Source organism: Dermacentor silvarum, chromosome 3 (assembly GCF_013339745.2).
Source record: "Dermacentor silvarum isolate Dsil-2018 chromosome 3, BIME_Dsil_1.4, whole genome shotgun sequence".
Classification (NCBI taxonomy): Eukaryota; Metazoa; Arthropoda; class Arachnida; order Ixodida; family Ixodidae; genus Dermacentor; species Dermacentor silvarum.
Window position 1 is genome coordinate 8,277,006 of NC_051156.1, and position 132,613 is coordinate 8,409,618.

General features: G+C 45.4%; 3 protein-coding genes across 4 annotated transcripts; 1 reads left to right on the forward strand and 2 right to left on the reverse strand.

Moving 5' to 3' along the window:
• Nucleotides 1-2,423: 2,423 nt before the first annotated feature.
• On the reverse strand, nt 2,424-4,463 carry LOC119445302 (xaa-Pro dipeptidase). Its single transcript, XM_037709613.2, has one exon. The coding sequence runs from the start codon at nt 4,284-4,286 to the stop codon at nt 2,829-2,831; it is 1,458 nt and encodes a 485-aa protein (XP_037565541.1). The 5' UTR covers nt 4,287-4,463; the 3' UTR covers nt 2,424-2,828.
• Nucleotides 4,464-15,328: 10,865 nt separating this feature from the next.
• LOC119445303 (RNA polymerase II subunit A C-terminal domain phosphatase SSU72-like) lies at nt 15,329-36,101 on the reverse strand. Its single transcript, XM_037709614.2, has 5 exons — nt 35,718-36,101; nt 28,881-29,024; nt 26,001-26,140; nt 22,967-23,085; nt 15,329-16,332 (listed from the first exon to the last, which is right to left on the reverse strand). The coding sequence occupies exons 1-5, from the start codon at nt 35,792-35,794 to the stop codon at nt 16,231-16,233; spliced, it is 582 nt and encodes a 193-aa protein (XP_037565542.1). The 5' UTR covers nt 35,795-36,101; the 3' UTR covers nt 15,329-16,230.
• A 372-nt stretch (nt 36,102-36,473) lies between these two features.
• On the forward strand, nt 36,474-111,341 carry LOC119445304 (pre-mRNA 3' end processing protein WDR33). Of its 2 annotated transcripts, none has more exons than XM_049663198.1 (17): nt 36,474-36,790; nt 41,035-41,299; nt 44,103-44,171; nt 51,846-51,950; nt 54,517-54,612; nt 58,465-58,616; nt 73,553-73,650; nt 84,044-84,170; nt 84,798-84,952; nt 85,751-85,829; nt 87,604-87,714; nt 88,282-88,376; nt 90,530-90,622; nt 93,952-94,263; nt 96,563-96,817; nt 102,387-102,523; nt 108,926-111,341. In XM_049663198.1, exons 2-17 carry the CDS (start codon nt 41,063-41,065, stop codon nt 109,328-109,330), a joined length of 2,526 nt encoding a protein of 841 aa, XP_049519155.1. In that variant the 5' UTR covers nt 36,474-36,790; nt 41,035-41,062; the 3' UTR covers nt 109,331-111,341. The 2 variants fall into 2 exon arrangements, with proteins under 2 accessions (XP_049519155.1, XP_049519156.1); XM_049663199.1 differs by having other exon boundaries at nt 96,569-96,817.
• Nucleotides 111,342-132,613: the final 21,272 nt, after the last annotated feature.

A 132,613-nucleotide genomic window follows, 5' to 3' on the forward strand; every position in this document is an offset into this window, starting at 1 on the left:
CGTTCGCTCAAAATGCGTGCGGCGTTGGTGACTGTTGCCGGAGCCTCTGATATAAATAGGCACTGCGTGCCGCAGCTAAACGTCGCCTCCCTTCCCTCCCCCTCCCCCACGGCCTCTCGCTCGTCGGAAGAAGGCGCGTTTGCTCTACATACATGGTGATTGTGAAGGAGAACAGAGACGCCTACTTCTGCAGCATTTAAGCGAGCACGGCGCAGAACGCGCGTTTGTTCTCCGCCGTGCGTTCGCTCCCCGTGAAAGACGCGCCCCTCGCGCCCTTTCACTCGCACATACAGCGTTCGGCGCGCGGCGACTGATTTCTTCTCCAAATGACGTCATAAGGAACCTCACGGCGACGGCGACGCCGACGGCAGAAATCTGCTTTTGAGTGTCCATATAATTGCTATCGCAATAAAAAATCGAAGAACCCGTAACCGCTGTCGTAACACGCGACCGCGCAGCCTGTAAAGATGGCGGCAGCTGCCATGCCGAGATAATGACGCGAGCGGAGAAGCCGGAGGGCAGTACGCGTGCGTAATGGTGACTAGACGACCGGGCATGGTCCTTGCCTGGGCTACGCAAATAAAGTGACTGCTGATTTCCAAGTATTGTAAGTTTTATTGAAATCAAGAGTAACAACGGCACCATCAACAGCAGAAACCTTTTTAGCTATGCTAACGAATATTTCATACTGCCGCGTTAAGTTGGTGTTGTCAAGCACAAATCTCATGACAACACTTCACCCATCAAGATGTCAATGCCCTAAAAATGTTCAAAATGTCTCCCTTCCACAGCAACGCAAAGCATAAACCGCTCTCGCGTTGACTCGATTATTCTGCGCAGTACGACAATTGAAATTTGGAGTCGGATATCTCGGAGCACGGACACGCTAGAATAATTCTTCCGACTGATACTGTGTAGAAACACGACTGTCTCTAAGTTTTCAATACAAACATACCCACTTACTGCAGTCAACAAAAATAGTTGTTCAATTTTAGTTAATTGGGCTGCTCACAGCGATAATTATCTCACTTTGTGCCCCCCTAGCCACATAACTTATTTGCACATGTGGTCTTCGCGTGTGCCTAATTTTAAGAAAAACCATAAAGCTTAGTTTTGAACACCCTGTATTATCAGGCACAGCCGCCAAGCACATGGCTGTATTGGGTAACGTCCTTTTCCTATAAGCTCGGAGAAACCGATACCTGGCTTCGCTACATGTCTTCTTCCTCTTTCGGGGGGTTTACGTGCCAAAACGAGTTCTGATTATGGGGCAGTGGCGCACCGACGGGGGGGGGGGGGGGGGGGGATTCGGGGGTTGTAACCCCCCCCCCCCCCTGAGGCCGAGTTAACCCCCCTTTTGTTTAACCCTTTTTCTTTCCTTGCGCCTTTGAGCACGGCAACTTAGATGTAAGAGGCGCAATCGTTTGCACACTAGCAAACTTGCGCAAAAAGCGTATTTTGTGACAATTTCCCGTGAAAAAACTCAAATTAGGGCTCTTTAGATGGTATTGGCAAACTAAGGCAAACTGTCAACCCCCCCGCCCCTGGCAGAGATCCTGGGTGCGCTACTGCTACGGGGCACGCCGTAGTGGAAGGCTCCGGATTAATTTTGACCACCTGGGGCTCTTTAACCTGCACTACAACGCAAGGACACGGGCGTTTTTGCATTTCGCCTCTATCGAAATGCAGCCGCCGCGGCCGGGCTTCGATCCCGCGATCTCGTGCTCAACGCCTGAGCTGACTGAGCCACCACGGCGGGCATCAGGTGTTGCTCTAGCCGTATAACACGCGGGTTTATCGTGAGCAAAAACGGTAAATTTCGGTAAATAAGAAAGGCTACTATCATCATCATCATCATCATTGACAGAAGCTGACCCCCCCCCCCCCCCCCCTCAGAAAAAACCTGGATCCGCCCCTGCCTGCACCGTTATGAGCACCCAGTCGAACACGGAATGTTGCTTTCTTGTCCGACAGCTGCTAATCACTTCAAGCAATCCGCCTTTGAAGTTCTCTCCTATAGATTTCCTGCACACAGCCATTATAGAGCCATATATTCAGAGTGGCCTGAGGGTCGGCCCGTCGCTTAGAGTTTGTGCATTGGATTCTGGCGCCTAAGGTGGAAGTCGCATACATGTTAGTCTACGTGAAATGTTTCGAAACATTTCTCCCCGTGGCAAAATCTGTCGCCATGCCCTGCTGCATGACTGCTATGAGGGTACTGTTGTCATCGCTCTCTGGTGTTTTAGAGCGAAGATAGCTTACCAGGCATCCTGTAAAGGTACGGTCGTGCGCCACTCAGGACCCAGTGGAGGGGGCCTAGATGCACAGCGACATTGAACCCTATGCGTAACCCAACCCATGAATGTACAGAACATTGTAGAGTGCCTTTGTCAGGGAATATAACGCAATCATACACCAGCAGCAATATTTAAAAATATATTTATTAAGTAATACCTAATCCATAAGAAATATGCAGGACAGAGGCTGATAAAAATTTTCTTTTAGCAATTTCTAAACGAGAATTTAGACAAAGCTGCACATTACGACGGAACTTAAAACATCCAAAGTCCTTAAGAAAACATGAAAGTGAGCAGACTTTGCTTTATAGTAATCTCAGTACAAACGACGTATTTTGTTTGTCCAACAAAGTACAAAAGCTGCAGGCCTGGCCATTTTCACCGACTATGAACAGTACAGTTCGGTCAACCAACGCACAAGTAAAAATAGAGAAAGCTGCATTTATACAATATTGCAAGCTACCGACAGGCGTTCGCATGCAGCTCCACAGTGCTTGGCCACATAAGCTCCGCATGAGCCACACAGTACAGTCAGCGACGGCCTTCGGCCATGAGCGCCTCGATCTCTTCGACGGTGCGAGGCACCTGCGTGAGCATCTCGTGGCCGTCGGCCGTGATGAGTACGTCGTCCTCGATGCGAACGCCGCCAAAGTTGCGGAATCGCTGCAGCACGTCCGGCACCAGGAACGCGGACAGCTTAGGCGACCTCAGGGCTTCGTCCAGAAGCGTGTCGATGAAGTAGCACCCGGGCTCGACGGTGAGCACCATGCCCTCCTGCAGCGTGCGCGCCGTCCGCAGGGAGCGCAGTCCGGGCTCCGCGAGCCGCGGAGGGTCGGCGCTCAAGTAACCTCCCACGTCGTGGACGTCCAGTCCCATGAAGTGGCCGAGGCCGTGCGGCATGAAGGTGGCGCCTAGTCGGGCCTCCATCATGGCGTCCACGTCGCCTCTGAGTACGCCCATGGCGCGCAGCGCTTCCAGCATGCGCCGCTCGGCGAGCCGGTGCATGTCGGGCCACGAAACACCTGGCCGGATCGCGTCCAGAACGGCCCGGCTGGCCGCCAGCACGGCGTCGTACACACCTCGCTGGTCGGCCGTGAACCGGCCGTTGGCCGGGAACGAGCAGGTGATGTCCGACGTGTAGCAGTAGTACTCGCAGCCCATATCGAAGAGGCACATGTCGCCGTCCGCGATGGGCGAATCGTTGGGTGCGCCTGCGTGGCCATAGTGTAGAACGGCGCCGTTGGAACCACTGCAGCAGATGCAGGTGTACGACACATGCCTCGCGCCGCCGTCACCGTAGCACTTCTGCATGAACAGAGCCTCGAGCTGGTACTCGTACATGCCTGGTCGGATGCGGCGCATCACCTCCTTGTGCGCCTCGCTGCTCACGCGGTTGGCGTACCGCAGGACCTCCATCTCGAGGGGAGTCTTGAATACGCGCAGCTCGGCCATCGCTTCGAAGAGCGGCCCGGCGTCTACCTTGAAGCCCTCCATGCCGGGAAACTTGGCCTCGGCGGACATCTTACCGCTGTCGCTGTTGCGTCCACGCAGCGTAAGCAGCGTGCGGGCCCCTTTCGTCCGCAGGTTGTCGCCCACCGTGTCGTTGTAGAATACCTCGTCGACGCCGTAGCGCGCACGCACGTCCTCGAGAGTCGGCAGGCGGCCCATCCAGACTGCGTAGCTGGCCGGTAGCCGCGGCATAAACAAGTAGGACAGACCTTGAGCCACGTCCACGGCGCCCAAGTAATCTGGCTCCTCGACGCCGAACGCCCAGTGGAAATAGGACTCCTGACGAAACACGGGCTCCCGGTCAGAACAGTACTGGGTCGTCGACTCGCCGCCTTGCAGGACCACGAAGGAGCCATCCGTGTTGCCGAGGGTATTTCGCAGCTTCTCGCACAGTCTTCGACGGTTCAACGCGTGTAACTCGCGCGGAATGCCGAGCGTGTGCGCTCCGCGAGTGAAGCTCACTCCGCTGCTCGACGGCATTGTTGAAGAGAGTGGGATAGCGTTATGGCCCAACGCAAACCGCGCCAAAACCCTGCGGGCGACGCACGACGCGATACGGCAAACAGCAGGAGCAATTTTGGGGGCGGTTGCTGTATGACACCCGTAAAATAACGCAACGGGAGCAGCAGCACACGGCACCACAGTCAGCTGACAGAGAAGACAAACATTCCATGCGATGTTTCAGTACTGTAGCGCGCGCCATCTGTACAAGAACGATAAAACTTTAATCATGGCGCGATGCTTAAATGTTCTTCCTGTCGAAATTTGTTTGATTGCATTCCTCCCGACATCTGCGTACTGCAAAACTTATTGAAAAAACATTTTGACATGACATAGACTTGTGCTTCCAGCATTACCGTATCGTTTTGCACAGAGGTGACACGGACGCAACACAGAAGCGACCCACAGAGGCGAGCGTCACGCTTCGCACAGCGCGACACCGTACGCAGCTCCGAATGCCCTCGCGATGCTGCTGTACAGTGAAGCCGATGCAGTTTTCGTACAATATCTTTCTGAAATGTCTTTTTTTTTTTTTTAGCTAAGGAATGCTGAGTTAACCAGTGTAAACCAAGAAGTGTTCGTTAAAAAAAATATAGCGCAAGACTCTGCAACTTTCACGCTCACTTCACATAAGTGAAAACTTGGGAGGTCGTTTTAACGGCTATAGCATTCAAAGATCCCTGACTACTTCGCACACTTCCCGGCAACTGCAGCTTATGTAACTGTAATGTTTACAGGGAAAAAAGGCGAGCTTTCTGGTATATAAAGGCGGCCTCTTGCGTGGGCCGCTCTTCTTGTTTCGCACTTTTAATATTTCAGTCTGAGAAGATTTAACATAAAAGGCATCCGCTGTTGGTGATTTGTTTCATGACATTTGTTTGTGAGCTGTCATTTTCAAAATTCAGAGGAATACCTTAGTAAAGAATGTAAGACAAGGTATGAGCAATTTTAGTGATAGAAGAACTTTAGTGCCGTACAGAATATATAGGGCACTTTTCGCTCACGGGACGCCAACGCCGGCTATGGCGCCAGCATCGGATTTTCTGCGACACGTACGGGGCCCGGGCCTTAAAGGGGCCCTGAACCACTTTTTATCGAAGTGGAGAAAGATATTTGAAGTGAAAATACGCTATTTCAGAATCACTATACCACAAAAAGTACTTCAATGCGTTCAGCAGCAATCAAACACGGCCTCCATTGTGCTCCCCTTCCTCCTCCAAAGCCTTGCACTGCGAAGGCTACGGCGGAGACGTCACCATGGCGCGCAGTTCAAATTTCAGATTTGGTCTAAGCCAAACGCGGCTGTACTCAGAAAGCCGTAGTGCGCTTAAGCCACAGGACTCGTGGCGGCACCTCGCGGCGGCCGCGGTGTAGCCGACCGGAGCAACCAATAGCAGCCGCGTATTGGAGTGCGCTTTATGACGAAATAAAGCGCACAGAAAAGAGCGAGGATCATGGTGTTTTTGAAACGAAAGCGTTTGAGAAAAGTGACTTCGCGCTCCGCTTGCGAGGTCCACGGACCGCGTACGACAGCAGAACTTGGCTGAGATATTCACAACAGCGTATGCTACCCGCGGACTATGTTAATTTATTTCACCAAGCCCGAGGGGTGGTTCAAGGCCCCTTTAACACTTTAACAGCATAAAAGGTTCCCGATCGCGCGCGCGCGCGCGTGTATTTGTACGAATGCGTACGACACCTGCTGGGGCGTCACACATGGTGCAATTGTATATGTCTCCTTGTGGTTTCTTGCGCTAAAACTCGCCTTCACATGAACCAAAAACAAGCCCACATCGCAACCTTGTGCGAAGAGCAGGGATGTATAACCGGAAGACAGACATGCGTTTGCTACCCCGTGCTGAGGAAGGAAAGACAAAGTGGCAATTCCGTACGATTCTGGGTAGCGCAGTGGGTAATTGCACGATCAGGATAGTAAACAATCTGAGAAACGACATTCAAGCATTGTGTTTTTATTGAAGGGCTGGCTATCTAACTTCATAGCTGCATGAAGTGTGTTTAGTCAAGGCAAGCTCCAAAACACGCACTAGCAAATATTGGGGGAGGGAGGGGCTTATCTTCTGCCCCCTCCCCGTCTTCCTCATCACCCTCCTGACAGAGCCGCTTCTGGAATGATGAAAGGGAAGGCGTGCACATGCCCAGGGCGTGCGCCGGATCGCGATTCAAAAACTCTTGCGCCTTGGTTTATGCCATTACATCATCACCAATAGCCAACATGTGCACAGGACGTGTGCCAGATCGTGTTTGAACTATATCAACACTGTTGCGGTCGGCTGACGTGCCCATCAGGTTTGCCATGGATTGCGGGATGGCATATGACGACAGACACAGCAGGGCTCAGACAACCTGATCGACTCGACAGCGTTCACAAGAACTCGTGCCTCCCGGGTCGAGATTATTGAGATAAGGCAATGTGTCCAGTTAATTGCAGTAGGCTCCAAACTACCGACCCTACCCGTCCGCGTTTACATGTGCGCAATTCCAATGAGTCGGTCTGCGTCAACTTATCCCGTGCAGTCAACACTCGGTAAGCCCGACCGGCAGCATTTACACGAGTGCGACAGGCACATCTCAGTCCGACAAGCGGACTTGAGCTGTTTTTATCGGGTTCATGTAAACAGCCCTATTGTCACATTCTGCCCCACTGTAAAATTCTGTAATTATGGCATTTTAGCCTATCAGAGATGCCTGAGCATCCCTCTGAGCTGATAAGAAAGATACATTTATTATAAAAGCTGAGAGGTGGGCCTGAATCAAAGCTCTCCCCTGCTACTGAGCACTTGGGGAAGGGGAATGGGAGCTGGAATAGACACAAGTGTTGAGTTTGCAGGCGAAAATGAGGGTGAGTGAACTTGAACAACTGAAACTCTTCGAAGTGTGAAATCCCGACTGCTTTCATCCAAGAATTTGATGAGTGCCTTTAGAACATCATGCAGATGACAAGTGTCCGGACCAAGGTCCCAACCTTTTCAGACATAGGTTGATTGGTGAACTTAAGACAACTGCGCCAGCCTATTCTGCCTTTGCATAGCTTATCGCGAGTAAACACACAAGACATGTTCTGTACTCTCAAGGTATATCGCACTCCTCGCAGTCCGGACTGTCTGTACGGCCAATAACATGTAAGTAGCGCCGAGTAAATGCCATACCTAGTCGCAACCTGTGCAGCAAGCTTGCATTACCGCTTTTGATTGTGAACGGTAACTTCACTTATATGTCCAGGTCGAATCCATGAAGGTGGCAATGAATGCGACTTGGCAACGGCCAGTATGTTTCAGTGTTTTTGTACAATAAAGAGTTGTGTCTGGCCGAGAAAATGGGATGGACACTTGCGTGACATTACTGTAGGCCATCCTTGCCTCTTCGTTGGCAAGCTCATTCCCATATAAGCCACCAGTGCCCTAGAATCTATTGAAACGTTACACAATGGCTAGTTCTCAGGGCAAAATCATGCAATTCTAACACATCTTGAGCAAGAAGACAGTCAGGTCCTCGTTTAAGGGCAGAGTCAACCCTTATTGTAGCGCTGGTTTTGCATCACTGTGCTGTGCAGTTGAAGTAGTTGGAGACACTGACCTGTCCATAATATATATATATATATATATATATATGCATAGAAGCGGCACATTCTGCAAGAATGTGTGTCAGGGAAAATTGCCTAAGGCCATATGAGGTATAGCAAATTTGATAATATGGGTGAATTTGACAATATCCACGGTCACACAAGAAAGCTATCGCCGACTTTGACAACATCTGCAATAGCTCTTGCCACAATTTTTAATGCACTCTAAATGAGTAATGAAGCATATTATTGACGTAAAGTAAACTAAACAGAACTCAAAGGGACAGAAAAATGTGTTTCGTCTGTGTGAAGTTTCATTTAAGTGAAGACGCAATCATTTGTGTCTTCGAAAATAACTTTATTGAGAAAGTGTTCGAATGTTTTCATATTAGTGTAGTGAAAAAAAGAGACCTTGGACATGGTTTGTTTATGTGCAAAAAAATTTCCCAATATCTCTGTGCAGTCCTCACATTCAAAATAGCTGTGCGGACTTTCAACTGCATTTCTTGCCATCAGGTCCAAAACAGTAATGTGCGCTGGAACAGTTTTTCTTATGCCTTCGTCAATAGAATCAGCCTGCACCACACATTTCACCAATTATACTTTCATCTGTCTCTTCAAACCAGGTAACGAGGGCATCATCTGATGTCTCTTATTCCTAGCAGTGTGAACAAAGCAGTAGTGGCAGCCTGACTGCATGATCCTACCAACTCCGTAGCACTTTCTTCCTGCTCAGCGATCATTAGAGTGAAGCCCTCATGATGGAAACACCACTACAACTTCGATATCTATAATTTGCATAAACTTTCGCGCAACTGCCTGATGGATCGCATTTTCTTATTTATAGCATCAATGTTAGAGATGTTTCCATCAACGTTAGAGATGCAGACTTCCCCTGTTCCATACGCCGATGCTGTGTAGGTGATGGTTCTGGTTCTTTTAACAGGAGCTTACAAAAAGATGGGTTCTGTTTAACTGAAGTTTGCCAACACTGAGGGTGGCTAACCAAAGTTCATGCTATTGTTCCATTTAGCTGGCATTTCCATTTAGCTGGCATTTCCATTTAAGCAAACTTCGTTTATCCAGAGTCCACTTTATAAACTTTACTATGTGCTCCTTGCACGTGTGACTATGGCAGTTACCAAATATGACGATTGTCTCAAATGCTGGACCTGGCATCGCTGACACAGACGCGATGTCATGACGCATACTAAAACAATGTCATTGGCTTGGCGAAATGTACGTACCAAGTATCTCACTTTCAACCAGAATGCAGGAGAAAGATGCCTTGCATGTCCGTGCATGTTGACACTAAATCAGGCAAGAAAGGACGAACTATGAAACGCAAAACTGAAGGACAAACTCCCTTTCAACTTCTCTTGAACCTAAATGGCAGTACTGACGACGTCAGTGGAGAAACATTTTGCGGTTTTCTGTGGCCACAGATAGGGCAAACTTACCTGCTAGTTCATAACGTCACCACTGTTTCACAACATGTCGGGGAATGAGAAAGCCACTTCTTGTCGCCCAAATAAGGTCAAGGTGCAGACAAAAGGTGTTGCTCAGCAACGTACTATAAGGATTCTCTCCACCTCCACTCAATCAATCGCAAGTGCCACAGTTTACAATAAGTGACTTACCCGAGAGATGACTCCATGCACAAAATGATCACCACTGCTCTGGCTCAAGCTAAAGTGAAATACTAATTCAGTTAAACTGGTTAGATTGCTATTTTTTTAATGCTTTCAATTAGACGAATGTCACAATTATTGACAGGAGCAACGTTGTCAGTGTACATGTGATTTTGCAGATTGACACCCATTTAAAGTGTGTTACAGTTCATGGGAAGATTGGTGGGGTGGATAACTCCGGGAGCCTCCAGAAGCTGTTCAGCGAGGGAAGCAAGTGCTTGTTAGCCAGTATTTTCATGTGCAATTTGGTCAGCATGCCAGTGCATGGTTTCAAAAGTACTGTGTTTTGCATGTATAAATGCAAGGTAAAAATATAACAATGAAAAAACACTCTAGCATACACAGCGCTGTGCTTAAGCTAGCCATTGCGTCTGCAGTCGTTAACAAAGCACAAGCCACTCAAAATGAGCCAGAGCTTGCGAGAGCGTGAACGGCAGATGGCGCAGAGCAATGATAACAATCAAAAGCTAAAGAACAGAAACAAAGCAATCACTAAGGTGAAGAGCATGCCAAGTTCGTTTATACAGGTCTAAACAACACTGTTACGTTATTTTCATGCCAACATGTGATAGAGTCCACTCGGTTTCTCGTATATGTAAAAGTACACGGTCACTGCACAATGTGACTGGTGTAGAGTGAATAGTTATAGATTTAGCAAGAAAGGTGATCAGCTATCAGCACACCATCGTAATGCCACCCATCTGTAACTTTTTCATCATGTACTGCATCTTCATTCTCTGCGAGACCAAACTGATCTTTCGTCCCCATTATGTGTCATCTCGGCTGGACCATCGTCACAAATTGGAACTCCCATCATGCAAAACTAACACTTTCTTTGAGCCATTCCTACCATGAACATCCGAAGAGTGGAATCACCTTTGGGCACACATTGCCATCATAGTTGACAAAGAACACTTCAAGAATTGCTTAGCTAACACTGTATAGCAAAGCAATTTTACTGCATACTACTATTTTTTTACTGCTTTTTTGTATTTGCGTTCCTTTTTATACTAACTGTATTCACTCCCCTCTCTAATACCGTTTCGCCCTGTGGATATAATAAATAGAACAAAATCACGGAACTTCAGTGGCATGGCCACACTTTGCACAATAGTGTGGAATCAAAAAAACTTTCCTTCAGCCGAATAATTGTACACAGGTGGTTAGGCTAAATAAATTTTTGAATGAAGCATTTTCTTAACAATCACTGATTAAAGGGAAACTAAATAGGAACGTTCAAATGAATAGGTAAATCACACTTCAAAATACCAGAAACGTCAGTTTTCCACGAGCCGACCAGTGAATCATAAGAGAGATAAAATCGAAGCACTGACTTGAGGTTCCCACACGAGATCCTCATAACACGAGGTCTGGACAGAATTTGGTCAGGACTAGTTAATAGATTATCAATATACAAGGATCACATTTAATTCTAAAGAAATGAAAGACTTAGCCTAGCAAGTATGAGAAGTTTCTCTGAACTAGCATCCTACAGAGCATTCAGAGCCAAGCCCTTCGCACATGTTCGCAGCTACCTCCATGTGCTTCATCATCATCATCATCATCATCAGCCTATATTTATGTCCACTGCAGGACGAAGGCCTCTCCCTGCGATCTCCAATTACCCCTGTCTTGCGCTAGCGTATTCCAACTTGCGCCTGCGAATTTCCTAACTTCATCATCCCACCTGGTTTTCTGCCGTCCTCGACTGCGCTTCCCTTCTCTCGGTATCCATTCTGTAACCCTAATGGTCCACCAGTTATCCATCCTACGCATTACATGGCCTGCCCAGCTCCATTTCTTCCGCTTAATGTCAACTAGAATATCGACTATCCCCGTTGGTTCTCTGATCCACACCACTCTGTTCCTGTCTCTTAACGTTACTCCTAAGATTTTTCGTTCCATCGCTCTTTGTGTGGTCCTTAACTTGTTCTCGAGCTTCTTTGTTAACCTCCAAGTTTCTGCCCCATATGTTAGCACTGGTAGAATGCAATGATTGTACACTTTTCTTTTCAACGACAGTGGTAAGCTCCCAGTCAGCATTTGGCAATGCCTGCCGTATGCACTCCAACCAAATTTATTATTCTGTAAATTTCTTTCTCATGATCAGGGTCCCCTGTGAGTAATTGACCTAGATAGACGTACTCCTTTACAGAATCTAGAGGCTGACAGGCGATCCTGAATTCTTGTTCCCTTGCCAGGCTATTGAACATTATCTTTGTCTTCTGCATATTCATCTTCAACCCAATTCTTACACTTTGTTGATTAAGGTCCTCAATCATTTGTTGTAATTCGTCTCCATTGTTGCTGAATAGGACAATGTCATCTGCAAACCGAAGGTTGCCGAGTTATTCGCCGTTAATCCTAACTCCTAAGCCTTCCCAGTTGAAGAGCTTGAATACTTCTTCGAAGCATGCAGTGAATAGCATTGGAGAGATTGTGTCTCCTTGCCTGACCCCTTTCTTGATAGGTAACTTTCTACTTTTCTTGTGGAGAACCAAGGTAGCTGTGGAATCCTTGTAGATATTTGCTAAGATATTCACGTATGCCTCCTGTACTCCTTGATTACGCAATGCCTTTATGACTGCTGGTATCTCTACTGAATCGAATGCTTTTTCATAATCTATGAAAGCCATATAGAGAGGTTGATTGTACTCTACAGATTTCTCGATTACCCGATTGATGACATGGATATGATCCATCGTAGAATATCCCTTCCTGAAGTCAGCCTGTTCTCTTGGTTGGCTGAAGTCAAGTGTTGCCCTGATTCTATTGGAAATTATCTTGGTGAATATTTTATATAATACTGAAAGCAAGCTAATGGGTCTGTAATTCTTCAATTCTTTAATGTCTCCCTTCTTATGGATAAGTATAATGTTGGCGTTCTTCCAGCTCTCTGGTACACTTGAAGTTGCGAGGCATTGCGTATAAAGGGCCGCAAGCTTTTCAAGCATGATATCTCCTCCATCTTTGATTAAATCTACTGTTATTCCATTTTCTCCAGCCGCTTTTCCCCTGGTCATGTCTTTCAAGGCCCCTCTAACTTCATCACTAGTTATAGAAGGAGCCTCTGTATCTTTTTCATCCCTACTTAGAATGAAAATAGCTTGGCTGTTTTGGGCACTGTACAGTTCAGTATAGAATTCTTCCGCTGCTTTTACTATGTCATCGAAATTGCTGATATTACCATGCTTATCTTTCAATGCATACATCTTGCCTTGTCCTATGCCAAGCTTTCTTCGTAGTGATTTAATGCTGCGTCCATATTTTATGGCTTTCTCAATCTTTCCCACGTTATAATTTCGAATATCCCTTACTTTCTTCTTGTTGATCAGTTTTGACAGTTCAGCGAATTCTATCTGTTCTCTTGAGTTGGACACTTTCATGTTTTATCGTTTCTTTATTAGGTCCTTTGTTTCTTGGGTGAGCTTCCCTACTGGTTGCCTTGGTGCCTTACCTCCCACTTCAATTGCTGCTAGTGAGATCAGCCCAGTTACGGTTTCATTCATTACCTCTATGTTCATCTTCCTGTTCTAAAGCTGCATATTTGTTTGCGAGCACCAGCCTGAATTGGTCTGCTTTCACCCTTACTGCGTCTAGGTTGGCCTGCTTCCTCTTGACTAATTTCACTCTTTCTCTCTTCAAATTGAGAGAAATCCTAGACCTCACTAACCTATGGTCACTGCACTTTACCTTACCTAACACTTCTACATCCTGCACTATGCTTGGATCGGCAGAGAGTATGAAATCTATTTCATTCCTGGTTTCTCCATTAGGGCTTTTCCAGGTCCACTTCCTGCTGCTGCTGCTTCCTGAAGAATGTATTCATTATTCGGAGCCTATTCCTTTCCACGAATTCTACCAACATCTCTCCTCTTGCATTCCTAGAATCGATGCCGTAGTTGCCAATTGCTTGCTCACCAACCTGCTTTTTGCCCACTTTTTCATTGAAGTCACTCATGACTACAGTATACTGAGTTTGCACCTTTCTCATTGCTAATTCGACATCTTCATAAAACTGTTCTATTTCTTGTGCTTAAACCGCAGCAAAAATTGCCACCGCTAGAGATCACCCACTAACAGTGTATATATCTGTTGGTGCACTATGGGTATATATTCGCCCTATATACGGCGTCAACATTTCCAATTTTCGAGAATTTTTTAAACATTGCCTGTGGCAGATAGCATCATCCTTGTCTTTGAGCTAGATTATTCAAAGAGGCAGATATTACTAGCATGACAAATCGACACATAATTAACAATTCACTCAATAACTTTTAAATTAAATTATGGCATATAATGCAATTAACGAATTGTGGTCAGTGAAATTGCAAGACATATCCACTTGAAATGAATCTCCAGGATGACACCAGTTTTTAAATATTTCCTGAAGTTCGAGATGAAATACATAGGCGTTCCAGTTACCTTTGTGCTTCAGTGCATAAAAGAGCGTTTTGTTAAAAAGTAAGTGGAACAACAGCGCGTTCTTACGAGGAGTTTGACAGCACATATCTCTAAACTGGTGTAATTCTGGAAATTCATTCCAAATGAATATGACTCGCAAACTGACCGGCTACAATTTGTAAATTGCAGTATGTGCCGTAAAGTAATTAAGAAGTTAATTGATTAATCTTTTGTTGAATATGTGTTTCGATTTCTCGGGCAAATAATGAATAATCACTGAATAATCCACTCACTGAATAATCCAGCTCAAGCACTAGAACTATGTTAACGGCAATAGGTGATTTTTGAAAATTGAAGAAAACTTGAAATGATCACTCTGTCTATCCCAGGTTCCTGACCACCATGTCGCTCACTTGCCAGAGGAGAGGCCCAAGGCAGCACTTTCAAGAGTAGTTGCAGCTAACCAGCATCCCAAGTCATCGATATACTCGCCCTCCACAATGCCATCTTTGTGGTACCTCAAAAAAGCCTCCAGTGCACCTTGGATGAAGGCTAGCCTGTCCTCGGCAACGCGCAAGCAGATCACATTGGACTTTTTACGTATTTCATACTCTAATTGAAACCATGTTTACACCGCTGGTCTGGTTTCAAGAAATTCAACAGATGCCTTTGTTATCCCATCTCAAGGGGTCATCATCAAGTTCAAGACTTCATACGTCATGACATCTATGGGTTCTTCACTCTCTGCTGTGGAATATATTGAAAAAGAACCACCTTGCATATTGGCAAAATTCTGTGAGTCTAGGGCAGCCATTCAAAAGCATTCAAAGTTTAGGATGTGGAAATTGCAACCAATTGCCGTCCCAAAACAATGAAATTTATTATTGCGTTGCTGATAGTGGACATAATAAAATCTTTCGGTGGCTGCTGCGCCATTTTTGCAACATTGGTAGCCACCGCGCTGCTGATGCTGCCCAACGGCTCCACACAGGAGTGGTGATGCTTCACATAGTTATAACATGTATGCTGCAAGAGAACGTTGCCATCTCTCTTGCAACATCACGTTGAGTCATAGCAAAATCCCGCAGAACAGCAACTGTCGCCGATATAGCCTTGATCTGTGATTACAACTGCAGTTACCACCAAATCTTTCACTACATGACGCAACACTGCTGTGTCAGCTGTGGGTCAGAGTAGCCTACACTAACTTGCACAGCAATTCGCTTGGAATGGCTGACTCACCCGTGTGCAGTGCACAAAATGGAGATGCGAAGAGACCATCGATTATCTTCCTGTGCCACTGTTCCTGCTTCAGTGTCAAACACCAGATAGAATCACAGGGCACCTTATCATAGAGTAGGTGTCTCAGGCACCCAATGTAGCCGGCGACCTTTTATTAACAGGTTTCATTACAGTTGAGAATTACAAACATATGTCGCTGTGACTTATCGGGCTCTTTGCTTCACATGCTAAATGTCAACCGAAGGGAATTGGAATACGACCAACATGTCTAGACACCTAGTTTCCTGGAAGTGGGAAAGAAAGCAAAGGGCAGAAAAAACACATCAACCAACTTTGACCCGCATGACTTTGTTCACTCCGAAAAAGCACAAGTTCTTGGAATCCAGCTGTGGGTACTCTAGTGCAAGCAACACAGATCTGCTTTCCTGATGGGCGACACCTTGTATCTCCTAACCTTTCTTCAAGTACTAACACACATGTTCCCTACATATCTTCAGATGAGATGTAGTGCTCCGTTTCTGCATCAGTGAAATGCCCTGCTGTCATGACTAACCCTGCTGACCAAGAGCTCTGCAAGAACTCGGGATTACTGTATGCAGCAGCACGCAACAGGATTTAGGTTTCAACAGGATTTGCTGTAGCCCAGCATTAAAAAAAAAAAATCGACCAGAAAGGGCAAATTATTTTTTCTTTAAACCAGATTAGACAGTGTGTATCTGGATCCACTGCACACAAATATAGATGATAAGGTTTCCAATAACATAACAAAGTTCGAGCAGTCAGTTGTGGGTTGCTTTAAAGTGCGTGTGATGCGCACTCCTCCTCGGACACACTCATCACAGGATGACACAACACGCTACCAGTTGAACTGTACAGTCTAAGCCGCTTTGTTCCTTTCACTGACACCTCCTGCTTTTGCAGTCCACAACCCTTGCTGCAAGCTGGCCCACCAGGCAGCATGCAATGTCAGGATCGTTGTTGAGAGCGAGTCTTGTGCAGGGCTGGCTCAGTAGAACTGGACAGTGTGCAGGATGGGTCTCTGCGCCTTGGCCTCAAACTCCTGGATCAGCTCGTCAATGTCATTGTCCAGGTCCTCCGAATCGCTCATCTGCAACATGAAAGAATCAGGGACACCGACAGGCATTTAGTATAACTGGGTGAATATTTGAAAGTTTCTAACAAATTTAACAGTCATACTTCAATATAATGAACGCAAATATGTAACAAATTATTAGAGGTGGGCGAATATCAACCATTTCAAATTCAAATCAAATAATCCAATGCAGATGCATATGTTTACAGCAGGAATATTTATTTTCGTATGAGTACGTACCACAATTGTACTGACTAGTGAAAAAATACAGCTAACTATCAGAGACAAATTAGGATCAATTTTAAACACAGGACCACTAATTGTCATCGACAGGGGTGGGACTGTCCAAAGTCATTTTGGAGCAATTTTTGGAGCAAGTAAAATTGCATTTTGAAGCAGTTTGGAGCAGACAAAATTGCATTTTGGAGCAGCTTGGAGCAGGCCAATCTGAATTTTGGTGGAATAATGGAATATGGCAGCACACTTCAAAATCACTATGAAACAAAGAATAAACCCACACAAAGCGTGTAGTAGAAGCACGCTTTGTAGTTATAGTGCACTTGAATATGGAAGAGTGGGTCGAGTGGCGGCACGGCAAATCATCATCCTCCTCCTCCTATATTTTATGTCCAGTGCAGGACGAAGGCCTCTCCCTGTGATCTCCAATTACTCCTGTCTTGCGCTAGCTGATTCCAACTTGCTATTGCAAATTTCCTAACTTCTTCACCCACCTAATTTTCTGCCATCCACGACTGCGCTTCTCTTCACTTGGTATCCATTCTGTAAGATTAATGGTCCACCGGTTATCCATTTTTTTCTCTTAACGTCAATTAGAATATCGGCTATCCCCGTTTGCTCTCTGATCCACACCGCCCTCTTCCTGTCTCTTAATGTTAGGCCTAACGTTTTTTGTTCCATCGCTCTTTGTGCGGTCCTTAACTTGTTCTCGAGCTTCTTTGTTAACCTCCAAGTTTTTGCCCCATATGTTAGCACCGGTAGAATGCAATGATTGCACACCATTCTTTTCAACGACAGTGGTAAGCTCCCAGTCAGGATTTGGCAATGCCTGTCATATGCACTCCAACCCAATTTCATTCTTCTGTAAATTTCCTTCTCATGATCGGGGTTCCCTGTGAGTAATTGACCTAGATTAACGTACTCCTTTGCAGACTCTAGAGGCTGACTGGCGATCCTGAATTCTTAAGGCTCATTCACACCGGCGACTGACAGTGGTCGCGCGACCAAGTTGGTCATAAAGCGACCAGTCGCAAATGGTCGCAAAATGGTCGCTTTTCGCTCACTGCTCGATTTTTCAGTTGCGCGACCGTGGTCGCAAAGCTGCTTAACCAATTAGCACTGCACCGAAAGTGATGTGTGTCGTCGTCCACGCCAAATGCAATGTCCGTGTCACGATATGCAGGCTACAGGCCGGTAATTGGTGTCTTGTCTTGTGATTCTGGGACGCAGCAGTTGCAGCAACGTGTCGAATGTACGCGGTCGCATTCGCTGAAAGCTAAACAGCAGGAAAAGAAAGCACAACACAAACCCTTTTTCCAGCTGCCGTTCGTTGGATGAGCACACCACCCAAAGGTGAACAGCGGGTGAACAGCTTTGCTTTAATATTATGCACCGAATAACACGCAATGCGAACTAGAAATTACAACTTGCTCTCGATAATACTCGTTGTCATGCGCACAAAGTTCGGGCAGGAGGCGGCTTGCGTGGCCGGTCACTTCACGCGAGCGGAGGCACGGGTGCACCCACGAGCGTCACGTTTTCTTCGGAGGCTTCCTTCCGCGCTGCCACAGCTGACACCCCGGCGGAGCACATCAGCACAGGGACGACGTCTTCCTGTTCGCTCGAATCAAAATCCAGCCATTGCTCGAATCAAAATCCATGGCTGTTGCCGGAACGCGAAACCAATTTACACAGTGCCAGCGAAGTGCGCACTCACTGCATAGATCCCTAGAATTCTTGCTGAAGAACAAGAATGTCCGGGATTGCGACTTGCAGGTCGCGCTCAGCCGGGCTTGCCGGTGTGAACATCAGTCGCCTTCGGTCGCTTTTTGTTCGCGAGTCGCAAATGGTCGCGCGACCTCCTCAAGTCGCCGGTGTGAATGAGCCTTTATTTTCTTGCCAGACTGTTGTAGATTATCTTTGTCTTCGGCATATTAATCTTCAACCCCACTCTTACACTTTCTCGGTTAAGGTCCTCAATCATTTGTTGCAATTCATCCCCATTGTTGCTGAATAGGACAATGTCATCTGCAAATCGAAGGTTAATGAGATACCGTATTTACACGATTGTAGGTCGACCCATTTTTTCAAATTTGGCAATCCAATGTTGGGGGGTCGACTTAGAATCGAAACCAAACCGTGTACCGCTAGTAACGGCAAGAGAAACGAGAAATCAGAGGTGCTACGGCGTGGTTACAACTTTGCACCTACGTTTTTATGGTTACGGTAGAAGCGTAGCGTAATAATTTACTGTATTGCATACATTTTGATTGCGCGCACCACGAGCGCACGGCTCTTGTGGGAGCATCGATCATGGAAGAGCCGCCGTTTAGGGGGTATTGGTAGATGGCGGAAAGAGCCGCCGTTTGGGGGGTATTGGTAGCTGGCGGAAGAGCCGCCGTTAGGGGGGTATTGGTAGTTGGCGGAAGAGCTGTCATTTGGGGGGTATTAGTAGTTGGCGGAAGAGCTTTTCGTTGTATGACGATTGTTTTCGACGGCCGCTCGCATCTGTCACTTCTGCTGTTGTGCTGAATCGTCGCGCCTGTCATGAGTGCCAAGAACTTTCGGCGCTCGTTCTCAGCAGCGTTCAAACGGGCTGCTATCCTCCATGTTGAGGAAACTAACAACTGCGCAGCGGGACGCAAGTCTGGCTACTGTGTGCGGGTGGGTCCTCTCTGCGTGGGGGGCTGTACCGCGCGATGTCGTGGTGCGGTCGTTCGCGAAGTGTGGACTTTTGATGACGACGTGCTGTGGGACCGCAGCAGCTATGACGGCAGCAGTACCAGTGAGGTCAACTCTAGTGATGATGAGTAGTCTTATACCCGTGTCACACGGACGTTTGGAAGGCCTTCCAACCGATAGTCAATTGACTCAAAGGTCAAGTTGGAGCTGCTACACGGGCGGTTTCGAAGGCCGCCGAGTCAATAGTCTATCGAGTCAACGGAGCACCCTACAACTCTATCGAAATCTCGATGGCCTTTGAGCAACGGAAGCGGAAACAGCGCGAACATGCCCTCTCGTTCACAGTGTGCTCGTACTCACGGTTAGAAAGAACAAATCAAACCAAAAAGCTCTAAAAATACTATATATGCGTGTTATTAATTATTCAGTAAAGTATTTTGGCCACTTGATATGTGCGAACTGCACATACTCTCGACAACAGCAACGTGCTTGTGTTCGTACACTCTCCCTCTACTCCATGTGCCGCCGGCTGCCGTCATATCGCCGCCATTTCGCCGTATAAACAAAAATAAAAGAAATTGTAGTGCTTTTAAGTGGTTTTAATGTTGTTTAACTTTTGGCGACATGAAAACGAAAATAAATATCCACAGCGCCATACAATTTTGCGAGAAACGCCTGAACCACCCAACGGCCTTTCAAAAGTGCCGTGTAGCAGCGCGACAACTCCTTTGAGTCGATAGAGTTGTGGCATTTCGAAGGCCGTCGACTGGAAGGCCTTCCAAATGTGCCCGTGTGACATAGGTATTAGCAACCCCATCAATAAATATCCCTTGTGTGAAATGCACTCACGTGGTTCCCCCCCCCCCCCCCCCCATATTTTTTTTGAGACATGCAATTTTGGGGGGGTCGACCTACATTCGAGTCGACTTACAATCGTGTAAATACGGTACTCGCCGTTGATCCTCACTCCTAAGCCTTCCCAGTCTAAGAGCTTGAATACTTCTTCTAAGCATGCAGTGAATAGCATTGGAGAGAATGTGTCTTCTTGCCTGACCCCTTTCTTGATAGGTAACTTTCTACTTTTCTTGTGGAGAACCAAGGTAGCTATGGCATCTTTGTAGATATTTGCCGAGACATTCACTGTATGCCTTCGGTACTCCTTGATTCCGCAATGCCTCTACGTCTTCTAGTATCTCTACTAAATCCAATGCCTTTTCATAATCTATGAAAGCCATATAGAGAGGTTGATTGTACTCTACAGATTTCTCTATTACCTGATTGATGACATAGATATGATCCATCGTAGAATATCGCTTCCTGAAGCCAGCCTGTTCTCTTGGTTGACTGAAGTCAAGTGTTGCCCTGATTCTATTGAAAATTATCTTGGTGAATATTTTATACAATACTGAATGCAAGCTAATGGGTCTATAATTCTTCGATTCTTTAACGTCTCCCTTCTTATGGATTAGTATAATGTTAGCGTTCTTCTCTCTCTCTGCATATAAAGGGCCGCAAGCTTTTCAACCATATCACCTTCATCTTTGATTAAATCGACTGTTATTCCATCTTCTCCAGGAGCTTTTCACCTGGTCATGTCTTTCAAGGCCCTTCTAACTTCACCGCTAGCTTTAGAAGGAGCCTCTGTACCATAGCACGGCGTACGCCTTCTTGTAAAGCCAATAACATCGGTGGTACTACAATCGAACTACAGTGCAGTCCACTTATAACGATACCACATATAACGATACATTGATTATAACAATGAGTCGACCTAAGAGTATCAACTTATGCATTAGGGCTATGAGAAAAAAAAAAAAACATGTATAATGCTATATTATTCACTGCATATCGGATGTAACAATCGAAATTCTGCTTCTGGGCAGCGTTTTGCGTGCAGAATAATCGTGAAATTTGCGTTCCTAAGTTGCCCTTAATTGAGACGGGGCGAAAGTTTGCCTACGAGAGTTCGTATTTGCCGCCATTTCCGCGCAGCACATCACTCCCGCGCGCCGATTGCGAACAAAAGCCATGGAGAGCCACGGCCAGTCTGGACGCGTGCACTCCCTCGCGCGTCCAGACTGGCCGTGGGAGAGCATCGCAAGTTGGCGCAGCGTGCACAATATGGCGCCAGCTGCTTCACGTCCGCGTCGCCGGCGGTCGTGCGAGCATCCAGAGAAGAGGAGGGGGGAAAGAAAACGATAAGCGAGCGGCGCCTGCGTGGCCTACGCTATCTTTACATCTCCCTCACAGTGAGCGCTGAGCACAGAAATTCGCCACGGAAGGAGCGGGAGATGACAAACGCAAAGTCGAGACGAAGCTGCAAGTTTTGCAAGGCTCAAACAAGTACGAGCTTGGGCAGTCGATATCAACGATTATGAAAACCCGGAGCGCTACAATCATGAAGGCTAAAAGCAGTAGTCATGCCAATCAACCGAAAAAGCGGGCTTTGTGCGCCAGGACGAAAGCCTCATGGGTGAAACTAACACGGTGGAAGCCACTGAGATTACCAAACTCTGAGAGCACGTCGCTACTGACGATGAAATAGGTGGTGCTTCGATGGAGGAGTTTCTAAGTGCAGGCAGTGCTGCTACGTTCTGCGGAGAGATCTCTGCCGGGGTAAAGTGAGCTAGAATGGGTAGTGGTCTTTAGCCGGGACGATCATTGTCCCGACAGATGGTGGCGTTGTGCGACAGAGGCGACGACGAGATTGACAATGGCCCTGTCATTGACACCGACTCCGATGTTCAACCAAAGTGCAATGTCGTCGATCGAGTCGCTCATTGATTTCATGCATGCTAAATTATAGCTGCCAGTATTCGTGCAGGAGCTGGACCCGATGCACACGGCGGTTGTGAATCCGAAACTTCTGCAAAAGCAAGCGCAGATGTTTGCGTTGAACAGCCTACGTTTGCTTTGTCTTTGACCCAGCAGCTCGTGCATGGATGCAAGCTTACTGTACACACCAGCTAGAAAACAGTCAAGCAAGCAAGTCAAAGAAGGTGGCAGTCTCCAAAGTAAGAAGACGCTGCTGTCACACTGAATGAGCTCCGAGCCAAAGGAATCGCTGAAGTCTTCTTTCCTTTGTAATATACCCTCTCATGAGGGCCTTCAGGTGTAGCGAGAAAAAAATAGGAATACAGGAAATGCGTGCAACACTGCTTGCACGAAAAACTTACAGAATCTTTTTTTTTTTTTAATTCCGAAATATACTGTAGAATGAAATAAAGGTCAAAGGTCCATGCTGCAAACACATAGGCTGTATGAGAGAAACATGTTGTCATGTCCAGAATGAGAGATAAAGCCAACATTTGCAGAAGCTAACACATTCAAACACCATTTTTCGTTTGCCTCCCGCAAATGCTTCTAACAGAAATTCAATATCCAAGCACATATTTGAGGCTTCCAGAACTTTTTGAAGTTGCTGAAATGGGCCCCCTTACAATTATTCTTTCATGACATAATAGGTTGATCTCCTGACCTTCAGAGCAGACAAACCTCCAAGGCCTCCTCTTACATGTCTCAAAGGGAGTACACAGCTTGCAAGCATGACTGCATGTTCAAAGTCCACAAACTCTAAGCTGCATCATGGGACACCTCGGTGTGGTGCAGTGGCAAGTTCTGTCGTTAATGTTTGTCGCTACTGCCTAGCCTCCCAACACACTGCCCGCCAGAGTGACAGCAGTGCTTCCCCAGTGTGTGTTGCACCCCCCAGTTAATCCTTATATCTTACCGTCTGAGCCATCTCACAGATGAGGAATGCACCGATGGTGGCTTCCTCGTGGTTATCCTGGATGTCGAGGTTGATAATGTGCACTGGAGAGTTGTCACAAGGTAGCCGGTTGGACAGCTCTGCATTTCATGCAACAGGGCAAGAAATCATTGTGAGTTTTATCACACCTGATGAGTGCAAAAGGAATAAGAACACACTCATACTGCTTCAACACAAATTGACATGGAAGAAGACAATCAACCACACTGAGGGAGGGAGCAATCAGCGCACATACTCTGCGCAGACTATGCACAATGCGCAAATCTTGCTTCTCTCTCCAACTTAACACATTTCTTGACATCTCACAACAGCTCAAACTAAACCTGTGAGCCCCTCCTATGGATAAAGAAAAGATAATTTTTCTTAGTGTGCAAATCCCATTTAGCAGTGTCTAATGAACAAATGCTTGAGTTACTGGAAAAGTTAGTCATGAACTGTCATGAACATGTGTGTCAGTATGTTCTGCTGTTATATGTGCAGCTGATGCGCTATTTCGAACTGAATGAAAGTCACCTTCCTTGGCTATTTGTCCTCATACTCCTGTATTCATTTTTTATGTTGTTCTATGTGTATAAAAAATAAAGTGTTTTTGTTTGATTGATTGATTGTATCTTTCTAAAGTGCTTGAAAATAAAGAGTTTTTAGTTGATTGACTGCTTGATTATTAAACGAACTGAAAAAAACATAGTTTTTTCAGTATAGTTTTTTCAGTTCGTTTAATAATCTCTAAGCTCTAATAATCTCTAAGCTCTGACGGCAACAGAAGTTTTTTGCAACACTGGAAAACTGCAACTAGCTCATAAGTACGAAAAAAAAAAAAAATTGGCGACACATCCATCCTTTAGAGATGATTGGCGACATTAATGCTATAAGCAATCTATCTTAGGCTGGTGGGCAATTGTTGATGATATGTAATGATTATTATGAAAGTGGCATATAACCAGTGCCCCAAGTTGGCATCAAAGAGGTTTTCTGAAGTGCGGCACGTACACAGAGTTACCTACCCAGAGAGTCAGAGACCAGAGTTGGTTAGATGGTTGGTTCTGAACCAAGTTCTCTCAGTACAGCAGCATGATCTACCCATTTGACCATGGACTACATGGTGACCCAAGTTGGAGGGAAAGAGGTTAGGTGTGGACATACATACCAAAAACTGGGTAAAGTTCCCAAAGAATGTTAACAGCATTAAATACTAAATCTGACTCGAATCTCCACCAAGTGCAGATTCGAGATGCATCATCAGGAGCACGGCCAAAAAAGAATTCCAGGAAGCTAAAGGCACGCATGTTCCCAGGGAAGTCTCAACTGTGGGTCATCTGCACCTAGTTTTCGTTGATGAATTTGTGCAGAAGAAATTCTTATCTTATCTGCTGTCAGGGCCAGGTGGCTCCTGACACCGACAGGGTTGGTTGTCGCCAGCCACCCCCCCTCTTCTTCCCCCTCTCGACTTCGTCCACTGGAGAGTTGGGAAGCCTAGCGTGCGTGCTGACTGGTCAAGTGCGAATTATCCAGGAAAGGCCAATTTTAGGAGCGAAACAAAAGTTTGAATCTATCGAAATGCATGGGTGCCGGCTGAGACCTTCGGTCAGGATCAAATTAACTAAAAAATATAATTATCTGGAGTCAATTTAACAGATGTTCACTGAATAACTGTTTTCTTTTGTGTGTAGTTCTTGCTGTTCCGCAAATGTAGGCAAGCATCCACCATATATCATTCCAATACGCAATCTGCAATGGCTGGCCTTGGTGGCTTGGAGTGCCAAGCATGCACACAAGTAAATTTTGTTTTGCCTCCTTTTTTTCTGTGGGCAGAGCAGATGCCCCCCAGTGGTATCCTAGAAACAAACTGCCCATATTGGTGAAGAATGCACAAAGAGGAAGCTTGCCTGTAAGTTTTGCAGGTCGTGTGCGCCCCAGGCATGTTCTTCGCATATCGTTCTGGCTACTAGGCACACCACTAACTCTACACTTCTGCAGTGGCCTACGAAATGTATTTCCAGAGCAAGCCAAGCTTCTGTACTTTTGCTTCTGCCTTGGATTCATCTCTTACCATGGGAAAAGCAAAAATACAACATCTCGGCTCATTCTGTAAGTGTTCTTAATATCAAACCGTGGCAATACCCACATCAGCAACTAGTCCGGAACTCTCTACACTGGTGAGGAGACTTTCCTCAAGGCCGCGAGTGCTTTTCTTTCGTCTACCCTCTAACCTCCCTGCTTTTTTGATGAATAAATAGTAAGAGCTTATGCTTGTGCTCTATTTTGCACAATTATTATCCTCCCAGAAAATGTTGTGGGCAATTAGCCAAGCAAACAAGCGATTCTATAGGACGTGATGTCAGCTCGAGCCCAAGTTCAGGATAACTCCACGTCATGTGCAAGCCGGGGCAGCACTCTGCACACACACTTCAGCTGCACTGTCTGCCAAGGGGAACCACCCTAACCATCCAGCATGATGAGACTTCGACGGAAAGAAACACAATCATCATTACCTCAAGTGACCCTAGATTGTAGACAGTATAAATTGAAGTGAACATTCACTTGTTAACTAAACATGCATGGTGTCATGCCCCTAAGTACACGCATGAACATACACGCATGAACAGAGTTCGCTGAATGACTAAGCTCTCACGATCACAATGCTGCGGTGATGAGGAGAGCTGGCAGCAGGGAGCACTCATGCTTGTCCCAAACAAACATTCCGCGCTGCCGCTCTCTTTGCTATTTCACTGTGCCTCCAATTCAGCAGATCCCGTGACGTCCAACACTAGTCACATAAGACTGTGCACATCGAGGCACTAGCTTTCTCGGCCAGCCTTTGCACCCGTGGCAGATCCCGCGACCTCCAACATCTGGCATGCAAGCGCACCTAGGGAGTCCTAATAACTGCTATCACAGTAAAACTATCTTCACCACGACCTGTCTGCCTGGATTTCAGTTGAACTGCGCAACAGCAGGAAGACATCTAGAGAGCCCAACAGAGCGTGTCACTCACCCTCGACAACCTGGTCGTAGACACGCTCCTCGACGGTGAAGATGACATCAAACTTGTCGTAGCAGCTCTGAAAGCGTTCCGGGGTGGGCTTGATCCGCCGGTTCCGATCCAGCATGTGCAAGATGCCATTCTGCGTGTACCTGCAGTCGCACACTGTCAAGGAAGCTACACAGCAGCAGGTGGCTATTAGAAAAGCGAGACCATATCCAGTCGCATACTTTCTCGGCTGAAGTTCAACTGAGGTGAGGTCTTTGAAGTTTAACATGATGGGTCTATTCATACAGGCAGAGAGAAATACCTTCTGGGACACCCAGCAAATTTGTTAAAGGGTGCAAATTTCTCATTCTGGGAAAATAAATTTGCGGCAGGAAACGCATGTTACCGCATCATGAAATAAAAGCAGCAAAAAACTGAAAAAATGTGTACAGTAGCAATTAAAAAATTGTACGAACAGATAATGGAAATGGCCAAACTATTCTGCACTTACAGCATGACAGTATTTGTAGTATTGCATAAAACTGAAAAGTGATCACTTTAATGTTGCAACAATGTATCCAAAGTTGTTTCAATTGTTTAGCTATTGTTAAGTCTGTTCCAGACGTTTATGATTTATGATTAGGCATTTATGATTTCTAATGTGCACTACCCATAAACAACAAGAAAGCAATTTATTGTGCTTCAGTATTGAGTGAAATGAAACACTTTCAACCCCTGGCACATTTACATGACTCTGATAGGCAATGTAATTGCCAAGTGCATCAGAGCAGAGGTGGTACTTTGCAACGATATTGACAAGTGTACTTGTTTTATCTTTCTCCGGTGACTGCTTTTCCCCGGCTAACAAATGTTAAACGAAATCGATAGGTGCAGGACATGCCTACATGTATCGGAAGTTTCTTGAATGGTATTGTGATATGTGAAGTGCGCGAGTGCCGTGATCGTAGTGGGTAAGTGCGAGAAGTGAGCAACAAGGCAAGCAGGCGAGAGCCATCGTGGCAGACGTGGAAGAAGAAGGGGAGTAAGATGACCAGGGTGCAGGAGTAGCGGCCAGTCAAGTTGCTGTCCCAAGGCCGCTCCAGGCTCCCACCTGGGATCGTCACCACATCCAACTTCTTCCTGCAACTTGCGGTTGGCGAACGCTGGAAGGGCGTCCGACCCAGGTGGCCCAGCGTCTACAGCGCCGTGCCTGACCTCCCGCTGGCGAAGGCAGCAAGGGCGTCTAGCCGTTACCCGTCTCCACTATGCCTGTCTTCACAGCAGCGTCGACCATGGCTGCCTGATGATAAGGTGCCGACCGACATGGAAGAAATGAAGCCCTTGTACCGGTAGCAGAGGTGAAACCCTTGGACTTGGTGTCCGGTGACCAGACCTCTACCGTACTAAGGCGACCTATCCATGTTCCCAACATCACAGTGGAACTTGCGGAACTTCCTCCTGCATTATTGGATCCCTGGTGTTCGTCTGGGGGCGACCAGGATTTTCATCGACGGCTTCTAGTTTCGCCACCGCTACTCCACTTTGTGCTCCACCTCTGTCACTGCTTCTAGTTCATCTCACAGCTCCAGTGCGAACCATGAAACTGAAGGCCCCTTCTGACTTTTTATGACTTCTTTCTAGACTGAATCCTCTTTTGTTTTTTGCGATTAGTTTTCTGAGTTTCGTTTTCTCTTTTCGCAGTATTTTCTTTAATGAATGGCTTGTTGTGGTAACGAACGACTTCGTCATTTTCATGCGCTGAGCCTGTGCCTCAGTAGCGAATAATTTATTGAAAGAACCTCATCACAGTTATGAATACTTCTATCTGTTGTTAGTGAACCGTGTAATCTGATTGTATGTGTGACACGAATTGTGTCGTACTTTCTGGAAGGCACGCGGGCACCAGCGATTACGCTGGAACCTTCGATCACTCATGTATTAAAGCCAATGCTCTTGGCCCACTGATCAGATTTTCGCTGATCGCTGACTGTGCTCGCTGCTATCCTTGTGCTTGACTGTTGCTGTTGTTTTTTCTGGGCACAGGTCCACCCAATAAAGAGTTACTTTCGTGATTCACAGTTTTCGCTACTGTGTGTTCCACTGTCACTACAACGTGACAATATGCTTCATTTTCTATTCTCATTCGTTGCACCAAGTGGCCGAGCCTGATGATAATGGTGAGCCAGTGATGAAGGGTGGAAATAATGGAGTATAACCGTGGTTAGACTAAGGGCAGGATGTAGAAACTTCTACGTATCGCAAGGCACGTGCTTCTCCGTTCATGTTTAGCACTATTAGCCCAGAATAAAATATGCAATAGCACATGACCTTTGACCAGGGAACAGCGTATTGTGTGCACAGAAAGCAGGAGATTTGGGAGAGTATGGTAGCAAGGTGACAGCAATAAAGTACAGGCATGGCCACTGACTACGCCGATTTGACAGCTCAAGAGAGTTTTAAATGACTGTGTCAGACAGGTTCAGACTGTGGCTGTGTCAGACTGTCTGGTGGCAGCACTGTGTGCCACCAGATTTCGGCCTAATTGGCCTGAATTATCACTCAACTTTAATTAATACGAAACATTGTTATATTGTCACGTAGAATGAATGACAACATTCGCGTAAGTTCCAAATCATGCAGGCACGTCTTGCGCTTAGCGATAACGTTTAACATTTGTTCGCTGGTGAACAGTGGTCACTGGACAAAGATAAACAACCACACGTGTCAATATCAATTTGTACAAAAATTTCGCTTTGTAAAGATTAGATTTTAAATGTGTACCTTTCTATGAGAACTTCAAGAACTACGATTACTGAATTATATCCATTACTTTGTTACAACACACTTTGTTATATTGAGGTTTGACTGTATGTAAATGCTTGCGGCTGCAGTGAAAAAGGATACAGGGCCTTGTCCTTTTCCATTAGGTCCTGGTACATCTGTTCGTAGGTGACGCCAAAGTCGTACACATTGGGCTTGTCCGGTGCCGAACCAGGCAGCTTTACTTGGGCACCAGACCCAAACGATCGCACTTTGAAGCCCTTCTTGCTGCAGAGAGAACAGAAGAAACCCAGGTTAATAGCCGACAGAAGCTGTGTGTAGCCATCATCCTCGAACTTGAGTCTACTATTAACAAGCGATTTCCCTTATGAAGTGCAGAGGCCTGGCCTAGCTGCCCTCTTGTCTTGGAAGATGACAGCAAGAATACACAACACCTACCACCAGCTGTTGTGTATTCTTGCTGCCAATGACGCAGCAGTCCAGCCTGCCCAGCTTGGGCTTTCGCGGAGGGCCACGTACAGATTATTGTCTCTCTACTACGGAGCTTCATTTTTGTGAAGGACATGTCTCTATGCTATGTGAAGCACTTAGATGCTTTAGACAAAAATGTCAGCATGCTTTGCATAAAGCAAGCAAAGTTGGCAGATTATGGCTTCTCTCTCAAACAGTGATGATGATGTATGGGGTTTTATGGCGCAAGGGCCGATGATGGCCAAAGAGCGCCAGCTCTGAAACAGTGAAAGTGACAAGCTTTCCTTTTGATTAAAATGTTTAAACCTTTTTCTTGCTTTTTCCTTCCTGTAACCCACTTATAAGCCTTATTGATTATAAGAATACATCATTCGTGGCAATAGAATATTCTATAAGTGGATTGGACCGTAATAAATAAGTGAGAAAAATTAAACGTCAAGACAAACCAGCATGAAAAACGTGTGAAACCCTCAATGGCACTCACACAGCCCGTGCCTTTCTAGTGTAATAAAATTTCACCAGTTTCTTATGTGAGTGATTACTGAAGTGCTTTTGTACTGACACTCTACCAGACAAAGGGTGCTACCTCTATGTACCACAAAAAATATTTAGCAAGTGCTACTGGTTTTCATCCATCTGTCTCTTGTGAGACCTGTTACTTTTTATGTAGGAAATATTTCCCCAATTTCAAAAATGGAAAAAATTTTCAATTAGCCCCATGCATTGTCTCTCCTTGCTATCCCGTTTTGATGCTGTTCCTTAGCTCATATAATAAAATACATAAAATATGTAGGTCATATATAAAAAATTTCACCAACATTTTTGTTAGGTCCATTAAGTTCCGAGTAGCACAAATACCGCTATCAGTCTCATTACCCTTCTCCTCTCCCAACAGCAACCACCACATCTTTGTCAATTTCTCATAACTTAACATGGAAGCCCTCGCATGCCATGTGCGCTTCTCTTGCCACTAACTACAGGGACATCGCAACTCTGACAATGACAATTACTTAACGGCTTGAACTATCCAGGCACTAAATTGTGTTCCTACCTACTAGGTTTATTTTATTGAATGACTGACAGACTTATGCCATGAAATTACAGAATGAGTCATACTGTGAGGGACACTGTAATCCTGTACTGCTTACACTGGCAACATTTATTTAGCTAATTCTCCCTAAACCCCTAAAGGGGGAGAGGAATAAGCGGGTGCTTATAATAGGATGAACTCAGATGTTTAAAAGTGGGGAGTCTTCTAGTTGTGGAAGTGAGGAAACAGACACAGTAGGGGGGGTGTTGCTTTTATCAACTTTATGTACCCGTTGATTCTCTTCTTCTTTCGAGGAAGGGGGAGAGTGAGCTATTTCATCATCACCATAAGCCTATATATGTCCACTTCAGGGCAATAGCCTCTCCCAGCAATTTCCAATTATCCCCGTCCAGCACCAGCCAATTCCATCTTAGGCCTGCAAATTTCCTTATTTCATCACACCCCTAGTTCTCTGCAGTCCTCAACTGCACTACCCTTCCCTTGGCAACCATTTTACAGCTCTATGATGTGCACACTGCAACAGCAGACAAAGGAAGGAAAGACATAACTCTAATCGACTATCGGTTATCTGCTCTATGCAATACATGGCCTGCCCAGCTCCATTTTTTTTCTCTTAATGCCAACTTGAATGTCGGCTACCCCCGTTTGCTCTCTGATCCACATTGCTGTCTTCCTGTTTCTCAAAGTTACGCCTAACATTTCTTGCTCCATTCCTCGTTGCACGGTCCTTAACTTCTTCTCAAGCTTATTTGTTCATCTCTGAATAACTGCCCCATATGTCAGTACTGGTAGAATGCTACAATTTCTGTACACTTTTCTTTTCAAGGATAGTGGTAAGCTGCCGGTCATGACCTGGTAATGCCTGCAATATGTGCGCCAACCCATTTTATCTTTCTGTAAATTTCCTTCTCATGACCAGGATCTCCTGTTATCTAGACCAGTGATATATATAAATGTTGCCAAAAAAAAAAAAAAGACGTTTTTCACTGATGAATCCCCTTGTTGAAAAGTTGGCTCCAGCAATGTCCCTCATTCGATCACTGTTCATTATTAGTTCAAGCCTCCACATTCTTGTGACCTACCATCTTGTTTGGCTCACATCTATGAGAAGCTCAAAAAAAAAAGAGAAGGTGAGAGCTTCAATTACGCTTGGCTGCTTCAACTTCTCGGAACAATAACTCCATGGAAACAAGAAGGAACTTGACCACCCAGGCAGCAGCCCTGCCACGTTGAACTGACAGAGCACCATTTAGTGTAACTAAAATGTAGCACAGATTCACTACCCTCTCTGCCTCAATAACTAGAGCAACAAAAAATTTGTGCACAGGTACTGCCAACAACACACATCCACCGATGGACCAACCCGAGCTTTTGGGACTATGGTATGCTGCTTCTACAGCAAAGCAAAGCTGTTGAGCAACACAAAAAATGGCAGTACGAATTAAGAGAAAAAAGACAAGTAGCTGATATTACAGCTGAGATTAAAAGAAAGAAGTGCAATGCATAGAGCAGATAAGTGGTCGTCTGCTTGCACAACACAATGCAGATGGCAGAGGACGGGGTAGTGCGACGAGTACGAAATTTGCACATATGTCGGACAAGGTCATTAACTTGGCGAGTTGCTGATTCATCATCCAAGAAAAAACGTAAACAGACAGATAGACATGGCTCTGACTTGCAAGTGAAAATTTTAATTGTGCCTAGTGGTATGCTTAAAGCAAGATTGTTGCTTGCATTTGGTGACAGCATGTTGTCCTGATGCTGTGACGTGTGTGTAGATAGGTGAAATGTTTGTACTATTGGTAGGTTATGCATGGCACTACTGTCTTGCATTGCCTTTGTGTTTTCTACGTGCGCATTTTCTCAACAGAAGTTACAGCTGCAAGTAAGGACTATGTTTTTTGCCTTTCTGTAACGTGGTGCTGTCTGCTGGCGCCGTTTTTGGAAACAGCCGACACGAGACATGGGTAACTGGAGATCACTGGGAGATGCCTTCATGCTGCAGTCGACACGAATAGCCTGATGATAATAGCTGTTGCAAGGTCTGTGACTGCAGCGTCTGGTGCATGCCTTTTCATGTCAAGGTGAACTGTTAGTTAATTGGGGTTTAGTGGTGCAAAAGCGACTAAGGCTATGCTGCAGCAAACACAAGGTGTTATGAATAAAAATTTAAAAACAGCAAAGGCTGTGTTGGTCCCTATAGCCTGTTTAAATAGCCGGTATCTTCTAAAAATTTCAAAAGGTCTGGTAATGGCACTAGTGCATCATCTCCTAAAACTAAGGCAGGGTGCAACGGTATGTGTAACTTGTATAAGTTCTGCAAAAGGTTTCATCTCTGTGTTTCGGTATGTTCACATGTCAGTAAAATGTGCATCACTGTGAGCAGTTCTTGGCAATTCTCGCATATTGGTGGGTCTTCTTTTGTGAGTAAAAAATTGTGTGTGAGGTGTGTGTGCCCAATCCGTAGTTGACATACGACTACTTCAATGAACCGTTCCTGATGACTACATGACTTCCATTTGCCAAGTACGGGTTTAGCGAGATGTAACTTGTTGTTTGTACAATGGTCCCATTCGTGTTGCCATTTTGACCTCAAGGCCTTCCGAATCGTGCGGATGCTATCTTTATATGGCAGTGTTGTGCTTGTTATGTCTTTGTATGCTGCCATTGACGCGCATCTGTCAGCTGCTTCATTGCCTGGTATTCCAACATGGCTTGGTACCCAGCAAAACCTGATTGATCTGCCGTATTTGTTTGATGTTACCAGGTTTAAAATATCCCCTAACAGGGGTTCACATTCGGATTACACGTGTAGAGCTTTCAGTGTGCTTCAAGGTGAACTGTGTAGAAGCCCCATAGAGTTCCCACTAAATAAGATTGGCTAACCAGTAAGAGCACAGAGTTTTACACGGCAGCATGTTGTAACAATTCACTAGCGCCTGCAGGATTGACAAATGTACAAACTAAGAGTTGGCACCAGAAGAACTGTTTTTTGAGTTCTAGCTGGTGTCGAGGTTTGCTACACATTATCCTGCTTGGCGCAATGTTACGAACATGAAAGCAGAGATAGAGTACATTGGGTACAGAACTCTTGTCTACAGGAGACAAAGGAAAAAAAGACACATAACTCTAATAGACCATCGGTTATCTCCCCTACGCATTACATTACAGAGATAGACAAGTTGTTTGCACTTTTTCTGTTCACTTCCTTTCATCCACCTCAACTGCTCATATTTCTGAGAACGAGCAGCAACTTGGTGCTGCAGCAATAGTGTCCAGCGATAATAATATTAGTCTTTGTTCATTAATCATAGAAAGCCTCGGATGAAATACTCCCCAGTATTCCCCAGAGGCAGACCTGGAGCACATCACACCTCGTACAACCAAAATGCCTAGGAAGCAGCAAGTCATGACCCCAGTCACGGTGTGCAAGTTTCAGCTGTGGGTCACAATGTATCTTGTGGTTTTGAATAGAGAGAGGATTTGTGTGTCATTTATAAAAACAAAGCACAGATTGCAGCTGTACACCAGGCTAGACGTGGTAGTTTCAGGATAGAAACTGCTTTGCAAAGCAGATTCCCCATTAGTCAGTAATATTACTAGTCATTCTGGTCAGTATTCTTTCATTCTAATTGTGGTGTAAATTTTTTACTACTGAGCACTAAAATTCAAAACCTCACAACATCGGAAAAGACCTGAGCAACTGGAGCGGTATCAGAAGGAGTCATATTGGGGCATCTTAAGATATTCTGTAAGCTAGGGGGCATACAATTTTTTTTTTTTTAGTACTGGGCTTGGTCGCATATGAAACAGGTCCTACAGGTGCACAATATTTATACATATGTGCTATTTGCACATGATTTCCACATACTACATTGCGATCGAGACTGCGCTAGTGCTTCATATGCCAAATGGCACCTATTGCGGCTCGTATTGTGGGGGTTCTTGAGAACCATTCTACAGACACTACATTGATGAACATTACCAGCCAAAAAAAGATGACTGGCAAGACATATGTGGAGGCCCACCAGTGTGAAGTCATGTCCTCTACACAGATTAACGTCAAACTGAAAACAAGGAACAAAGGGCGCGATCTTGTTCGCATTCCAAAATGGAACGGAGGTGGTCCGTTCCATTGAGCCGCACACGATTGGTCAATTTGATCGTCACGGTTTCATGAGATACAGTTGACGTTCCAAGATACAAGATACAGTTGATGTTCAACAACTGTATGTAATACAAACTGGCACTACCACCATTGCTTCTAGCATGCTCAGACTCTATTTACGTTCTTTTCACACTGGCCATAGACTTCTAGTGGAATATAAAGCACCAAACATGTTACCGTTATAGATTAACACAATATAGGCTTAAAATAAAATTGAGTGTGTGACGGAATCCTATCGAATCAGGATGGAGCTTGGTGAAATGGAACGAGACAACGACCACGAAAGATTTAGTAAGGTTAATGTTTCGGCTCCCACGTGGGAGCCGAAACATTAACCTTACTAAATCTTACGTGATTGGTGTCTCGTTTTATTTCACCAACATACGTTTAGTAATGGCCACAAAATAGAGTCAGGTTCTTAAACAATTATATCTTCCTGCAGCAGTGCATCTACAATTGTATGCACCAAGATACCACATCATCACAAGCACTAGCAAGAATAGCAAAATACAGACACCTAGGTGCTTGTTGTCAGTGTCACGTTCTGCTATTTTTAAGCGTAACGATTTACATCCAGTGAGCTTCTGAAACGAATGGATGTTTCTAAGTAGAACACATATGAAATTGTTTTTCTTCCTGCAGTAAAGCTTTCAGAGCTCAACCATGGAGTCCACCCCACTTATGTAAAAAGTAAAACTCCTATAAAAATTCTGTATTCTAGGTCTGTTCTTAATTATGCCCCCTTTAGCATGCAATAAATCCGGCAAACTTAATTTTCAGAATGTGTCGGTGTCTCGCCGCCATTATCAGTTCTCCTAACAGCTTTATCCGCCTGCCCCGTTTGTAGACTGAACTTATATTTTAATCCTACACGCATACTTATTGGGGCGTTTCGTTCCCTTAGGAAACCCCTAATCGAAATATCGACTACTCCGAAGCACATGACCACGCCCGATGGTGAATGGGTCAGGCTGCGCGGATAAGCCACTGTTTAGCCATGACTACGAAGTCGGTAGTGAATAAACCTCTTCTGTCATACGTATACGTACGCGACCAACACGACCCGGATGTCATTCATTCACACATTGCATGTTCTAGATTTCCTTTCCCTACGCCAGCGTTCTACGTTGTTCCCTTCCCCTCAGCCACGACCGGCTCAGTTTAAGGGAAGTTCCGTCATGCGGCTCGACGTATACTGAAAAAACACGAACCGATGACCAGCCAGAAAGCCGCGACACGGCGAAGCGATTCGGCAGCGCCAACTACACACCTCAAGAATGCGTGAGCTTCCATGCTTCGGTTTTGGTTGCTGGAGCACACAACGGCCAACCGAAGTGATCCGGGCATGTTCGCGGTTGTGACCGACTGTCCCGATTCTCAATCGACCACGACGACAGAGACGAACGGCTTTCGTTCTACGAGAGACTGGCAGCGATAAGCAGCAATGACCATGCCCGCTCTGCAGCGAGGCGCAATCACACGACGTTAAGAAAATGAACGGTCAGTGAAGACTAGAAAGGTTCCCGACTAGAATTACTGTCATCTGGTCCAAGTGGCTACAAGGAAAAGGTGCGCACACATGACAGCCCAACAAGGCACACAGCGACCGACCGGTTATGAGTATGAAAGAAAACGCAACACCATGCAGCCAGTGTCTCTGACTGGCAAAGAATGGCTAGATTTGTTAGAACCACAGATAAAGCATAAAATAAGTGGTGTCCAAGACCCAGCGTCTATGACGTGTTTCCGGCTCCCAAAATTGTGTCCGGCGCGTTCAATCAGCAAAAGCATAGCCTTTAAGATCTGCATTTAAACTGAAAGGGCGGACGTATAATGGGACGTACATTTGAGCACCACCTAAACCAACATGTTTTTTCATAATTCTTATTACAATTTTAGTAGAACAAAAATTATATGCGTAAAAAATTATTTTTAGAGCAATATACAGCAAGCTTTTCGCCTTTTCAAAACAAAATGACAAAACAAAACAAAAGCCCGCGTAGCGGCGCAGGCGCAGGAGAAAATACAAAATGGCCGCTGTGTGTGTTGTTGGTGTCTTGGTGCGTGCGTTGCAGTCGTAGTGTGGCGAATTCTCTTTCCTGGTGAACGTAAAGTGAACATATTTTTGAACACCTTAGGTCTCCGAACTCTTACAGACGTACATTGCAGCAAGTTGGTGTGTTAAGCACACTTAAGCACCACGCCATGAGCGTGAGGACTTGAATCTGTGAAATTCGTTGAATCGTGTGAAGCCGGTCTCACGGACGTCAAGGCGAAGAGTATGCATTGGTCAGCTTTGCCAGAGTCCTGCTAGCCGCACCGAAACATCATTTTCAGTTTAACGTGAGTATGACGCGCAGGCTCGGTGGTGTGCGCCTTTTGCAACCTGGCGGCCATGCTTTCCGCGTGGCATCGTGCCTTGGAGCAGGCTTGCTTCTCTGGTCGGTTTCCTTGCAAGATGTTTGCCATTCCATCCCTTCCTCTAGCGCTGCCAACGTCTCTAGAGGTGGCGCTAGCTCAGGGTTGATGAATTCTAGTCGTGCGACTGCGTTGCGCTGACGAAGTTGTTCAATGTTCAGGTTGTGCATCCTTCCTAACGCGGATTACGTACTACAGGGGCTAGATGTGAAGTTCTCAGGCATACGGAATATGTAAAAAAATGCGCATAAGGTTACGCTGTCGCGAGAGTCAAGTTCAAGCGTTTCATCAGGACGTGTTACCGCGCTCGGCCGTTACGAAACAATATGCTTATGCAATGGCTTTGCTAAACTTGGCAGTCTGGGGAGAACATAGCAGCAGAGCTTCTTCGAACGCGTGCGACGCACCGTGGTACCGCTCCGTTTGGGCTCCCACGAGGGGTTTTCTAACAGGTAGTAATAGTTATCAACTACAGAACAGTCTGAATTACAATCATTCCAAAGTGCCATGTTCCTCAATCTGTTAGTGTCATTTGCACCATATTAGCCACAACTCTCACCTATGTACTTAGTGGCAGCCCTTCATAGTATTCATCGCCAGATTGTGTGTTTTGAGATTCCAAATTAACACGTTCACTGCAAATTGGGTCGCAGCAGTTATTCCCACTGTGCAGGGCTTTCCTGAAGTGCGCAGCAACATGTTTGCTGAAAAGCAGTGCAAAATAAAAATTGTTGTTTTTCTGGCCCAACACGTTGTGGCACCATATTTATGCACCTTGATGAAGTTTCAAAGGAGCAGAACTCCCGGGTGACTCATCAGTGGGTGACAAATCATAGCAATATGACAAGTGACCAGTGGGTCATCCCACACAGGAATCGAGACTTCAAAAAGTGCTGCTGCAGTGAACATCTTAAAAAGCCACTTTGTGTATCAAAATACTTTATTACAACTGTTTGGGGTTTTGGGTCGCCAAGAAATGCTCAATTTGTGCACGCAAAAGGCCACAACACCGTTGAAAATGTGAAAACAGACATGGCAGGTAGCACTTCAACAAAACTGCGATCACTTCAAGCTCTATGAGAGTATGCCTATTTGATTTTTGGAGCTCTGGCAGTCCACCGGCAGCCAAATGGCAACGAGCTAGTTCCAGTTCTGATGGGAAGTCACGTGGGCTGGAATCTCAAGGCAACCCGAAGCTGCGCAAAAGTTGCTAATGCCATAACAGCTGGCCGCTGGATAAACAAAAACACACTACTGGCATGACAGTAGCCTTTGCTGTGTTGCCCACTTTAAAATATATAATTACGTTTGCCGAAGAGCTGAAGCAGTATTTTCAAGCAATCGCATTTGGCTGTACAATCTCTTTTGCAAGGTTCTGCGCGACTCGGCACAGGACGTGCATTGGGCCAACCTCGCTGCACAAGGCAACAAACATCCGACACGTCCAATGCCAGCACAAGAAATCGTGCAAAAGTGATCATATCCCTTAAATTGATCGCTAGAGGATACCTGCTTGCACTGGTCACAGTGCCCACTGGCATTGATGAGTTAGCGTTCTCTCATCATTCGACAAGACATGGAATAAAAGCAGGATGTCGGTTGCATATTATACATATATAATTTTTTTGCCGACCTGCTTGGGCTTCAATTTCGTTAAGTTCTTTTGCTGATGGTGCCTCTCTTCCGGCCCCTGTGCTGAATTGGAGCTGGGGGTGCAGGGGGCGCACGGAAATGCACGTGGTCTGTGAATAGCGAAAAGCTTCACAAAAAAAAAAAAAACGCTGTCGGTCAGGAGAGCAATAATTGAATCAATCAGCACATTCTGTCCACATCGGTGGCCTAGCTGGAACGCATCACAGTGTTGACGGCGTATGCGCACCCAAACATCTGACGTAGCGAAGGTTAGCTAGATGCCACCATCTTCACTAACTGCAGAAAAATGAGGTACCACCGCATAAACACAAAAAGGGATACCGTCAGAGATAAATTCAAAAGGCACCGTAATGTGTAGGAATGAGCGTCTACAGCCTGTGAAACACAATGCAGGTGCTATGCATAGGTGTACCACACGTTGTTCAATGGGACGCAAAAAAGATCTCGCAGCAATTAAGTGCTAACAGCTTCAAATATTTTCTGGCTCTTGTATTGCACCATCTTGTAAGGCAGAACAGGCTTTAGACGATAATGCCAAAGCTAATGTAAACCGAAGGTGGTCGTCGCCAATCGCTGAGCAAGGTAAAAGTCCTCAAGCGCCAACTTTGCAATCTCAGGTATCCACAAAAATGGCAGCGAGCACTCATCGCCTCTTTTTGTTGTCTGCTAGCCAAAAAACTTTCGAGGGCTGCCAGGCCAAGATGTCATGGCGAGTTCTGGCAGCCTGCGGGTAGCCAGAGCTGCCCAGCTGAAGAAAAAAGGAACGCATGGCAGAAGTGTACTGCACGAGGAGGGGGGGAGCAGACATTAGCAGCAATCCCATAGGCTTATGCATGTGGCATTCAACACCGGAACCCGCGAGGGAAGTGAGAACTTGTGCAAGTACTAAGTGTAAACAAAGGTGTCTGTTAGGTATACATTGGTGGCACCTTCAGGACACCGAAGGGTCAACGAGGACACCAAAGCAGGAATGCAGACAGGGTTTGGGCTTGCTGAGCCTCTGCATGCCGGGGCTCTATAAGACTGGCTGTCCACTATCACGGACAGCTGATCTTGCATGCAAACAACGTTCCGGCCTTTGCAGTCGAACCCACACGCAGCATTGGCGGCCTGGTTCCAGCTTTTATCCCCTTGGGTGCTTGTGCTGCCCACTTTATTATAATCTCAGGTACTCTTCTGAGACCTCTGCTTTCCGATATTTTTATTCTCGCATGCTAAATGACCTCATAGGACGAAATCACACTAGGAACAAAAATGGTCGGTTCTACCTTGTGGAATTAGGGACAATTTGGGCAGTATCTGCCCACTCGTGCCCAACTGCCGGCAGAATAGCCAGAATGGCCGCTGTGAGAATAGACACTGCTTTTGAATGTATGCCTTCTGGATAAAGAGGGCAGTAACTGAAAGCTAAGACATTTTGCTATTTCATGCTTTATTCATGCCTTCAAGTTCTGGGCAGAGAATTGTAATGACTTCAGGATTAGCGACACTATTTCAGACAAGATTAGATATACTTTGTTCAAATTTTTTTTTACCAGTGTTTTTGGCGGCTGTTCAATAGAATCTTCAGCGTCAGTAATTGATTGAATTCAATTTTGAATATGGCTGTATGCCATTTGCAATTGAAAACAGCTGTAGGCTTGGGATCAGGCGGTGCTCGTTGATGTTGGCCACTGCTACTGCAGTAGCGGCTCTTGCTGAGCTTCTGGCATTGTGTGGCTGTTTATTTTCGCCCTGAGTAAAGACAAAGGGCCCCGACAGATGGGTAATGCCTATGGCAGTCCTAACTCTGTGTTCTCAGATCCGTCACGTCGAACTCCATGCGATTGTACACAACAAAATAATGCCTGCAAGTCGGAAACACCAATGAAACTTCTTGCATGCAGTGGCACTGAAGCCTCTTTTTTGTGAGTTCACATAAATGGGTGAAACTTTATGGTAAGTTTTCACTAAGTTCCGTTCATGTTGCAGCTGCATTTACGACGGTTCCCTCAGAGTAACGTAAATTAATTGAATGTAGCATTTAAGAAAGGAGGTTATAAACATAGAAATGCCTCTGGGTTGGCACAGTAATAAAACAGCTTAAAATAATAAAACAGGCGAGGAAGATATGTGGAAGTACCATATATTTGTTAGCGGCTGTCCATCTTCCTAACACTGCAACAAAACTCTGCAGGTGCATTAGGTTTTGCATGGCCTCTGAGATTGCAGATTTTCTCTGTTGCAACAGCATATGATGCCATTGTTTTGGAGGCTGTGCTTTGGCATGCTGGAATATTCCTACTGGTCCTCGGACGAGCAGAAAATGCTACACCCAAGTTTAAATGCAAAAACAACAACAAAAAAACCTTGAAAAGCTCAGTTTGCTCAACTGAATTGATTTAGAGCACCGAATATGTGGAGTGTCAAGAGGCAGCTCCAAAACAGCTGTTGGCACCAGCTTGCCTGGGTGTTGAAACGAGGGCAATGAAATGTCTTGTGTGTTTTGGAACGCCGCCTATTGCTCTCTCTTGCAGGTGACAGTAGCCTAGTCGAGGGGTGACCATGCAGGTAATCCAGACGCAGCCAATGACTCCTGGTGGCCGCTTCCAGTATGGAGGTGGCCCCAAATTTGGGGGCTACGGAGGAGGACGCGGCCAGGGAGGAGCACCCTATGGGCCCGTTGGGGGCAGACCAGGCATGTCGTCCATGCAGAGCATCGAGTTTGACGGCAAACGGCTACGCAAGGCCGTTGCCCGCAAGACTGTCGACTACAACACAGCTGTGGTTGAGTACCTCGAGGTGCGTGTCCTGGGCAGACATTTCTTTGGCAACTATCTGTGATTCTTTGTGCCTAACCGTTTTCGTGGGCCGATCCTGAAGGTAGACAATGAGGTTGAAGTCTGACACAGCGGTTAAAGCTGCACGGTGGTAAGGGGAGCACCATTCATAACACATAGTGTGAAATAGTGCCATAAAGGCCCAACCGCATGCACGCGATATTCAAGCGACAGCGACAAGCGACGCGACAGGCACACCCTGTCGCGCTGTCGTGTCGCGGAGTGGAGCAACCACATGAACGCAACATCGCGAAAAAGAGTAGCGACGGATTTACATTGTTGTGCGAATAAATGTTATCTTGCGCGCGTAAAGAAATCTCAATTTTATCAAAAGGTCAATGTTTTATCTAGACCTAGCTAAAATATGCTATCATCCCCAGAGAAAATCTGTCCCATGCATCCCCAGTGGAACTCTGTCCCATGCCGCCAGCGTAAGGTGCCGTGGCGCCATCTGTTGAGTAAAACTTAAAACACTTTCTCGGCTCTCGGTGGCGTCTCAGGCCTAACAGCGTCAAAACAAAACAACCGATCTCAATAATAACGACAAGAGAGCGCCGATACTTAGTCTTCAGCTAGCGATGAGGTGAAGCGATGACTGATTGTACTATTTATTTTTCGCTGTCACAGCAGAGAGCAAGTTGCAAGAGCGAATTCAGATCGAAGCGGGCAGACTGATTGCTGCCATGTTGTTGTGCAATCGCTGTCCCCAGCGGATGTCGTCGCGCTGACTTCCGGGCGACAAGCGATATTTTCTGGCTGGCCAGAAACCGGCGACACGACCAGCGACAGCGACGGATAGCCCTCCGCGACGGCAAAACCTGTCGCTCGTCGCCGTCGCTTGTCGCTGTCGCTCGAAAATCGCGTGCATGCGGTTGGGCCTTAAATAAGCACCTCCCAGAGCATGCTCAAGGCATTCTTTAATGGCAACCAGAGTTGGTTCTTCATAATTTTAATTGTGTGTCTCGTATATGTGAGGCTATGCTCGAAAGAAAAAAGAATTAATGCCAACTTGGTATGGATTGATAAAGGGCTGTGGCAGAAGATTACTGATGCACCCTAGAGGGACAGTAAAGAGAACCAAGAACATCAAAGGATGACTTTTAGCACGTTTGAAGGGTGGGAAACGTTTATAAGGTATTATAGTTTAGGTCTCAAAATGTGACTACTGGCACCATCGACATTATCGTGGTGTCATGCCGGAGAGCAAAATTACCACAGGCCACGTACAGGTGTGGTACATCTGCGCCGATTGCACCAAAATGCTACATTTACAACTTGCTCCAACAAGCCGCGCCAAACTCGTAAAGATGCCTTGAGTTATGCTAGAGCTGCTCCGAAACACTGAGCACAAGCACAAAGTGTTGATGCTCAGTCTAGTTTAGAAAGGAATAGCAGCCAGTTCAATAGCAAGGGTTTTGTTCATCTTCAGAATATCAGGAGTTGCCCCAGTTAAGTGTTGCGAAATTCCAGCCTGCATTTCGAAGCATTCATGTGTGATAATGCGCGTCTGTATGGTGTGTATTTACGTGATGTCACGTATGCCATTTTGTTGTCCTATTCACAGCTTTTTGCCATGATAGCTGCACAACAATAAGGTGGTTTCTATGACGTCAATGCATACACGCTATTAGCATCCTTGCGCACCGATGTTCGTTTTGGTGGGTAATGATGAGACATGTCTTCACACTACTTAATCCCGAGAAAAGCTAATGCACATTCATACCTGCCAGCAGGGCCAGTAAACGAAATACTCTTTGCTGGCTCGGTCACTCGACGTCAAGAGACGTCTTGGTTCTTTTAAACGCCTTTTCACCTAGCAACTGTTAAAGGGTCCCTGAAACACGTTTGTTTTTCAACGGAGTAAGAAAACGTTGCCGATCTGTAGAGGAGGCTCTTGTGAACATGCAGGAGGGAATTTACATTCTCGTGTGAAAATCGTTTGCTCTCGCCTTCGCGATGTCGTTATCGCAATCAGCGAAGCCCACCTACAGCTATTGACTGATTTCGTGATCACAAAACATTCCCAATAATACCGTTATTTCTAATTTTAGGTAAATGATTAATATATATATATATATATATATATATATATATATATATATATCTGCGATTTGAATAAGATAGAAAAAGCATTCAATCTTTGCACTGCCGGTCTACACACAACACTTGCGTGTAGCTACATAGCCTCCGAGATAGCGACGTGCTGCATGAATAATGTGTGTACAAAACCAGCCAAAACAAGGTGTACAAAGTGTTCAAACACGCAAAGTCAGTGGTGTATAAATTGCATTATTACATGTGACATGGAAAAAAAAAAGGAAGAAAAACCTCTCCCGCTGATCTTTCATGTCATGCTTTCAAGAAGCTAAGCATACTGCGGTATCTTGGTATTTATCACTATGAGCACTTGCCGGTTTTGAGCAGCCTATATATAAATTGCATTTGATTGGTCTGTGGTAAGAAAAAATCAAACAATTTTACATAGTTTTTGTTAACAGACTATTGTGATATTTTGGGGCAGTCCACTTGTTACAAATGCTCAGACATAGCGGATCATTATGATGAAGTTCATTGCAAGTTGGCTTGAATGTACTCTGGCCTGTGTTGAATTGACTACCTGGTGATAAGACCATTAGTGTGAATACAGCGGATACTCGATTGCACCAGCCACTGAACAAGTATTTGTGGCATGCAATCTTGTGCTTGTCTAGAGTGGTGGTTGTGTCATGTTGACTTGCAACATTGGAGCTTGTTTGTGTGTGCAGAATCGCGTCTGGCAGAGGGACTATCGTGATGCAAGAGCCCTGCAGCCGGATTCGGGCTACTATACCAGGGTGAGTAATGTTTTCTTAGATTCACCGGGAAAGTTTTCAGAGTAGCACAGCGTTCCGCTCCCTGTGCCGCTGAGTTGGCTAGCACTGGTCACCTAGGCCCTGCCTCTGTCATAAGCCGCTGATTTGGAAGCTTGATACAGTGGCACCTTGTTTGCACTATGCACAGTGCAGGAAAGTGGTATAACTACTGGATGATTATTGAGCATCTGTACAACAAGTGGATCAACGGTGGGCAATAGAATTGACTCGATGGAAGCTTGCACTAGTTGGTTTGATATGAGCACTGGTAAGTAGCGTAAGAGACAAGGACAAAAAGAAAGCATAAGACACAAGTGCTGCATGCGTCTTGCATTCTCCTTTCGTCCGTGTGCATTATGCTGCTTTCCCATTCCTAAAGGGCAGCAGAAATCTCCCTATGGTGCAATTTTTGTGGCCTTTCTAACTCCGCTGGCTTGTTCTGCACTTCTATTCCTCACTGGTCGAGCACCTGCCAAGGTATTTTCCTGCAGTAAAAAATTCATTTCATCTCAGATTCTGCAACATTGTTCATAGGAGCCTTTGTTGGAATAGTGGCCCATCTATTCAAGACACTTTTGCTGTGCAAAGTGCTTTCCCACATGTTTTATTTAGCAACCATTTTTTATGAAGTTATAACTGTGGCCCAGTACATCATCATGCAGGTTCGAATAGCGAACTCGTTTGTACAGTCGAGTCCCACTACAACGAAATTCATGGGACACGCGAAAAATTTCGGTGTGGCGGAACTTCGTTGATGCGAAGTTGGTATGTATATACGTACGCCAAACGGCAAAGCCGCGAGGGAAACCGAAATCATCGTCCGGGAAATCTTCGCGATGGTGAGGGGCATAGGTTGAGACGTACCGAAGGCGGTCAATAAAGTGTCAACTTGACAAGAGAATTCATTTTGCGCCATTGTTACAGAATTTTTTGTACATTGCGGCCGATGCCTAACCCAACACGTGTGCCCAGCCAATTGCAAAGCACTCATTTTGCGGCACATGCACCATCGCATTGAAGCGGTTTGAATTATCACAATTTCACTGCATATTTGGACAAAGTCGGAAAGCTTGGCAAGCTTTCCGTAAGTTTTATTTGGAGAAGTCAGTCAGCCTGGATTTCTTATGCTTCACGGCAAGCAAAGGCGTTATGCAAATCTTACAGTCCGGCAAAAGAGCCATTGTAATGTCATTGTCGTGGGTTCTGACTTTTCTGATGAGGTGAATAGGATCCATTACTTTAAAAGCAGTCGCCGGAGTCAGTGTGTCTAGCAGATTGTCATTTTCCCCAGACGACGAGACGTTAGCATCTTGTTGACAACAGCGGCTGCTTGGGCGCTATCTTGAAAGCAATCTGCGACGTGCACAAACTGAGCGCCCGCGAGGGCCTCATCTTGAAAGCGATCTGCGATGTGGGCAAAGTGCAACTAGTGCTGGTAGATTCGTGTGCACAGTAGCACGCAAAACTCATCGCTGTGCGAACCACGGGTCTGTCCTAAACGCGTTTCATTCCTACTCTCTGTACTGCTTTGCCCTAAAGCATGCTTGAGACATGCCTTGAAAGTACAGTTACCCTAGCATGGCTTAAAAGTGAATGACCTTCGCGGCTTCTAAAGTTCGTGCATGGGTGCTCACTCATCTCGGCTGTCGAATCTTCGTCGCGGTCGGACTGGAGTGGGGGGGTGAGCTGCCGTGCGCCTAGTTTGGTCGGGCTTCCATGCTTCGGAACTTCCTTTTATTGACCCTTTTCGCAGCACTCCCGTGGGCGCTGCCATGTTTGATCACGTGGTGACGCGTCCATTGTTTGCCTCAGCTGCCTCCGCATTTACAATGCAAGCACGTGACGCCTGTGCGGCGCAGTAAACCTCCGTTTCGACGAATATCGTAGACGGTGGCTTTGTGTACGACATGAAGCTTTGACCACAGCTTTAGAGAACATGTAAGTGCTTTCAGAGCTGATTATGCCTTTTCCAAACGGCAAGAGCAGCGTATACGGTGCTTGCGCTAAAAGCGGGCCTTGAAATGTATTTTGTAAACCCCATAATTTAATTAATGTAATTTTATAACGAAGTTGAAGGGGAAGCCGAAATTACTTCGTTATATCCATTACTTTGTTATACTGACTTATAGCCCTTTACTGCAGTATATGCCCAGTGGTGTGCCCAACTTTCAAAATGCAAAGAAGACTATGGCTCCACCGCCTGCCGAACTGCTATGCGGTCATGTGTGCAATGAAAATTTAATGAAGCAATAGCAAAAGGCTTCTGCGTTTGCCACATGCAACTTTTTAGCACCTGACGCGACAGCCGTTGCAATAACGCCCTTACGATGTAATGTTTTGGTCTTTCGCTTCCGCTTTTTACTTGGTTTGCTCATGTTGTCACGAAACTGGCGGAACAGTGACGCAGTCGAAGGGAGCATCTAGCACGTGGCACACACAATGGTGTGCCAACTACGCAGCTGGGGCAGTGTTCTCGGGCAACCTCCGTGACTTTCGGAGATGGTTTCACTTTCGTGAGATTTCACGAACCTGTCAATGTATACATCCAACAGAGCTTGGCGCTGTGGCAGAAACGTGGACGTATGCGCAGGCGCGTTTGGCTCGTGGAAGCGAAACTATCTGGTCCGCCACTCTCTCTCGTGTGGCCCCGCGGCTAAGCTGTGTGAGCGGAGCCGTGGCGGCTCGCAAGACTACACGTGTAATAGGACTAGACATAAATATAACAGACAAGACATAAATTTTATTGTCTTGTCAAATAGCGTCAACAAACATATGTTAACTGGACAGGTCACGAATATGTGATGTGATTGCAAAATAATATTCAGTTCTTGCAATCAAAATAATATCCAAAAGAGGTCAATTTGTGGTGACAGCCTGAATTGTGGTCCCCTCTTCAGAAGCCCTTCCCTTCTTACATAGAAAAACGTGAAGAGACAGAGCAAAGGCTCACTCTCCATGCTCCTTAAAAACCATAATTTCAAAAGTTATTCATTACAAGCCTTTCCATATGAAATTACTCCTAGTCGTGTTTACAGTTTTTCAATTTAGGATTAAGCCAAACATCACACTATTTCCTGACATCACGGTGCATCGATTTCTCATGTATTTACTATAGTCTACAACTGCCAACTTGTGACCGCTGAAGTTAGCTTCACTTCAGCTCCACACGTGTTGGACGGTTCACGACCTCATGGCGTGCTGTGACACAAGCAAGGCTTGCATTCTAAATAAGGTTCACCATTTCCAAAAAGCTGTGATTCATTCGAAACTCATTCGCCTAAGGCAAAGTAGAAAATAATCTGACGCTGTTGTGTATGCCATGCATCCGGCTAGATTATTCTGTCACTTTGAAGACTAACATAAATGCAAAATGCATTGATATGTTCGGTAGGGCAGTGTACAACAGTTTGCGATGTCATTTTAGCCTCCATCTTTGTGTCGGAGGTCAAGTGTGCTGTTGCTAAACCAAATCAGTTTTCTTGACAACTAAAAGTAGTCTTTAAGTGCACTTCCTTTTTGTAACGCAGAATGGTATATCCCTGTCTACAGGAGTGTTGAGTGTGCAAAATGCAGTGCTTATAATTTCCGCAGCAGAGGTAGTTACCTATAGGTAGATAATGAAAGTGCTGATGGGAGAAATACAATATATTGGCCAAGTCCAGTTTAGTCCAAATGGCAAGTTTACAGGTTTGATTGTCTCGCTCAAAATCAACATTTAGCTTTCCAGGACTAGGTGCCCATATCATTACAACTCCATTCCAGAATCTCGAGCTCCCATTTCATTCTTATTCCATCTATTCGACTGGTGCCATCATTCCATTCCCATTCAATTCTGGGTGTCTAAAAATGTGGAATGATTCTGGAATGAATACAACTCCCAAGTTGGGGCCACTTCGCTACTCTGGTTTTGGCACCCTTGGAATGACACATGATAAAAGTGAAAAATGAAAGGGAAAACTTCAAAATGCAGGCCCTAGTTGTGTAAAATGTATTCAAAATATCTAAAGCTAAGTTCTGTGAATGTCATTATACTTCTAAAAAAAAAAGAAGATTATGCTAGTTTTTTTCATGCATTCAACAATAAACTATGTATACAACTGCACACATTAAAATAATTTCTGTTGCTTTATTGTCACCTAAAAAATTATTTCCTTTTTTTTTACTCAAATAAAATCACTCTGAACAATTTAATTCTACAATAAAAAAATTTAACCCTGGGGGAGCACCTTAAAAAAAATATGTTACCCACGAATGGTTAAAAAGCTACCTTATCTCATTTATGGGTATTAACAGTTGATACAGTACTTCATGTTAGGTTCTGCTTAGTGCTATGTGGCAAAATGTATTGTAATTGGCATAAGAGCATTGTAGGGGACTTGCATAATGCCAACAACCCTGTGCTGTGGGCAATGCTGGTTTTTGGCTGCTGTTGTGTGGGATAGACATGGGCAGTCTATAGACATTTTTTTTTTTTTTTTTCATGGCTGCTGCCATATTGCAAAGGCAGTGGCGGCGCCGTCTATGGGCAGTCTGCATGTTGGCTTGGGCGAGCGCTCTGTGCTGCATGCCAGCTATACTCTTGGCGGCAGCTCCTGGTGGTTGTTTTCATGCTTGCGGCAGTCTATTTAGTAAGACGTGGCATCTTTTATGTGGGAAATGGGTCTGTGAGATATGCATAGTTGATTTAAGTTGGCATGGCCAGAGTTTCTGCTGGCGTCGAAGCAGACGGAGCACCGAGCGTGACGTTGCGCTATACGTTGCACTATACTGTATGCAGCTGCATCTGCGGCATAGGGTAGATACTGCGGCCGCCGCGATGAGACTGCTTGCTGCAGGTAATTGCGTGCTCCGAGCTGTCTCTGTGGGTGACGTGGCTTCAGCCGCGTGGCGAGCCAGTCCGAGTGGCAACATCAGACTAGAAAAGGTTGTTTGCTTCCCGAGTTGCACACCTTCGAGGTGTTATGTTAGGAATCCTTTCAACAGAAGCTCTTTGTTAGGAATTTTTTCAACGTGAGCCTGCAGTTCAGCCTTCATTGCTGTACCCGATATGCTCACATGAGCGAATATAAAGCGACGTTTCGTTCGATCCTTGGAAATTGTGTGATTACTGTAGAGATAAGAGCGAATGGAAATGTACATGCGACTTGCCACTCTGTGCAAGAAAACAGTCGCGCGTAGGTATCTCGTACACGCATACATGGGGGGGTTTGGAGAGCTCAGCAGGCATGGCAACGTGATGAAAGCGCCCGCTGGTCTCGGCTGACTCCATGCGCATCTTTCCTTGTAATCTTTTATGGCACACGAGACATTAGAGTAGCTAGCCACGCATAGAACCTTTGCCTTTATTTATATATTTATTTATTTATTTATTTCACATAATTTCAAGGCGCGTAGACGCTACAGAAAGGAGTGGTACATACACAGAAAATGAATACAGAACAATGAATAAAATATTTGTTAGATGGCATGGAAAATATTAGTCGTGAACCTCGATGCGTCTGTAATAATGGCGACCAATGCAGGAAGGTGGTTCCAGTCATTGCATGTGCGAGGTAAAAATGAGTAATACAGTTACACCTGGATATAACGAAATTGACAAATTCCCGAAAAACTTCGTTATGAAGCGGATTTCGTTATATGCAGGTTCGGCACAAAAATTCGAAAAAGAAACGCTTACCGTATTTACTCGATTCTAATGCGCCGTCAATTGTAACGCACACCCGTTTTCCGTTTTCGTCGAACCACTCATCCTTGGAATGTCACACCAGGTACCGGTTGCGTGGACGCGTGTCGTTTCGCACAAGCGTGAGGCATCGGAAACGAAGAGCGAGCGCCACGATGGCGTCGTATAGTGTTACAGTAGAACCCCGCTGTTACGTTCCCTAGTGCTGCGTTTTCCCGGCTGTTCGTTTTCGGCCGGTCCCAGCGCAGCTCCTATAGAACCCAATGCATTGGTAACCCCGCTGTTGCGTCGCAACTGTGGGACCGTTCCCGCACCATACGTTGCGAACTGCCACCTCACGCCGGCCCGAGCGGCCATTTTGACTTTTCATGTCGCTTGGCTTGACGATGGCATTGGCCGCCCAAAGTGCCGGGGGCAACAACTATGACGTATTTTCGGTTTCCGCCAAAAAAAGTATGACCCTTGAGATCCGTATATGCTACATAAAGATGGTGTCTATGACGCGTTGTGGCCCTAAAATTGCGGCCCTAAATGCAGTCGCCGTATGCTGTATGTGCGAGTGAAAACGTGCGAGGGGAGCCGACGACCGCGTCTAATCTCGCGCGCGCTAGAAAAGCAGGGAGGAAGCGTGTCTTCTAAGACGCACCCCCCTCAAAACAGCAGTTTTTCCGGAGGAAAAAAAAACATATTTAAGTCGCACTGGTATACAAGATGCACCTGTTCTTTCGGTAAGTGATTTTTAAAAAGTTACAGTGACGTTTCGCTGCGTGAACGCGTGTCACGCGCAAGCATATGGGTGCCATATATTTCCACTCTAGGTGCATTTCTGCCGTTGTGGTTGCCACGATGTTCCGTGTAAAGTCCAATGGCGATAACATCGTCCCCGCGCACAAGGCAGGAAAGCAGGAAGGCTGCCCGGGAGGGAGGAGGGGCCGCCTGTACTCGTAGCAACTGCGTAGTTTGCGCAGCGGCGCACGCCGTATCTTGACAGCGATCTGTAGATGCGACGACTTCGGGGTCGATCGACTTGCAGTCGGCCTGCCGCCGCGTGCGTTGCTGCTCCAACCTTCTCACACCGCGACAAGGATGGAGCAGCTGTTGAGCAGCTGTTGTGAGTGTTTGTTGTGTTAACTTTTGATATTGCCGACTTGAGGAATGATCAAGACAAGGCATGTTTTACAAATTGCAATATACATCTATTTGTTATAATTTAATGGATGTGTAGCAAGACTACACCGAATGGTTTGGAAATGTTCGGTAAACTTTCCCAGTTAATACTGGAGAAGTCAGAGTAGCTGTTGGAAGCATTCATTGGGTTTTGCGAACTATTTTTTTTTTTTGGTAGTGTTGTGAACTTGCAAAGTGATCAAGGCTAGACATTATTAACATCATTGGGATATGCATTTTTTTCTTTTTATTTTAGTGCAATAACCCTATGCTGAATGTTATAAATATTTTTGGTGATTTCTCCAGCCTATACTGGAGAAATCTCAGCCGCTGTTGTAAGCGTTCATTTTGTGTTAACTTACCAATGCTACACACTTTTATTATAATTGTGATATACATTTATTTATTCTAAGTGCATTAAAACTAGTCATTTTTGGGAATGCTAGAGTAAAGAAATCCTACTTTGGATGCTGCTTTGAGTCCTTGAAAAACCTGTGACAGGTCCTGGAAAGTCCTGGAATATCCTTGAAATTTTGCCTTGGAAACCTGTACGAACCCTGGGTATCAAAGGCCTTAGCATAGTCCAAGAAAATACAGTAACTCGGGTTTGTCCGAAAAACGGTGCATAAGAGTGAGAGATCTTGTTTGAAGTAACTGTTGTGTGGGTTTTGGAGTTCGAATTAGTGGGAGTTTTTCTATATTCCAATGCATAGGACTTTTCCAGGACCACCAGAGCAATTCAAATTATCCGTCTGTTTAAATTAAGATTCTAAATTGACATTTCACTGTATTATTGTTCTGTGCAGCTGATGCCCCCCCTGGCCATGCTGTCCAACCCCATCAATGCTGTGACCACGAAATTTGTGCGCACCTCCACCAACAAGATGCGTTGTCCCATCTTTTGCGTAGTGGTGAGTAGAATTGGCTCTTGATGCACACACTGGGGCTGTGTGAGAAGGCCGTGCTGGAAGCTTAACGTGCTTAGATATTGTCACGTAGTAGTGACGCTGAAGTAAACAGTCGTGAAACTGTGTATGACGAAACTTATTCTTTATTGGGCGAACCTGTGCCCACAAAAGCAAGCTAAGCTCGAAGCACAACGAAAGCGGCGAACACAGTCGGCGATCGTCGAAATCTGCTCAGCGACGAAATGCGTCGGCTTTTATACATGAGTCATCGAATGTTCCAGATTATTCCCTGGTGCCCGCATGTCTTCCAGAAAGTTCTAGACAATTCGCGTCGGTCATACAATCAGATAACATAAGCGTCGGTGAAAACAGGCAACGGAAAGAAGCATCGATCACGGTCTAGAAGCTTCCAATACAGGCGCGTCCTGCGCCGAGCGATAACGTTTAACATTTGTTAGCCGATGAAAAGCGGCCACCGGTGAAAGATAAACATGTATACCTGTCAATATAAAGAACACGGATGTAACAAATGATCAATTATAATGAAGTTAAAAAATTAATTAAATTATGGGGTTTTACGTGCCAAAATCCCGATCTGATTATGAGTCATGCCGTAGTGGGGGACTCCGGAAATTTGGACCACCTGGGGTTCTTTAACGTGCACCTAAATAAGTACACGGGTGTTTTCGCATTTCGCCCCCATCGAAATGCGGCCACCGTGGCCGGGATTCGATCCAGCGACCTCGCTCTCAGCAGCCCAACACCACAGCCACTGAGCTACCACGGTGGGTAATTATAATGAAGTAAACCTAACACTTTTTAAACCAAACCAAACACTCCTGTGGCCTGGACCACCATGAAATTTCAAGTAGTCTAAACCATACACTGAGCAAAAGACTGAATACTGCTGACGTTGTAAAGAAGTGCACTTGCCTTTTTTCATAACAGCACTTTTAATGTAAACTCTTTTATGAGATGAATCTTTCCATCCTTGCAATTAAAGGACCCCCTCTGCTTTCTTAAATTAAGCAACTGCTGGCCGCTTAGTCGAAAGCTTTGTGCAATTTCACTGTTCTTTAAACTATTCAGTGTGAAATTATTTCACGCTATTACTGTTCTATTCAAGTTATCTTCGAACCAAAAAATTGAAATTTGCATCAGCCCAACGTTATGCCTGTAGGTTCAGTGTGACTCCTGCAAGGCTGCCTCAGTAATCGAGCATATCCGCATTGTCGGTAGGCGACTGTGAACGTTTAATAAACCACGGAATACATTTGCAAGGCTTTTTAATGTATACTTGCTGCAACCTCTGTGTCATTGCCCGCTATTTAAAGGAAAGTTCGATATAGTACAGAAAATTGTGGTTAGGTAAATACTATGTTATAGGTGTGCTGGGTCAGCATGTTGCCAAGAGACTCATTTGCCTACAGTAATCCTCACTTTGCAGAATTTGTCTGCTCTTGACAGGGCCTGCTTATGTGTGGTGTGAAAGCACCATAAAATCTAAGTTGTTGCACTCCAAAATTACGTGAATAAATTGAAAAAAAGATAAACGTATATGGGTAAATTTGTCCCTCGTTATTTTGGAAGATGAGGTAATTCGGATTCATCCTCTGGTCCCGGCCAGCATAGGCATTATTTAATGGCTTCACACACTCGTTAGTTAGGATGTAGTTGGTGGCACACGGCTTAATTCGGATGACCCTCGGAGCGTGCCAAGTGCGACGTGCCGCAAATGTGTGACGCAAAAGAGAAAAAGCAGCGCTAGCGTGCAACTGAAACGAAACAGCGGAGTTGGAATTCCCGTAGTCATCAGTGGGAACCGTGCGGTTACGCTTCGTGGTTCTCTGTGCCTTTATAGCCTTTATCGTTGCGTTTAATGCTGCGTATGACACCGTGTTGGCTGCATGCCTTCAGGACTGCGTGGTCACCATCCATGATCGCATCGATAGTCACCACGGTTTCGTCCGCAGTGGTCGCAGCGAGCTGTACTTTCATTTTCATTTTGACTCGGTGCACAATTTCACAAACACGGTGGAAGCTGTCGAGCATAAATACTACTGCAGCCTGCATCCAACCCGTCGGCTACATTGCAATGAATGGATAATCCTACCAGCTCATAGGTGATCGGGATGTGTGTGTGGTAGTGAAAAGTGATTGGGTCTTACACTGCTTGAAGAGGAGGTTGCAAGGCCCTCATCACCTTGAGCACTAATCGGTCACTATATGTCTAGAATGGCAGCTTCTGCACTGCTTTTGTACAAAATAGAAGCAGAATTCTTTCAGTAAAAAAGAATGTGTTGACGTAGTAAGCATTTGTTTACTCTTCTCTTGATACCTTCGATAATTCGCCAATTGATTAATTTGGACATTTTTTGTGGGCCCGTGAAATACAAATTAACAAGGTTTTACTATATGTGCACAGTCCCCTTTGGAATCGAGTTAGAAAAGTTAAAAGTATTTGGTGTATTGAGAATTCTGTTGTATCAAGTTGTAGGGTGTTGATGGCGTGGGCAACACTTGCACAGCTTATGAGAAGTGCTCATGCCCTCACACTTGCCCCTCTCAGTGGACTCCCGAGGGTCGGCGGCTCATCACGGGGGCATCAAGTGGGGAGTTCACCCTCTGGAATGGACTCACGTTCAACTTTGAGACCATTCTGCAGGTGAGCTCAACTGCCTCTGTCATCGGGAGTCACGCACAGAACTTGGTTTGTCTGTGTTTGCAGTGATCATAGAACAAGTTGTGAGACATAGAACATCCTTTTTTTGGAACATCCTTTTTTGAGGGAGTGATCCAGCCGGGAATAACAACAAACAAGTCTATATATTTATGGCGAATCTGCCTTTCTTCACCTTCTTGCACATTCTTGCAGTTCTTTTCTTTTGTGTTCATCAGTCATGTTCATTTATGCGTAGAATTCACAGCGGTCTTGCAACATGTTCTTGAGATAAATCTGGCAATACCGTCTATGGAGAACGTGCAGCACCTATAAGGGGCGCAGCAACGCAGCGCCTCAGTGCCACTAACAGGTCGTCTGGCGTTGGGTTGTGTGCTGCTGCGGCCATATATTCGCTGCCTTTGCAAGCCATTCATTTGCCCGTGTGTGCTCTCGTCTATTGCGTTGACAATTGACGGGTCACCACAGTAATAAGAATCAATGTACTGTACTTATTAGGATGCAGCAGTGGTAATTGTTTGCATATTTTGCACAAGAGTTCGCAAAAAAGAGCTGTTTTACAGCACGTGCGGTGCTTTTGCTTGCCGCCATCTGCTAGAGATAGCATGCAAGTCACCTCCACAAAACGCCACCAGCGTCGCACCGCTGACTTGTTGCAGGCTCTCTATATGAGGTTTTTGTATAGTACTGTGGCACCACTGGAATGCGGGGATGTGGCAGTTTTGGCTTGTCTTTAACTTGGCTTAGCTTGAAGCTCAGTCGTGGGTACGCGAATAAAGCTTTATCTAATGCATCTTGCATTACTTTTTCTCCCTTAGAATATGGCAAGTACGTAATCGAAGGAAATTGAAGCATACAATTGGAATCAAGGCACAATGAGCGCAGGCCTACTCGTCTTTTCCCCAGCATTAAGGACCTGGCACCCACCTAAGGGGGGACGGGTCGCGGGGATCAGATAGCGAAAATTGCAAGAAAAAAATCTATTTTTGGAAACGACGCTTTTTGGTATCTGCAACGCCTAATTTATGCTGTATCAAAATGGTTTGGTTGAAAATGCACTAAAAGTGCCCGAAAAAAATTAATATGTCAGTGCGCAGGGCGACAAAACAGCTTTAAATTGTGCAAAATCACGTCTTTCCCACCACCGAGCGCCGCCATTTTGGTATCGTTCGCAAGCTCAAAGTTTTGCCGTTCCGCTTCTCAATTCTTCTGTCATCGCCATCTTGTAACAAATGCACAAGCACAAAAGAAGCACGAGTCTGCTGAAGGTGGTCACACGGGCCTCCAATTGGCTGCAGTGCTGAAAGGCGTCTCCCGATTGGTTGCTGCTGTGGCAGCCGCCAAGATGGCAACCGCAGTTATCTGCTTCGCAAACCATGCCGGCGTCTTCACTTGACGCTCAGAGAGCTCCCATTTCTAAGAGCTCCCAGGTTAGTGATAGATAGTCGCTCGTTTGAGAAGAAATTTTGGACGAAACATGCCTTTGGAATACGGAAGCGATGATTAGCGATGATTACCTACGATGATTAGCTGGAGAAGTGGAGGAGCACCCGACTGAACATGTGGATTACGTGCCGCGCCATCTTTCACCGTGTGACTCCAGCAGCGAAGTCCGACAATCGCCCTGTGCCATCAGCACTGATAACACAGTCGACGGAAGACGCGCCAACGGAGGCTCCCGCATCTCTGGGTACGGCCGTGCGAATCAGTAGCCGAGATATCGCATCATTGAAGGCGACACAGGTCGAAGGTAACCATCGCCGACAAAGATGGGTGTACTCGGTTTCTGATGCATCGTGCGATACGGACACACAGCCTGCGAGTGAGCCCCAACCGTCGACGAGCTACACTGTGATAACCAAAGATTCACCAGACGATTCGTCTTGAGCCGCGTTTCATGTCAGCAGTGACGGCAGAAGCGCAAGCATGCAGTGTTCGCGACTCCCTTTGCGCAGTGTCCGCAACTGAACGGAAGTTCCATTTGAAGGACCAGCCAGGCTCTGAACAAATTATCAAAGCCCACTAAACGAAGAGGCAAAGGTGCAATAAGATGCCTGACAGCAATAATGCCAAATATTACAGCCTTGATGCAAATAAATCTGCACAGCTTGCAAAACTTTGCTGCCCGTTTTCTCAATTGCATTTTTTTTTCTAATTTTTTTTTTCGGTCACCTCGCTCGTGAAAAGCATAGGACAACAATGTTTGGACCGATTTTGATCCAGCTTGTTTTTTACTGTGATCGATAAACTGTGGTGTACTTCAAGACAGTCTTGAAATGTTTCTTTATCTTTCCATTATTTTATTATTTCACAATAACTACATGGCTCTATGCAGTGAAGCACAGTCACATGCATGTCATGTTGAGCAAAAGATTATGAGGGCACTAAAAAAAAAATATGTAACACTGTCTTGATGTAGATTAGACATTTGGGCAAACATACAAAGTATTCCCAGTTCCCTACTGTGTTTCGTTACTGTGCCAGGCTTTCCTCAAGCAAGGAACATGTAAATTCTTATAAATTCTTATAAAACAAAAACTAATGAAGATAATAAATTTTAGGTCTGTCTCTTTATTGCAATGTGCAGTGTATGTTGCAAATTCCAGCCCTTTCTGCCAAGAAACAAAAAGTTATTTCTCGTTCCCTGCTCCCCCCTTAAACCCAGGTGTGAGCACTTTTTACAAAGACAGTTCTTCATGTTGGCGAAATCAATTGTGATAAAATCTGCCAGACGGCGGTAGCTTCACGAGAGGCAGGCTAGGTGACTATTTGCCACCGTCCTGTTTCATGGGGGATGCCAATAAATTATCACCAGCAGCAGGGCTCCCCTCAGAAATTTTTGAGAAGTGGACATATTGCAGCCAGAAGTCTGCTGTCTAGTGATTGTGTGACAAGAGATTACTTGGGCGTAAGCCACACACAAGCTGCACCGTGGTGGACCACAAGAAGGATTCTGTTTGTCATGTATCATCCTGAACACCTGGCCATGTATTGGCATGCCATATGCTGCCTTGCCCACCAGTAGGCATGACTGAGTGGCGGGCACCTGATGGTAGAGGTGCCCGCCACTCAGTAGAGCATCTCCTGCCCACCCAAGAGAGAATAACTGCTAGGCTATTTGGTCTTGTGTAACTGCTCAGGGGAATCGGCACTATAGAAAAAAGCACACAAAGTATAAAGAAAAGGAGAAAAGTGTACTATCATTGCGTTCTACTGGTACTAATGTATAGGGGCAAGAACTTGAAGGTTAACAAAGAAGCTTGAGAAGAAGTTAAGAACCACACAACGAGCGATGGAAGGAAAAATGTTAGGCATGACGTTATGAGACAGGAAAAGAGCAGTGTGGATTAGAGAGTAAATGGGGGTAGCTGATATTCTGGTTGACATTTAGAGAAAATAATGGTGCTGGGGCAGGCCATGTAATTCGTAGGGTAGATGACCGGTGGACCGTTACAGAATGGGTGCCAAGGGAAGGGAAGTGCAGTTGAAGACGGCAGAGAATTAGGTGGTGCAATGAAAAGAAAATAAATCTGCAGGCACAACTTTAAATCAGCTAGGGCATGACAGGGGTAATTGGAGATTGCTGGGAGAGGCCTTCGTCCTGCAGTGGACCTAAAAAATAGGCTCATGATGATAATGAGTGGTAAAACAAAAAGATGAACAGAGGGGGTAAGGACGCACTTGCGTTCCTTTCCCCTTCCTGTGCGTACGTCTTTAGTGCTAACGCCTCTCAACAACCTGAGGGAGGGCGGCCTTGGAAGTTGTTGGCTGCGGATTGGGGTGAAAGATGGGCCTCACTCCGGGTGGTGAACAGCCTCGTCGTCCCTTTGGTTTCAGGCACACGACTCGTCGGTGCGCTGCATGGTGTGGAGCCACAACGACACGTGGATGGTGACGGGGGACCATTCGGGCTACGTCAAGTACTGGCAGTCCAACATGAACAACGTCAAGATGTTCCAGGGCCACAAGGAGGCCATTCGAGGCATCAGGTGGGCACCCGGCAGGGACACTGCACACACTGCACAGGCATTGGGCAGAGAGATAGGGCACTTTCTGCTGCCTTAATTTAGTTAGTTCTACTAGTAACACTATTGCGCTGTAGGTGGCGCATTAACACTCTGTTTCTTCAAGTCTTTTCTCGTCTATTATCTTTTATTGCGCTCAAGTTTGTTTCACCCTTTGACACTGCCATCTGTGTTTTGCTGCAGTACAGTTGTCTTCGTACTGTACCGTATTTGCTCGAATGTAACACAACTGCAATTGCAACATGAGGGTCGACTTTATGGTCACACGAAATAGAAAAAATAAAACCGGGAACGTAATGTGAGATGAACGGGGGGGAAAAATGGTATCTTTATTCAAGGAATCACAATTTGGAAACGAGTTATTATCACTCATCGTCGTCTAAAGACAAGGCAGGGCTTTGGCGGTATTCTTATGTGATCACTTTCGGAGATTGTTTCACTTTCCCGAAATTCGTGTGACTCGGCATCGAACACATCCCCGACAAGTGTTTCTGGCGCTGTGTTAAGCTTGTTATCTTCACACAGTGCCAAGAGTGTTGTTGGCCGTATACTTCAAGGAGTTCAATTACAGTGGCTAGAATAGGGAAGTGTGCCGAAGGCCCCGCCGCTTTTGTGAGCATTTCAGATGCAGCCAGCAAGGCGGCGCTCGCGTTGCATTCAAGAATGGAAACGAAAAGGACAATGGAGATTTACAAGAATGAGAAGAAAGAAATTAGAAGGGAAAATTTGTACGATAACACAAAGGGCAGTGCCTTGCTATTTGAGGCTCGAGCCGGTTGCCTAAGGACAAAAACATAACGGAACAAATATTCGGAACTAGATGAGACATGTGTATGCTGCAGTAAAGATCCAGAGACCACTCAGCACATCCTAATGGAATGCGACGGGATCCAGCCAGCGAGAACCGTAGGTGACATGCAACTCCCAGAAGCGCTTGGGTTTAAAGTGGAAGGAAACATAAACAGATCAGCCGTAGAGATCAGCAAGAGACGATTAGAGTACTGGTGGAAAAAAAGCAGGGAAAAGATGGATACAACCTGATCTCTTAAAATCATAGGCAGCGGTACAAGGTAAATTTTTGAAAAAGAAAAATAATGAGAGGTATACAAAAATGCTAGATAAAGAACATGTATAGTATACCTGATTAAATCAAGCAGGCTAGGTGACTATTTGTCGCCGCCCCGTTTCAAAGGGGATGCCAATAAGTCATCATCATCATGTCACCCGACCAAGCTCGACGATTGACTGGCCGGATAAGCGCCCCGATTCGCGATGCAAATTTCCTTTTCTTTACCTCGAATGGTACATCTTACTCAGCCGCTCGTGTTTGCGAAGATCGCAGCAACATTATAGCAACATGTGCGCGCTATAAATTCGCATATAACACGTCATTTGCTTGCGAGATCTAGGCCGTCTTGGCATGTTTACTTCGGAGGCCACACAGACACGCCTCGAGTTTTGCTTCACTGCTGTCTTATTTTACACGCAAATTACTGTCCATAAACGCACGCTTGAACGAAAACAACTGTTCTTGCTTGCAAAGATGAATTTAGTCCCCGAGTTGTCCATTAAAGAAAGATGCAATTGGATTTCACTTAAATATATGTAACTGCCCTCAATTGGCATGCACCGATGATTATGTTACATAGAAAATTGCCTTGGCTCGCTCAATATTTTCACGTTTGCGCAATTTCTTGGAAACTGGGATGTTATAAGCGAAGTACGGTGCAATTATTGATAATTTTTATCAATCACTGTGTTGCCGTGTACTGTAAAGTGTCGCTTCAATAAATGTTATGAGGAAACATAATTAGTTTTGAGCTAGTCGCTCATAACAAACTTTTAATTTCAATTCGTTTCGAACAAACAGAACACCATATACTTGACAAGAATAAAAAAACAGGTTCGTTTGAAGGAACATAAACAAACAGAACACATTTGACGAGAACACCGAAAAAGGCTGACGGTGCATTTAAAATAATAATGAGAACATTAGAATTCTTATTTCCTTTGCTTGCCCAGTTTCAATTGGGATAACAAAGGGACAAAAATTAAGCGCTCATGTTGATAGGTTCTCGCCCCTTACATTGCAAAGCCGCAGTATGGGGCATGAACAATACAGACAAAATTACAGCAGCCCTAATGTAATGGTAATACGCATGAAGCAAAGGCAGAAATACTGATTTCAATGCAGCGCATACACAAAAGAGAAACAATAACTGTGCACAACTGAGAAAAAACATGAGTGAAGAACCAATAATAAAATATTTTAAGCAACATTCTTGTAAAGCAAGGAAAGCATACACACCAAGTCGATTAGACACTTAAATCTACTAGTATAGCCACTGTACTTAATATTTAACGCGAAGAGGTGTAACTGAACACACTGCACATTCGCTTTTATGGTTCTCATGTCATCCTGCGAAGTTTCAAGTGCTTTTTTTTTCTCTCTTGTGGATGCTCACTCTTTGTTTAGGGACTTTATGTAGAAATGAAGGCGAGTCATGATGAAGAACTTCACAATGCTGCTAGTCAGTGTATCTTTGTGAGCAGTGCAGCCGACAAGCGGTATACTTTGCAAGCAATGCGCGACTTCAGCTATGCTGTCTCTGTGAAGCTTATTCCAGCTAAACCAAAGGGTGAAGGAATCCTCAAGAGCTTCTACGAAGGAAAATAGCTCTTGCGATGGGCACAGCAGCCCGCCTTTGTTACAAAACGCAGTGAAAGACAAAATGTCCTTGTCCGCATCTTCTGCTGACATGAGAAGACGCTCAAAACAGTCACGTCATTTTGTTGTCATGATCTTTTGCCGGACAACATAGCCAGCCAAATAATAGTCAAGTCTTGCGTCACTGGTCTGTTCAGGATACACGTGATCAGGGACTAACGAAGAGGCCTGGAGAGTGTTCGATGCTTCATCCAGCTTCCCAGAGTCAAGAGTATCTACATGGCTAGTCAGCTTGTTTGTTCCAACTAACAACATGAGCATTCCACCTGCGCAATTTCCAGTGTCTCGAGCTTTAACCAAATTGTAAAAGCTGAGGCAGTTTACTGCTGTCAGAAACTGTGCAGAAGTCGGGTGGTCATTGCAGCCACAAAATTGGCGAATTATGCCAAACAGCTTTTCAATTGCATCTTGGCTTAGTCTTGACGTTAGGAGGTACTTGTAACCAGCCTTCTCTGACAGATAGGTTAGCAGATCCAGTGTAGCTTTCAAAGTCACTCTAAGCCCCTCTGCCGTGCCAGGCGACAGGAAACCTCTTTTTGAGGGTCCAGTGGCTGCTTCCCATTTGTTAATGTAATCAAGAGCGCCTTCCAATAGCTCCTCTTCTTTGGAAAAAGGTTTGAGTGCACCTGACGGCACTCTTGACGTCATCACTATGATAAGCTTCTGCATAATCACAGGATTTTGCAATTTGCTCTTTGTAAAAAAATAGGCCGCGCAAAACATCTAGACTAAATAGATGAAAGGCCAAGTTCACTTTCATTTTCTCAAAGTTGTTAGGACTAATATGAACCGTGGTTATCTTGGGCATTACTTTGAGTGTAATCGCACATTTGTCGTGCTCGTGAGCTACAGTTAAACCTGGATATAACGAAATTAACAAATTCCCGAAAAACTTCGTTATAAAGAGGATTTCGTTATATGCAGGTTCGGCATGAAAATTCGAAAAAGAAACGCTTACCGTATTTACTCGATTCTAACGCGTCCTCAATTGTAACGCGCACCCGTTTTTCGTTTTCGTCGAAGCACTCATCCTTGGAATCTCACACCAGGTACCGGATGCGTGGACGCGCGTCGTTTCGCACCAGCGCGAGGCATTGGAAACGAAGAGCGAGCGTCACGATGGCGTCGTAGCGTCGTATAGTGTTGCAGTAGAACCTCGCTGTTACGTTCCCGGGGGCTGAGTTTTCCCGGCTGTTACGTCGTTTTCGACCGGTCCTGGCACAGCTCCCATAGAACCCAATGCATTGGTAACCCCACTGTTGCGTCGCAACTGTGGGACCGTTCCCGCATCATACGTTGCGAACTGCTACCCCGCGCTGGCCCGAGCGGCCATTTTTACTTTTCATGTCGCTTGACTTGGTGGCTTGACGATGGCATTGGCCGCCCAAAGTGCCGGGGCGACAACTATGACGTATTTTCGGTTTCCGCCAGCAAAAGTATGGCCCTTGAGATCCGTATTTGCTATATAAAGATGGTGTCTATGACGCGTAATGGCCCAAAAATTGGTTTTGGCTCATAGATATCCCGTACAATTAGGGTACGGCCACATTAGCGGCAAAAAACGCGCGCGTCATGCCGTGAGCGGCAAGTTGCCGCGCGGCAGCGCGATAAGATCTCCCGCGCTCTCCGAACACGCGAGCAACACCGCGAGCGCTCGTTTCATGCGAGAGACGACGATCGTCGATTGAAAACCCGGCGTGGACTGGCGGCGGTCCGGTTGTGATGGCTCCGTGACGTCACCCTCGTCGCTCTTGATTGGTTCTTCATCTCGCGGCACGCGGCATTTGCCGCAGAAATGGGTCTCGAACCCATTTCGCGCGGCACGCCGCAAGACCCCCGATTCCTGCGGCTTTTGCCGCTAGCGTGGCCATAAGTCCAAGGGCGATAACGCAGTCGCCGCGCGCCGTATACTGTATGTGCGAGTGAAAACGTGCGAGGGGAGCCGACGACCGCATCTAAATCTCGCGCGCGCAAGAAAAGCAGGGAGGAAGCGCGCCTTGTTCCGTTGCGCTCGAGGCACCGGCGAGGGAGCGAGGGGGGAGGGATAGCGGGGCGGCGTTGTGCTGTACTCTGGCATCAACTGCATACTTCGCGGCGGCGCGCGGTCGCGCAGGCCGTATCACAGAACACCCATACATGGTCGTATCTTGAAAGCGATCGGCGGTTCGTAGCTTTGTGCGTGCTGTGTGTTCTCGGCGCTCAGTTTGCGTTGAAGCGATAGACAACCGCACGAAGGTCACTTCGCTCGCTTCTCCAGCGGCGCTTCCACACGCTGCCAGCGTTTGACAGTGCGCGTCCGCGCTCGTCGAGTCTGATGTGCCACAGCGTGTACCAGCGCATCGGCAACATCAGCTGGAAAAGGAGAGAGTGCCGGCTTGGCGGGCTAGGCGAGCTGCAGCAAGCGGCAGGATCAGATTTGAATGAAGGGAGGCGGAAAGGTCACGCCCGCGGCGGCAAGATCTCCGGGTCGAGGGATGCAGGGCTGCCTCGCACACCCACGCACGCACACGTGCGCTCGCTTCGCATTCGGTTGTGGCGGAGAAGGTGCTTCCAGTTGCTGCTCGCGCAAAAATGACAAAATTTGGGGCGAAATCTCAAGGTGGTCGGAGGGGGAAATTCGTTATATCGAGGGGGTCTCCCGCTGACACTTCGTTACGTAGAGGTCTCAAATACATGTGCTTCTATGGAGTAACGGCGGGGAATAGAAAAACTTCGGTATATCCAGGAATTCTTTATATGGAGGTTCGTTATAAGCAGGTTTAACTGTATTTTGATGGGTTTGACATTCACATGCCCCTCTGGTGTCTTGTACCCTCCACCAATGACACCGTTACAAACACACTTCATCAAGTGTGGAAAGTCTGATATAAAAAAAAGACGCCTGTCATCTCCACATGATGGCCTAATAACTTTTGCTGTTGCCGAAATGCCGAACTTCCGCCACAATGCACGATTCCAGGTGGCCCCATCACAGGTAATGTAATCGAGCCTTAGTTCAGCATTCTCTGCTAGCAGCACAGCTTCCAAGACCATCTTTGAAAGCAAGGGTGCTTTAACATTGCCTCTCGAGGCAAATACACCAAGAATTTGGGGCCATGGTCACAGGTAACAGACTTGTCAGCCTCAGTTGTGATCGGTCCAAGATCAACGAAGCCGTCAGTTTTACCTGTGCCACCTACGACAGCAAAGTTTTCAGCCAACCTCATCTCATCTATTATTATGCCACCATGACGTTCGAGCTCAGACATGTTCTGGGTCTTTTTTGCTATGCCAGAGAGGACAGCAGCATTAAATCCAAACGTGCTTTCGTACTGCCTCGTGTACTTTCTGAGACAAGTGCGGCTAGGAAGCACAAGTATCTTTTCCCTCTGCACGTGCTCATAAAGGCAAGTGCGGAGGGCAGACATACACAGAATACAAACAGCGATTCCATTTCTTCATGTGCATAATAATGCACTCTAAGAGCCACTCATGGTTGTACCGCATCCCTTTCGGTGACTTGCAGCTTGCAGCTTCAAAGCACTGCATGATTGCTACCTTCTGTTTGGGTGGGAGCTTGTCGATCTTCTTCTTAAGTGCACTTTCTTCAATCGCGTGATTTGCCTGTTTTTGCTGCGTGAGAGCCTCGTCCAAGTTTTTCACTTTGGCTCTTAGGCGACGCACCGTTGCTTGGGTCCTTGCCTTTAGCTTCCTGGCGTAATTTTCCTTACGCTTTAGCTGCCTAGCTCGACACCTCTGGTTGGGCAGTAGCCTTCCGAGGTACTTGCAGGCAATGCAGCACTTCTCAGGGCTGCTTACAACCCCCTTGCACTTTGTGTGGTAGAGGCTTTCATTCCACCTTGTCATGTTGGAGCTGCACGCAAGAGGGAACTTCACCGACCGCTCTGCACCAGAACAGAGCTGCATGCTGTCAACAGCCTGTAGGAGGCATGCAGGATCGCAGTGCTCATCAAGTGAGAGCTCAACACCACGTACAAACACTTGGTGTTCGATCATGCTGTCCCCGCCACGAAACAGCACAAGCTTTAAGGCATGAAGCAAGCTCATGTTTGGCCCCGATAGGCAGACGCTATATGCAACGAAAAGGGGACTTTCAGAAAAAACATGCTTACCCCACTGATTGGACGGCACGATCACATTTTGGTAATCCACAGAGTTGGCGGCAAGCATGGGTGCTTCATCCGACGTGTTGGGTGAGGCCACGTCGATTCGCAATTTTTTCTGTGGAGGTGCAAACTGTGGATCCAACCTTTCTTTCGGATTCATTTTCTTGGGCACTGGCTTGGAGAGGTACTTGGGAACGTTCGGAAAGATCGTCGGTATCGCATCTGGCTGTAAAATGGCCTGCTCCTTTCCAGGTGCACAAGCTCACCATTGATGTGTTCAAAGTGACGCGACACAAACTGCGGATTGAAATGCAGTTCGCACACAGCGGCATTTCGTTCGAGTGGCTTGTCAGCTCGAGGTATGTTGCGCTGCCACTTCCGGTACGTCTCCTCATCTTTCGGTACCTCGAAGAGTGACAACTTCTTTGTGCACGATTTGTAACCAGTCGTGCAGTTTCGTGCGGTGCTGAGCACTTGTCAGCACCGCACGAAACATAACTTCACACGAGAATTTCCAACAAAAAGCGGGAGAAACTCGCAGACCTACCGTATTTATTCGAATCTAGGCCGATAGTTTTTTTTCAAATAATCACATACGAAACTCTAGGGTCGGCTTAGATTCGAGGATTTAAAAAAACGCGCCAGTTTTTAACTGAAACTGATAAATATGGTGCATAGTTAGCGCCATCTAGAAAAGTCAGTACCGCAGCCGCTACTAGCCGCGCCAGTAGCCAGCTGAAGTACACGAGCGACGTCGCCATTTTGACCTGCGTCGTATCGGTAGTATCGGTATGGTGCAGCATCGGCGCGCGGTGTGGCGTTATCGTAATGGCACCAAATGGGCGATGCCACTATAGTGCTGCTTTCTAAACGAATACTGTATTTACTCGAATCTAACGCGCACTTTCAACCCGACCCTAATTCTGCGTCGGCATTTCAAAATGGCCGCCTCGCACGCGCGTCGTGCCTAGCTACCGTAGCATGCGGAAGCTTCCTCCGTGTGCTGCAGTACACGTGCTTAGGCAATAGTCTACCGTCTGTCTTCACGTTCTCAGCGTCTGCTCTATCTATCAGCATGAAGTACCGAGTTCATCATGATGCCGCATTTAAAAGGAAAGTGATCATCTGTGCGGAGACGGACGGAAATCGGGCCGCATCACGGGCGTTCGGAGAATCCGAAACTTGCGAGCGGGACGCGCAAACAGAAGGAGAGGATTTTCGCCAGCAAAGCAATGCGGAACGGTTTCAGTGGACCGAAACAGGATGTAATCTGCGACGATCCACTCCGGCGATACGATCAGGCTTGGCCCTATCTTGAAAGCAATCTGCGACTGGTAAAGTCCGCCACGCGCCGTGTTTTCGCCGCGTTGAAGTGAGAGGCATGCTAGCACGAAGGCGCGCTTCGTCTCCAGCGTTTTGACAGTTCGTTTCCGCAGTCAACGAGCGAGGTGTGTTCATGTTTGCTTGAGCGCGCGTGACACCGTGCTTGTTAATAGCGGTCTACTAATTTGCTACCGCATTCGATGCATCGCCTTTCGGGCGAAACTGCGACTTTTTTTATTCATCACAACATCAGTGCATCGGGAGGAAATCTATTTTTCCAAATTTTTCCTCACGGAAAACAGGTGCGCGTTACAATCGAGGAAGCATGAGAATCGAGTAAATACGGTAGTTGAGCTAGCCGTAGAGGCATCGTCAAACGTTCAAACCGGGCGGAACTTCGGCATCGGTCTTTCGTTGGAGGGATGGTTTTTGCGTGCGCCGCAACGTGCGCTCCTTCCAAAAATGCAGCATCTCTAATGCGCTGGATGGTACTGAATATAGCGCACTGTTTGAAGATGTCAGCAGTAAAGAAGATAGCGACGAGGCTAGCAGCGATGGTGACATAGAATGAGCTCGGCATGTTCAAATTTAATAAATGCTGTTTCATTTTGCGAATGCTGTCCTTGCTTTTTCGTTCGGCCTACATTCGAGGTAAGTTTTTTTTTTTTTTTTCGGACTTCGAACTTTTGGGGGGTCGGCTTAGAATCGGAGTCGGCCTAGATTCGAGTAAATACAGTATTCGTATCGGGCGCTCAGTTTCACATATAAAAGAGTGCGAACGGCCCCGGCGGATGCATCACAAGGCTGGCGGCGGCGGTTGCCATAGGAGCAGCCGGGCGGTAATCACACTTTCCCTATTCTAGCCACTGTAGTTCGGTGCTGGGACGAGCCGAGTTTCGGGAAAGTTAAACTATCTCTGAAAGTGATCGCCCGAAAATGAAGTAATCTTCCATTCCCTGAAGCTCGTTTGAGATTAAGCACTTCTTAAAAGCCGTACAATCATTACATTTCGTGGTAAGGGGCAGTACCACACCCTACAAGGTCCACAGATAGTCTTTTCAACCAACCTAGAAATTGGAATGCTTCTGTTGGTCATCTGCGAATCGTGGACTTGTTGATGTTGAGTGGGAAAGTCGCGGTGGAGTTTGCCAGGTTCTTGGCCATCAAAATTTCTTGACTCGGGCGTCGTTCTGAATGCGCTGTGATGCCATAACATCGTGAATGAACCGAGTCGAAGCGTGAAAGTCCATAGGGTTCTGCAGCACCGTAACCGAAACACCAGTCATAAGCACAGCGAAAATGTCATCGATGGCAACAAAAAACAAGTTTGGCTTCGGTCGACTTGTCTATAGATTGGAACGAGACATAAAAGGTACACATTGCTAAAACATAATGCTAAAAACCGTGGGATTTAAAATTATTCTTTTAAAATGGTCAGTTTTGCCGTTAGTCGAATGTAACGCTGGGGTCAAGTTCAAGAAATGAAAATCACGAAAAAAACTCGTGTTACAATTGAGTAAATATACTTTTTACAGGCCGCAGAGTTTTCTGCTCTTCTAAAATGGTGTGTGCAAACAAGGTCATAGGCAAGGGACAGACAGGACAGGCTCCTTTATAAAAAAACAGTGGCGTCGCAACATTCCATGTAGAATTTCTCTTGACAAGTTCATCCCTTCGGTCGGATCTTTTATCTAAATTGTGCTTTTGTCACTTAAGGGACGACGACACTTTGCAGACAATTTTTATTTTAGGGAATAAAACTAAGAAGACCAGTTGAATCCTATTGATGCGTTTAGAGTGTTGAAAAATATTTTGTAATCTTTTAATTAAGTTTTTTCTTTGAAAAGTATGAAATTTCCCTCTCATGCAAGCATTCATATGTTTAAAACGATTCCTTTATCCCATAATGGTTTGGAGTTTATGTAGGACCTCCTATGAGCTGTGCAATGAACTAGAGTGGAAAAGTATGTGATGCGTGGTTAGGGAATTATCCATCAAAGACTAAAGACACGCAGGAAAACTATGTTTTTGCAAGCTTATTTCTGAGAAAACTGGCCATATTGTAAAATATGAGTGGAATTCAATAATCCTAGTTCATTGCATGGCTTTGGTATGTAACAAAACAGCCTGCAATGTTTCAAGGAGAAAATCTTGATCGTGTAAAAGTTCATCAATGATGGCGTAGCACAAAAATGAAGAAATTTGCATTTCAAGAAACACAAGAATAAAGATTATATGTTCTAATATACACGAAAGCAGTGCCAGAGGACTAATGGGCTCCATATTTGTCGCAAGGCTGTCTTCAAGTATAGTACTATACTCATGTTTTCCCATTTGATCAGCTCCCCCCCTTTTTTTTTTCTGATTTGCTGTGCTCTATGAGATACAAGGTGCCTTTTTGAGAAGTGGGGGTCCATCACATGGCATACTTTAAATGGGGCAGGTTCAATTTTAATTTGCAGCAAGACATCTAAAGTTGCATGCTTTCCGCTGTTAATGTTGCAGACGGCATAAGAGAGGCCAAACTTAAGGATGGGCAGGCTCACATACACATTTTTTGCAACCGTTTGCCAATGATGACGAGTCTGATTCTGATTGGCGTTCCCTTGATACAGGCTGGCGACAAATAGTAACCTAGCCTGCTTGATCTAATCGGGTTTTACTACATCTATCACAATCTAGCATTTTGCCTTTCTTTCTTGAACTTTTCTTTCATCTTCTATCTGTATATTGCAGTTACCTTTTCCTGTAACAGCTCCAGTATGTCAACCTCTTCATTTTTTCCCCACCGATACCCTTGGTCATCTTGACTGCTGACCAGTAAATGCTTCTACCCACTGTGAAACCCAGCACTTCTGGAACATGGATGTTTCCTACGGCTATTGCCACATCAGGCCTTTGTAAAGCATTCCCTTATGTGAGCTTTCAGCAAAGTATTAGCAAAGTATTGGAATATATTACGTTTTTCTCAACGTATAATTGATGTGAGCAACAAATAATACTTAGCTTCCATATAAATATTCTAAAAAATAAAGGAATTAAGAAATTTAGGACCCATTCTACTATGTGAAGGTGGATAACCAGCAAAGCTGTAGCACATCACAGAGGGTTAGGTAAGGGTACACATATTTAATTTCATCATTTGGTAATGGTAGTGACGATAGCTTAGTGATTACTGTGATACACATGAATTGGTTCGGTTACAACCTTAGACAGAATCTTGGCAAAAGTTAAATCTATACACGACTGTTGTTGAGTGACTTGGGGTGCGATCTTGTACGCGTTCCAAAATAGAACGGGGGCGGTCCGTTCCATCGAGCCACACACGATTGGTCAATTTGATCGTCGCGGTTCAAATTGACCAATCGTGTGCGGCTCGATGGAACGGACCGCCTCCGTTCCATTTCGGAACGCGTACAAGATCGCGCCCTTGTATTGGTGGGGCACTTCAGACCAAACTCTTCTAGCACAAACTGAGTGAACCATTTCTTGTCTAGTTTTGAAATGTCCACGCTGAAGTCCCCAACGATCGCAGGGGTAGTGTCATCACGGCTAACCCATGCAAAGCGTGGGGTCACGAACTTCTTGATATCACACTTGGGTGTGTCTGGAGATAGATACATAGTGGATATCACAATGTCGTCTTTCATTTGTATGGCATAGACAACCCCAAGGTCGGTGTCATTGTCCTCTTGCAAGTCAAGGGTGTATGGTAGTATGTACATATATTTTGTCATTTGCGTATATGGCATCGCCACCTGCTCGTGAGTCCATGTGCTGTTCACAAACGATTCCATTATACCCATTGACGTGAAACTATGCATCTTGATTTATCTATTTTAGTTATTTTATTATTATTATTATTATTATTATTATTATTATTATTATTATTATTATTAGGGGCAGAGTGCTTAAAACCTGCTTTACCTCCACTGCTGATTGGCCCAGTATTGCACTACCTCCGGGATTGGCCCACATTTTTGCCCAAGTACACAACAAATGCATTGGGAGGTAGATGCTGTAACAGTGACACTGAAGTCCTTCAGTTTCTGTTTCACCAAGCACAGTGTATGCTACAAATTAACCTGTAACTTCCTGTAACCTGTAACTAGCCGCAAAAGTTCACAGCCACGCTAGTTCTGGCAGCAAATAAAAGCCGCGTTGGCATCCTGCAATTTTGCCATCATCTTCATTCGTGTGTCAGATGTTGCCAATCCATTCTAATCGCCGAGACGCAAGAAGGTGCGGGCTGGCTTAGAGCAGCCCACTCTCGAAGCAGAAAAGCCCACTTGCGAACCTATGTCATTTTCTATTGTTTTCTAGCACGCGATCATGCTTTATAATCCGCTTGTGTCTGCCTCAGTGTTCGTGTAGCACTGACTTATACCGCTATTCAGGTGTTCTCGTGCACAGTGCGCAAAATCGTGCACTACACGAAACGAGATGTACGCAACAACTCGCATACTGATACGGTTAGCCAAAGTGCGCTCCGCAGCAAAAAAAGCGAGAAAAAAAAAGGCGGGGCCTGTGACGTATGCGTTACACTATCCTCCAGCTCTGGTATGGGAGAACGCAGGGAAGGAATTTCACTTACAGAGGGGCGAGTGGAGAGAGAGTGTGTATGTTGGCGGTGATGCTCGCTTCCTGAAATCATGGGTTTGCGGCACTGAAATGTTTCTATCTCAGCTATTAATGATCCAATTTGAAAAATTATTGTGATAGAGCGGAGCTAGAGGGCACATAACAATTTCCAGCGTATGACCAAAATTTGCTATGTGGCCTGGTGAGGGGCCCTTTAAATATAGTTGTTACATTGAGGTTTAACTTTAGTAGTCTGAAAGCTCATGAAAGCCAGATGAACGAGTGATGTGTGTCGCCGTTTTGTCTGCCTCTCGTTTAATTCGACCCGCCAGACAATTCTATCAATTTCATTGGTCTCCTAGGTCGAATTAACGGAAGTCCACTGTACGTTATGTTTCTAGGGCCCAAAGATAGTGCCGTGAAGCTGAATTATTGTTTGGCAACTTATGTAGGCAGACCTATTAAAGCATTACTAGAATGCCTGTGCACTGAGGTTTCCATGCAAGATAAAAATGTTGATGCAGTCAAAAATACTCTGGGCGTGTCACCTGTGGAGCCTGACGGGGTTTCTTATGTAGGTCTTGAACTGCAAATAAGTCATATCTAAGCCTATCGGCAACAATTGTTTCCTGTGTAAGCCGGTGCCTATAAACGTGACCGTATTTCTGTAGTACTAACGCATTCCGATGAGCTTATCATGATTGCTGATCTGCCCAATGCCTTGCAGTGGTTTGTGTCCATCCCTGCTTGTTTTTTTCTTGAGTGAATAAAGTTTCTTTCAATAAAGAAAAACATGATCAGCGCATCGACATGCAGCACACCGGTTCTCATGTACATGAGCTTCTCAATAAAATTCACGCTCGCGCTTCTTCGGTATCTCAATAAAGGCTTATAACTTTTCAGTCTTGCAAAAAATAAAGGCACAAAGCCACGCATCATTTGCAAGTGCGCATTGATGAAGTGCAATAAAGTTACCTCTGCCACTAGTTTGCAAATAAAGTGAATAAAGATTCGAAAAAGATGGCAAATAAAAGTGGTTAAAACACTTGCAAACGATCGTGCCATGTCTTAATGCAACTTCACACTGAACGCAAGCACACTGTTGTTTGGACGAGTTGTTGGTGCCAGGATGTGGTTGCCCCACCTGGGAAGGACTGGCTCGGGACGTTCGACGTGGCTGTGGATAGCGGAGATGCTCCACAATTGGCGCAGCGGAGTTTAGTTATTTTGTTTACCCTAAGGGGCTGACAGGCGTAGTGGTAGCTACTATTCCTTTTACACATAACTAGAATGTTCCATTGCTGTTCTTGCATGTTCTGCAAGAAGGGATTGACTAGCTAATCTATATACCGTGGCTCGCATGCAACTGCATTGTGGAAATGGGAGTGCGAGAGTTGTCATCTTCAGCAGTGAAATTTTTCATTTATTTTGTCTTAGCCCTTGAAGCTCTTCTGCTTTCATCATCATCTGGCCTTGGCTTGGATGCCTTCGGCCTGTTAGAGAGGCACAAGCAGTTTCCCAGATTAAAGCAAGGCTGTGACAGGTTGCTGGAAATTTTCATTCTTGGAAAGGAATTTTGAGGAAGTAGCTCAGCGCCTTGTTCTTCAGTGCAACTCACTTATGTTTTTTGAGTGTTATTTTTCGCACTTTGCCCATTCAGCCCTAGGCTTGCAGTAGTGTCCCAAGTATTTCTCCAGGATGTCAGCAGGGCCTCCACTTTCTGGTGCTATGGCTGTCTACTGCAGCAGCCAGCTACAGTGGTGGTTTTCTGAGAAATATCAGCTCATTCCCAACTTCACTTTCATTTGGTGGGCTCTGTACGGTTGCAACATTGAAGTTGCCATGTACCTGTTCTTCATGCTGGCCTGCAGAAAACCTGAGCAAGCCACAGGAACGTAGCTGTGCCCAAGTCCGTTGTGCACATGCACCGCTGTGTATGGGTTGGGAGGGGGGCATTGCCCTGTAGTCGGCGTTTGACTGCCTGTGCCCAACAGTCGGCAATCATTGCCTTTTAAATTCTGAACAACACTAGTGGGCTGTCGCCACTGTTCTCCCTGTGGTGGCGTATGTTTATTGCAAGGTGGTGGGTGACAAGTGCAGGGGGTGTGGGTGGAATAGAAAGTCGAACAAGATGTTGTTTCCCCTCTCCCCCGCGCCTGCAGCTTCTGCCCGACGGACACAAAATTCACCACTTGTTCCGATGACGGAACGGTGCGCGTCTGGGACTTCCTGCGCTGCTTTGAGGAGAAGATCCTCCGAGGTGAGCAGAGGCCTTTCCTCCTTTCATTCCCCTGGGACATGGTGTAACCATGGCCAATGTCCAAATTAGGTGCGAAAATTTGTCGTGCTCAAAACTGCCATTTTCCATCGGCACTGCTTTAAAACAAAATTTTGGCCTGTTGTGGGTTCATCCGGTTGTGTAATTTAATGCTTTGGGGCTGTTGGCCACATGCAAAAGCTACATGGGAAACCTTGGCGATTGGTCTGAAGGTGGCCAGTGCCAACAAGTGAAGTTGCTACGGTTTCATTCACTGTGCCAGTTACTTTCGGCAAGACTGTTCGGGATCGTGGAATGTGAATTCACTAAAATGATCCTTGAAGTGGCTAATTGGGACTTGTATAGTGCAATGGAAGCAGTAGTAGCTTTATTTGCTGTGGTTGGGTTACCTGCAAGCAAGCCTCCTACAGTAAGGATCAGCTCTATTATATGGAGTTCATGAAGTCTAGTTGTATTTAAGTGGTGGAGATATGCTTGTTTAATAGTGATTTGATTGCTTCAGTGTGATTACCAGAGTTCCCAGAAAAATTTTGCATAGGGTACTGCACCTATTAAAGAAGCATGATGCTGCATGTGTTCAGAGACACGTGTTTGAGCAACTATGAAACAAGACCAAGATCAAGTGAGTATTTTCCAGTATTTAGAGCTGCATGGTCGTAATTTTCATTGTGCCCGCGTTGCAGCCTGACCTATTCAAGGAGTTTAATTATAATTTGCAAAAGTACCCTACAGACAATACAGAAGCTATGGGTACATATGCAATGAATGTGGCTCTTGTGCCTTTTGCTTCTGTCCTGTCTATAGTGCATATCCACAAATTTAAATGTAAATTACGGACTCTCCAAATCCTCACCCTGGAATTTAAAAGGGTCTGCCAAGTGCTGCTGTAACAGTCTTATCCAGAATGAGGACAAAGGTGACCAAATTATTTGTTAAATAGAATTATTAATAAGCGTATGCAACAGTGTCGTGAATGTAAGTATATAAACTGCCAGTTGTACTGGCATATAGAACACAAGGCTTTACCTAGGGGTCGCTGTTGATTACTCGGAAGCTTCGAGCCTTTCTTGCAAGTCTTTTCAGTAGGGATGTTCAAATAGTGAAATTTTCTAATCGAATCGAATACTAATATTTGAGAAAAACAACCCTCAATTATAGAATATTTTCTCATTTCTAATGCAACATGAAGTTAGTGCAGCATCCATCTGATTAAAAAAAAAAATAAGGATTAGATACATTGACATATGCAATACAGTTCACAATTAATATAAAAATGATAACTGGATCCAGTTATCTATGCCATGGCAAAGACAGTAATGAAGCAAGAGAACAGTATGTCACCAGATGCGCATACAATATTGAATTTGCTGATGGAGAGAAGTGGGATACTACAGCATCCATAGCACATTGTTTAACCCTTTAAGTGCCAGCAATATATCCAAAAATGCATTCAGAAAATGATATTTTTTTGTTGTTTATTGCACATCTGGATAGCATACTTTTGCATATTCAAAATGTATATGACATGAGGGTAGTAAACTTAAAACTTGTATCTGAAAATACACAAATTTAGGCTCTGGCGGAAGGTTTCGTCCATCTAACTTCGTTCATTATCAAGCCGTTATCAGGACTGTCATCATAGTCGATGACATCAGAGTCACTGGATGTGGCATAGTACAGAAAGCAGTGTCATCACTGTCAGTGCTTTCATGCAGAAGCAAATCATCTTCAGAGCTCGATGACTCAATCAAATGAAAGGTGCACTTTCACGACAGTGGCACCAATACGTGACTGGCAGTCGCCATTTTTTAAATCTCTACAGGACAAACCTCGACTAACGGAGTCTGTAAGAGCCCCCCTTAGTGGCCCTAGAGGGGACTCGCCCGAACATCAAAATAGATTGGACCAGCCTGGCTCGTTACTGGCACTTGGAAAGAACGCCCAAACACGTGGACGAGACAGACTCATCCTTGGCACTAATTGCAAAAAGAAAATTCTACCCGATTAAGACTCGTTCATGGCACATAATGGGTTAAAAGGAATGCAAACATCGTGAGACTGTTCAAATAATAAATTGGAACAAATTTGTATATAGGCTGCCTAAAAGCCAGCCATTTTTATTGAATGACTAGCAGTTATTGAGCAGAAGTTATCTGCTTCCTGCATTCATTCGGGATCTGGTGTCCCTGCACAACAACCGCGGCTATCCTGCAGCAAAATCGTTCAGAGCAGTCTTCATGTCTATTCTGTCTCCCTCGAGACTTCAGTAAGCATTTTTATCACTGATATATTCAAAAGAAATTAATATTCAGATAGAACGGTGAATTCTCAAATCGAATATAATAAACTATTTTATTTGTATTCAAAATTTAGAATATTCGCACAGCCCTACTTTTAAGGCAAAAGCAGTTCAAGTGATAGGAATAAAAGAAGCGAGCACGTGATTGTTGAAGCACTTAATTTTGATCCAAAAGTTGCAGTGACTTCATGGACGGAAAGCATGAGATGGGTTAGCTAGGTTTATTACACTTGAGATTCATGGAGGGTTCACACTAGGCCTTTTTCTGCAATGAGCCTACAGGCAACGTTACTAGACTAGGTTAAGTTTTCAAGCTTCTGTGACTGTGTGGACCTGCCATTGATTCTCGTGACTCGTGGCGCTGATTTCGCTCTTTGCTCGGTCAGCACGGTGCGGACAGTGCAGCGAAGCACTGTTCGTTCAGCATTCCTGAAAGCCCACTGCCCATTCATCAGGCTATGGCCGTTGGTTAGGACCCACTTCTTTGAACATGCAGCAAAGTTTAAGGGAGAACAAGGTTTAAGCCAACATAAAGTAGGATTGAAAGTGAGCATCAGGTGACACGTGTATTATTTCACCTTTGTGCATTGGTTGCAGCATTTGGGAAGAAAACAAAAGCTTGGTTAGGGGTGATATTTAAGGTTACCACATTTGTGCTGCCCTGTCTCAATGGAACAGGGTACTCTGCTCCACCACTAGAGGGCACCTCTTTTGTGAGCGATAGCATATAGCAAGAGACAGAGTATTGGTAGAAAGAACGCAAGGAAGAGATTGATAGAACCGAAGTTATTACAGGCATAAGTAACCGTACAGTGTAGAAATAGAGGTTTTAATGAAGAAAGAAAAGATCAAGGAAAGATAGGCTAAATGCTAGACTGCAATAGATGTAAAACCTGATCAGATCTAGCAGGCTAGGTGACTCGTCACTGCCCGTTTCAAGGGGGGTGCCAATAAATATGTTACTTCTAATGTTTTTGTTGGCAAATATGATTGTGATTCTTCACATCATGTGCTTTTGTGATGGCACATTGATGCTGTCTTGCATAGGCCTTGGTAAGTTTTATGCACTGTTTGTGTGTTGTAGTGTGTGTGCAAGTACTGCATCATTCACTTCATCTGTGCATATCCACTCCATTGGCTCAGTTGTGAGGAGACTGGATACAAATTTTTGCTGCATTCTCAGCTCATCCATCAATGTTTCGTAGAAGGTCCCCAATGACGAAGACAAAGGCTGCTCAAAGCTTGCAGGCTGTTAAGCAGTGATTGCAAATGTTTTGCTAACTTGTCACACCTGCATTGGTTATCCCTATTAAAGGGCATCCACAGTATTCACCATTCTTTAAAGATGTTCTGCTATTCTTTAATGGCTCATGACTTATCTCCAAATGCTTGATCAAGGTGGTAGTTCGGGCTAGTTCATCTGTCATATGGAGAAACTGAGCAGCGTTAAATGGACAATGGCGGAAATACAAACGATAGTGTGTGTTATTGTTATGTCCGCCCTTGACTTTTCATTTTAGTACTCCAAATACTTGTTTTTAGCATTTGGTAGCTCTCTGCTGGCTGTGACAAGTGAGTTCAAAGAACAGTATTGCTTTTTTTTTTATCTTTCAACTGCTTGTCATGAATACAAGACAGCATCATTATCTCAAACCAAAACCACTTGAAGATAATGAATGCCAGTATTCTTGCAAACAGAAACTTCAAGATTAGCTCATTACTTGTACGAGCGATACCCCCTAGCGGCAGAGCCGCACACTACTTTCATTCGAAGCAAGTCGGCATGATTTTGATAATTTAGATCACCCTTGAAATGTGCCTGAAGCAGTATTGAAGCATTTCTTTGACCACAAGTATAATTTAGAAACAAATGTGCATTTCATTACATCAGTAGGTTCTGGCTTGCCAGAGGGGCTAAGCTTCCACATTTTTGCGTAACTGTTTTCCCAAACTGGGTACCTTGTTCATCACCGCTGATGTGTAATTTTCTCCGAGTAAAATTAGCCAAGATGAAGGTTCTTTCTGTTTCTGTCCTTTTGTTTCATAAAATGCTGGAAATGACCAATCAGAGTGCACCAGGTGTCAGCATCAGCGTCTCTTTTCCAGAAAAATGCTTTCAGCTGACCTCATACACAATTTCATCGTATTTTGTGGCTTGGAAGCATGCAGAAAGAAGCCTGTAGCAAAAGCAGCTCTGAGGAGTACCGACATTGCATTTTCAGCTTTTCATTTCTTACATTTAGTGAAGAACCTGTGCCTCGAAACCCCAGAAAATATACTGGCAAGCCTCGTAGTGCCCTGAATAATTTACTATTTTAGCTCTTTGTGAACCCGCCGTGGTTGCTCAGTGGCTATGGTGTTGGGCTGCTGAGCACGAGGTCGCGGGATCGAATCCCGGCCACGGCGGCCGCATTTCGATGGGGGCGAAATGCGAAAACACCCGTGTACTTTTAGGTGCACGTTAAAGAACCCCAGGTGGTCCAAATTTCCGGAGTCCCCCACTACGGCGTGCCTCATAATCAGAACTGGTTTTGGCATGTAAAACCCCATAATTTTTTTAGCTCTTTGTGAACCAGTTTTGATTTCATTTCACAGGAGTTGTGTGTTGTGACATCACAACATAGAAAGTGGTCACATGGGAGCAGGACACCTGCTCCAGCTCGCTCAGTGGTCTGTTAAGCTGCTACATCAGCCCGTGTGATAAGCAGCAGCATAGTGGACAAATGATTGAGAGGCAGCATGGTACACTTAGCATATATTTATGACTTTCCAAGGTGCACAGGCAGGAAGTTCATGTATCTGTAAGTACTGACAAGCAATTAACCTACCAACCTAATGCAATTGGAGCAGGGATCATTCAGAACAGCCTCACGTCATTCTTGCTACATATCTCTGAATATGAATGAAGCTGGCTAGTTTACTTTGAGCATTGTCACTTGCTTAGATGAAAGATTGTGGTTGGTGGCTACGCCGAGGAATGTAGTAACTGTAGTAATTGACTTATGATATCACAGCACTGTTAATGGTGATCAGATAACACCACATTGCCTTGTGAGTAAAAGCAGACGCAGCTCATTTCTTACTTGCCACTCGCAACCTGTGAAGACGTAAGTACTTTGAGATAGCTGGTTCTTGCTCTCAATTGTGGGCATGAGACTCTAAAAAGCCAATATGCATACGTTATCTGCATAAAGACCAATGCAGACAGTATTCGGTAACTCATCTGGAAGTCCAGTTGGTGTTGCATTGAAGAGCATAAAGCTGCGTTCCCCATCTTGAGGAACTCTCTTGGAGATGTGTGGTCTCACCATCAACAGTCATCATGAAAAACGTGCAGCCACAAAGATAACTTATGATGTATGCATACAGGTGACTGCCAGCACCTAGCTCTTCTAAAGCAACGAGGATTGCATTGCACAGAACATTGTACCATAGGCTCAAGCAATCTGCACCCAGCAAGCAGTATTGTTTCTGTTGCATAGAGGAAACCAGGTTGACTACACTGTCTACAGAGAACCTGCCTTCATTGAGCTATGCGGAGCCAGAAATGTTATCTTGTGAAAATTGAGTGAGAAACAAGGTATCATTATATCCGCAAGAGTTGTTAGACTAAAAAGGCATTAGAAATATTGACACTGGAGTGTGGCAGACGCAGGCAATCAGTCTTGCTATAACATCAATCTTGGGAAACTATGTACGCAACACTGAGCCACAGTTGATGAAATAGTGCTTTCCGGCCTTGCTAAAGTCAAAGTGAAAGCCAGGATTGCAAACCCACGTCTTATCTATAAAGGCATTCTTACTGATGGCTAGGGTCGTTTCCATGATGGTCCATGGAAGTCATGATGGAATTGGAAAGCAACGCCGTGACACCATGATGGCGTAGAGAATATAAATACAGTAGACGTCCGTTTTTTCGACTTCGGTTAAATTATTTGGGGGGGGGGGGGGGGGTGCAAACGTTCATTAGTTCGGTCCTCAAATTTACATTTGCCAGATGATTCGAACTTATCCAGTTCACACGTGCATGCCTGACCCATTTGGTGATGCCAACGACGACTCTTTTAGTGGTAGCGTCTGTCTCGGCGGAGCTTAGGAGACAGTGAGTGCATTGAATGCACGTCATCTCCCGTCAAAAATGCTTATTTTCGGCCCGCCCTAGAAAGATATTCCAGCAATAACGGTAGCTCTCACAATGTCTGATTACGATATTTACCCTGATTCTAACAGGTGTCTTTTGTTTTCCAAGGAAATTGGGCCGAAAATTGCCTTCGCAGATCTATCAGATACGAAACCAAAAATACCTTCGCGGCGTTTGTGCACTTTACCACCTAACATGGCTGTATTGCGGCGAAGCTGACTTTAGAAAACTGGCTGCCATTCTAAAAAATTTGGTGCGCATTAGATTTTTACTTTGGTTATTAAAGTAACTTCTACTTTTGACACATAGAAAGTTGGCACGCATTTGATTCGGAGGCATGTTAAATTTGACCAAATACTGCCAAATGAGTCAGAGGTGTTTTTTGGCATTTTTTTGGTATCTTGTTTAATTCAACTCACCAGATAATTCGATCAGTTTCGTTCATCTTGTCAGGGTCGGATTAAGGGAAGTTGACTGTAGTACCTTTAAATGTGTTGGCACTTGCTGCCACCCTGTTTCCCAGATAAAGCACCCGATATTCATCATCATGATGATTATCTACTCATCTCGTGGCTCGTGCAGCAATTGTGCAAAAAAATTAAAATAAATGGGAACAGAAAAGGAAGTGAAAAGGCAAAGTGCTGACTTTCAAGTAATTGAGTGATGAGGTGTGAGTGGAATTGAGTTCAAGTAGCTTTCTAGCATATGTACGAATTGATAGTATTTACTACGCATCTCCCTAAAAGAAGTAACAAGATGTTGACATTTTTTTCTTGTGATGTTCTCCTCTCATGCTGGCTGTAGCATAAATAGAAGCACCTGGTCTACATGACTCTTTCTGCAGTACCGTTGGCTGATCGCTCTAACTTTGCACAGATATACCATTTTGCATCAAGTTTTGTTTAATACCACATCTTTAGGCATTGCTTCCAGTTTCATCTTAATTAGCTTCTCAAATATTATAATCGGAGCAAAATTGACCATCAGAAATTTGTAGGCCTGTCATCATGAAAATTTCCAGATCCATCTTTCTGTTGCTCTTTACATCCTACATAAAAGTTTTTCTCAAGCCTGAAAGAAAGCCTGCAAAACACTTAAAAGTGCCGCGCGACTAGCCGCGTCGCACTTTTTGCGAGGTGAGCCATCGTTCCTACATTTATTTGGGAAGGCGAAGCAAAGATTGGAGCAGTGACCAGCCTGGCCAAGAGTGTGAGAGCATTCTACTCGTGACTCGAGCTCCACGAGATGCGCAGCGCTATGACTGAAGACGATGCGCAATGAAGAATGTGATGCTACATACGGCATTCATGTTGAGGGAGGTAAAACAGAAGTGCTTTTTTCAGGACATTAATTTCTGCAGTAGCTGTACGGATGTTGTGCACATCCTTTCTGTGCTCCGAGGAAACCATAGAGTTTCATACAATTACTAGAGGGAACTTTGGCACTAGTGTCTACGGCAGCTACTAGCAGGGCACTTCAGCCAGCAGCGGAATAATGGGGTAGTGTGCATGGATTTGCCTAAACTTCGTCCTTCTGACTTTAAATGGCTTGGCGACTTTGCAGAGTGAGCATTTTTGAGAAAGTATTGTATTATAAATAACTAAGTAAATGTTTATAAAATTGTTGGGCGACAGAATTTGAACACGGGACCTCTAGCACAGAAGCCCGATATTGAATCCATTATGGCATGGATGCATGGACAAGCGGAACCACTGTAATTAGCAGCAATTATGCATGCTTGCAGAGGCATATAACCCTCTGCATTTAAAAAAAAGGTATAAATTGCTTTGACATTCAAGCCAATTTAGGCCCAGATAAAGCGTAACAAACGACGCCACAAGAACGTGTGAAGACCCAAGCACGAAGACCACACAAATCCATGTACTACCCACCATTCCCATGGGGGCTGAACGATGGATGGATGCTATGAGCATCCTTTGAAACGGGGTGGTGGGTTGCGCCACCAAGCTCTCGGTATTATTTTGCCTAATGTCCTACCTAAAGGAACGATCGCAGCGCCAGAGTTCCCTCTGGTGACGATTGTAAGAAGCTCTATGGAGGGGACATTTCTTTGTAAGAAACGCGGCATCTGTTCCATCTCCACTGCAGGGCAGTGGCTTTTCTCGGCAATCTCCTGTCCCTCCTGTATTGCGTCCCATGCCTGCAAGCTTCCTAGTTTCACCAAATCGTCTGCTGTCCTTGGCTGCATTTTCCTTTACTTCTCTTACTCCAACAGGCCACTGATCATCTGCTTGACAAACCACGTGACCTGCCCAACTGTCAGACCAGTTTTCTTTCCTTTTGTCTAAACCACTTTCGTGAAGCACCCAGAGCTTATGATAGGAGCACCAGCGCTGTACAAAATTACCTGCTGACATTTAAGTTCTGAAGAAATCTTGAATAAAGGACTGCCGTGTACAGGAATCACTTTGGTTGGTTGGATGAAATAAGAGAGTCTTCATTTAACCATCCATAACAAATTATACGTGTCAAAAAAAAAAAGACAACTTGTGGTGATCCGAGGGTCCACTCGAGTGCAGTTCTGCTCTGCTCAGGTTGCTTCCAGAACACTCTAGAGATGCACATTGCGCTCGTCCTGCCCTAGGCACCTGGGGATTCCTAGAGATGCACATAGTTTTTTTTTACATTGCTCATTACACAGTAATTAAGTTTCTAGAAGAGGGCATTGTAATTGTACCTAATCATCGTCATACTACAGACTACCATGACACAACTCCATTTGGTGCCTTATATGAACCTCTGTATAAAAATCGATGAATGCAAGCAAATCTTTTTTCCTTGCCTAAATTGAATAGCCTTTGTGGCCTATTGGTAGCATGGTCACTTTTGAATCTGTTGCAATGGGTGCCTTTTACAACACTAGTTGTTTTTACTCGAGTACAAAAGCTACACTAGATCCCTTTCTCAAAACCTCTGACCCTCACAGTTAGGGCTGATTATGCTGCTACAAAGGTGTACACTCACGTTCGCCGTTCGTGAAACCTAACTAGGCAATGCCAACAGCAGCTCAAAAATAGCATTAGATGAACTGGCTCAGTGTGGCTTGGTGGGTGCCATCGAGATAAGCAGTCATAAGTCTGTCGATAGGCCTCCTGCTGACCTTTTCCCACTCTGCATTCTTGATATTTTCTCTCTTTCTCTCTCTCTTTGTGAGGGAATGGTGTCTGAGATTTGTTCTGAGACCAATGTGGTGGAGGTTGCTCTCCATGGGAGAGGCAGTGGCACCACATTTTTCATATTCTTGTGGAGTCCCTTACTGTTGTTTGTCCTACTCTGATTTAAGTAAATAACGAATGGCAGCACAGTTGCATGTGCACACATCTAAGGTTGAATTATGTGGGGGGTACTAGTTTTTGGATCACAATAAGTGTAAGCGTGGAGCTTAAAATTCCAATGGCACTGGCTGGAACTCTCCAATGTGTTATGAAGTGGAAGCACAGTGTACCATGTTTTCAGCTCTCAAATGTTTGCGCACATCTCATTGAACAAAACGCACTTTCCTATGATTGATTGGTTATGGATGATGGCTGCCATCCTTCTTTACTACATGTGCGTCAGTACTTGTTTAATGGTGCTCGGCAAAACTGAGTCCAACAACTTCAACTGCATCATCTTTTTTTTTTATGCCCCGAGTGCACAGCATTACGGTGGGGCGGGTAAGTAAGCACAAGTGCAGGAACAAAATGGCAGATACAAATTCACAGAATGTAGCACATAACTTCAATAAACACAAAAACACAAAATTGAAGTAATGAAAAAGCAGGTACAACCGCAGGTACAAATTAATTTACTAAAAAGAAAAACAAAAAAAGGTAGTATTTCTGTCTGTGCACCATCACTATCTTGTGACAGTATCAGGCTTGAGTGACAATATGCTCTGCACTTGCGATAGTACGGTCTGTGGTCATTTGCAGGGCATGGGGCGGACGTGAAGTGCGTGGACTGGCACCCGCAAAAGTCGCTCATTGTGTCCGGCAGCAAGGACAGCCAGCAGCCCATAAAACTGTGGGACCCCAAGTCTGGGCAGAGCCTAGCAACCCTGTACGTATACACACTCGGGACGCAGACCACGTCTGCCTGCATGGTGCACACTAAATTTTAAGAATTTATTTTGGTGCTTTTAGTGTGTTTGACTGTTTACATTTGGGTTCTGGGAAAGCTCTTGGCCTTGTGTTTGTTATGCATGCATGCCTGCTTGTGCGCAGTGATGCCAGAAGGCACACTCGCACATCACAGAGGCTCGCTACTTGCTTTTCAAAATTGGGCCCATGGTATAAGACAAACTAACGTACGCACAAAGATCAGGGAGTCGCATTAGGAAACATTGAATGCACTACTAGTATAACTTTCCATTATGAGCCAGTACTAGGCATCACCACTGCAGCTCTTTGGCACGCAGAGGAGGCATGTGCTATTGCTCTGTTGCATGATTACAGTGTAAAGAGATTGCCGATGAGAAAAATTAGCGCAATGAAAAGACAATGCACGCATGAAGGGAAGACAGAGACAAGCGCTACAGGTCTTTTTGTTCAAATCCTGTGTGCGCTGCCCTTTCGTTGCTCTAATTTTCCTAATCGGCAATCCAAGGCCAACTCACCCAACAGTTCATTCTTCTTGTGTAGAGATAGTTTGCGCAAATTCCCGATTATATCTGCGCCTCCTTTGCAGCCATGCACACAAGAGCACGGTGATGGAGGTGAAATGGAACCGCAACGGCAACTGGCTGCTGACAGCTTCCCGAGACCACTTACTCAAGCTGTTTGATATTCGCAAGATGAACCAGGAGATGCAGACCTTCCGTGGACACAAGAAGGAGGCCTGCAGTCAGTACCCCCCTTGTTTTCAACTCACTTTTTGGGCTGCTGCACACAACTAGCTGCTCCTAGAGTTCCCTGCAGTGATAACTGGATGGAAATTTGGCAACACTGTCCGCGCGAGTTCCTTTTAAAGGGTACTGTGACTCCGTATGGTGCCGGGATGTGGAATTTGACTTGGCCTAAAACGTGGTTGTGGCTGTACAACTGAAGAACCTTTCTTAGAATGAAAGCTTTAGAAAGAGCCCTGGCTTCCCCGCAATACATCCTGCATTAATGTTTACTCAAGCGCATCGTAACAAATAAAAAAAATGGCAATGCACAATTTGAAACAGTGCACTATAGGCTCACTGTATTTCCTCCAGCTGCAATATGAAAACATTCCTTATCACACTGCTGCACCCTTGGAAAAAAAAAAGAAAAAGAAAACCTAAATGTGAAAGCAAAAACGTGCAACTGCTCATGCACCTGCACAAAGGCATAGACAATATCAAGTTGATACTAGACACAACTTTTCAAGGAATTCCATGTCACTGTTTAGCAGGGTTATCGAAGGTTGGCTAACACACGTGGGGCCATTTTTTTTTATATATGTACAAACTCGCCAGTAATTTCTGTTCTTGTAAGAACCATTGTGCTTTGATGGACTATGAGTCACCAACAATGCGTACATTGCAGTGGCATGATTGCACCAGCGACAAGAGGCAGTTGGAGGAGGGAGGGGGACAGCCTTGAAAGGCTCGCTGGTCACATGACTGTTCCTTTTCTATTTGCATTTGCATTATAATTTGTATTTTGTATTTACAGGCTTGGCATGGCACCCAATCCACGAGTGCCTGTTTGCCAGTGGTGGTTCTGACGGTGCCGTCATGTTCTGGATGGTTGGGTGAGCTGACCTCCCCTCATGTTAGAGTGCATGTGTTGACAGCATTTTTGAGACGGCACAATGTTGTTTCTGAAAACCCAGGTCTGCAGGGAAGATAAGCTGAGCTTTCGAACAGCACTTGCTTCCCAGCCTTTGCATTTTAACTGACAAATGTAGTGCTACTTGTCTGACCAAGTTGCTAGGTACTGTATTTACATGAATTTAACGTGCTCCTTGAGTCTAAAAATGGGTCCGAAAATTGCCTGGGCATTACAATTGGATAGGAAGCCAAAACCGCGTTCACAGCGTTCGCAACAGCTTACCATCAGAACCATCAGACGCAGATTCATTGCCATCACGATATGACGGCAGAGCATGTTTTTTTGAAGGTTGCTGTGGGTTGGTTTTCTGTTCGACTACAATCACTTTCGGAAATACTATGTGTCACTTTTGTGAGATTTCACATGTCGGCTTCTACAGCCGACAGTGTCTCTGGCGTTGTCCCAAGCTCGCTGCCTGTGCAGAGTGCTAGGGGGCACACTCGGATGCATATTGCGGCAAGTCCGGTGCAGAGTCACTGCACGTCCGAAGCTGTGCTGTGCTTGACGCATATTTTTAATGGGTCGTGTAAAAGGTGGTGAAATTAATTATTTGAGGCACTCTCCTGAAACTGAGGCTTTGCACCGTAATTATGGATCCAAGAACGGAAAGAAGTGTGGGATACAAAATTTTTCTGTCTGTACTTGGAATTATCCCTTGTTCTCGCTATAGTAAGCCATCCTGTGAGCACTGTATTACAGCGTGGCTTGCTAAGTGTAACTTAAGTGTAATATGTGCAATATGTGCCACACCAAAATGAGGCGTTACGCACTGATGTGTTAGTTGTACTATACTGAAAGATGGAAAACACTGAATACGAGCATCACAATGTGTAACAGCTGTGCAGAGGTTGCTCATGCCCAAGTTGTTCCCTTACTGCTTTATACGATGTTTGTAACTATGTCACTACTGTGTGTTATTAAAGTGGCATTGTCTGTGCGTTGAAACAGGAACACTGCTGAAGCTCTGTTTGGAATGTATTTGCATAGAAAATGATAATGAGTTTTTTTAGAAGGGTTGATGAGGGATGAGCTTTTTTTTTTTTTCAGAAGTGAAAGTGTTTAACTCTGTTGAATTTCATCGCGAGGTGAAAGAGCTAAGTGTGTGTCCATGCAGCAAGTCCACAAGTAGACTATAAAGTTTAAATGCGCTGCAACTTCTGTTAAGGAAGCCTTTGATGGGGTGAGACACACTGTGTAGAGACGAAGATACAACTTTTGAAGTTGCTGTTGGGAGGCAAGAACCTCAACTTATGAGTGCCTACGGTCACAACAAAAGAAATCTTCTCACTAGGAATCCATGCACCTCTGAAGCTTTGGAATGCAGGTGTTGCAGATCTAAGGGACTGTCTCAAAAAATGATACTGGTATAATTATTCTGTATTTCTTCGTTGGGCCTTATTATGAATAATTGAGGTGTTCGTTTAAATCACTTTCTTAAATTTGGGATGGTCATGTAATGCGTAGGACGCATTATTATCGGTCTACTGGAGCAGCACATCTGCCAATAGAAAGGAAACACAGTCGGGAGCAGCAGATGCGGTGCAACACAATTGGGAAACTTGCAGACGTACAACGAAGCTAGCTGATAAAAGACATGAGTATAATTGGAGATCACTGGGAGAGAGGGGTTTATCTTCCAGTGGACATAAAACAGGATGATAGGAACGGCACACGTTCTGTCACATTCCGTGCAGGGCTGACAAGGAGGTGGGTGCCATGGAGAATGCTCACGACTCGTGCGTCTGGTCTCTGGCCTGGCACCCATTGGGACACATCCTCTGCTCTGGGTCCAACGACCACACAAGGTTGTCCTTTCCTATATCATTTTACCTACTAGTTAGCCCTTGAGGCCCCTAATCATTTTAAGGAAATCCATAGGCTAGCTGCGCAATCTACTCAGAAATTGTATAGGCTAAAATTTTACGGTAGGTTTTGTTTTTATGTAATCGCACATGGGCAGGCGGGCGCAAGAAGCTGACGCATTTTTCGAACTAAGCAGAAATTCAGAAACTTCTTATGAACTCTGATATAAGGGAGTTTGATGTAAATTACAAGGTGTCTTCCAGGGACAATTATAGCGACAAAAAGGCCATGTTGCCTGAGGAACACTAATCATCTTAATTAAAATAATTAGCATATGCTTAATTTATGCTTGAATTTCTAGGTTGTAAAATGTTCAGCAACATATTGCAAATAGATACCATTTGAATTTGAAGCCTGCTAGTGTGTTACAGAAACTGAATTTGTTGTACGCCTTAGCAAATTTAAACGGTGTGATTCTCTGCGGTGGATCTAGGGCAGACCTGCAGAGTATCATCCACAGCTGCCCTTCTCTTGTTGTAGTATGTGACTCGCCCCTTGTTCCTTTACAGCAAGTTCTGGACGCGCAATCGACCTGGGGACAAAATGCGAGACAAGTACAACCTCAACACTCTACCCAGAGGTCTGGATGACACCGGAGAATATGGTGCGTTTTCAAGTGCTGATGCATCCTTTTTCCTTCTTTTTTTCTTTTTTTTTTCTTTTTGTGCTTTTGTATGGTAGATCCTTATTCATTCAAGAATGCCAAGAAGAAACAAAAATAACCCGAACTGTATGGTGCAGAGTTTTAATTTTTTTTCGGGAGTTGGGGGGAGCAGGGGCCCAGTGAGCTTTTCCAACTTTCCATCTCTCTCTCTCTCTCTCTCTCTATATATATATATATATATATATATATATATGTGTGTGTGTGTGTGTGTGTGTGTGGCTTGGCGCTTTGGCGGCGCTTCATTTATGTGTTGCCGATTGCTGATAACGGTTCGCAGTGATGTCTTACATTTCGAAAATCGAATTTTTTCCTGAACAGGCATAGATAACATAATTTTACGGCTCTTGTGGAGCTGACGCACAGTCATAATTCTGAGACCATGATGTCCGAGACCTTCGCAGAATCTCGACATGCTGCAGTAGTTTCCGACGTTTACGCTACCAGCCAACTAGAACGCTTCACTCTCTTGTGCACAATACAGTCGTGTCTCGCTGGTAGTAAAATATATCCCAAGCTCTTGAATAAAAAATGACGGCTGTGCTTGCAGTTTCAAAATGACGGGTGATCGGAACCAGGTGCCATTCTTGAAGAGCTGTACAATGCCGCATTGTGTTCTTTAGATGGATGTTTCTAACGGAAATTTCCAACTAGGTGCAGGAATGCACCAGGAAGAAAAATGACACTGAAAATCTGGTTTTGAACCAAAGTGCTGCCGAATCATAACTGCTGACGCCAGCATCAGTGCGGCTAATTTTTGAGCATTTTCAAGAGCGAGTCCATATATAATGAACTACTCATATAACGACCACTTTTTGCGGAACTGTCGAGTTCGTTGCAAACGGATCTGACTGTATCTCGATAATTCGAACTCGAAGGGGCCCGATAATTTGTTCGAATTAAAAGAAGTTCGAACTAAGGGAAGGACGTATTTTTGAAGTATTCGAGCACCATAGCACGGATGCACGAATGGTGCGAGTCGTGAAATATCGCGGCGCGCAAGTGCAACCGCCCACGCTGGCCAATGCTCCGTTCCCGATAACGGCAGAAAACGAAACTTCAGGGAGCAGACGGCCCAGCATGGCGACGGGCGTGCACGCATGGAGACCGTCGAAGGGTGAGGGAGGAGGGCGGCAGGAAAGCGGATTTGGCCTCGGCAACTTCGCCGCTTCGGTGGCTCCCCTCGCCCTCTCTCTCAACTCCCTCGCAGCTCCCTCACCTTCGACTGTCTCCGTGCGTGCCCGCCGCCAGTACTGCCGGCTCCGCGCAGGTTAGCCCGCTCCCTGAAGTTTCGTTTTCTGCTGTTATCGGGAAACGAGCGTTTGACAACAGACGCAGTTTCATTGGCCGGACTGGACCTCTGCCGCTGCATTAAAAAGTCTCTCCTAAGCTTTTGCTCTGTGGCGGTGTCGGAGCAGTGCCGGTTGGAGGCACCGCCGCATTATTTGGCGTGCTGCTGAGGGCATTGTCGGTCCGCGGAATGCTCAAATTAACCGTCGCAAATGCTTTCGCGTTCGAATTACCGAGCGTTTTCGCCCATTGAAGTACTCATAACTTTGACGGGACCACAGCGTCAGTTCGAATAAACCAGCAGTTCGAATTAGGCGTGTTCATATTAACGAGATTCGACTGTATATATATTGACCTAGTCATTATCGACATTTTGTTCGACAGTTGTAGTGACTGTTCTCTTGAAAGGTTTGAGGAAGACTGCACAAGGGCATTATATAAACAAACGTTCACAACTTTTGGCTACAATGTTCTTTTTTCCAACTTTCCTTGATTGTGCACCAAAAGTTAGCCCACTCCCTATTCTCACCCAATTTGCGGTAGATTTTAGCTGGGCTATTTCTCGGGATATTACGGTAATTAAAATTTTTACCAGCATTTCCCATCTGCAATGTTGCTTGTATAGTGCTGCAGGTTTTGTGTAATAAATAAATAAATAAATAAAATAAAGGCCATCGTCCTGCAGTGGCCATAAATTAAGCCAATGATCACAATGAATGTACCACGAAATATTCAGGGGGGGGGGTCACTGGAAAGTCTTGCCTTATCATGATTTCGTGGTTGTCCTGGTGCATCTAATTTTCCAGATGAGCCGACAACTACACCAGCGTCGGCCACGCCTAACATACCTGGCATGGGACTGGATCAGAGCAATTTGGAGGCAGTGCGGACTATGAGCGGTGAGTCTGTGCACTGGAATGACACTTTTTTGTGTCAACTTGCACTCCTACTAGTATTTTGATTGAAAACAATTCCACAGGAAGCCATCAGAATGCTACAGCACAATTACGGGGTTCTTACATCTTGAAATCCTGGAAAAACCATTGAAAAACAGATTCAAGGGCCCTAAAACTCCTTGAAAAAAATTAACCGCATATCTGCTTGCTTCGCTATAAATGATGTCTTCTGCCACCCCTGATACGTAACACCTTCTCTTCTTCCCCCTCCCACCCCCCACGTTCTTCCCCTCGCTTCTCACTCCTCCCATGATGGATGCAATGATGGTTTTGATGAATCAAATTCAAATTTCCCGCGTTCGCCCTGCTCTCGCGCCATCTGTTGGGACCTCTTATTACTGTTGGCTACTTTTAGTTTTAGGATATCTCGATGGTTTCATGTCCTAAGTGCCGTGCATAAGTGAGAAGCAGTGCATGTTTGTGCAGCTGCTGGACATAAGAGTTAGCATGATAGAGCAGTGCAAAATTATTTTTCCTATCCCTAACACTCCATTCAGTGCTAATAAGCAAGATAATGTGATTCCCTTTACAGGCAACTTTTTAGGAAAATTTCGTATCTGGTGCTTCATATTCAGTGGCTGGTGCCCGAGTACATTAAAAATTTTCATCCTTAAAAAAATAAAGTGATTGCATTAAATTCTAGATAAGTGCATTCTACATATCCTAAAAATTACGCCCATCAAATATGGTCTTGATTGGAACACAATAAGTACATAAAATGTTGTGCACAAACGCCTTGTTTTGCCCAAAATATGAAGTTGAGAAAAATGTGATTGAAAGTTATAAAAGCTGTTTACTTCTGTTAATTATTATTATTACTTCCCGGGGAGAATGTAATGCGGCAAAGCTAACTAGCCGGCTACAGAGCCGCGGCTTCAGTCAGCTTGTTTTTAACGCGTAGCGTCTCTTCGACACCATTTCAAACGTGATCGACACCATTTCAAATGCGTTCGACACCATTTCTAACACATAGATTTTTCATTTACTAATGTAAAAACCAGTTCAATGTGTATTCTTAATTAAATGAACACTTAGATCACGGCTATGTACATATATTTTGCCCCAAATAGGCCTGAGGTTTCCTTTGCGCTATATAATCTTGACGTGTATGACCCCGTGCCACCAGTGCTAGTAGCTTGGTTGGTTTTGGCCGGGTGGTTGAATCGAGTGACAGACAGACAGACAAAGTTTTTCACGTTTAGATAGCCCAAGAAAGACTATCGTCTTTAATAAATGTGCTCTTTGAATTCCTTGAAAACTGGGTTTGGCAGTGAGTTTTGAACATTCAAAGTAATAAACTCAGCATAGGGCTATGCCATAGACACTGTCTATTGGGAAACAATGCTAGATATTTTCTTTAGACGGTGTCACTAAACGATTGCAATGTGACGTGTCTACAGCCACCAACGACAGGCTTGTCACTGTTGCCATCGTGGAGCTAGACAAAGCCAGATCAAGTGACCAAGCTGTGCAACCAATTTGTTGTTTGCTAATTGGTTGACACCGCAGCCATCAAGTTCCATTTTCGAGCTCTAGTCTCTAGAAATGCTTGGCAGAAAGTAAGTTTCAGCCATTTGGCTTTAACACGACAACAGTATCACAGAGCTCCTACAATAATTGCTAGAGGCAACTGTGGTGCCGGTATGTATTTGTGGGAGCTGCAAGCTCAGCTGTGGTGGGAATGATGGTCTGAGCATGGATTTGCCTAAACTTCGTCCTTCTGGCTTCAAACGGCTTGGTGACTTTTCAAATTGTTCAGTTCCAACGAAACGTTGCGTTATAAATGCAACAATTTGGAGTAATTCTGCATGTGTGCAGGATCGTATTGTTTCCTGTGTTTAGAAATGTAGGATTGCGTCGAAATTTAGGCTGACAAAGGCAGATAAGGTGCAGTAAATAAAGCCAAGAAAGGTCTGAAGCCACAAGCACGAAGATCAGACAAATTCACGCAGTACTGCTACCATCATTTACCATGGCAACTGGTAACGATCGCAGCGCCGAGCTACAAATGACTCCCGTGGTAGGCACCAGTGATGTGGACGGGCACAGACTAGGCTCGCGGACAACTTTCTGTCACAGTGAAAGGAAAGCAGAGCTTTTGCACATGTGTTACTGCACCAAGCACTAGTCCGGCACCGTATGGCAGTGCTCTTTGGATGGCTTTTGTTTTCTTGGAACAGTTACTGAATCGGCATAGCTTCCACATGCAGCAGTTATGAATTTGCCTAAATGCGGAAGAAAAAAAAAGCAGAAAAATAAGTTGTCGACACTTGGTGGTGTGTTTTGTCTTATTTTGCTGTTGTAAATAAGGTGCCTATGTTTTCTCTAGTGCAGCTTAAGCTAAAATGGATGAAAATGTGGGACTTTTTTTCGGAAGCGCTTTGCTCGTGCACATTTTGCCTCCATAGCTCTCCCTTCATTGCCATAGAATGTTGTCTAGGAGTTTACTCTATATATATCTTAAAGTGGAAAGCATCTAGTGATGAAATCAAAGACAGATTGGTTGTCTGCAAAAAAATAATTATCCTAACCTGACCTTTTTCTTTTGAATATGTAATGGGCACATGTGGCTGCTTGTGACGGTTATGAGGGAGACGACAGATCAGGTTCCTTCATTGGTCAAGATTGTGTGAGCTCATCTAAAACAGCACAAAAAGGAAGGACAGAGACAACTTGTGCAGTGCAGTATCGTCCCTTTTTTCCGTCCGTACATACATAGCTGGCCACGCTGTGGAAGCGCTGCAAGTACTGCGGTCATAGGAGTGTCACTCCGTGTGTTTTGCAGTGCAGTTGTATTTGACTTGCGACGTTTTCTAATGAATAACCACTTCATATGTCGAAGCTACAACTTGTGGATATAAGGTTTTGAAAAGTTGCGTATTATTTACGCATCTTTACGTTGTCTGTATGCGATGCATTATGTTTTAGTCGCAAGCGCAAGCAGTGCACCGTGACCACTGGTTGCAAAAGAGTATCACTTTGCTCATTCAGTGTTAAGTAGGTTCATATCTACAATGTCTTTCATGTAATAAGTACGTCTTACTTTGCATCGTACCTGTATGAGAGTTACTATGCGCACCTAGTTCTTTCTTTCATATCTGATGCACTATTTTTTGGTTGCGCATGTGAGCAGGCACAGAAGTCTTTCTAGCCGTCGTAGCGTTGCCTGCTATGTCTGAAATGGAATATGGGTGCTCAGATACATGAATAAATAAATAAATTTCACTTTTTTTTTTAATTGCCGCATTGACGTCTGTGCCACGCGCTTGCAGACGTGCCGCCTCAAGCCATACCCAGTGGGGGGGGAGGCGGTGTCGGTGGTGGCCGGAAAGACTTTGGTGGAGGCGGTGGCCGGGAACTCAGTGGCTCCATTCCGGGTCTGGACTTTGGCGAAGAGGTGCAAGAGAGCCACGTGGGTGGCGGCGGTGGCGGCCGACACAAGCGCACCCCGTTCTCCAAGCCCATTCCGAAGCACTTCCAGCAACAGTGGATGGAGAACAAGCAGCCCCTGCTGCTAGCACCTCCACCCCCAGATGGGACAGGGGCGCCCTCTCCGGGCCTCGCCCAGCAGCAGCAGGAGGGCGGTGCGTGCAGTTTGCTTGCTTATTTATTTATTTCATCTACCCTCAAGCACACAAGTATGCATGGCCATAAGCGGTGCTGTCTAACACTCCCGTGGTTAAATGTTGTATACCGTAAAAACCGGACTATAGGTCGAACCGGAATATAGGTCGACCCCCTAACTAACCAATTCCAAAAATGAAAAAAAAATCTTTTTCAATGGCAAAGGTACCGAAAGACACCCTTACCTTTAAACAAATGCGACTCAGCCGGTTGCACAATGGTGACAGTATTTATTTAAATGCTGGTCCGTACCGTTAGTGACCATGTTCTAGTACACTCTAGTACCGTGATGATAAGGTGCTGACAAACACGCGGGTCGATGGTCACACGATACGAAGCCTATGGCAACCTCGCGGGTGGCCGTGGGCTTCCGCGTACTCAATCTCCTTTTTCTTCGAGGCGACGGTGAATTGCCGTCGGCTTCCGCTCATTTTGAAACAAAATGTGAAAAATCAGCCTGAATACGATGGCGAAGGCCGCTGTTTACTTCATCTGCCCATTGTTACAAGACTTCCGCAGTTTTTCCGCCAATGTCCGGTATATAAGACGAGGGTCGACTTTTCGCAATGGTTTTTTGAAAAAAAGTTCGACCTATATTCCGGTTTTTATGGTACCTATGTGAATACCCAAGAATGTCAACATGGGAACAGTTGCCGCCGTAGCACAATCGGCAGTGCAAAGCATGCACAATGCGGAGGTTGTGGCTTTGGCTCCCACCAGCAGCAAGCAAAGGTTTTTTTTGTCTTCTTTCATTTCGCTGTCATATTCATTATGATATCCTTTAGCTTTAGCCTATCACTTCAATAATTCCCCCTATGGGGAATTATTGAAGCCTATCACTACAAATAATTCCCCCTATGGCTTTCCTTGGTTTCATTAATCTGTTGGCTTCATATGGTGGTATGGTATGGTATGATAACACTTTATTACGGTCCCGACTAACAAAAATCAGGCCCTTCGGTTCCTCTTCTTATTCAATCATTGAATAAGAGGGAGTGGGCCACAAATTGGTTGAAATAATTCAGGCAAAAGATGCTGCAAGTTGCGCAATTCTAAACGAGGGAGAAAGGCAAAATGCATCAAAAGAGTGTCAACAGCCCGAGGGAAAAAATGCTTCAGAGAAAGCATGAAAAGCAGTGGAAATGTGAAAAAGTTGGAGATACAAAAAAAAAATTTTTAATAAAAGACTCGTATCAGAGAGCCACATGCAGTTGAACCCACTTTAACAATATTCAAGTACCAAGAAAATCTCATTGCTATAACTGACGATTGTTATAACCGGGCTGCACAAAAAAAAAAAAAAAAAAAAGAAACCTTGAGGGGCCAAACCATATAGGGACTGACAACTGCCCAGAATATGTTGTGAGACGTTGATGGAAATGAAACAACAATGATTTATAGTGAGAATCCAGCAAGCTGTTCATGATTTAAGTAGGAATTATAATTTTAAACTGTCAAAGAAAGTAGCTGCCGCGGTGGCTCAGTTAGCTAAGGCATGAGGTCGCGGGATTGACTCTCGATGGAGGCAAAATGCAAAAACGCCCATGTGCTTGCGTTGTAGTGCACGTTAAAGTTAACTCCAGGTGGTCAAAATTAATCCGGAGCCCTCCACTACGGCGTGCCTCATAATCAGAACTGGTTTTGGCACGTGAAACCCCAGAAAGAAGAATGTCAAAGAAAGTCTCAAAAATCAGTAAGTGGTGTGGCCTGGCAGAGAAATCTTGGTACTCCAGATGTGGTTTAAGAGATTACTGTGCGTAAGTTGGCTGTTATTAAGTACAGCATATTTATTGTTTAATATTGCAGTTTATATACAGTCGAAACCACTTATAATGATCCCAGATATAATAATCTATTGGTTACAACGACCACTTTTCAGTGCATTTACGATTTTCCGACCCTGCCTATTGAAACTGCTTCCAGATATAACGAATGTTTCTTTAAATTGTCGCCCTGTTACAACAAATACCTTTTCCAACGAACAAAGTGGGGTTTTGGTGGAAAGAATGTGTCTTAGTGCCAGCAAGGCGGACGCTGTAGCCATTAGGGTCACTATTGGGCTCAGGTGCACCAAGTGCAACTCTTCCATTGAGAGCCACTTTCAGCATGAAGTAATGAGACTTGGCCTGTAGAAATGTGTGAGCACTGGTCAGCAACTTCGATTGGGATTGAATAAACCGGAGTAAAATTAACGGAAGTCTGCTGGTATTCCTCTTTAGTATTCCTCTTTAGGAGGCTTCATGTGTGCAACCCATACAGGTGCAGATGGTTCCCAGTTGCAACAGCCCCCAATGCCAGGCATGACACCTGGTGGCATGAACCTGCAGCAGCAGCCACAGCAGCAGCCAGGCATGCCCATGGGCATGATGGGCCAGCCACCGGGAGGCATGGGAGGCTTTACACCTGGCGGGGGCCTCCTCAGTGCACCCCCTCATCCGGCCGGCATGATGTTTCCACACTTCCAGGGGGCGCCGCCGGTCTCTGCAGCAGGCGTCGATGCGCCACCAAACGGCGGTGAGCACACCCATCAATCGCAGTGGCTATTCGAGGACGTGGCACTAGGTGAAATTGCACAAGAAAAAAAAAATAGGATAGAAAGAGTGCAAACTTGCAACTAAATTTATTCCCTTCAGCCGCGAATTAAGTAAAACTTCCCGGAAAATAATAATTATTCTCAAAACTAACTTTATTAAGCATTTAGAAATTTTTGGTGGCAGTGCACAATTGTGGCACATTGCGCCTTAATGCCTACACTTCTGTAATCATCTCTCTAAGGAACAAAAAAACCATTTGCACATTTTGGCTGCATGTAACAAGTTGTCATTTGAATGTTTTATTGCCGTAGAACTTTAGTTCATTACTTCTTAGCGTGGAACTCGTAAAAGCAATCCTTCGTTGCAGTCAGGCACAAAACGATGTCGCACTTTCGGCAACAGTCCCGGACCTTGAATTGCAGCCAAAGTTCTGGCACCTTTGCGAAAACTTGCAATCAGTATGCGCCGGCCAGTGGTTATTCCCATCGAACCTGGTCTAATTTGTAGGCATACGAGGTCTGTTAGAAAAGTATCCGACCTTATTATTTTTTTTTTTTTTTTACGAACACCTGATCGATATGAAACAAGCGCACTTGCATCAGCCGACCTTGAACTTTCGTACGCATGTGCGAATTTTTTCCCGCCTGCCGATAGCGTCAGTCGCTGGGACGCAGCGTTTGAGTGAGGTAGTGCGCAGTGCTCTCGTCATTTTTTTTTATTGCAAGGAAAATGACAGAGCGACTGGAGCAGCGCTACTGCATCAAATTTTGCCAGAAACTGGGCGACAGCCAAGTGGAAACCATTTGGAAGATTCAGACGGCTTTTGGTGACGATGCTATGAGCAGCACACAGATTAAGGAGTGGTACAACCGGTTTAAAAACGGCCGCACATCGGTGGAGAGCGAGCCACGCTCCGGTTGGCCATCAACATGCCGAAATGACCAGTCATTGCCGAAGTGAACGCTGTGGTGATGCGGGACCATTGTGTGACTATCCAAGAAATTGCTGAAGAGGTGGGCATCAGCACTTTTTCTGCACATTCCATTATGACCGAAGATTTGGCCATGAAGAGAGTTGCGGCGAAATTTGTGCCGAAGCTGCTCACGGTGGAGCAAAAGCAACTTCGTGTTGAAGTCTCACAGGACATGCTGGATTCCACAAACAGTGACCCCAACTTCATGAACACCATAATCACTGGTGACGAGTCTTGGGTGTACGGGTACGACCCGGAAACCAAATCCCAGTTGTCACAGTGGAAACCACGTCACCAAGACCAAAGAAGGCCCGCCAAGTGCGCAGCAATGTCAAAGTGAAGCTGACTGCTTTCTTTGACTCCCGCGGTGTGGTACAACACGAGTACGCTCCACAGGGTCAAACAATCACCAAGGAGTACTACAGGGATGTCCTCCGTCGCCTACGTGATGCTGTGCGGCACAAGAGACCGGAGTTGTGGTCAACAGGAAATTGGCGCATCCATCACGACAATGCTCCTGCACCTTCCTCGCATTTGATTCAGACTTTTTTGGCAAGAAACCAGACTCCTGTAGTTCAACAGGCTCCTTACTCTCCTGATATGGCCCCCTGCAACTTCTGGCTGTTTCCCAAAATCAAGAGGCCATTGAAAGGAACGCGATTTAAGACAAGAGAGGACATTATGGCTGCAACGACAGTTGAACTAAACTCCATTCCAAAAGAGGGGGCCTTCGCGGAATGCTTCCAACAATGGCAGCACCGCTGGGAGAAGTGTGTGGAGTCCCAAGGAGACTACTTTGAGGGTGATTAGGTTTCCAACGCTCCAGTTATGCCAGTTTTTTTTCTTTGGCCAAAGGTCGAATTTTTTTCTAACAGACCTCGTACGCTTTGGATTGTGTGCCTGCCTTGTGATGGTTAACGCACTGTTGCTCAGTCGTCCTCTTCTGGTGGGCTCATTCTGATTGCTTCCAGTCAAGCTGTGGCCGATGTTGGACTGTGTGGGGGTCTTCCCCAACCCGTAGCGCGTATAATCGCAGCTACGTAGGGTTCGGGCGAATAAGGCAACAAACGAGCCAACTCAACAACGTTTATTGCTGTGGGCAATAAAACACACTTGCAGAGGGAAGTCCGCTCTGTATAATAAGTAATAAAATAGGCTTGCCTCGTCGCATGTAATAGTCACGCAAACGAGGTCACTCACAGGTTTCAGCGGGTAAATCCGTATCGGCAGGTAGGTCAAGCGAGGTCAGAGAGCCCGGGGGTCTCTCGGTCGCGCTCTTTTATATCTTTTTACCTTTCCGCGAAGGGAGTGTCCTCCTCGCCCGCCGGATACTTTCCCTCTTCACGCACGGGCGCGCGCGTCGCGAGAGGCTAAAGAGAACCGGGAGAGGGCAAAGTGCATTTCTCCCGTGTCCGCCCGGCTCCCGCGGTGCGCGTTGTGCGCGCACGAGATGTCCGCCCGGCTACCGCCGCGTGTGCTCCGTTCGCAAGCGACGGGCGAGCGCCCGCGGGAGAAGGTGGCAGCGTGTGCTCCCCACAACTGAAAGGCCAAAACATGCTTGACTTCCTTTTTCAGTAACTTCTCAGCACTTGCATCCCGAATTTATTGAACCCAACTGTTCCATACAGCAAATCTGATAAAGGGAGAGATAACCCTGACTAGCCACTTTCTTGTCCTGGTGTACAGAAGATAGAGCAACATCCAAAAAAAAAAAAAAAAAAGTTCAACAATTACGATACTCCCTAATGCGAAATTTGAGCGCAGCTGTATACGTGTTTTCATTTTGCAATATATTGATCCAAAGAATTTGAGACCGAAATCACTGCACCAACTGGCAGTAGGCCAGTGCCATCAGTGCCTTTGCAGAGGGAGGAATGTCGGCACGATGAGCGTCATCGGAGCCAGCTGTGGAAGAAGACTACGGCGAACGCACAGACAGTGACACGAGCGCATTTGTGCGGTTACGCGAAGGGACGCCGGCGCTGAACCCAGGAACGGGCGCCTAAGAGCTGCGCTCTGAGTATCCAGCTTATCCACACCACCCATGAAATTTTTGTACGCTGTGATCACTTCCGGGCAATCAATTTCACTGTGCTGCTTAAGCGATTTGCTCCATCGTTTCACTTTCTTGGTGTTTCCGACACCAACAATTGTAGACACCACGTTGACAGGGCCATTGTCGTGCCAACAAACAATGATGACATCTTTGTCCTCCCTGATTCTGTAGTCACTGGTTCCGCAGCCTTCTTTCTTGAGCTCCTTGTCGCTCGTACAGCCAAGTAGTCGGTTGGATTGAATTGTCCCACATGCCAAAATGCCAAGAAGTTTTAAATCATGGAAAAGAGGTATGGATGAAAAGTAGTTGTCCAAGTGGCATCTAATATTGAGACCATGGGGAAGGTGCTCAGCCCAGGTGCATCACTATGGATCTACCAAGGCCCAAACCCCAGTGCCCTTGCCTTGGTAGAGCTCGAAATCGTCTGCCATACCATCCACACGGCTACGTAAAAAAAAGCCTTGATGCCTTGAAAAACCTTGAACTGTTTTGGCAACGACTCTTCCAGTGACTGGGATCATCTGTTTGGCAATGCTGCTGTTCGGAAGAGGCCGAAGCTGAAGACACCGCCTTCTCACTGCATCGATGATAGGTGCAACCTTACAAAACTTGTTCGTTGTGGGATTGATTGTGGCATTGTGGCAGTCAGTTACATGAAACATCACCCTCAGCTTGTAAAACCTCTTTGAGGACATTGAGTCAGCAATAGAGGGAATTCTGGTCTCTTCCTGCAAGCACATCTGGACATGAGGCATCTTGATGATTGCCATGAGCAACAGTATGCCAAAAGAACATTAATTTCTTCAGGTGCGGCTCCGAGCTGAATTTCATCTGTTTGCAGCGCATAGACATCAGTGAAATGCGTGAGCTCAGAAAAGATTGAATCTGGGAAGTATTTGCCAAAATACTCCAGCGGCTCAATTGGTGTCAACCCTTGTGGAGAGGTGACACAGCAATCTGTTCCGATCGGCGTAAAGTCCTGTTTAATCCATTTCATGTGGGTTTTCTTCTTTCTCACTTGTTCCAACTCAACTTCCTCTTCCTCTTTGCTACTGCTAATGGAGTTATTCACATTTTCATTTGCAATCGGCGGAGGCTAAAATTAAAATAAAATTAGAAGCAGTCTCTAGTTTAATTGGAGAAATTGTTAAAATAACACAGTTGCTTCAAGAGTTTCATCGACTTCATAGTCTGAGAAATCACTGTCCGAAACATTCCCATTTTCAGTTCTGTTCAACATTGCTTCATGACCTGGTAGACACTGAGTCAGCGATTAGAATAATCAAGTCCTATAAAGAAAAAAAAATTATATATGAGAATTACATGGGCAGTGCACTAAGAAATGCAGCAGAATTGCACGGCCTGCGGAGCCATGTGCACAGTTGTACATGCATCATTTCATCAGTTCTTTGTAGGCATCCTGTTCAGCATCCCCAAGGTTATTTTGAATAAATTTTACACAGAAAGGAATCCTTGACTTTACATTCGTCGCACCAATTGATGGAAAAGTTGAAGTCGCTTACGCGCCGTCCTGTAAAGTAAGGAAGCATCCATCTTGACTGTCTTCTTGTGCTTATGTTTTCTGCACCTGTAAGCAGATGGTGCTAGTTCTCAATGCGAAAAGCATGTTGAATTGTGCGCACAGCATTTCTGCCCAGTAGCAGTGAAGTGAAGTGCGGGCAGGACTTCCAGACTTTGCGTTACACAATTGGGCACACCGCCGCTGAAGGTGTTATTTCTGGATGCAACACCCAGTATGCAAGTGGAGCTAAGGTGCCGAGAACAGCATTACAGGTGCGACACACACAAAGAAGCAATTGCAGATCAGTATCTAAAAACTGAAATTCACTCTTGTGAAGAGAGATGGCAGCAAACACTAATGCAATAATCACCTTTTTCTTTATGTATCAGGCTTCCAGCAACTCCCAGGCAAACACAAAAGTGAAGTTGAAATTTGAGAGAGTGTTCTTCGGGTGCTTAACATTGAAGTCTTGCTACTCTAGTTCGAGGGTAGGAATAGCAATAAGGTTAGTCTTATGACATTCATTGAATTATACAAAAACCATCGATACCCTGTCTAGCGAAATCTGAGGAACTAATATTTTGCAAATCTTTGCAAAAAATTTATTAAAGGAAGCTTGCATAAAATTAGAACTAAACGAGATAAGTAAAAATGAACCTCAAACTCCAACTAAGCATGTAACATTACATATATGTACATGTCTTCAGCTCGGTACCTCAAAGAATCAAGATTTTTTTAAAATATTGGTCAAAGATTCATGTCTCCCGTTCACCAAAAAGGACATTTCATGAGGCACGTGGGATGTGGTAGTGATATGACTTCTCTGTGTCTATTCTTTTTGTGTTTCTCTGTTGTCGTGGTCGTGCATATGAACTGCCCTGTCAAAGGCACCCAAGTTTTGTTGCGGGCAGCGCTGTGCTGTCTGATCACTTTTGCACTGTTCCCCTGCCCTATGTAGTGAATTGCTCCTCACTCTCCCCCGATACATTGTTGTGCAGTTCCCATGGGCTTTCGACACCAGGGAATGCCACCCATGGCCGGCCAGGACCAGGGCCAGTTCCAGAGACAGTCAGCTGGCGAGTGGCGCAACATGGGCGACCCTGGCGCAGGCAACCAGGCACAACCACAAATCAGGGTAAGCCACTGTGGTAGCACAGCTCAGGCTTATAGTAACAAGACCATACCTGCCAACATTTATGATTTTATCATGAAATGCCCGATTTTAAGAGTTTGCTTGCAGTTGTCATAGTGATACCAGTAATCAGGAGATTACAGTCGAACATCTTTTATGCACTCCCATTTAATACGACTTCCGGGCGATAACATCTGTGGCTGAGAACACAAAAAAATTTGTTGGCCCTTCCACTCCATGAAGATGGCAGCGAAGCTGAAACTTGCGGACCCCGCGTTTATCACTGGGTTAATCCCGAGGGTTCATTAAATTATTTCTCAGTTATGAGGTTACACACACGTTTGGCTGCAACAGAGAGAATGACGTCACTGATGGTCGAATCTCGTTAATTCAAACACGCTTAATTCGAACTGACGCTCTGGTCCCGTTAAAGTTATGTGTATTTCAATGGGCGAAAATGCTGGGTAATTCGAACGCGAAAGCATTTGCGACGGTTAATTCGAACATACCGCGGACCGACAATGCTCTCAGCAGCGTGCCGAATAACGCGGCGGCGCCTGCGATCGGCATTGCTCCGACACCGCCGTAGAGCAAAAGCTTAGGAGAGACCCCTTCACGCAGCGGCGGAGGCCCATTCCGGCCAACGAACTGCCCACGCCGGCAAGCGCTCGCTTCCCTATAACAGCAGAAAACGAAACTTCAGGGAGCGGCCTAAGGGTACGGCCACGTTAGCGGCAAAAAACGCTCGCGTCATGTTGCGAGCGGCAAGTTGCCGCGCGTGAGCGCCTTGCCGCGAGGCCACCCTGGCAAGCGCATCTCACCGCGCGGCAGCACAATAAGATCTCCCGCGCTCTCAACGCGTGAGCAACACCGCGAGCGCTCGTTGTTTCATGCGAGAGACGACGGTCGTCGATTGAAAACCCGGTGCGGACCGGCGGCGGTCCCGTTGTGATGGCTCCGTGACGTCACCCTCGCCGCTCTTGATTGGTTCTTCATCTCGCGGCACGCGGCATTTGCCGCAGAAATGGGTCTCGAACCCATTTCGCACGGCACGCCACAAAACCCCTGATTCCTGCCGCTTTTGCCGCGCGTGGCATGACGCGTTGCCACGCGTTTTTGACGCGTGTTTTTGCCGCTAGCGTGGCCGTACTCTAAGCTGGCGCCGAGCCGGCTGGACCTGCGGTGTCAGCACCCACGCCGGCAAACGCTCGCTTGCCGATAACGGCAGAAAACGAAACTTCAAGGAGGCTAATCAGCGCCAAACCGGCTGTACCGGCGGTGCCAGCGGGCGCGCACGGAGACAGTCGAAGGTGAGGGAGTTGAGAGAGAGGGCGAGGGGAGCCACCGAAGCGGCGGAGTTGCCGAGGCCAAATCCGCTTTCCTGTTGCCCTCCTCCCTCACCTTCGACGGTCTCCGCACGCGCCCGCGCCCGTCGCCATGTCGGCGCTGTCCGCTCCCTGAAGTTTCGTTTTCTGCCATTATCGGGAACCGAGCGTTGGCTGGCGTGGGCGCAACTGGCTATGCGCTTGCGCGGCGCAAAATTTCATGACTCGCACCGTTCGTTCATCTTGCTATGGTGCTCGAATACTTCAAAAATACGTCCTTTCGTTAATTCGAACTTCTTTTAATTCGAACAAATTTTCGGGCCCCTTCGAGTTCGAATTATCGAGATTTGACTGTATGCCCACAGTCCGCCGTTGTCGCATATGTTCGATGTCTTGAGTTTGCTCGGCGGCATGGTGCAGCATTCGCCCGCTATTGCCGCTTACGATTCTTCGAAATTAAATTGCTTCAAACTTAAATCTGTCCGTTATGTAAGACAATAAATGGCTCGTACCCCCTTAAGCAATGGCTCATACCCCCATAAACACGACCTCCCCATTACGACGACAGAAGAAAAGTGAAATTCTACACTGGAATGATGAGCGGCAACGTAGCCAGCTGTGGAAGAAGATAATGACGACGAATGTAGGAGCAGTGGCACGAGTGCGTGCTGAGCACGAGCACGAGCGCAACCCAAGGGGTGCCAACGAGCCAGCTGCGGAAGAAGACGAAAATGCTCAAGCTAATGCTGATGATGATAGTTTTCTGTACACAGGCAATTTTTCCTAGCCGTATACGATTTCGCCTAGGCATATAAAGGTTCACTTTAAAATGACCAACTATGGCTAAGCTTCTTCTTTACCAGTTAGCACATTCCCGGGGAACACAATTTTCCAACACCAATGTTCAGTGCATTGCCAAACTCTGATTGAATGATGTTTTTCAGTCAGTGTGATCGACGTTTGATTGAAGTTTGGGTGAACGTTAAGGTCAGGGTCAAAGGCGGGCCTTTGTGAATCTCGTCATCACTGCCGCTGCTGTCGTCGCCTCCGTCGGACAATGCCGCTGTCTGTCACCTCGTCAGAGATTTCTTCGCAGAATGAGGTAGCACTATCCGCACTGAGATACTCCTCTATCAAAGCACCACCTGCTTATCGTCAGTAGTGTCATACTCCCAGAGCTCGGTAATGTCAGCAGGGAGGGCATTATGCTTCTACCGTTATGGTTTCACTATCATGGGGGGTTTCACCCAGGGGGGTTTCGGGGGCTATTGACTAATTTTGTGAGTCTTGCTGCTGTGCTTATTGAATTATTTATTTTTATTTATTCATATCTCAAGGGTCCCAATGGGATATAACATGAGGTGCGGGCATATAAAGGACAAGAATGATGAAGACAATGTTACAAAGTTGAGTTAAGAACTCAATGGAAGACCCAAAGCATGCAGTATCACTGTGGAGTGTAGTTGGTTTCAGATCATTCCAGTCTCTAACAGTTCCGACAGAGAAGGACTGCAGGAATGTAGTGGTGCGGGATTTTGGTGGGATCATTGTATTTGGATGGCCTTTACGGTGAACACAGTGCGCGAGTTGGATCAGCTGGCTGTCACGTGATATGGAATGAAAAAAACTGATAGAGGCAGAAGCGAGAAATGCGTTAATGAGAAGCAACAGTCGAGAGCTCTAGTCTAGATTTTGGTGAAGAGACGCTAGTGTGGCATGTGTAATCTGAAGGAATTAATCGGCAGCCTGAATGTGAGCAGAGTCGAGAGTTTTAGTGAGATTAGATTGAAAAGATAGCACATGCATATACACTCTAACCTCATTATAACGAAATGGCATATAACTAAATGGGATACAGTTAAACCTGCTTATAACGAACCTCTATATAACGAATTCCTGGATATAACAAAGTTTTTCGATTCCCCGCCGTTACTTCATAGAAGCACATGTATTTGAGACCTCTACGTAACGAAGTGGCAGCGGGAGACCCCCTCGATATAACGAATTTTCCCCTCCGACCACCTAGAGATTTCGCCACAAATTTTGTCATTTTTGCACGAGCAGCAACCGGAAGCACCTTCTTCGCCGCGATGGAATGCTAAGCGAGTGCACGTGTGCATGCGTGCGTGTGCGAGGCGGCCCTGCATCCCTCGACCCGGCGATCTTGCCGCCGCGGGCGTGACATTTCCCCCTCCCTTCATTCAAATCTGATCCTGCCGCTTGCTGCAGCTGGCCTAGCCCGCCAAGCCGGCACACTCTCCTTTTCCAGCTGATGTTGCCGACGCGCTAGTACACGCTGTGGCACATCAGACTCGATGAGCGCGGACACGCGCTGTCAAACGCTGGCGGCGTGTGGAAGCGCCACTGGAGAAGCGAGCAAAGTGACCTTCGTGCTGTTGTCTATCGCTTCAACGCAAACTGAGCGCCGAGAACACACAGCACGCAGAAAGCTATAAGCCGCCGATGCACCTACACTGCTAGACTCTGCCCCAACGCAGATCGCTTTCAAGATACGGCCTGCGCGACCGCGCGCCGCCCCGCTATCCTTCCCCCCTCGCTCCCTCGTCGGTGCCTCGAGCGTAACGGAAGAAGGCGCGCTTCCTCCCTGCATTTCTTGCGCGCGTGAGATTTAGACGCGGTCGTCGGCTCCCCTCGCACGTTTTCACTCGCACATACAGCGTACGGCGCGCGGCAACTGCGTTATCGCCCTTGGACTTTAGGGTACGGCCACGCTAGCGGCAAAAACACGCAGCAAAAACGTGCGGTATATCGGTCAAACGGGACGGTGTGTGAACACAAGACTGATGGAACACAAAAGGTCAATGAGGGGCAACATTCATTCCCACATTAAAGGGCATTGTGCACAGCATGGGTGCTCACCGCTGTACAATGACACTACAATTCTTTCGCACCATAAGGATCAGCTGACCAGGGAATTAGTGGAAGCCTTTCACATTTACAAAAGAAAAGATCGCTGTATAAGTCAACCATCTGTATCCCTGAGCAATAGTGACCTGCCTTTCTGGAAAGTCACTAGATCAAATTTGTAAAGATCAATGTGTTAGGGGTACAAAGATTAGGAGAAGATTGCACAGTGTGTAAGATATGTGGCCTATTTTTGATGCCTGAGTGTGCGCGGATGTGTTTTGTAAAAGTGCTGTTAATCTGACCTTGCACAACGTTGGAGGGTACACAGGTATATAAAGATGAAGTGTTCGTTCTAAAATAAAATAGTTGCGAGTGCAGCGAGTGTCGTGTATTCTTGTGTTTCTCCACTTTGTCCTTGTCAGTGCGCTATTTCACCAATAGTGTATGAAGAATGTAGCAAGCTATCAATGCTAACTTAGGCACATGGAAATCAAGATATACATTACACTCTAATCTTATTAAAGGGAACACCAAATTAGCATGCCGGCACTGATTACAGCTCAGTTCTAGTACTATAAAGGTCTGGAAAGTATTTTTTTTTCAATAGAGTTTTTGTTTTTGTTGAATAAAATCAAGTGCTTTTCTTCCTCTGAAACTAATGAATTACGCACCGTAAGGATGAGCTGACCAGGGAATTAGTGGAAGCCTTTCACATTTACAAAAGAAAAGACGGCTGTATAAGTCAACCATCTGTATCTCTGAGCAATAGTGAGGTCGCCTTTCTGGAAAGTCACTAGATCAAATTTGTAAAAATCAATGTGTTAGGGGTACAAAGACTAGGAAAAGATTGCACAGCGTGTATGATATGTGGCCTATTTTTGACACCCGAGTGTGCATGGATGTGTTTTGTAAAAGACGTTCTGTTGTACTGAATGCCAATGGGGTTCTCATTGGACTCAACAGTGGACCCGTGTTTTGCGGCACTCTTATTTATTGCATAGAAAGCTTTGTTTTGCAGTTTTTCTGCAGAATACAGAAGGGCTATTCCAATTTTACTGCAGGTAGCCGCGCACTATTAGTGTTCATACAGATGGATAATCAGTCATCAGTCCTGAGATCACGCATGCAGGTTAGATTGACAGCTGTTGAAGTGGCATGAAGTTTGTCGCCACGTATCTAATGCAATCTGCGAGCCTATCAGCGGCCAATCGGCCCATTCTTCACACATGCTTTTGCACATTGCGAAATATGCGCTGCTTTTTTTGCCATTCCCTCTGTCCGGGTTGCATTATCATTTAGATCGGTCCTATCGACCCAGACAAGCCTTGTCCGGGTCGACGTGGTGCCTTTCTGCGAATCGCGGCGTTCGGACACTGTGCGTGCCATCCCTGCATTGGGCTGACTTCGGGGAGCACTCGCAGTGACAAAGTCCACTACCGTGTCAGCCAGGGCGGTCTGCCCGCAGCACGCTCGGCGCTCCTTTTGCGTCAAGGACGAAGTGAAACACTCGCTTGGTCAGCATCGAGAATGAGGGGCTCCGCGGCACACACAGCAGTACAGATGAATTCTTGTAATGTAAACTCTTGTTTGTGCTTGATTGATCTTCAAGCATGTAGTCTGTAGTGCAAAAATTCAGCTTTAGTAACAAACCATAGCTGCCAACTTTTCTGTGATTTTATTGTGAAATGCATGAATTGTATAGCTTTTTTACTATTGTCATAAAGACACTAATGGTTTTATAATGTTTTATTTATGTCCAGCCTGTCAGGCAGAATCTATTTAAAATTATACAAATACAGTTGTTGACCATTTTTCACAGCTAGATTTTTCAGACCCGCTCAGTTATTTGGAATGATGCCTGCAATAGCACCTCCCACTCTACTGAACCCGTGTATAACTGCAACTACATTTTTGGCCACTGTTGTGTGAATATTTCATGAATGAACTTCACCAATATTTTGGTTTATGAAGCAGATTGCTCAGGCTGCGTATACTATAGAGGAGTGTGCCCCGTTTGCAGTGTTCGTACAGAACAAATGCTGTGAATTATTTGAATAAGTGATCCACATATTGAGTGCTAAAGCAATTTTTTAGTATTTCCAATTGAAATTTAGTATCTCTGTGCTTCGACTGTAGTATATTTCAAATCTTGAAAGTTGGTAGGTCGGTAATGATGTTGTCCAGTCACGGTGCCCTGGCTTTTTGTGTGCAGCAACAGTTCCAACAACAGCAGCCGCAGCAGCAGCAGCAAGACGGCAGTGCTGGGGTTCCAGACACTGGCAATTTCTTCCAGCCACAACAGCAACAACAGCAGCAGCAGCAGCAGCAGCAACAGTTCTGGCGAGGCGGTGGCAGCCCGCACAAGCGCGGTGGGGGTGGCAGCCACTGGTACCAAGGGGATGGACCTGGGCAACAGCAGGAAGGACTCAAGCGGCCCTGGGGGGCCGACGAGGGGGGATCCGAGGGACAGCCACCAAGCAAGAGGGGTGGAGGATGGGGCGCGAGGGGCGGTGGCGGCGGCGGCTTTGGGCGCGGCTTCGGCAGGGGAGGCTTCCGCGGTCGAGGGGGTTTCCGTGGCGGCAGGGGCGGTCCAAGGGGAGGGCCGAGGGGCCACTGACCTGTCGGTTTGTGCGTGCTTTCTTTTTTGGGGACAATCGGCCCACGACGTGTCCCAGTGCGCCTGCTCACGTCTTCAGTGTCACCGGATCCTTCTTAGTCAAGGATTGTGCAGAAGACAACACCTTAAGACAAGCTTCAGCTCTGGTATGATACTTTGTAGCCGGGAAGAGGGGGGGATTGTTATGAACATCTGCGGGGCCTTAGGTGCTCTTAGGACAACCAGTTCATTGAGTGTTGTTGCACACCTGCTCATATCTTCAACGTCACCATCTTCATATGAACTGAACTTCTGGAGCGTGCAAGGACTTTTGTACAATCCTGGTAGGATGGAGCGTGCCGAGCTCTGTGGTGAAGCATTGAGTGGCCCTGTGGCACTTGTTTTGTGTTTCAGTACACGCACTCGCATCTTCGACTTCATTTTTCTTTCTACTGTGGTAAAGAAGTGAACTTCACTCACACACAATTCTGGGCCCTGATTCATCTTCCTGTGCACATTTGCGCCCTTGTTTTCGGGACAAGGCTCAGCAGTTCTACAATGAAAGATAAATATGATGCCAAAGTGAAAGCTACAAACTGGGATACACAGCGAATGTCGGGGAACAAATTTTATTTCAAGCAGAATTAAAGGGGGGGGGGGGGGAATATACTGCATGGAAAGACTAAATTCTGTAAGAGAGTAATTATGGTTTGGTGTTAATAAGCAATTGTTGGCTATTTGCACGCTCCTGTATATGATCTGTACCTCTTTCTGTAACCGCTGCTGCATTTGAAAGCATCAAGTAGCGAGGTTGTACTACAGCATCGGTAACTTCTGTAAAAGGCAGCGAAACCGCTCAGATTCTGTGACGTTACACAGCAAAAAGTACACAGTTGGAATGCCCAGGTGGCAGGTTTTTTACCAAAATTCTGGTAAAGGAGCGCATACACTGAGCACTTAAGTGTTAATTACTGTGCGGCAGTGCTGTTTATATGCGTGATCAGTTACCTGCACGATACACATGTGCAGGAAATTCACATGGCATATTTCATTGCCAAAGTAGTTTTGGTAAATTTCTTTACTTATTTAGCAAATTCAATTTGGGCCATGGCATCTCTTCGGTTCTGTGGGCTCCAATGTTTTCTGGTCATCTGCATTCCTTGGCAAGCTTAAAACATGCCCACAACTTGCTCATGAATGCTGCTTGGTTTGAATCTGGTCCCCTTTAGCCAGGATATTAAAAAGAAATGTTTTAGTTGCTGGTTTTATGTTGTTTTGAAGTTTATGAAGCCTTGGTCCATAGATTCTGTGTCTCACAGCATTGTATCAGATTGCAAAGTGTGCTGTGCGTTACGGCTCACCCGTAGCAGGTCGTTGACGTGACATCACTTCCGTCCAGAAGGGGCAAACCTTGCGTTTTTGTGTCTTGTTCTTCCTTACGTTGTGTTGTTGTGGCTTATGAAGTTAGTTGCTTTGTAAAAGCGCGTTGGCAGACAAGATTTATTGTAGCAGTGCTGACAGTCTCAGTGGCTACATTGGTTAATGTCCTTTCAAACAGAAGAAAGGCTTTCTTCTTTTATGGACAAGACACATCGTAGTAAGATACTTAGATGTGCATTGAAAATACAGAATCTACAGCAAAGTACCACTTTCAGTGTAGGGATGTTGGCACCACTCGTTATTTTTACGAAACCAAAAAGAAAACCTGGATGGTCTCGACCAGCGACTAGAGTGATTATGATGGATGTCGACCTGCAACAAAGCTCCATAGAGGGGCCCTGGAATGTGAACCGTCATTGTTGAATTTTCTTCTGTGCATATGATCACTGCAAGCAGTGTGTTTAAGCGTCATGTGTTGCAGTGTTGTAAAGATGTATAGACTTTGCTTGAGGTGTGTGTCACTCCAATCTTCATTAGTGTGGCCTGGACTATGATCATCTTCAAGGAAGAGCCATGCATCCCAAATCCACGTGATTTATTTTTATTCTTTAGGTTTGTGTTTCTGAGGTGGAAAAAATAACAATGCACTTTTTTTCACTGTGTATGTTTAAACTGCTCGATCCAACTTTGGCAACCGAGCACCATGAAATGTGCCTGTGTTCATGGTACATATGACTCAATGATGCAGACATCCTGAAGCATCCTTCACGATGCTTCATCCAAAGTGGTGTTTTCTTTCATTTTGTTTTCCTCTTATACTAGTAGCAAAACTCGCCACAAGAAGTACTTAGGGGGGGCCCTGGGCCTCGAGCAAAATTTTTATTGCTATTTCTAGTAGAGGTACGAAACTTACAGCTACTAATAGGTAATTTAATGTGCTAGTTGTAAATGTGCAGCTAGTTTATCTCCACATAATGAACAAAATATTTTATACAATTCTTTCTGTTCCAAACTTTGGGATGACTAGCAAAAAATGTTTTACAGTAAGAAAGCTGAAAGTGATGTGAATAGTTTCCCGAGTACTCAAGGAGTGTAATGAGCATTGTTTCATGTTTCTACCTCTATTCTGTCAAACCTTGCGAAACTGCAAAGTTGCAACTTGATATGGAAATTCTTTTTCTTATTCAGTTCCTCAAAATTTCAAAATGTCTCAGGGTGCAATAAGATGGTATTATAGACTTATTGCAGTCCTTGGAAGCCTAGCTATCAAATCATGCCTCTAAGAAAATTGCTGATGGCCAAAAATAGTTTCTTTAGAAAAGTGGGAAAACCTAATCACCATGTGATAAAAGCATTTTATTCTTCTGGGTGTGTAAAATTTAGCAGGAAGACAAGCGTTTTGGCAGGAAAGCAAGTCAGAAAAAATGACCTTTCAAACGAGTGCTCTGATAAGCGATGTGGAATGGTGAACGGCAAAATGAGTCATTTTTAGCGCTTTCATGGGCAAAAGTGAGCATTTCATAGGATAAAAAGCTTTTTTCTTTTTCCTCTACGACACATCATTTTAAGCTAGCTTTTTTTTTCTCTCCCCCAGATGCATCATGATATATAGATTATAAAAATAACAAATTTTCATTTTTAGTGATATTTTTGTCTCCAAAACCGAGGTCCCCACTTAAGGTCCCCACTTAAATCCCATTGCAACAATGGCAAAAGTATATTGTTATGGGAGGAGGGAGCAGGGTGGATGCATTTACAAAGGTGTTTTCAATGGACGATAGCATCCACACAGTCTACTTCGTCATCTTCTCAGCCACATTCCATGTCATTTTCTTCAACACTAAACATACTGTGACATCACCCCCAATGGCAGGAACGCCTCACTGGAGTGGCTAAAAGGATCTTCAAAGGTATGGTAAGGTGAAGACATCGGAGTAAGGTGAATGTGCTGTGGCTTCAAGTAGAGACATACATGTGACAGATGTAGAACTAGCAGAGGACCTTTACAACTAGCAGAGGACATAGTGAGTGCTGGAGTATCGTCGGAGGAGCTCCTCCGAAAGGCCCACCCGCCAAGACGGAGACCAAACGAGAACAAGGGCACCTGGCTCGCCATTCATGTTGTGATGGCACTGGTCATGACAGCATTTCTGGCATCTCTGTGAAGCAGAGAGACCAAAGGCAGCTAGTCTGGTGTGCTTGGGTTGCCGTGGCAATGGCATCATGAGCATACTCTTGTCAGCGAGTTCATAGTAATGGAACGAAGAGAGGACTCGCCACAGTGGCCCTGTGGAAATGGCGTTGCGCTGCCCAGCTTAAGGTCGCAGATTCGATCCTAGCTGGCAGTGGTCGCATTTCAATGGGAGTGAAATGCAAAAACGCTGGTGTACTCTAGAATGCAACTTTATTTTTTTGAAGAAAGAATGTCAAAAGACATGGTGGTTTGCGGTCGAGTAGAAGGTAGAAAGGCGAGTAGCCAGCTGTGTCTTGGTAGGAGGAATTAAAGGCAAAACTGAGGAATGGTAGAGCAGTTGCCCAATCATGATGATCAAACAAGACATACATAAGGATGTCAGTGGTTGCCCGTTTCAGGCATTCGGTGAGACCAGTTGACGGTAATGGGCTGTGTACAGTAAGCTTGTGTTTTGTAGTAAATGATCGAATAAGTCAGTGACTTTGGTAAAAACATATCGGCTGCTGTTGGTGAGAAGCTGAAGGTGTGCCGTGGTGTAAAATGATGTGAAGCAAAAAGTCAGTGACATCTGTTGTGCAGCTGGTAGATAGAGCCCTTGAAATGGCATAGCAAGTTGTATAGTCCACAATCCACCTATTTCACGAATTTCATACTATATGGAATGGCCTGAGAAAAAATGCCTGCGAGTATGTCCAAAGGCTGGCAACAGACGAGCGGGAAGCACAGCTGTTTCTTTTTTCAGGGTTGACACAAGTCCTACGCAGAGACTTGGTGATTGACGGAGCAGTAGAGACCTGACCCGTCTGGCAAAACACCAAATACTCTCCACCTCAAGGCTGAATGTTGCAGTACGCCTTTCATGTGGGGCAAATGTAAAATGCATGTGGGGTACTTCCCCATGGTAAGAGCTACGTGTTGCTTGCTACAATTCAGTTTGCATCCGTCTGCATCCGTTTGTTATGTTGTTTAGTAACTATTGTTGCACAGTAAACTTAACATCTACCCATTTTTCAGACATGACACACTAAAAAAAAAAAATCCTTTATTTACATTTTCTTTTTTTCTTATTTGTCTAACATTCAAAGGTTGTCGCAATGCGGATTCTGACGTGCAGCAGAAGCTTCGCAAGCGAGCTTCTTATGGTGAAGAGCTGTCTTGGGAGCTGAATTTGGGGTGAGCCATCGGCTACAGCCTGCTGTAAAGGGCACGAGTGATTGAGCGGTATGGCACAGAGATAGCGTAGCCAATGGCGATTGGTGCAATGTGACGCAGCCTGGTTATGAAATAGTAAAGAAAAGGAACTCAATGGTGCCATAGTTCAACAAAGAAAGAAGGAGGGGAGACCATTGAGAACCTCGAAACAGCAAACAAAGTGATAGCACTGTTTCTTGTGGAAATTTGTTACCTTGGGAGATAACAATAGTTATCACCCAGATGGCTAGTGCAGACAGGTGGGTTCTTCTCAAGAGCTCTTTGCCGTTGGGCATATCGGTCGTCGTATAGTACAACGAACATCTTCCGAAATTTTGTTTCGTCAGCTTGCAGGCAAAACATGACTTCTGTTGGCTCTGAGTTGACGTCTGTTGCTGGACCACAAAACAATGATATTGAAAACTGGCCACAGGCGTGGGCAGGTTGCCAGATAACCTTGCGCAATGCATGGCAAGTAGGAGGGGAGCACAGCATCAACATGAAGTTGACAATGCACTTTTTGGCAAGTAGTTGAAATCTGAACAGCAGAGGCTATGATGCATGACACATTCTAGTTGATACAACACAGTCGCATTCATTCATGCAGGACATTATGTTGATTCGCAGAAGCACAAGTGCTTGTTTTAAGCAGGGCAGTATTTTCCACTCTTTGCCCTCCTTGAAGACTGCGCGGAATCTACATCGTGCAATCCAGTCCCTGAACAGACACTGTGATGGGGCCCTTCCCAAAATTTGTCTGCCACAGCTAAAACAATGCTCAAACAAATGTGAGGTTTTTATCACCTTAAATTAGTATTTCAACGAATGATAAAACAGTCGCTTCACCTTGACCTAATATTTGTCCTCAGTGTCCTTTTAAGAGCACTTACAGGGTACAGGACACCTACTGCCTGAAATAACAAGGCTCTGCTGGCAATGACAAACAAGGTTGCGTTAAAGCTCAAATGAAGGCTTTTCAAGTTGTCGCGCGCAACATGTGCACTTGTATTTAGATCAAAATACTTTTGTTTTTATTAATGTGCCACCTAAGAAAGTGACACCCTAAACAAAAAAAGAAAAAGTCAACCAAGTGATGGTGCTAAAGGAAGCGAAGTCAACATGCATGGTGATTCAAATGATGTTGAGTATCTTTCTATTCTCTCTCTCTTTGATGTTCAGTATTCACTCATTTCGTATTGTATTTCACGTGCTATTACATCCACATTGTTATCTTTATTGTCGACACTTGATTGACCCTTTAACCAAGAGGCCAATCCAGGTGGGCCAATCCCAGAGATAGTGGAGATAAGTGAAGTTTATGGTGCAGTGTGGTTAATTTTTACTGTATTGGCACTAATTACATCTCTACCATTAATTTTACCTACTCTGTGACTAATTTTCACTTGTGGGCACCGGCGAAGCCACCTTCCGGACACCATTGCCTCGCAAAAGCCCTGCTTAGTCCAAGCGAACTCTCTTCATTACCTAAAAGTGTCGTGCAGCAGCTTTGCCTCAACATGTCTATATCTACGACGGTGAACCATTTACAAGGGCATAATGCAATGTGGTTAATTTTAAACTATACTGATGCTAATTATGCCCCTACCATTAATTTGACCTACTGGGAGACTGATTCTCGCTTCTCGTCACGTTTCCTGACTCTTGCAACTCGCCACAACACTCAAGAGACTCTACAAGGCCGATTTTTTTTTTCCCCTGTGGAAGTGCTTACAAGGCACCCAGATACGTCAAACCTGTGTGACGTTGCTATGAAGATCTTGTCTTCAATATGTGACCCTACCACGAAGATACAGTCAAAGCTTTAAGTGTTATAGCAAAGTTGCATCAGACACAAAATACCTTCGTTACATCCTCTATTTATTATAGGTATGCATGCATTGGCAAAAAATTTGCAAATTTTAGAGTTACTTTGTTAAAAAGGATGTTTATTGCACAGAAAATGTATACAAAATGAATGAAGGCATCTGGATCCATAGCCTATATGGCTAGTTGAGGATCCATTACAGAAGGCTGAGTAAGTAAAACATGAATTAGCGCGTACAATATTAATATGAAAAATTACAGCATCAATGTGGCAAGTATGTAATATCAGCAGTAATTTGTGATTACAGCATCAATATGATGAATGGTAGTTTCCTGAAAGAAAATCTCTTGAGCGACTGTGCAATATTTGGCAGACAGTATCAAGCTAGTTTCTGCACCAACAAAGGATATTGTTCGACAACAGTAAACATTGTGAACTATCGGCAAATTAAAATTTTTTTTCGTTCCATCTCGACATATATTCATGTTTGTTATATCAAGGTTCGACTGTATGAATGTATATACAGTAGCAGTAAACATGTGCACAGCGCCTATCTATGAAAAACTGTACCAGCAAAGCTTAGATGTCGTCACAATGGTGTTTTATGTTAAAGCTGACTAAGCATCAAATACTTACCCCATTTACTGCAGTGCCATTACCGCAAATGACTCCATCACCTTACAAATGACTCACTTCATGTGTTCGATCACATCCCAGTTGAGGGACGGTGTACTTTATTAGATGTGCATATATGTACATGCATCAAAGGTGCAGTGGCACTTGGCCACTTCTGCACTGGTTGCTGTGCCAGTATATGACACTCAACAGCAGTCAATACACTTTGTAAAGTGATAACGATTACAATCCGCAAAAATTGCATATCTGTGTGATGGTGAATGAAGCATCAGGCACCCAGAGTGGGTGAAGCGAGCTTAGAAAGCTGGAGGCTTCAATGAGCACAATTGGAAGTCACGTGATCTGCTGAGTTTTGGAGACACAGCGTAGTTGGAATGTTGAAGCAAGGGACAAGCACACGTGCGCGCTTTCCGTTCCTGGCGTTTCTTGTCACGCTAGCATTGTGGTCTTCGAGCTCTGCATCGTAAATCAATGGTCGCGTTCATTGAGTGATTTATGTTCATGTCTATTTAGGCGTGTTAGACAACGCTTAATTTAACCCAGATGTTTACTGCGACTTACACTGGCCATAAAACTATGAGCCTTACTTCATTTAATAGTCACATACTTTGCTATTTCTATCAATGCTTCGCCTTTCGGGCAAAACTGCGACATTTTTTAGTGACTGCGGCTCGTGTATGTTTTCCCGGATGGTGCTTTTTTTTCTCGCATCCTTTTCCAAAACGTATGAACGAGGTTCTACCTATCAGTAACAGTGGACATCAATAACTGATTATCTAAGACTAGCTGAGTGACTTTCTGATCAACTACTCTAGCTACTACTCTGCATAATTGAAGGCAATCAGCACACGAAGCAGGCCCATCAAGAAAAAATCCTGCAACCAGCATGTGTTTGAGCTATTTGCCCTCCAAGTCTGCCACAAAATGCATTGCTGTTCTACGTAGCTTTGTCTCACATTGCATGAGGGACGCTTTCGTGAAATATATTAAGTAGAACAGTGATGATATGCTTAATCTACAAGTTTGCAGGCATATAGTATCTCGAAACTAGTGTTAGTCCTAGAATCATCACTAGGTGTTCACTCAACCCCAAATATTTATGGGCCATGGGATCTGAGAAAACAATGCGTTTTCAAGCAGTTTATAACAATAGTTAGTCAATCGACTTCCATTAATTTGGACCTTGCGGGACTGCAAAATTTGGTCGAACTTACAAACGACGATGAACGAATTCATTTGTTTGTAGACTACTTCAATAATTGCAATAACTATGCGTGTCGTCATTGGCCAATGACCCACAGACCTCAGCACTGTAGTTTGCGCTGACAGTATTCCCAAGAGAGACATCGCCAGGGCACAGCACAAGTCGTCATTACCACTGCATGACAGATTGCTGCCTTTACTGTTGTTGCCTAGGGAAGCAGTAGTGGCATCTGCCGAATTTCTTGCGTTTTCAAGCTTTTAGTAACCCCTGCGTGCATGAAGGGGGCACCAGTGACGGTGCAAATAACCGAAGCGGCATACTTTCACGTTCCAACTAAATGAGTTTCCCTTTTATAGTAATGTATGGTTTCTCACTAGGACTTCCCAGTGCACTTGAATTAAACAAAAAGTTGAATTAACGAGAGTCGTATGTAGCGCCCCTTCCAGTACTGACATGAAATCTATCAGACTGTGGAGACTTTTCTTTTTCTTGGATCCTGCAGTCCGCAAACTTAACGCTTTCATGGTCGAGTGTACATGCCTCGAGCACTGAAGGGCTTCAATTCAGCAGTTGCAACGTGTGCCCTAAATTAATTAAACAGTTAGTTTGGAAATGCAAGTTGTTTAATAAGTAATTCAACACATTTACTATCATTCACTGCCGCTGGTAATGCAGTGCCGAGAAAGACATTATTTTCATTGCACTTTTTAATTTTGGGATCATGTGAAGCACAACGTACTATCGCTATGCTATGTCTTCATGCCAAATATAGTTTTTTTTTTTTAATGGCACTGGAAGACCCTGCAGCCACGTTTGGGCAAAGTTAAAGCCCGGGCAGAAGCCAGTGCAAGAAAGGAGGACTTCAAACAGCCAGTTGGGCGCATGTCCCCCAACCGATGTCCACATATACTGCATGTGTTTTTGCTCTTCCTAAGCATTCCCCTCTCCCCCTCCCTCACTTCAAAAATAAAAATGCCATTGTTGCCTAAAATTCTGCTACACTGCATATTCATGTTGTGGCCATTGATAAAATTTATTGTGAAGTGCAATTACAGCACAGAAACTCGTGACACTATGTTACATTGCTGAATAAATCGGTGCAGCCAAATTTCCAAAACCACATGCAGAATTTCAGAACTTATTTTATAACCTCTTTGCTTTGCCCAAACGTGATATGCATTGGCAGTTATAAATACATACACTTCACAGCTATGCAACTATGTGCATTGCTGACTGGCGTGCGAGGTGCTCAATAGATGGTGGCACTTCTGTGTGAGCAGAGCCGGCCAACAGTTTCGGCGGCGGTGTAACTTGAACAGTGAACCCCTCTGCACGTACGGGTGTGTGCGGGAAAGAAGGGCAGAAGAGGGACGGCTATGCATCCAGCGAGACAGCGTATTCCAGTCTCCCTGTCTTACTTTTACTTAAATTGTTTTCGTAAAAGCAACCACTCTTCGAGTTTCCCTCTTTCTCTGAAAACGTATAATATCCATACTACCTTTAATGCAACAAAATCTGGCATGAATAAATTTCCCATGGGATTGAGTGCAAGAAATGAGGGTGAAAATTCTTTTCTATAATCTATTTTTATTTAAAAAATTGTTTGCAATTTCAACGGCTGGTGAATGACGTCTTTGCAATTCATGCCTGATTCTATGCTCAACAAAAATTATTGTAATAGTATCTGTATTTGTTTGTCTTGCAGTGCCTTCATAGTTGCATATACGAGGTCTGTTCGAAAAGTATCTGACCTTTGGCAGAAGAAAAAAACCTGGCATAACTGGTAACTGGAGCGTTGCAAACCTAATCACCCTCAAAGTAGTCTCCTTGGGACTCCACACACCTCCTGTTTTTCACGCCTCCTTCGTAGCAAGGCCAGACCACTCTCAAACGATCTTCCAAGTATGCCATAAGTAAACAAGGCAGTTTTGGCATTCCTTCCCCACAGGAATGTGGCTGCAGCAGTTGAGATTCAATTCCACGACCTTGGGTTCAACCATGTGGCAATTACACAACTGGACAATGCCACACAGCAGACTGTGTTAAAGTTGAATACTGAATGTGTAAAACTGTGGCAATGACCATAGGCGGAAAGTTTTCATTTTTGGGGGAGGGGGGGGGGGGCTGGGGCCTGACCAGTTTTCCGAGCCCCACCCATGCATGCATATATATATATATAAAATCTTTAATAACAGTTACACTGGAAACTTCCTGCGACCTCGAAAGATTGTTCACTGGAGTGACGAGCTTATATGAGTGTTTGCAAGACCTCAGAGTAGAAGACAACTCAGTTTTACAGCCCGAGTCCCCTCGCACCGCCAAGAGACTGGCTTCTCTTGGTTGAGCCATGCGACAAGCGGTTTCAGTTAAACACGTTAGGGAGATACATGTGTTTTGTGTGTATTAAGTCGCACAAGTACACATCTATGAAAAAGCAATGTAACGCCTTGTAAAAGATTTAATAGAAAAGATACAATCAAGAAAGCTTTTCCTGACGAAAGGTCAGTTATTTAGAAGATAAGACTTAACATACATAAACATTAAACGATATATAACAATTTCTGACCACAACTTATGGCTAGAATTATTAGCCTAAGTATAATGTGATTCCATAACGCCATAGTTTCATTACATGTCAAAGCATGCCTTATGCCACTGGTTTCGTTTATTTTCCGGAGGCAGAACAAAAAATTATGGAGTAAAAATTATAAGGTGCCCAAATAAATAAACATAACAACAAATAAATAAGACAGCAGTATCTCGAAAGCGCGAAAGGACTCTATAGCAAATATAGGAACAACGTGGATTGTGTTATTGAGAGGCAAATGCAGCATACGACAAATAAAAATTAATAAGGAATATGCACAGATAGACTAGGGAGTTTTACAAATAGCGCAACCACGCGTCTTTTCTTACCCAAATGCCCTCACTCTGCTTGCGCTGTTCTGGACCCCATTTTCGTTCCTTTGTATAACTTTTTGCGTTGTTTTCTAAGCCAGGTGGTTTGCTTTGACTTGTAAGTTGGTGCCTTTTTCTCTCCTATTAAAGACATCAGTTCGTTGTCTGATGCGATGATTTCAACATCATTGAAAAAAGGGCATTTGATCTGGAAATGAAGTCGTCGGAAATCTTATTCAAATTTAATTTGGCGGGCCAGTTCTTTGTCTGCGTGAAAAAATTGCCAGATGGTTCAAACGGGCGTGTCCAGTCGTCGACCGCAAATACATTTTCAGTCACTGAAGGCAAGAAAAGGACCTCTCAAAAAAAATTAAATTATGTGGTTTTACGTGCCAAAACCACAATCTGATTATGAGGCACGCCGTAGTGGGGGACTCCGGAAATTTGGACCACCGGGGGTTCTTTAACGTGCACCTAAATCTAAGTGTAGGAGTGTTTTCGCATTTCACCCCCATAGAAATGCGGCCGCCGTGGCAAAAGGACCTCTCAGATGTGGTCGACGAGACCAGTATGGACAACGCAATTTTTTTAGCTTGGCCATTTCCGGCAAAAGGTTTCGCAGGTGTCCGCCCTTGCCCCCTATAAACATGTGCACGACGTCCCCGAATGTGTGCAATGATGCCGACCTTTGCTGGCTTAAAATTTCAATCAGCATATCTCTGTCAAAAATCAGGAGTCCTGGTTCAAGGTCGTCACCGTAGAACTATGTTATATATGCTTCGTCTTCCTTCCCTATGGCAAGCTGCTTACTGTGGGACTTATGCTGCCACATATCAGGTGGATACCTGTTGTTTAACGAAGACAGCACTGTGTCAAGTACTTCATAGAACCTCTGGCGGTACATGTCAGTCGCTGATGGAAACACGGAGCTGAGGAACCTTCTTGATAGCGGCGTGGGGTCTTCTTTCGCCTAGCAGCCAGAACACACGAGTCCTCAACTTCTACTTTTCCTGCCTCTGCCATACATATGTGGGTCACGCGCTTCATTTTGAAGTTAATCTCCGCCGAGTTCAAGCTTGGGCCATCCGAGATGGCTGGGGTCCCTTCGCGTGCGCTGTCTCCCCGCGCGCCTAGTGTTGTTTCCGCTGGTGCTTATACGGTGGAAAATACGCTTCCTTTTCAGCGTCAGACGGGTTCTGGCGAAGTACCGATAAGCGAGGTGCTCACTATTGCTTTTGTCATTGGTGATCTTGCTGTGTTTGTAGCCGGTGCACATTGCAACGTCCGCAACTGCGGTATAAGCGAGCTCGACGCCTGTTTTATATTTCTCCTTTTATTGCGACTGCAATTGCATGTATCGACACGCCAGGCAAGTTTTCGCTGTCGTCAGTCGCTGTGATATTCCGTATAAAGTCCAAAAGTCTTAAGAGTGAGCAACCTATACGCTGTGGATGGGAGAAAAAGCGCGTAACACTGAGCCGAAAAGGATGGCGGCTTGATCGACATTATCTTCCCACGTCGTCAATATTCGGGTTAGTTGGAGGTCACGTGATCAAATGCGCGCATAGGGGAGAGAGCACGCGTCTTCTCATCTAGCCCTGCCGCAGCTGCAAATTACTGTGTGCGGTTGACGCTTACGCGGCCCGCGTGCCGTATTCAATTGTTGGTAATCATTGGGGGGTGCAATGATCTTTTTTTTTCTGAGTCCTAGTAGAAGCTCTGATGCGCATGACTGCTATTGATACTGATTTTGAATGAATCCGGCTTGGCCTCACTTCGGTTACTAAGTTATTATATATATATATATATATATATATATATATATATATGACCTCTGCATGCACGTTGCGATGTTTCCATCCCCAATAAATGTTGTAAATTATTATGAGTTTTGTTTTCATGAGTCGCTAGCATTTCCTACAGGAAAGAGAAGCAATGCTGAGACACATATCATTCACGTGTATTTCACACACTGTTGATAAAAGACTCTGCCGAAGGGGTCACTGAAGTCTGCAGGTCTTTTTCAGTGTCAAAAAAGTGTGCAAAGCATTTTGTAGCGAGTTGAACATACAGCAACATATTGATTCTCTAGACATAGACTATCCATATCATTAGAAATAATTATTAGTTGGCTAGCTCTTTCTCTTTAAAAATATAATAAACTTTGTCCTGTGTACACATTGAAATTTAATGTGTCTGTGAATGGTGTTCACACTGTAAATTTGAATAACATGTTGGAGTTAAAAAATACGGATGAGGGAGCCGCCGTTGGAGCTTCTAATGCGCTTGTTTTCCTATTGCCAGGATTTTCAGAAATAAAGCGAAATTATGAATAAAAGCCGTGCACGTCCACGTCAACAATGTTGCATTGAGCTTTTAGCCACAATAACATTGTAAGGGAAAATGTAGAGGCAACTCAAAAGAAACCTTAAACAGTTGGGGTAACAGGACTCTGGTACTGACATTTTAAGAGCGGGGGGGGGGGCTCTGCCCCCCCCCCCCCCGGAAAAGTCCTGGAGGGGGCTCGAGCCCCGGAGCCCCCCCGTAGTCGGCGCCTATGGCAATGACATTGAATCTCAGCTACAAGGTTCAAGTTTTTTATTCCATTTGCACACTAAGCACAAACTATGCATCCTTAACTTTAACTCAATTTTTTTTAATTAAGCACAATGTGGACACCATAATGCTTGCCTTGCGAGTATGGTATATAGTTCCCAGCTCCATTCTTCTAGCCTGCAGGCAGCAAGTGCCTCTGACTTTCGCATGCCATACAGACCCACGGAAGAGGCGGAATAAGCATTTATTTTTAAAAAATGAAAAGAAGATGCAGGTTTGCTTGTTTCTTCTGTCTTGTTGCCTGCATCCCAGCGTGGGAGACCTCATTTCAGGACTCCGGTGGCTCTGGCTGCCTGTCGGGACCACCACATCAGCTGCTGCTGGTTGCACAGGTCCAAGCTGGCCAGTGCGGCCTCCCACTGTTTGAATGGGAGGTTGAGGCTGGGGGGGGGGGGGGGGGCAGTGTCGATGTGTTGGGATATGCCCGGGTAGTATGACGCAGTGACATTACAGTGGTGGCATCTATCGGGGTAGAGGGTGGGATGTAGAGCGTGATACAAGCTGATGTGTGAAAAAGTGTTAGTCTGATGTTAACACCCGACAATGGTGTCATTGCAGGGGAGGGATTTGTGTGGAAGGAATAGGTGCGGTGTGAGAGGCGGTAGTGTTGGGAGGATCATGTTGTATTGGGGAGTAACGGGGTCCAACTGCAAGTCACAGTCTTCATGTTGCAGAGCTTGGGTGGCACATGTTTGAGCGACGGCATGAGCGTGCTTGTTTCCGCTAAGATTTTCATGGCCAAGGGTCCATACGATTTCCACTTCGGGGGGAATAGATCAGGCATTGCCGAGGATGTGGTGAACTGTGGCAGAGGTCCATCCTTTGGCAAATTTGCGGCAGGTAGCCTTAGAGTTGATGACTGTGATGTACTCATGTGTCGGGCATGATATGGTGAGGGCAACAGCCGCTTCTGTGATGCTTGTGTAGGTAAAAGAGGCCGCTTCATAGAAGTTGACATCAATCACGCTGGCCGTGTGAGCACGACGGTGAGCGTAGGTGGCAGCATCAGTGTACTGTAATGCTTCTGTAATGCTCGGGCTCTCTAGTCTAGCGACGGTGGGTATGATGGTCTGGGCGCATATTTCTAGGAATGGGTGCGACTTGAATGCAACCTGCATATCGCTGAGGTATGTGCAACCCGGCCACACTGCAACCTCTGGCCACCATGTGACCAGAGGTTGCAGTGGGGTGTCCAAAACAGGTGAGGACCATGCGACTCGAGGGCAAGGCGTTCATGTCGGCTTGTCAGTCAGATGGACCTCGATCATCGCCCGAGCAGTATTGTGGATGCTGAGAAATTCTAACTGGAGGGCGACTATTCTAGTGGGCAGGCACAAGGCTTGCTTTTACGCCTTCCTAAGAAGCACATCAACCTTGTCCAGCTCTGCAGGGCTGAGGAGGAGGTAGGGGGCTACATAGGCCACAGTGGCTAACGATGAGGGCTTGAATGAGGCAAAGCACATCTTCCTCCTTGAGGCCACGGTGCCGGGAAGTGATCTTGCAAGCTATCCTCAGGACTTAAGATGTGTTAGTGGTGGGGAATTGGAGCGTGAGAGCGCCACTGCCATCCTGCTGGAGGTGGAGTTGCAAAATGTGCAATCGTCGAACCTCTGGAATGGGGTGTCCCGAGAGGGTGAGGTTGATTTGGCAGGAGTTTGCGTGGACACTGGACTGCGTCTTGCGATGGAAGACTAGAAGTTGCGACTTCTCTGGTGAGCGCTGGAGACCGCACTGTTGGGCGCATCGATGAACTATATCAATTGCTTGCTGGAGCGCATCTTGCTGGCAGGCTGGCAGCCCACTTATCCTTGAGTCGTCCAGATCGTGATGTTCTCTGCATACATAGAGTGATGCATGCTCAGTATGGAGTTCAGCTGATGCAGGAGTCCCATGGTGAGAATGTTAAAGAGTGTGGGCGACAGCACAGCTCCTTGCAGTGTTCTCCTGTTGCGTGTCCAGACAGTTGGTTGAGAGCATAGACAGTCTATTCCGATGGTGGCTGTTCGGCCAGTGAGGAAAGCACAGATGAAATTACAGGTACGCTTTCTGCAATTGGTTGGTAAAAATGGCCTCATGAGAGACATTATCATATGCTCCTTTGTTGTCTAGGGCAAGGATGGCGCTTGTGCTGGTCGGGGTGATGCATTCCAATATCTTGTTTTTCAGTTGAGAAAGGACGTCCTGTGCTGGTAGATTCAGGTGGAGCCAAACATAGAGTCTGGGAAGAGAAAGTGAAGTTCCAGGTAAGGCTGTAGTCGGTTGAGGACTATGTGCCCGAAGAACTTGCCCAGACAGGATGTGAAGGAGATGGGGCAGAGACTATTCACACTTGGAGTCTTGCCGGGTTTGGGAATGAAAGTGATGTTTCCATGCATCTACTTCCGGGGTAAGGTGCCAGCGAGGGTTTAAGAGATTGGCCAGAGCCTCCAAAGAATCATTGTCCAGGTTATCGAGCAGCTTGTCTCTGAGCTTGTCTCTCTGCAGTGTGTTGCTGCGGGTGAGATGATTGAGAGTGTCCATTCAGCACACCGGAGCCTGTGGGCGAGTGTCAGGTCTGGGTAGGTGCCCCTATTCACACTATTTCCAATTTGTGTGGGATGCTGCGGAGCACCGTGAAGTGGTGTTGTTGGATGGCGTTGTGCAGGATTCGCCCTTTGGGTGTGGTCTCAATGCAACTGCACGCTGGGTGGGCAGCATTGATTTCGCCCACTATGAGCACAGCAGTGACATTGGACTAGCTTCATTGTTTGTTGGAGGAAGTAGTCTACTTGGGGGGAGCTGTAAACATTGAGGATAAAGACACTGCTGTCCTCTTTCCAACTGCGGATGATTTCAATAAGAAAGTGGTTGATGGCAATGCCATCTTGGAAGTGAACTACTGTTGACAGAGCCTTAAGCATGAGAACTGCAACTCTGCTGTCCAGAGCAGATGCTGTGGGTGTCATAGCCTGATAGCTTCAGTGTTGCGCCGGTTTCCTGTATAGTGATAACATCCGGTGGTGCATCACTGTTGATGATGCATTGCTAAAGGGTGCTTTGTTTATAGGTGAAGGTGTGACAATTCCACTGCCAGCCTACAAGTGGGGAGTTGGCTTTATGATTTTGTTTACGCTTCTTCAGCATCTTGGCTACTAAAGACTGCTAGAGTTTTTAGGAAGGCTTGACAATTTTTCTTTGTTGAAATCATGATGGTGATTTTATTGGAGTGAATGGTATTGGAGCCACTACACGACATTTCTTCAACCTCATTCGTGCTGCCTTCCGATACCATGTTGGTTGGGGTGGGAGGTGGGTTGATGTATTGGGAAATGGGTGCACAGGTTCTAGGGGTCATCTCAGGGGCTGAAGGGGGTAGGCGGCACTTTGCTGAGCTAGTTGTGTGTGGAGCTGCTGCACCACCGCGTGTAGGGGGGTGCCGTATTCGTTATGAAGTTCTTGTATTACCTGAACAAAGTGAATTTCTTGAGACGTGTATGTGGCTTTGTGTGTGTGAGTTGGGGTATGAGGGGATTTAGGGGAACTGTGGGTGGTATTTTTGGTGGTTTGGGAAATATTCTGTGCTGCCCAGCTCACCTGCAGGATGCTGGCGTACGCTGGTGGATCCTAGGCCTGGATTTGGGGTGCCAATTCGGGTTGCTGGAGTGGTTGGGACCTGGTCTGCGATTGGGAATGTGACTGTGGCCACTGTCTGATTCAAGTCGTCGGGTAGCTGAACGGGAACGTCTACGCTGCCTCGGCTCATCCTGTCTACTAGATGGAATGTTGTGATGATGGTAGGGCAGGGTGGAGTCACTTGGAACAATCTTTGGAAGCCGTAGGATGCAGGCCTTGACATAGCAGGGTCTGCACGCGTGTCCAGGTAGTGGGTACTCGATACCACAGGTGAGGCAGATTTGGGTGTCCGGGATGGGGCACATGTCCGTTGTATGCCCAACTTAAAGGCAGACACCGTGCACCCTCATGTTGTAGTGGTAGAGGGTGCAGCATAATTAGCCACCAGCGTACGTGATATAAAAGGGTACTGTCTGGCCGTAGGATGTTACGAGTGCAGTGGTGGACTTTCCCAACATTTGTGCTTGGTGAATGGTTCGACTGTCAGCTGAGAAGTAGCTGAGGTGGTCTTCCCCGAAAGTACCTGCGGGGACGCCGTGTGCCACACCCCGGACCAAGTTGCTGGTACCACTGCCCACAGCGCCACGACGAAATCTTGCATGCCACGGTGGACGTTCTTGAGATCCTGGATTCTGAGAGCAAATTCTTCGTGAGGTGTGCTAGCGATAGAGCAATGTTCTGTCCTGGATCAATGCATACCATGAGGATGCGGGCCTGGGCTGCCACAGTGTGGCCACTGGATGCAATGAGGTTCTGGGCACTCAAGTTCAAGGGTAGTCCATATTGCAAAGTTAATGCCACCCCAGAATTGAATTATGATCTTGTACGGACACGGTATAGACCAGAGGGTCCCGACATATGGTCACCTGGCCTTGGGACCCTCTAGCTTCTGCATATTCCATGTTTGTCATGATGTTTTGTTAAACTCAAGTAAGCTTGAACTTGCAAACTGTTCATCAGAAGATAAAAAGAAGTTCCAATAAATATTGCACACAAGCAGAAAAATGGAATTAGCACATACAGAACATAAGCTGCAGTGTACAGTGAGGTTGGCAGTCTAGGAATCTTCACTCATCTACAGCACCGATCTGAACAAGTGTTCCTTTCTAGTATTCTGGACATCTGAGTCAGCTTGTGCACAAAACAGCGAGTCATGGTTGCATTTTACAGTCTGTCTGTTCACAGTTTTCATTTAAGTCAGTGTGGTAACTTGGTCGAGTTTGCTATTTACGGTGAACTTGTTTGAGTGCCAACATACATATGAAACAGAGCACAGGACAGACGAAGCACTTGTGTAGCTGATGTTCGGACAGCTCATTTCACTGGTGTGCACCAAGTGTGCGCTGCCTGGCAATATTGCGCATGTGCTATGCAGCACATGCTTAGCCACCACACATGCGCAGCCACCACTAGACCACCGCATAACTAGCAGTGAGGACTTCACTTGATACACAATGACAAATACATACTAGCGATTTCCTAGGGCCCCAGGACAGAATTCCGAACCACAGAGACCCTGCTTTGATAATTACGACAGCCAGGACTTTCTTTGACCTCTTGTCAGTCACCTGGGCTTGATATGCTTGTTTATTCCTAGCACTCCCATTGCCTGACAGATTTGAATTGCTGGCGCACATTTTGACAGCAACGAGCTGTGCATTTCTTTATCCCAGCAACATTCACTGATCACAATAGGCTGCGTCGTTAACTTCCGTTTCTTCAGTTAATGCATCCAAAATGCAAAATTGTTGAATGTACCATAAAGAAATGGTGGAATGCTCATATAGAAAAGTTTCTTACATAGGTGACATAGGTTAGGTTTACATGAGACCTAACCTAACCTTGCCACAGATTCTGAGGGAACAGTTCAAGCTGAAAATCTACTTTCTTTGCCCTAATGAGTCTTTTGGATTTGTATGCAGGATTGTCCGGGATTGCTCGAGACATTGTGTGTGCCAATAGACATTGGCTGAAAGCAGCACCTCAGGCAGTGCTCGGCACTCCGGGACAAACAAATTGGGTGCCCCTACTGATGTGTTCGCTCAACAACAGCATATTTCCATTTCACTGGGCAGCATCCATTTCATTGAACTGCCCAAACACAGTGGAAACCCGTTGATATGTTCCTCACTGCTGCACTTTCCCGGCGTCACGTTTTCATGGTTCCGACCTAAATCCCATTTACTTCCATGTATTAGGTTCCCCTTGATATGTCGCTAATCTGTAATGTTCCTGCATCTTACATTGCATCTTCCTGCATCTTTGAATGTGGTGGTCACGTAAATTTAGCAGCGCAGCCAGCTTTTACGTTGCAACAAGTGACACCACTGACAAGAATGACACCACAGCGTTGCAACAAGCAACCAGCACGTTGCCGCAAGTGACTAAAGTTTGCAGTAAATGACCAAAGTTCGCAATAGGCAACCAAAGACTACAGTAGACAACCGAAGTTTGCAGTAAGCGACTACGGTTCGCAGTAAGTAACCGAAGTTGCACAAGCTCGGCGCTGCACATTTGCACAGAGCAGTTGGCGAAGCACCTCAAACGAAGTGTGCATCAGTTAAAGCCTACCAGGAACCACGCACACTGGGCCAGATCCACCGAGTGCAGCGTTAAATGCATTTTGGAGCCGGCAGGGGTCTTATATACGCAGCGTAATCGCTGGTTCTCTTAAGACAGCTACGCTGCAATGGAGCCAAGTTATGCGGTGAAGCATAAGCAAAATATTGCGGTCACGAAACATTGTATATGTCCCTTAATTACATAGGCATGCACGCACTGTTCCGAGCCACAGTAAAAGCACCGAGACGTCTAATAACTGTACTGGCAGCCATTCAGAGCTGCTTCTGACATAGTTGTGGCAATTGGTGGCCTTCCTCACAGTTACGTTTTCTCGGCGGTTACATTTTTTTCTCGCAATTCCTTGAAAAATGTATTAACTGGTTTCTACTGCAACATAACATTGCACCTTGAAGACTGTGACAAGCAATCCAAAACGATGGCTTACATCCATCTCAACCTCTTTGGGTCAGTGTGCAGTGCACTTTACTCATTGTACAGCACATGGCCATAGAGTTTTGCAGCATGACCCTTATGTGAGGAGAGGGAGAATTCCTAATATACTACAATCAATCTGAGGGCTCCACGATAAACATTCGGCAAAGCTCTGTAGCTGTAGTGCATGCTCGCTTGGAAAGGGGCGTTTTGACCTCAACCCGAAGGCGCCCCCACCTCAATAGGTGCTTGGGGCGCCACATGGGAAATGACCGCCATGGGAGTGGCCCAGACATAACTTCTTTTCCGTGTTTCTTCTTTTTCTTTTTTGGCATCGCTCTTGCCACCGAATGCTTCATTGTGAAGGAGCCATAATTATGCAAACACTCACATCCTTCTCGGTAACTTCGTATTTGTGGGCTTTGACGCTTGACAAGCGCATGATTTCTCGTCGGATCAAATGTACGTTTACTTGTTCCGATTGCGTTCCGTGCATCGTGAATTACCCATGGGAGCGGCCCAGACATCACTTTTTTTCCGTGCTCATGTTATTTTTGATGGGAATTCAGGGCGCAGGCTCCTTTCCCAAGCGTATCACCCCTGAAGGAAGCCGAACGCCAGGCCGGGGCACGCTTGTACCCATTTGAACCAGTGGGTGCTCGGCGGCGGTAGGAATCAAACCCACAACCTCCCGCAGCTCTTCATATCTTCATCTTCCTTCACTATTAACTTCATCTTCCTTTACTATTAATGATGAAAGTGTAAATGATCCTGTGCGCACCTCCACCCGCCGTGGTTGCTCAGTGGCTATGGTGTTGGGCTGCTGAGCACGAGGTCGCGGGATCGAATCCCGGCCACGGCGGCCGCATTTCGATGGCGGCGAAATGCGAAAACACCCGTGTACTTAGATTTAGGTGCACGTTAAAGAACCCCAGGTGGTCCAAATTTCCGGAATCCCCCACTACGGCGTGCCTCATAATCAGATCGTGGTTTTGGCACGTAAAACCGCATAATTTCATTTCATTCCTGTGCGCATCTCCAATGCATTCAATGCACATTTCCATTCTGTCTACGCAAACGATGCTCCCATCTGCCCTGCTTTCAATAATCATTCAGTTTATTCCATTCCCGACATTTCAGCTAATGTTAATGGCATCCTCAATTTGATTTTAAAGTTAGACACAAAAAAATCTGATGGCCCTGATGGTATTCCAAACTCGTTTTTACTTCGTTATTCACAATGGACATCACGCTATCTTGAAATTATATTCAATAAGTCTCTTGAAACCGGAATCGTTCCTACATCCTGGAAGCTTGCAAGAGTAATACCCTTATACAAAACCGGCGACAAGACAGACCTAAGAAATTACAGGCCAATTTATTTAACTTCTCACTCGTGCAAAATGCTGGAACATATTATTTACAAACACATCATCGATTTCCTTGAGTCAAATAATATTCTAACTAATGTTCGCATGGCTTTAGACGTGGTTTCAGCACTATCATGCAATTAACCGAATTCACCCATGACATTGCTTACCAATTAGATCTCGGTAAACAGATTGACGCCATCTTTATAGATTTTTCTAAAGCGTTCGATTCAGTACTTCATTCTCACCTCTTGCAAAAATTAAATGCCGTACTAAAGAATTCCCGTCTGGTCGACTGGATTGCTAGTTTCCTTTCTGACCGGTCTCAATACGTCGACTTCAGTTCCGCAAGGTCATCAATTCTTGAGGTAAGTTCTGGGGTTCCTCAAGGGTCAGTCCTGGGTCTTTTATTGTTTTTAATTTATGCGAACGACCTACCAAGAAATGTTTCTTCCAGCATTCGTCTTTATGCCGACGATTGCGTCTTATACAACGTGATTGATTCTGCGTCTAATCATAAGCTACTAAACGATTCCTTTGCATCCTTCGGTGCTTGGTGCGAAAAATGGAAAATGAACATTAATTTTCAAAAAACCGTTGTTTTGACCTTCACAAAAAGAGCTGCGCCAGTAATTGCGACATATTCCTTGAATGAATCATCTTTAACCAGAGTTCGACAATATAAATACCTTGGCGTAACATTTACTCACAATCTCTCATGGTCTGCACACATTGATCAAACATGTTCTAAGGCATTAAAAAAACTTGGATATTTACGTCGTACTATGCAGAAGGCTCCAAAGGATACTAAACTCTTAATGTATAAAACACTTGTCCACCCCATTATCGATTATGGCGCCACAGTGTGGTCACCCTATAACCAAAACAACATAATCAAACTAGAAGCAGTTCAAAAGAAAGCCGTCCGCTTCATTTTTTGCCGGTATGACCGCTATTTTTCACCATCATCTGCCCTCCCTTCTCTGAACCTAACATTACTTTCTGTGCGTCGTGACGTGGAATCTTTAAAATTTTTGCACAACAGAATTAACACGTTCTATCGTACTTCGAACACAGTTTGCATATCTTTGGCCAAACATTCTTCTACACATAACTTCCACGAGCTGAATCTTTTCCCTTTCTATGCCTGTACAAATACTTTCAAGTACAGCTTCTTTCCCCGCACTATAGAAGTATGGAATTCCTTACCTGGTTGTCTTCGTTCACTCCCGATAAGCGAATTCGAAAATGCTCTTTATGAAAAGCAGCGTGTGCAACTGCTTGAGTTACGTTTCATTTATGCTTTGTGTATGTATTTCAGTGTTTTGCTGCTTTCTGTATTGAAGAAAATAATTTTCCAGTGCTTTACGTGTTCTACTAATAT

What these genes read in the sequence shown, in the direction of transcription:
- LOC119445302 (XM_037709613.2), bottom strand. Translation starts at nt 4,286, where the DNA reads ATGCCGTCGAGCAGCGGAGTGAGCTTCACTCGCGGAGCGCACACGCTC.
- LOC119445303 (XM_037709614.2), bottom strand. Translation starts at nt 35,794, where the DNA reads ATGCCCGGATCACTTCGGTTGGCCGTTGTGTGCTCCAGCAACCAAAAC. An exon ending in CTACGACCAGGTTGTCGAGG is followed by an intron (nt 23,086 to 26,000) that starts GTGAGTGACACG and finishes CATGAAATGCAG; the next exon opens with AGCTGTCCAACCGGCTACCT. An exon ending in TCTGTGAGATGGCTCAGACG is followed by an intron (nt 16,333 to 22,966) that starts GTAAGATATAAG and finishes TTCATGTTGCAG; the next exon opens with ATGAGCGATTCGGAGGACCT.
- LOC119445304 (XM_049663198.1), top strand. Translation starts at nt 41,063, where the DNA reads ATGCAGGTAATCCAGACGCAGCCAATGACTCCTGGTGGCCGCTTCCAG. An exon ending in ACACAAGAAGGAGGCCTGCA is followed by an intron (nt 84,953 to 85,750) that starts GTCAGTACCCCC and finishes TTGTATTTACAG; the next exon opens with GCTTGGCATGGCACCCAATC. An exon ending in CCAGCAGCAGCAGGAGGGCG is followed by an intron (nt 94,264 to 96,562) that starts GTGCGTGCAGTT and finishes CAACCCATACAG; the next exon opens with GTGCAGATGGTTCCCAGTTG.